General features: G+C 47.6%; 1 protein-coding gene across 3 annotated transcripts; it reads right to left on the minus strand.

Annotated features, from left to right (window-relative positions):
* Positions 1-23095: 23095 nt before the first annotated feature.
* Positions 23096-80752, minus strand: FUBP3 (far upstream element binding protein 3). 3 transcript variants are annotated; one of them, XM_083160880.1, is made up of 18 exons: positions 80548-80752; positions 74066-74171; positions 61695-61728; positions 60609-60658; positions 60466-60516; positions 59724-59781; positions 57460-57622; positions 56061-56159; positions 50921-51025; positions 48080-48182; positions 43072-43172; positions 42005-42146; positions 30163-30323; positions 29006-29079; positions 28290-28366; positions 25686-25757; positions 25418-25545; positions 23096-24793 (listed from the first exon to the last, which is right to left on the minus strand). In XM_083160880.1, exons 1-18 carry the CDS (start codon positions 80635-80637, stop codon positions 24785-24787), a joined length of 1623 nt encoding a protein of 540 aa, XP_083017006.1. In that variant the 5' UTR covers positions 80638-80752; the 3' UTR covers positions 23096-24784. The 3 variants fall into 3 exon arrangements, with proteins under 3 accessions (XP_083017006.1, XP_083017005.1, XP_083017007.1); XM_083160879.1 differs by having other exon boundaries at positions 60445-60516; positions 80548-80751; XM_083160881.1 differs by lacking the exon at positions 25418-25545 and having other exon boundaries at positions 60445-60516.
* Between the last annotated feature and the right edge of the window lie 63427 nt (positions 80753-144179).

The raw sequence follows: 144179 nt of genomic DNA on the forward strand, positions 1-144179 counted from the left end.
TTAAGAAGAACATAAGGCCGCTAGGGTGACTTAAAAAAGAAAAAAAAAACCCTCTTTGCTGCTAAAAGGGTAAGCAACACTTTGCAGAAACAATAGTGTGAGCTCTATTTTTTTCGATTGGCCCCTACTCCCCTCTTAGACTATAAAAATTGTCTACTGATAGCAGGTAATGGACGCGCCACTAAGGCGCCCAAGTGCCATCTTAATAGCTAGATGCATATGGAAGTCAGGCGTAGTGGGTCGTAGTAATATCTCGCCCCAGCCCCACCCCTGATAAAAGCTTAAGAGTCCTAATGAGGGATTTCTATAATTCATAGTATGGGAATACCACAGGGGAACGTTGCTAAGATGTACTTACAGATATATTTAAAAGATTGCATCCGCCCGCAAATTCTTAAGCATTTATGGACTTGGCACAGTTTGCTATGCTCAGTCCTCAATTACAGGACACCTCAGAGTTCATTATTGCTCAATTACTCTCTCTGAACCAGGCCAAATGTGATTTTGGCACAGAGCTCAGAAGATAAATTAGAAGCAAATGTTTGCTGTAATTCTCCACTTTCAATTCCCATCCCAATACTCAGCATTACAGGCTGTCTCAGCAAGTCACGGGCTGTCAGTGGAAGTGCCCGCTACACTCCCCATCTATCTGCTGCTCCACCTGTGCATCCAGGGCCCGGCTCCGGCTGCAAGGCCTGTGTCTTTGTACTCTGGGGTGATTCAGACTCGCTCATAGCGGCCCAAATTTGGTCCCCTGGCCATTGGTGGGGCTCTGTGTATCTGCAAACCCCACATGTGAACTCCTTCAGTGAGTGTCACACTTGCCAAGGCATTCGTTCAGTGAGTGGAGGGACGGGGGCGCGTGGGTTGGAAGCAGGGGAATGGCCAGCGTTTTATTGGCGCGCCCATATAATTGCTGGGCACCTCCCAGCGAATGCAGGAGTGGCAATGCTTGCTTGGGGCGGGGATTCACGTGACAGGCAGTCGGTGGGGCGGGGAACGGCGTTTACCTGCTGCAAATTTATGCAGCATAGCAAACAGGTCTGAATCAGGCCCTTTATTTCAAGCATCTTCTAAGGGAAAGCCTTGTACCTGGATTTTGGTTTTGACCTTGCACTGCATGAATCTTGAGCCTGTCCTAGTTGCAGAAAATAGGATTTTAATACCTACCGGTAAATCCTTTTCTCGAAGTTCTTATGGGATACAGGGAGTCGTTCATAACGATGGGGAAAAGAGCTTATCCGAAGGAGACAGGCACATATAAAAATTTATACAGGGTGTACTGGCTCCTCCCCTCTGCTCCCCTCCCTCTAGCTTCAGTTAAGTGAACTGTGCCGAAGGAGAAGAACAATATGAGAGGAATATGTGTATATTTACCGTGGTGAGATTCATCCAGCACACCCAACATTCAACATAACAGACCACATTAGCAACCCCATAACCTGGGAAGTCTAAGGGCCTAAGAACATGTCAACATGACAACTATTTTGAACTGTGTTCCAACTGGAACAATGCATAGAATAATCACCTAAGTGACCATGTACACTCGTGGACCCTTAAGGTACACTATGTAAGATTAAGTTACCTAGGTAACCTACACCCTATGTCCGCCAGGAACAAGAAGGGTAGCAGAAGGACCCAGAATTGGTCCATATCTCACAAAGTGAGCAAGGCAAACCTCCGCACAGAGGCGGGTGCCCTGTATCCCATAAGAACTTCGAGAAAAGGATTTACCGGTAGGTATTAAAATCCTATTTTCTCTATCATTCTTATGGGATACAGGGAGTCGTTCATAACGATGGGGATATACCAAAGATATCAGAACGGGCGGGATTGTGCGGAACCTATTGCCGCAGCACCGCTTGCCCAAACTGAGTATCCTCAGTGGCCAGAGCATCAAACTTATAAAATTTGACAAAAGTGTGTTGGCCAGACCATGTGGCTGCTCTACACAATTGTAAGGCCGAAACTCCTCGGGCAGCCGCCCAGGATGTCCCCACGGAACGAGTAGAGTGAGCTTTCACCCCAACAGGCATAGGCAGCTTTGCTACCGCATAAGCCTGTTTAATGGTTGCACATATCCATCGTGCAATAGACTGCTTGGAAGCAGGACGTCCAATCTTTTGGGCATCATAAAGGACGAAAAGTCCATCAGTTTTTCGAATCCTTGCTGTTCTCCTGATGTAGACACGGAGAATCCTTACTACGTCCAAGGACGTCGGCACCTCAGAATGAGGCCCACCAGCAGGAACCACAATTGGCTGGTTCACATGGAACGCAGACACCACTTTGGGCAGAAAACGCGGGTTAGTACGTAATTCTGCCCTGTCCTCAAAGAATATCAAATAAGGACTCTTGCAAGTCAATGCCCCTAGCTCCGAGACCCTCCTAGCCGAAGCTAGGGCCAGTAAGACCACTGTCTTCCAGGTTAAATATTTCAGGTCAATTTCCTCCAAGGGCTCAAACCAGGAGGATTTAAGGAACTTCAGCACAACATCCAAGTCCCACGGTGGAGTAGGGGCCACAAAAGGAGGTTGTATGTGCAATACTCCTTGCAGAAATGTCTGCACTTCAGGAATATTAGCCAGTTTCCTCTGGAAGAAAACTGATAACGCAGATACCTGCACCTTCAAAGAGCCTAGGCGTAGGCCGAGATCCAGACCAGCTTGAAGAAAGCTAAGAAATCTTTCAAGTCTGAACTCAGATGGAGAAAACTTTCCCTGTTCGCACCAACCCACATATCTTTTCCAGATATGGTGGTAATGTGCAGCTGTTACCGGTTTCCTTGCACTTGTCATAGTTCTGATGACCGAAGTGTGAAACCCCTTCTGAGTCAGGATCTGCCGTTCAACTTCCAGGCCGTCAAACGCAGCTGTTCCAAGGCCTGGAAGACGCACGGTCCTTGCATGAGTAGATCTCTTTGCAAGGGTAGGCGCCACGAGTCCCTTTGCAGACTTAGAAGTTCCGGGTACCACGTTCTTCGTGGCCAGTCTGGGGCCACCAGAATAACCTCGGTTCCTTCTCTTCTTATCTTCCTTAGCACCCGAGCCACTAGGGGAATCGGTGGGAAGACATAGACCAGGCTGTTGAACGTCCACGGTATGGAGAGGGCGTCCACTCCTTCTGCCTGAGGGTCTCTTGCCCTCGAGAAGTACCTGGATACTTTCCAGTTGTTTCTTGATGCCATCAAGTCTACCAGTGGGGTCCCCCACCGAGCCACCAGAGAATTGAATACCTGGTGGTGTAGACTCCATTCCCCGGGGTGGAGCTCGTGGCGACTGAGGAAGTCTGCTTCCCAGTTGTCCACCCCGGGTATGAAGATGGCCGAGAGCGCTTGGCAATGACTCTCTGCCCAGGACAGGATCTTCGATGCTTCCCTCATACAGGGCCTGCTCTTGGTCCCGCCCTGTCTGTTCAGGAATGCCACCGTGGTGGCGTTGTCTGATTGTATACGGACCGCCTGACCGCAGAGGAGAGGGCCCGCCTTCAGAAGTGCGTAATACACAGCACGTAACTCCAGGCTGTTGATATGGAGGCGTGTTTCCCATAGGGTCCACTTGCCCTGAAAGGACTGACCCATGGTCACTGCCCCCCATCCCGTGAGGCTTGCATCCGTGGTGACTAAGACCCAATCCTGGATGCCAATCCGACGCCCTGCCAGCAGGTTGGGCGTGTGGAGCCACCACTGTAGTGACAGTCTGGTTCGAGATGACAACGCAATGCGCCGGTGCATCTGATGGTGTGAACCGGACCACTTCGCTAGGAGATCGAGCTGGAAAATCCTGCTGTGAAACCTCCCGAATTGGAGAGCCTCGAAAGAGGCGACCATCTTTCCCAATAGGACAATGCACTGGTGTACTGTCACCTGGGGGGTCCTTAGCAAGTCTGTGACCAGCCGCTGGATGTCCAACACCTTGTCCTGTGGCAGGGACACTCTCATGAGAGCTGTGTCCATCACCATGCCCAGGAACTGGAGTCTCTGTGAAGGGATCAGAGAAGACTTTGCCAGATTCAGGAGCCAACCATGGCCCGACAGGGTCTGTATGGTAACTTGTAGAGCTGTCTGTAGTTCCTGTGGCGACCGCGCCTTTACCAACAGGTCGTCCAAGTATGGTATCACGCAGATACCCTTTTTTCTTAAAACCACCATCATCTCCGCCATCACCTTGGTGAATATGCGCGGGGCTGAGGACAAGCCGAATGGCAGTGCGCGAAACTGATAGTGCTCGTTTAACAGCGCAAACCTCAGGTATTTCTGATGAGGGGGCCATATTGGGATGTGAAGGTAGGCGTCCTTCACATCTAGGGACGCCAAGAACTCCCCCTCCTCCAGTGCCGCTATTACGGCCCGCAAGGACTCCATCTTGAATTTGGTTACTTTCAAGAAGGGATTCAGGGATTTTAAGTTCAGAATTGGGCGCACTGACCCGTCCGGTTTCGGAACTACAAATAGGTTCGAGTAATAACCCTGCCCCCTCTCTAGGGGAGGGACCCGGGTTATAACCTTGGCCTGCACCAGCTTTTGGATTGCTTGCTGCAACACCACTTGGTCCTCTGGGGACGCTGGGAGGCCTGATCTGAAGAACCTCTGAGGTGGCTGAACTGCAAACTCCAGCTTGTAGCCGTGCGTAATAAGAGCCTGTACCCAAGAATTGAGGCACGAGGCTTCCCAAACCTGGCCGAAGAACGCCAGTCTGGCTCCCACCTCTGCCGGAGCTAATGGTGGAGCCCCACCGTCATGCTGCGGGTTTTCCTGCAGCTGCCCCAGATGGCCGCTCTGCGGTGGCCGAAGCGGAAGGCTTCCTGAATTTACCACGGGAGCCTCTTGCAGCGTTTGAACCACCTCTTGCTTTAGGGCGGAATTTACTAGCCCGAAAGGACTGCTGCTGGGAGTGAGCCTGAAAAGGACGCTTTGGCGCCTGTGGAGTGGATGGCAGGAAAGTGGACTTTCCCGCCGTGGCTTTAGAGATTAATTCGTCTAAATCACTCCCAAATAACCTGCCACCTGTGAAGGGGAGGTTTTCTACACTCCTTTTGGAGTCAGCGTCAGCAGCCCACTGCCGGAGCCAGAGGGATCTGCGCCCAGACACTGCCATGGCCGAGTTACGGCCGTTAATGGCACCTAACTCCTTCTGCGCTTCACACAGAACTTTAGCAGTGTCCTGAATATGGTGTAATTTTTCAGACACCTGCGCAACTGTCATGTCGCCCAGAAGACCTTCCTGTATCTGGGAGGCCCACGTGTATATGGACTTGGCCATATAGCAACTAGCTAATACAGGACGCTGACACGCGCCACTAGCAGTAAAAATGGACTTCAAAGTGTTTTCAACCTTTCTGTCCGTGGTGTCTTTAAGTGAAGACGACCCTGGTACTGGGAGTACCATCTTTTTGGCTAAGCGAGACACAGAAGCATCAACCTCTGGTGGCTCCTCCCACACCTTACGTCCCTCAGGATCGAAGGGAAACGTGGACTTAAACTTTTTAGCCACTTTAAACCTCATTTCTGGGTTATTCCACGCTGACTTGAATGTACTTTCCAGGTCAGCCTGCTCAGGGAAAACTACCTGTTGCCTTTTCTGAGTAGCAAAGAAGGTATCACCTGCTGTGGATTCAGCTAAGGGAAGGTCCAACACCTCCCTGATTGCCATAATCAATGGCTCTGTGCCCCGCAGTAGTGACTGTGAAGCATCAGGCTCGTCATCACCTGCGTCTGCATCATCCATATCATCACCATCATCCCCATCATCAGCCCCGGAATCAGGGGTTTGAGAGGGGGTCTTTCTCTTACGAGTATCCCCAGGGGTGGGAGTAATTACATCCACTCTGGCAGTGAGGACAGCCAGCTCCCTTTGTACTCTCTGGGTCTGTGCTGCAGTAGCAGTTAACTGTGTAGTTACAGTCTCAAGCATGGTTTTTATACCTGTAGCCCAGGCTGGCTCCTGTGAGCTGTCCTGTGTGCTACTTTGCTGCCCAGTTAGTTGTGGGGGGACCCCAGTACTTTGAGGGGACATGCATGACTCACAAGTCACCTGTGATGAAGATGCTGGCACAAACTTATCACTGCACACCATACATGTAAGTTTCCTCACCATTGTGACAAACAAACAGTCTCCCCTCACACAGCGCGCACACACAGTGGATATGCAGTGTGAAATTAACCAGATAAATACTATGTGTAGCCTTATCTGATCTGTACAGCTTAACAAGCCAGTGGGGTGGTGTACAGAGGATAATGGAGGAGACCAATACACCTGATAACCTTAGCTCTCCGATTAGAAGAGCTGGTAATACAGTACAGTATCAATAACAGTACTTTACAGTGTAAGCAGGCAAGTGCACAAGTACACAAGCGCTGAAAACCTGAAGCTGTCTCTGCAAGCAGATTCCCTCTGATCCACACCGCTGAGGAGTGTCTGGAGCAGTATAATGGCGTTTCCAGCAGCCAGGGAAGAAGCAGGAAGCAGGTTTTGGCGCCCTCACAGAGCTGGTCTCACTCTGGGTAAGCTCCGCCCAGCGTAATGGCGCCGGAGCTTACCTGCGTTTTATACTGAGACTGACATTGGGGAATGTCCAAATCCTCTTTGGTAACTGCCCTGGACAAAACAGGAACTGTACCCTGTCTCAGTGTAGGCAGGGGGTTACGCGGTCCCTGTGCAGGGCACCGCCATACCGCCGCCATTTTGCCGCACAATAACCCGGGGACCCCACGGCGGGGGACCCCGGGGTAATACTCACCACAGACGTCTTCAGACTGGACTAGGGGTGTGCGGCGTGCCAGGGGTGTGCGCGCTGCAGCGCAATGCCCGCGGTAACATCACCCACTCAGGACGGTGGTCCTGTGGCAGGGACAGCTCGGTACCTTGAAGTGGCCAGCAGCTGAACCCTTCCCCTAGTCTCCCACGACGCAGGACTGCTGTTAAGTCCAAACAGCAGCCCCAAAATAATAAAGAAAATAAAACAGAAGAAAAACTCTCTGGAGCTCTTCCTGATGCGTGCTTCTCCTGAGGCACAGTTCTCAAACTGAAGCTAGAGGGAGGGGAGCAGAGGGGAGGAGCCAGTACACCCTGTATAAATTTTTATATGTGCCTGTCTCCTTCGGATAAGCTCTTTTCCCCATCGTTATGAACGACTCCCTGTATCCCATAAGAATGATAGAGAAATACGGGGGAGCAAAAAACTGGGGTCGTCCGGTCTTTCTATAACCAGCATTAGGCTCATGGGCTGATCCTGGTTTTATATGGGGGACAAACAGAGTAGGGGTCCCCCGTATTATGAGAACCAGAACTGGGCCCAAACAGCCAGCAGGCTAATGCCACACCTGGGGGAGACTTTTTATATACATTCCCCTGGCCAAAGCATTAACCCCTGACTGGTCAGCCTGGGCCTGGACCTTGGGGGTGTGGGCACCCCCTGCCTGTCCCCTGTGCCCCTGGGTGGTGGGCACCAGGCTGATGGCCAGAAATGTGTAAACAATGTATTTATAAACTATTGGTTTAAGTTGTGGAACTTCAATTCCCAGCAAGCCTCCCTGTGTGCAGGGTCTTAAGAGAACCACAAGTCCCAGCATGCGGGGTATTACATGGCCTGCTGGGTCTTGTAGTACTAAGATGGAAGTTCTATTTGACATGAGATGTTGCTATGGCAACCAATAAAATATTATCTATTATCTTCTAGAAGGTGCTAAATATAGAAGAAGCAGATTCTGATTGGTTGCCTGTAGCAACATCTATTGGGCGGGATGCTCTAACATCCACGTCCGCCCTTCACCGCACAGCGCTGACATCATTATCGCATTGGCTCTAACGTATGCGATAACTATGGCACAGGACAGGTCTTGCGTTACGAGCTATACTTTGCATTGTGGCTGGCGTTGCGCAACAGGTCCCAGCAGCTCCCTCCTTTACCCAGCACTGGTGCTGCTGCGAGGGGCGGGCTCTCCTCCTCCCTGCACCCGGAAGAGGATTTTCAGTGCAGGGAGGAGGAGGTCACAGGTCCGAGCAGCACAGCGCTGTGCTGCCCGGACACAGGTGAGGGGGGGGGAGTCCGTGCGGGGCGGTGGGGGTCCTTTCGGGGCAGCGGTGGGTCGCGGTAGAAGCCCTGGGCTTCTATGGAGCATCGCCAACTTTTGCTTTTGGAAATCACACCTAATATAATTGCTTTTTTTTTTTTTAATCTACTATTTAATGGAATGCGAATTACCAGCTGAAGAATGTGATATGGCGCGATATGGCGCGATATTATGACCTGGTCATGTGCGAATTTCTGACCAACTGGAATGCGATTTCATACACTACCTTACCAAACCAAATAAAACACACACCTATTGGCCCACCCAAAATCCCAGCGGTCGGAATCCCGGCAGTCGAAATAACGACGCTGGAATCCCGACCGCCGCAATGCCGGCAATTTCTCCCTCTATGCTCTATGGGTAATAGTGTAACTAGCGTAGCGAGGCACCGGGCCCGCAAGGGGGGGGGGGGGGCGATCCACGACCCCCCCTTGTCGGTATTTCAGTGGTCGGGATTCCGGCGACGGTATTTTGATCGCCGGGATTTCGGACTGAATCCAGCCCACCTAAGTCCCCTAGAATATGCAGATCACACACCCTATATAAAGGAGTCTGGTGCAATTTTGACCTTTGAAAGGTAGTGAGGAGAGCAGCATGGTTAGGAGAGGTGGAGGAAAAAGACCCAGAGACCCAAGCAGTGAGAGAGGCAGTATGGTGCCAAGGAGGGCAGTGCCAGGGAGGAGGCAGGAGGAGCACCCACACCAGGAGCAGCAGGAGGAGGCTGTTGTGGGCGTCATGTGCATTTTGTGCCCCTTTACAACCGCCTTCTAGGCAAGGAGACTGCACACACCAATATGATGTGCAAGCGGCAAATGTGGGAAGAGATTACTGGGGCTGTAAATGCCATAAGCATCCAGTGCTTCAATGATATAAAGCGGCTCCTCAAAACCAAAATGGCCACTGAAAAGTCGCACAGTCACTTACACTTCCTATGAAGAGAAGCTAAAATGCACAAACTGATTCTCTAAGAAAACTTAATGAGAGTGTAGTGCTCAGACCCATAACATTAGGGCACGAACGACAGCGATGGTATCACTACATAGTACATACCCAACGTTCCAGCCAATCAGAAAATATCAGTGTACCTGATGATCATCTCAAACACCTGAACCGACATTTCAGCACCCCAAAGGTGCGTTCCACAACACTGCGGGTGGCAATGTGTGCATCATTGTAGCGGTGCTGTGCAGGGCCTTGTGGGCTGTGAGGTGTCATGAGCCAATATCCTGAATCACCTAGAAAATAAAAATTGGGTTTTAGAGTGTAAGGTACCATGGCCCTTATTCTGGTACACTCCCAAAGCCAAATTCCTTTTCAAACGGACAAAACTATGTGCACTGCAGGTGGGGCAGATGTTACTTAGAGAATTAGATTTGGGTGGGGTTTTACTTCAAAGTGAGATCTATATTGCAGTGTAAAAATAAAGCAGCCAGTATTTACCATGCACAGAAACAATATAACTCACCCAAATCAAACTCTATCTGCACATGCTACATCTGTGCCCCCCCCCCCCCCCCCCCCCCCGGAGTGCACATGGTTTTGTCCATTTGAGAAGCAATTTGCTTTTGTGAGTGAACCAGAATAAGGGCCCCATGTGTGCTGTTATGTTAGTAAGGTAACACATCACAGTGTTGTTTGTTAAAGATAATTAAATTGTAACTCATTATTACTTTTACAATTCTTTAATGAGATATGACATTAACAATAACATGTTTGTACCACCCACAAACTACCTCATTTACCAACACTATCACATGGAATGTTGCTAGAGGCTAAGCAAGCATAATCAGGTGCAAATTAGAGGTGGAAAAGGGGACCGCTCACGTTGGTTGCCCTTAGCAACATACCATTTGAAGTACAGGTGACATTTACATGATTTAAGCAATACTCACTACATTAGCACACCACTATACTAGTGCAGTTTTTCATGGTAAACATTTTCTGCATACACTTTAGATAGAGACTAAGTAGCCAGCCCTCGGGCATGGTGCACCCCTGGAAGCGGTCCCAGAGGCCTGAGTGACATAGGATATAGGCATCATGGCAGTTCCCTGGGTAGCTTGCAACCTCAAAATCTTCATGTTGGCATCACATACCACCTGCACGATGATCACGTCGATTGATATGCCCCCTCACATGTGGGGCCCGAATCCCAACATGGGTGCAGTCTGTTGCTCCCAACACATTAGGAAATGCTGAGAGCCGATAGAATGCCACATTCAAGTCCTGCCACTCGGACTTACAATGTGGGAATGAACACCTGAGTTAAATGTTTAGAGTAAGTGGCTTGTGACACTCCCAATGACCATGAGGTCACAGACTGAGTGGAGCCTGTGGTAAATAAGTGGAGGGCACACACTCCCTCCTCTGGCGCTGCTTCTCCAAACGGCCAAGCTCACCAACAACCAGCTCCACTCCATTCTGCAAAATCTCCATCTCTCAAACCCTCACAGGTGCCCTTGATGATGTTGGGGCAGGGCCGGCACCACCACTAGGCAGCTCTAGGCATTTGCCTAGGGCGCCGGCACCTGGAGGGCGGCAGTTCGCCCCTCACCCCCAGCATGGAGGGTTAGCGTACTGTGGTACCTGTGTAAAAAAACTTGCGTCCCCGGCGTCCCTGCAGTGCTGGTGCGTGCAGGGGTGTCCGTGCCGCCGGGGGAACCTGCGGCGCTGTTATTGGGGTCCCTACAGTGAATAGAAAATAACTAGCGCTATGCGCGCGGCGGCGCGGGAAGCGCTAGTTATTTTCTATTCACTGTAGGGACCCCGCCGGCCGCGGCCAGCTTATACACAATAACAGCGCCGCAGGTTCCCCCGGCGGCACGGACACCCCTGCACGCACCAGCACTCAGCAGGGACGCAAGTTTTTTACACAGGTACCACCCCGCCGCCCCCCCCGGCACCGGGGCGCCCCCACCCCGACTCGCCTGGGGCGCTCCGGTGCCTTGCACCAGCCCTGTGTTGGGGTATATGTAGGGCAGTTTCGGATTATATTAGGTGACACCTGTGGTTAAATTAGGCATTTCTAAATTTTGCAAAGGTTGCTCTGGGTCCAAATCGCCCATCAGAACCTGATCTGCTCATGTGGAGATTTTTAGTAAAAATTCAGAGGTGAATTCCGAATTCACATCCTATTAAAATGGCGATTTGTATACTTTTCAATGGGAAAACATCTGGATGCGAATTGACGTGGGAATTAAAACCAAATTGACCGGGGAAAAATGCGATATTAAGCGCAATTCGCATCCTATTAAGTTGGTGATTTCCCAAAAATGTGCAAGTTTATCAGTTTTTGACAAAAAATTGCAATTCATATTGATAAATACCGTAAGCTTATCCCCAAATTTTAATTCCCACCCATTGTGAAAGAATATAGGTGGGAAAAATTTACATTTTGGGCGGCTTCTCAAAGCAAAATGAACAAAATGTTATTTATTACCAGTATTTATATAGTGCACAAATATTCCGCAGAGCTTTGCAGAACATCACATCACACTGACACTCTCCCTCACCCTGCAGCCTGCGCTCTATCACACTGACACTCTCCCTCACTCTGCGGCCTGTGCTCTTTAACACTGACGCACTCCATCACCCAGCACTCTATCACACTGACGCACTCCCTCACCCTCCGCTCTATTACACTGACACACTCCCTCACCCTGCGCTCTATCACACTAACGGGATCCCTCACCCTGCGCTCTATCACACTGACGCACTTCCTCACCCTGCGCTCTATCACACTAACGGGATCCCTAACCCTGCGCTCTATCACACTGATGCACTCCCTCACCCTGCGCTCTATCACACTGACGCACTCCCTCACCCTGTGCTCTTTCACACTGACGCACTCCCTCACCCTGTGCTCTATCACACTGACACACTCCCTCATCCTGCGCTATATCACACTGATGCACTCCCTCACCCTGCGCTCTATTACACTGACCCACTCCCTCACCTTGCGCTCTATCACATTTACACACTCCCTCACCCTGTGGCCTGCCCTCTGTCATACTGATGCCCTCCCTCACCCTGTGTTCTATCACACTGACACACTCCCTCACCCTGCACTCTATCACACTGACGCGCCCCCCACACTGACGCACTCCCTCACCCTGCAGCCTGCATGTATCACACTGATGCGCTCCTCACCCTGCGGCCCGCATCTATTACATTGACGCTCTCCGTGCCCCTGCAGCCTATGTCTATCACACTGACGCGCTTCCTCACCCTGCGACACTGACATGCTCATGTAAAAAAATGTTGCATGTAAAAAATGGCACATCAAGTGCCAAATCGGTTGTAGCCCTCCCAGAATGCTGTTGGGCAGGTTGAAGGGAAATGTAGGTCCGACTGGAAGTCAGACCTGTGTATGGGGCCTTAAGAAGAGAACCTGCATTGGCACTGAAGGGAAGTATACCGGAGTCAATTCTATTAGTAGTAAAATAAAAGTGAGAATGTGAATGAGCATGTACTAAACCAGGGCTGGGCAACACCGGCCCTCCAGATGTTGATGAACTACACATCCCAGGATGCTTTGCATTAGTTTTGCTATGTGGCCATGCTGAAACTGATGCAAGGCATGCTGGGATGCAGAGCCGGCCCTAGCCTAAATGACGCCCTAGGCAAGATTTTGGCTGGTGCCCCCTAGCACCACCACTAGTTCCGTCTCTGACCCTGCTCCCCTTTCCCAGCACCATCATCCCTCATCATAGCAGTCATCATTTTGGTGTCCCTACCCGCAATATTTTAAATAGAACCAGCGCACCCATTCAGTGCCTTTTTTGCTGAAAATTCATCTTATTTGCAATGTTATGACCAGCGCACACAAGGAGCTTCTGATGATTAAAATGATATGCAGCATGCCTTTATTCTGTGTATGACTGTGGCTGTACCTGCATACGGAATGCTATGTTACAGTGATTTCCATGAATACACTATTTCATATGCAGATACAGCCTCACTCACACACAGAATATAGGCATGCTGCATATCATTTTAATCAGCAGATGCTGCTGATGCCCCTAGGCATTCCAAATGCCCTAGGCAATTGCCTAGTTGACCTATGCCTAAGGCCGGCTCTGCTGGGATGTGTAGTTCATCAACATCTGGAGGGCCGGTGTTGCCCAGCCCTGTACTTAACAGTAGATTCAATATCAGTGTAAGTCAATGGGGTAGATATAGCAAGTTGTGGAAAGAGCTATGATGGAAATAAAGTACCAGTCAATCATATTCTGTCCCAGCCTATACAATGACAGTTAGGAGCTGATTGGTTTATCACAAGACTTGATACATAACGGGTTTATAACAGGATGGGTTTGTGTTATATCCTGTGAATGTCCAGGTTATGTCTTACATTGAGGCGAGCCCTACCCTCAAACAAACATATAATATACAATTATGTCATGGCTGGGTGGACACATAGCTGATCAGGGAATGATGGAAAGTGCAGTACAGGGGACTCACTGGATCTGCTGTAAATGCCTGGAATAGCCCCCCCCCCCCCCCCCTCCACAGCTCTGTGCTCTAATAATGGAACTTACGAGCATTTAGTGAGATTCACTCTTTCTCCCCATAGTCCATTTACTGTGACAGCGAGGATCATGTTGAGTTGCAAAGAGAGATATATGGAAGTATGTGAATTTTAAAGGTGATATCATAAACCGCAGGAGCAGAGATCAGCGATATGATGTCACCTTAGCTACTCGCAGTCACTGCGCTCCGAAGCTACTGACAGATGAGTAAACAACAGTAAATGTAATGGGCTACAGTGTCCCAATTATCATGGCTTGGCAGGACAACTAGCATTATTACCTTATACGTAACATATATGGAAAGCCAAGCCCCATTTAAGGTACCCGTGCTCTAACAATTGTCTGCAGCTACATATGATATAGTTGACTACACCGTCTTTACATTTAACATGGAAAACAGTCAGACTGGAGGATTCTAATTGTTATATATCATTTGCTCTGTATAAATGCTGCAGATTGAGGTAGACACCACCATGGTGCGCTGCAGTGGGCACAGACTATAGTACTGACTGAAATGGGCATGTTTATTATTTCACATGTATAAGTAGATGCCAACTTTATGGTCCAAATGTAATAGGGGGCGAGAATCAGAAAGTGAGAGATTTTGGGAAAGTTTTTCCATTTTTTATTCGGCAATCATTTACACCGAAAAAACAGGTTACATTTGCCATGTCAGTGATTGGCGCTTAAAAAAAAAGAGAAATTCTCCCAAAACCTCTCACTTTCTGATTCTCACCCCCTATTAAATGTGGTCCTGTATATGACGATATCTCAAACTACTGCTAATCAAACTTATTCATTTACATTGAGATATTATTGCTGTGCAGGACTTCCCTGCGGATCCCTGCTGGGGAAATCATTTCCAACCAGGAAACCCTTATTGTACAACAGACAGTGTTAGGTAACCACTCTACTTTCACATCCAAATGGATTTACTAATTATAGGAGAAAGCAGCCTCTACACCAGGGGTGGCCAAACCTGTCCTCAAGAGCTACCAACAGCTCATGTATTTCAGGCAACCTATGGATCTAGTATAAATGAATGCAGCAGGTTTGAAAATGTGACCGGTAGTAATGACTACAGCTGTGCACCCGCAAGGTGATCTGGAAAACATGGACCGTTGGTAGATCTCGAGGACCGGTTTGGCCACCCCTGCTCTACACATCTAACCATCTCTATACCCTCAATGTTACAGTGCCCTTTTGAATCTTTCAAAACTTTTTTTTACTTTAAATCAGGGACGTCCAACTGAAAATAATTCTTAGATAACACTTATGGGTAATGAAGTGGTGCATATGCCAGTAATGTATGGAACGCATGTGATATCTGTGTGTATGGAACGCATGTGATATCTGTTTCACAGCGACTGCTTTTTTCTGATTCTGTTTTTGTTAAGAAATATCATTTTGCCACAACTGACATCTCTTCTACACCCTAGACCAGGCTTTCCCAACCGCGGTCCTCAAGGCACACCAACAGTGCAGGTTTTAGAGATATCCAGGCTTCAGCACAGATGGTTTAATCAGAATCCCTCAGGTACTAATTAAGTCAGCTGTGCTCAAGCCTGGATATCACTAAAACCTGCACTGTTGGTGTGCCTTGAGGACCGTGGTTGGGAATGCCTGCACTAGACACATGTCGTTAGCCACCACTAAATCACAGACTACATTACCCAATCTCTCCCAGCTTGGTCTTCAAGGCGCATTAAGGCCAATACACACCAAAAGATACAGGCACGAGTGTGTAGAGATATAATGGCTATCGGCAGTGCTACATTACACAATGTGTACCCAGACAGATAACACTAACAGGACCCAACATGTGGCCAGTGCATACACACTTGCCGATATCAGGTTCGACAGGAGACAACACATGCGGCATTCTCCAGCTGTCATTGCGAACATCCCTTCTGCGGCCTTTAGATTTACTAGCCACAGAGTTTTGAAATGCATGTCAAATAATAATGGTGTTAAATGTTAAATCAGGCTGGTTTATGGGGGTTTATTTCTGTTGCCGTTTTAATTTCATTGTTCAATGCGGATGATCAACCGCTTTGACAAACCACAACTGAGAATCTCTACCCAATAGACCAGAAGTTCCCAAGCAGTCCTCAAGGCACCAAAACGGTCCAGGTTCTAAAATGGGCTTCACATTCACAGTAGTAACCCTCAGAAGATGGATCGATGCAGGCCCTACATCTAAGCATCAATTGCCTTTCTGCCCACAGGTAGGGGAAAATCTAGTACATTTCCTTGTTTAAGCCAAGTTGCAGTTTAGCTGGTTAAGAACATACATCTCGCTCTCCTCTATTACCCCAAGCTCATTAACGCAGAAATCATGCAAGCCTACTCTAACCCACAGAAATACTAATGCTATTATTATCCACCTCTCTGCAACAACCGCTCTCTCTAATTCCTACACTCCTGACTCTGCTGTTTCACACCTGTACCAGCCACTAGAAACGGCTCTTGATGAAGTGGCTCCAGCTTCCCATTACACCCCACACAGGCTTAGATGCCAGCCGTGGCACAACAAAATAACAAGACAACTACGAAGTCACGTAAAGTAGAACGCTATTGGCGTAAATCTCGTAATCCAAGTGATATCCTCACATAGACTATCTACCACTCCTACTGCAATGCTTTGGACACTGTCAAACAAACATACTTCCAATTTCTTATCTCTTCTTATGCCACCAACAGAAAAGCAACTTTTTAACACATTTAAGTCTCTTCTGTACCCTCCCCCACCGGCTACCATCAGTGCACAAGAATTTGCCTCCTACTTTAAGGACAAGATTGATAACATCCGAGATAAAATGGTATGGTAATTTTCATCACTGAGGGGAGGGGGGGGAGGGGGGGGGGAGCCGCTCAGTACATACACACTGAGCCGCTTTCCCCCTGCCCGTCGCGAACAGCAGGGAGAGGCAGAACTATGCAAAGCCGCCCTCAAAGCCGCTCATATGCTGGTATTACCAGCAGATGAACGGCTTTCCTGGCAGTGATGCGGGAGCGCGCAGCAGCACTCACTGCCGGGGCATACACACTGGGCGGCTTTGCTGTTTTGAACGACTTTCATCTCAGTCGCCCAGTGTGGATGTGCCTTAACTCTCTAACTACCATCCTATCTCTCAGCTCCCATGCCTCTCCAAGCTACTCGAGAGGCTTGTCTACTCTCGCCTCACACACTTTCTTAAGACTCACACCCTATTAGACCCACAGTCAGGCTTTTGTTCCCAACACTCCACTGAGACAGCACTGACTAAAGTGGTGAATGATCTGGTAACTGCCAAGTCTAAAGGCCATTAATCCCTACTCATTCTTCTAGCTCTTTCTGCTGCATTTGACACTGTGGATCACACACTTCTCATACAAACACTGCACTCCCTAGGTCTTAATGATACAGCCTTTTCCTGGTTCACATCTTACCTATCTGATCACTCTTTCGGTATTTGCTTCCCTTACTCTACTTCCTCTTCACTACCTCTGTCAGTCGGAGTTCCGCAAGGCTCAGTCTTAGGTCCTCTGCTTTTCTCAATCTATACCTCCTCGCTTGGCAAACTAATCAGCTCTTTCAGATTTCAGTATCACTTGTACGCGGACGATACTTAAATCTATCAACTCCAGAGTTGTCACCAGTGGTTGTGGGGTGAGGCTCTGAATGCCTCTCTGCCATCTCAGATTGGATGTCTTCTCACCATCTCAAACTCAATATTTCCAAAACGGAATTAATTATATTCCCACCAGCCAAGAACAGTTACCATCCTGATATCTCCATAACTGTTGACAACTCGACAATCTGCCCTACCCCACAAGCTCGTTGCCTAGGGGTCACCGTTGACTCTGAACTGTTCTTTGTTCCCCACATTCAATCTGTCTCCAAATCATGTTACATGCATCTAAAAAAACATATCCAAAATACGACCCTATCTCACACAAGACACTAGAAATTATTTTATTTATGCACTCATAGCCCGCATCGACTATTACAATAGTCTTCTAAATGCTGTTCCAAAAACAGACTCTCGACCACTGCACTCCATTTTAAATGCTGCTGCTTGGCTGATCTTGCGAGCAAGACGCTCATCGTCTGCTGATCCGCTCTGTCAGTCCCTCCATTGGTTGCCTGTGTTTTACCGTATTCTATATAAAATACTTCTACTCGCATATAAAGCTATTAACCATACTACACCAGCGTGTGAGTGTGTATATGTATATATATATATATATATATATATATATATATATATAGACAATGAATAACCTGCACCCATCGGTGCATATATATATATATATATTTATAAAAAGCTTTTTCTTCTGGACTTGCAACTTGGTGGGACGGCTATGCTATTACTGGTGCCTGTCCTGCTATGTCCCTATAGATTGTAAGCTTACAGCAGGGCTCTCCTACCTCCAAGTCTGTCTGTTGTTACCCAGTTTGTTTTATCACCGTCTACAATTCCAAAGTGCAATGGAATCGGCTGCACTATATAAGACGCTGTAACGGAATCTGCTGCACTATATAAGACGCTGTAACGGAATCTGCTGCGCTATATAAGACGCTGTAACGGAATCTGCTGCGCTATATAAGACGCTGTAACGGAATTTGCTGCACTATATAAGACGCTGTAACGGAATCTGCTGCGCTATATAAGACGCTGTAACGGAATCTGCTGCGCTATATAAGACACTGTAACGGAATCTGCTGCGCTATATAAGACACTGTAACGGAATCTGCTGCGCTATATAAGACGCTGTAACGGAATCTGCTGCGCTATATAAGACGCTGTAACGGAATCTGCTGCGCTATATAAGACACTGTAACGGAATCTGCTGCACTATATAAGACGCTGTAACGGAATCTGCTGCGCTATATAAGACACTGTAACGGAATCTGCTGCGCTATATAAGACACTGTAACGGAATCTGCTGCGCTATATAAGACGCTGTAACGGAATCTGCTGCGCTATATAAGACGCTGTAACGGAATCTGCTGCGCTATATAAGACACTGTAACGGAATCTGCTGCGCTATATAAGACACTGTAACGGAATCTGCTGCGCTATATAAGACGCTGTAACGGAATCTGCTGCGCTATATAAGACACTGTAACGGAATCTGCTGCACTATATAAGACGCTGTAACGGAATCTGCTGCGCTATATAAGACACTGTAACGGAATCTGCTGCGCTATATAAGACACTGTAACGGAATCTGCTGCGCTATATAAGACGCTGTAACGGAATCTGCTGCGCTATATAAGACGCTGTAACGGAATCTGCTGCGCTATATAAGACACTGTAACGGAATCTGCTGCCCTATATAAGACACTGTAACGGAATCTGCTGCACTATATAAGACGCTGTAACGGAATCTGCTGCGCTATATAAGACACTGTAACGGAATCTGCTGCGCTATATAAGACACTGTAACGGAATCTGCTGCGCTATATAAGACGCTGTAACGGAATCTGCTGCGCTATATAAGACGCTGTAACGGAATTTGCTACGCAGTTTAAGTCACTAACGGAATCTGCTGCGCTATATAAGACGCTGTAACAGAATCTGCTGCGCTATATAAGACACTGTAACAGAATCTGCTGCGCTATATAAGACGCTGTAACCGAATCTGCTGCGCTATATAATACACTGTAACGAAATCTGCTGCGCTATATAATACACTGTAACAGAATCTGCTGCGCTATATAAGACACTGTAACAGAATCTGCTGCACTATATAAGACGCTGTAACGGAATCTGCTGCACTATATAAGACACTGTAACAGAATCTGCTGCGCTATATAAGACACTGTAACGGAATCTGCTGCGCTATATAAGACACTGTACCGGAATCTGCTGCGCTATATAAGACACTGTAACGGAATCTGCTGCGCTATATAAGACGCTGTAACGGAATCTGCTGCGCTATATAAGACGCTGTAACGGAATTTGCTACGCAGTTTAAGTCACTAACGGAATCTGCTGCGCTATATAAGACGCTGTAACAGAATCTGCTGCGCTATATAAGACACTGTAACAGAATCTGCTGCGCTATATAAGACGCTGTAACCGAATCTGCTGCGCTATATAAGACACTGTAACGAAATCTGCTGCGCTATATAATACACTGTAACAGAATCTGCTGCGCTATATAAGACACTGTAACAGAATCTGCTGCACTATATAAGACGCTGTAACGGAATCTGCTGCGCTATATAAGACACTGTAACAGAATCTGCTGCACTATATAAGACGCTGTAACGGAATCTGCTGCGCTATATAAGACACTGTAACAGAATCTGCTGCGCTATATAGGACCCTGTAACGGAATCTGCTGCACTATATAAGACACTGTAACGGAATCTGCTGCACTATATAAGACGCTGTAACGGAATCTGCTGCGCTATATAAGACACTGTAACGGAATCTGCTGCGCTATATAAGACGCTGTAACGGAATCTGCTGCACTATATAAGACGCTGTAACGGAATCTGCTGCGCTATATAAGACATTGTAACGGAATCTGCTGCGCTATATAAGACACTGTAACGGAATCTGCTGCGCTATATAAGACACTGTAACGGAATCTGCTGCGTTATATAAGACACTGTAATGGAATCTGCTGCGCTATATAAGACACAGTAACGGAATCTGCTGCGCTATATAAGACGCTGTAACGGAATATGCTGCGCTATATAAGACGCTGTAACGGAATCTGCTGCTCTATATAAGACACAGTAACGGAATCTGCTGCGCTATATAAGACGCTGTAACAGAAGCTGCTGCGCTATATAAGACACTGTAACAGAAGCTGCTGCGCTATATGAGGTCGGTTTAAAAAATAAATAAATAACGCTTTCCGGTATTTTACTACGCTCCGGTGTTTGTGGGATTCATGTTTTCTGATGGTGAAGTCATTCATTTTAAGCTGCCATTAGCCAACAGGATACGGTCATTGGGTCTCCAGCATTAGGTCGACATGACTTAAGGTAGACATGCAGGAAGGTCAACATGGATTAGGTAGACAGGGTCATTAGGTCGACATGGTAAAAATGTGCCAACAGGCGGTATTTTACGCCCTACCATCCACTAGAGCAGTGGTTCCCAACCCTGGTCCTCAAGTACCCCCAACAGTGCACATTTTCCAGGTCTCCACACAGAATCACAAGTGAGATAATTAGCTCCACCTGTGCATCTTTTAAAATGTGTCTGAATAATGAGTGCACCTGCCGGGTGACCTGGAAAACATGCACTGTTGGGGGTACTTGAGGACCAGGGTTGGGAACCACTGCTCTAGGGCGTGGTGGGGATATAAAATAGTGTGCCGAAAGCATTGAGCCATGCGAGGGGACGCGGTGCTACATTTCGGCCTCCATGTCGGAACATGTGCCGACAGGCGGTACTTCATGCTTGTCTACCATAATGCTGGTGACGTAATGATCCGTACCCTAGCGGACCGTTACACATTGATGAACATGCAGCATACATGGATCAGTCAGAACCGGTCAGGACTTTCTCTGTGACATTTCCTTACTGACTAGTGGAGCCCAATTCGGTTTAAAAAAACAAAACAAAAAACAGGAGGTGACGCCTACAATTTTTTGGGTTGGAATCTACGAATTGAGGATTATTGGTTGCAATCGTTTTGTATATTTTTTCCCCCCCCCCCATGCCTAATGTGTCTGCACACACCAGAAGCCTCCACGTCCTCTGCTGTTAGCAAGTATTGCCAAGGCATTTATCATCGGGGTCAGGGGTCACTATACTTTATGTTTTTGACAGTGGCTTTCAAGTTGCAATGTCTGATGAGGACCATGCAAGAGCAATGCCTGTGGGGTCTCTGCGCTGTCCATTCATGGGGTATGGACAGGAAGTCATTGGAGAACAGAAGAAAAGGATCACCCAAAAATCTAAACTTTGCTCAAATCAACATTCGTTGCGATAGGACATTGCAAGATTCTTCACATACACATAAATAAATCCTATAAACCAACAATGACCATAGTAATGACCAGTGAGCGCATGGCTGGCAGTCCCGTGTGCTAGAGGTCGCACTTGGAAAAGTCATTGAGGATGCTTAGAAAGTAAGACGTCTATTTTGGCAAATGAAAATCTACAGCCCCAAGCTCGTTTCAGTCTGTAACATTTGTGTAGAACGCATGCACTTCACACCTTAGTGCCAATAGGAGGCTCTTTTGCTAAGTGTGGTTTTCACTAATTCCGGAGATTAAGGGGCACATTTATCAATGCGGAATATTACCGCCCAGGATCGCATTGTAAAATGCGATCACATCACTGGGATGTATCATCCCTGGCACTGAGGGGACAGGGCTCCGAAAGGAGCCCGTCCCTGCGATGCCTGGAGCCAGAAGCCGGGAGGTCAGCGCATGGGCGGTTATGCGCTGACCCCCGACGACCCCTCTAACCGCACTGCCCTGCTCGTGCAGTGCGAAGTGTAGCCATAGGCTACAATGGGCTACCGCCATCTCAGAATGGCGATAGCCCAGGGGTGTGATGCCGGGCTGCCCGATGTTGATACATCAGGCAGCTTCACATCCCCCATAGAAACCTATGGGGGATGCGGCCGGCGGCGTTGCAGGGAGGATCGCAGCAGGGATCTCCGATCCCTGCTGTGGTCCCCTTTAATACATTTAGGTGAAACTTAATATTTGCGGTTAACTTCGGGGGTTTAGCCGCAAATATTAGTTGATAAATGGGCCCCTAAAAGGCCCATACTTACCAGGTAAAAAATGCCCCGTGTGTATCTATAAAGGTGCGTACACACGGGGGAGATATATCGCTCAGTTTCTCCTTTTCATCAGTGACCAGAGATAGTCGCTGATGAAAGGGAACCTCTGCCGGGCGGTGCCGCAGAGGGAATCAGCTGGTCGCAGGAGCAGCGATTAGAAAGGGTCTGAAAACAGGAGCGCGCACCCATATTGCCAGCGATTTCAGCAAACATCGCTGCCGTGTGTACACGGCTTAACAGTGATGGGGAAAATTGCTAGGCTGAAAAATACTCATTGCATACACACTGAGTGCTTTTCACACCTTTAGCAGCACGCTACGGAAATCCGCCCACTCAGTCGCTCATCTGCTGGTAATACCAGATGAGCGGCCGGGCCAGCGATGATACCCGCTCATGCATTATCACTGGCCAGGCCGCGCATCTGCTGGAACACACTGGGCGGCTTTCAGCTGAAAGTCACCCAATGTGTATGAACATAGAATGTTGTGCACAATTAAGATAAAAGGGGGTTGAGGTGGACACTGTTGAACACCCGTTAGCCAGATGGAATCGGCCCATCCAGCTCAAACCCTGACAATTAGGGAAAGAATGGCAGAAGCAGACGACATGACCCATTTTTATATCATCTTTAGTTACAAGCCATTCACTATGTAGCAACCTGAAATATATATATAAGAAAAAAACGGGGTCTTGCCTTTATTTTCTGTGAATGAAGCAAACACCAAGGAAACAGACATTGGAACATTTTCATCCACAAGCAGCCTTGTGGCATTTTTATTATATAGAGTGTAAAATGCAATTGTCAGATAAGACATCTCTCTGTAACATACTGAATATCATCCAATTGTGATTTTATGTTAACAGTTAAACATTTTAGGAATAAAAAGAAAAAAAAAGTTAAATTCACCCTCCTTTAAAAAAACAAAAACAAAAAAAACGGAATGTTCCCAAGGATTAAATTGTAAATTCACACACACACAAATTAGCTTTAATTCCGTTTCTTTAAAAAAAAAATAAAAAAAAAATGGAGGAAAAGGCAAAAAAAAAGTAATCTGTACAAGAGGGGAAAAAAAGGACTACAAACATTCAAAATCATATCCCTTTTATTAAATCACAAGTCGTTGTTGTTGTTTAGCACATACTGTGGTTAATACTAGTTTTTATTTATTTTCTATGATAAATTTGACAATTAGATAAGAAAATTTTTAAAACAAAACAAGCAGAAAAAACAAAACAAAAAAACCATCAAGAACAAACCCTGGAGTTAAAAAATAGTTATTACGATTCTTTTTTAAACTTTTTCATACTGTTAAATGTTCCACAGTGTTTGCATTAAAGATTCTAACAGCTGAATTTTCATATTAAAAAATAATAGTATTTATTTCTGACAGCACAAAAAGTCATTTCCTGTTATAGCTTGGAAGTCTGATACACAGAGGCAACTGAATAACTGATAAACATTGCTTTATAAAATGTTCCCCTGACCTGCCAGAGGGACTGGAATCACATTGCACTGCGATGCATTACACGGCCCTCTGGAAGGACGGGGGTTAACAATCATTTGTTTTTATATTAACCCTTCAAAACCCTAGGTATTATACAAAGCCTACAAAATATGTCCCTGCACCCCCCCTCCCCATTTTATCCCGACGCACACTTGTCTCAAGAAATGGATTCAAATATTCGCTTTTTCAGAATGAACAAATAATTTCCACGTAACACAGATTGATAATTCTCTTTAAAAAAGAAATAACAAAAAAATGCAATAAAATCAAATACAGTCATAATACCAGAAAATTAGACGTAAAACATTTAATGAATTTACAGTTAAGAATATTTAAATACACATTTAAAATTTTTTAGGAGCCGTGTACATATTTTTTTGTAAGTTTTTGTTTTATCGTTGTGATAAGACCTCCAAGCTGCATTGTCCGATAGACAAAATGCTACAAAAAAATAAAATAATATATTGAGAGACAAATATGTTGCAATATCAGCACCAAGGGGGGGGCAGGGGCTACACAGTGGAGGAATATACATATATATTTTTTTTATTATTTGTATCCTTTTTTCTTCAATAAGTCTGATCGGTTCCAAAAAGAATTCATGTTAACACTTTTTTTCAAGGGTAAGAAATAAAAAATAAAAGAAAAATGAAGAAAAGAAAAAAAAAAGAAAAAAATTCAAAGAAAAAATAAAAAGAAAATACTCCCAGCACATTTCTATCTTTAGTATATTATAGAAACCTGATTCTTAGCAAAGTTCAGTATGGATTTAACCCTATCACTAGTGTTTTACAAACAGAAAGAAAGTCTTCATCAAAACGTAGGCAAATCTAGAAACTGGTTACAAATTAAGGTTCTTCTTCTGCAATGATTCCGAGGGAAAAACAAAAACAAAAATATATATTGCCATCAACGGGACAATTGTTCTACTGCTCCTGTAAGGTAAAGAGAATGAGTAAATGTGAGGGGCAGAAGGGCCATTCAGCAGTGCAGTCACATTGCGCTGTATTTAGTCAGGGATATAGAACATTTAATAGTTTAGTGACGGCCACCAAGCTGTTCTATAAAGCACCTCTTATTCTGGTGTCCTAAGAATACTCTGACTGCCATGCAGAAATCCTGATGTCTGCACTATTTTATGGAAGCCTTATCTATATACCTTCACGTGGGCTTACTAGTTTTACATAAGTGGTAGGAAAACCAATCCTTCTCCATGGTCACCTTGGCTATCCCTGCCATGAATACCCCCCCCCCCCCCCTTTACAACCTCCCACAATATCTGATTACATTTCCTTTTATACAAAAACTAGTTCCGTGAGATCTCCATTAAATACACCCGCTACACCAATAATACTAAATGGACATTCACTCAAATGCTTAATTAAATTGGCCGGGAAGGGAAGGACGTGATGTACTATTTGCTGAGACAGACGTCCACCCCGCCTAGGACTAAAACCAGCACAACGCTCTGCTTGGGTTCTATTTGCACCATCCATGCAAGAGACATTGCTGGGAGGTACAGGCACTGAGCAGGATTACAGAACCTGGGTGCTACCTACCTGGCTGTGGGTTTGCGTCTGTCCCAATGACTGTCCATAATAAGCCGCTTGCTGTCTGTAATACTCTGCCCACGCCATCGTGTAGTCTGGTTGAGAGCTTGGCTGGGAGCTGGCGCTGGCAGCTTGATCTGCAGAGAATGAGTGTGGAGATGTATATATATATATATATATATGTATATACCTACATAAGTCTCTATAGGACCTAAAGGGAGCTACTAACTATATACAGCCCATCATACACAGTCTACCTTATGTACAGAATACTCACTCTGCTTCTTGTAATACTCCTCCCACGCCTTGCTGTAATCCGGCTGAGTGTTCTGCTGCTGGCTCTGCTGACCTGGGGGGGATATTATATATAAATATAGATTTAAACAACAATAAAACACTTTTTTGCACAATACCCTACAGCTCTAATAAGAATTTTTCAAACCACATATACAGGCCTGTCCGCCACATATAGCTTTCAGACCGCAAATGTCGGGTTGCCCCTAGAATTCGGGCTCCCCACAGCGACCTGGCATACTGCTTGGACACTGACATCAGACGGGGTGGGGGCAGGAGGCAACGCTTGGAGCTCCCATAGTGTGAACAGGACCTGGGTTAATTGTTCACACGGCACAGCAGTGTTCAACCCTGGTTTGAAACAATTGGTGCTCGACAAAGCGATAACCCGGGTTCCTAGGTGCTGTCTGAAAGGACTGTACACTTAGCAGATCAGGCTAGAGCTACAAATAACACTACCTGCTTGTACAGTATACAGAAAACGACAGCTATTTCCTTCATCAGTCCACACTATGTTCCACTTGTCACTATGCTGAAAACGTAGAATTATCACATATTTAGCAGACTATCATAATCTAAAGCCTAGGCAGAAAAAAAACCCAAGCCTGGATAATGTGCGGACAGCTGGTCTGAATGAGGCTCAACCCAATCGCCAAGCCTAAAGCCCACAAACACTACATGATTTTTTGTAAAAGATATTGCTCAGAAGTTGGCTATATATGGGAAGTGCAGCCAGTGGCCTAGTGTGTACGGGGCTTAATAGTGATCCAACCCAATTCAACAGGCTCTTTACCAGACCCGTACGTAGGTGTGAACAGAACAGCACATCATCCCGGAGGCCATCTTTGTTTTTAAATATTCTATTGATAAGGCAAGCACTGTGCTTTAATACTATGTTTAGTAATTAAATACATGTATCAAACAAATGCGATGAACTGTATTGGTTATGCAGGGGAATCATTTTACAGGAGAGCAGAAGCAAGCATGCTGCGGCCTGGTGGGGAGCAGAGCTGGACACATAAGAGGCGGGTTAAGGGTTGACCACTGCCACAAGCCAGGCGCTGTCCCTTAATGAATGACCGGGTCACAAAGTGCCCACCTGCTAATTCTCACATAAAGGATCTCTATCAATGGCCTTTCTTTGGGAAGTCATTGAGGGATACGCCAATTAATGGACTGCAAACTGGCGTGTTTTACCTCATTGGACGCTTTATGTCTGAGAAAGAGGGGGGGGTTGTTAAAGGCAATAAAACTCCAAATGTTTAGATCACTTATTAGGCTGGGAGGGGGAGGAGTTTGGACTCGCTGGATTTGTTCACCAGTTGGGATTTGAATGGATGCTTGCATACAAAACCAGGGAACAATAGATCTGGAAATGGGACTCTCAGACAACATAGTGAGAAACGGATTACAGCACGCAGAGCGCATTTCTCCCAGCCTGCTCCCTGTGTCCTTCTCAGCAGGAAACCACTTGCTGGATCAATACCGCATACTATATTCATACAATGTAGAGATGATCATTTGCCTGTGCGCAGTAATTCAGTGGGTTGGGCCAATATTTAGCCTGTATCGGGACCTCGCAAGCAACACGGCTGCCTCTACTTTGCATGAGAGACCGGCTCACTTCTCAGCGGACATGACCGAAATAGACCACTGAACTCCAATTAGACAACCTGGTTCTACAGTCTCTCCTTCAATTAACCGCTGGTTTCACAGCATTACAGATTAAGGGCCTTATTCTAGTTCACTCTATGACAAAATCCTTCTTCGTTGGACAAAACCATGTGCACTGCAGGTGGGGCAGATGTTACTTGTGCAGAGATAATTAGATTTGGGTGGGGTTTTACTTCAAAGTGAGATTTATATTGCAGTGTAAAAATAAAGCAGCCAGTATTTACCATGCACAGAAACAAAATAATTCACCCAAATCTAATTATCTCTGCACAAGTTACATCTGCCCCCCTGCAGTGCACATGGTTTTGTCCATCTAAGAAGGATTTTCTCAGAAAGAGTGAACTAGAATAAGGCCCTAAATTCTCTAGACAGGGGAAGGAGCGAGTGCTCTCTTGCGTGCTGCATCATATCCCAAGGAGTGAAAGGCAGACATATTTCAGTCAACACCTATTTATGTTCTCTGCATTACAGCGAGTACCGCTGCGTAGGAGTAAGGAGAGAGTACCGCTGCGTAGGAGTAAGGAGAGAGCGCACAAGATCATTTCACCTTGAAACCATGAATAGAGAAAGAATAAGGAAAATACAGAGAAGTGAGCGGGATGTGTGACATCTAATGTATCAGACTAGGATAATTACTTGTGCTCTGGCGGAGAGCAGTCAGATAGCCCACAAGGCGGAACACTGCAGCAAGGCCCGCGTCAGGCCCCACGACTTAGAGCAATGGGCTGGTGTAACGGCCACCCTAGTTCTGCACCAGTTGTATATCTGTAGGCTAAAGAATGCTGCACGTTGCAGAGGAGGAGCTGGAAAAGTCACAGGCTGCACAAGATACAACAGATAACGCGCCTTACACATACCGAAATAACCCCCCGTACATAGGAATGGGACCCTAAGAGGGTGTACGGCCACTCACCTGGAAGTTGCTGGGTAGGCTGCTGCCACGCCTGGTAAGTGCTACCCCAACCCTGTGTTACAAACGCCTGAGGACCACTGAAAAGGAGAAGAAAAAGACCAGGTTTATACTTTCTCTAACTGAAGGCACCTGCACTATGGACATCGGTGGTAGCTAGGGGTAATCTGCCCATCGCCATTAACAAAATGAAGTAAGTAAAGGGCAATAAACATTGTGTCACATCTACTAGCGATAAGCATTCTTAGCGGCTGCAGTTCTTTTTTATATATCATTTTTACATTCAAAACGTCACCAACCCGATGTACGGCACATAGATGAACCTACTGTATAAGGTTATGCTGGATCCAAGTGTCCGCTAAGATTGAATCAATTTACACACTTGGGATCAGCATGGTGCCATAGTAGTTACTGACTCCGTGTGTGTGTGTGTGTGTGTGTGTGTGTGTGGGGTTGTTCTCCAGCTGTTAAAGTACACATCCCAGCATGCCCTGCCCCAGTTTTAGTATGGCCAAACAGCAAAACTGTAGCAGTTTGGGCGGGGACTGATGGCAGTCACTGAATTTTCCCCATAAAGTGTTGGCCACATAAATAAATGAGTGATATTTCTATGCTCTCCTGCTTATTTGGTAAAGGTTTCTTCTAATGTAATTTACACTTTACATATAGAGACGACAAATGTTACACTCACGCGTCAGAATAAAGTTCCAGTCACTTACTTTTGATGAGGTGTCGCGTGCGCCTGGTTGAAAGGACTCTGGCCAAAGCTGCTTGGAGCGCCTATCGCAGTGCCCTGGGTGGGAACAGAGGGAACACAAAAGGTCACAGATGAAATTCCCCAGTCGATATCCGTCTGACAAATGGCCAAAGTTATATGGAAAATTATATACAAAATGTAGATCCAGACTGCGCACAGCCACAAGCTTCAGAAAATAGGAGTTCGTCCTTGGGTCAGGATGTAGTGCAGCTCTCTCCAAATAAAGCCAGACCTTAGCTTTAATTGTCCCAATCACATGTAGAAAGAAATTGGAGAAAAAGCGCAGATATGAGCAAAGTGTCAAACAAATTTTACTAAAAGTGCAGGCTCACATACATCATAGATAACAGCAAACAGCTTGCCACAGTGATATCCAACACGGTGCACCAAGGACTTGAATAGCCGGGACCAGCCTTTTCGCCGCCGCCAGGGCCTCCGTGGTCAGGAACTCCAAAAGCACAGCGTTGTCAGTTTAGGCCACGCCCAACCGGTTTCGTCATCTGGGTGTCCCCAGATGACGAAACCGGTTGGGCGTGGCCTAAACTGACAACGCTGTGCTTTTGGAGTTCCTGACCACGGAGGCCCTGGCGGCGGCGAAAAGGCTGGTCCCGGCTATTCAAGTCCTTGGTGCACCGTGTTGGATATCACTGTGGCAAGCTGTTTGCTGTTATCTATGATGTATGTGAGCCTGCACTTTTAGTAAAATTTGTTTGACACTTTGCTCATATCTGCGCTTTTTCTCCAATTTCTTTCTACATATACTATATATATATATATATATATATATATATATATATATATATATATATATATATATATATATATATATATATATATATATATATATATATATATATATATATATATATATATATATATATATATATGCTGGAAGCCGGCACTCCAGGGGTTTTACAGCAGAGTGAACCTCTTTCAGAAAGAAGATACCGACACAAGGGTACCCTTGTGTCGGTATCTTCTTTCTGAAAGAGTTTCACCCTGCTGTAAAACCCCTGGAGTGCCGGCTTCCAGCCTGTATATATCGATCTATCTATCTATCTACACACACACACATATATACACACACACACACACACACACGATCCCTTAGAAACCTACCCCAACTTTCTCATCTATGAGATGTCTGGCCAGCTCGATCTGCTGTGGAACGCCTCGGATGGTGAATATCCGGACACTTGGGTCTGTGTTGGGCGGCGGGTTCCTCTGCAGCTCCACATGGGCCCCCGACTGCTGGTTTATGCTTTTGATATTTTCACCACCTGGGAGAAAGGGGGAAACCGGTTAGAGACTTGTGTCACATTATACAACAGACGTCACACACGCGGTGTCACATTATACAACAGACGTCACACACGCGTGTCACATTATACAACAGACGTCACACACGCGGTGTCACATACAACAGACGTCACACACGCGGTGTATGGACAGGGCTATACTACACTTCTATATATTACACATTCCCCAAGGTCACTGCCCAGTGATGGGATACGGTCCCTAGGTCAATAGTTTGAAGGTCGACATACATTAGGAACGTCCACTGAAGGTAACAGGCAAAAGGTTTTGACAGGTGGTATTTCATACCCTACCATCCACTAGGAGGTGGAGGGACACAGTGGCACCCAGCGAGACCCCGCGCCCCAAGCATGGCACACGCTGGCAGTACACTCACACAATGTCCGACTTACGTCTACAGAAGAACAGCGAAAAAAATAATAATTGAAACATTCTGACTGTTGTCTTTCCATTGTAGACCTAATGCTTGTGTCCACCTTCCGACCCTGTCGACCTATTTCATGTGTCGTCCTAAAACCCTGTCGACCTTTACTGGGTGACCTAATGTATGTTAATCCTCAAACTATCGACTCCTATGACCTATACCCCCAGTGGTAACCTCCCTTCAGCTCTAACAAGCAGGACCCTCTACCCTCCTGCACTATTCTGAGTCACAGCATTTAAACCAAATACGCGGTGTCAGTGAGTGCTGCCGTCGCCGCGCCAGGGGGTGCTGCCGTCGCCGCGCCAGGGGGTGCTGCCGTCGCCGCGCCAGGGAGTGCTGCCGTCGCCGCGCCAGGGAGTGCTGCCGTCGCCGCTGCCGTCGCCGCGCCAGGGAGTGCTGCCGTCGCCGCGTCAGGGGGTGCTGCCGTCGCCGCGCCAGGGGGTGCTGCCGTCGCCGCGCCAGGGGGTGCTGCCGTCGCCGCGCCAGGGGGTGCTGCCGTCGCCGCGCCAGGGGGTGCTGCCGTCGCCGCGCCAGGGGGTGCTGCCGTCGCCGCGCCAGGGGGTGCTGCCGTCGCCGCGCCAGGGGGTGCTGCCGTCGCCGCGCCAGGGGGTGCTGCCGTCGCCGCGCCAGGGAGTGCGGCCGTCGCCGCGCCAGGGAGTGCGGCCGTCGCCGCGCCAGGGAGTGCTGCCGTCGCCGCGCCAGGGAGTGCGGCCGTCGCCGCGCCAGGGAGTGCTGCCGTCGCCGCGCCAGGGAGTGCTGCCGTCACCGCGCCAGGGAGTGCTGCCGTCACCGCGCCAGGGAGTGCTGCCGTCACCGCGTCAGGGAGTGCTATTGTTTAGAACAGTCGTCCACTTTTCACCACTTTGAAACTTTTATATTGAATTGTTTATGTATCATCATTTTTGCATGTATAAATGGATAAAATAAAAGGACTTAAACATGGCCCATTATGACTTCCGTCCACCTCCATTAGTGACGGGGAGAAAAACAAACCTTTGTACAAATCAGACACAGGCAACAGCAGGGGGTGAAGTGTATGCAAACCAACGTGGCCTACTCTCTAAATTCTCCAATTTATAAGAAATAATCGGCTGCCTTCCACAAGTGACATTACTTAGGTAGCGGTTTCTATAGAAGGTCCTGTATAATAAAATGGCATTAAAAGTGCATTTCTAAAAAACCAACTTCCTCAACTATGAAGCGCGAGACTACCAGCAACTGATAAACCCGTAGCGGATTATATTCTCCCAAAAATATAAAGAATACTAAACCCTTTCAGTGCCAAAATCTGTGAGAGCTGTGCAAAACATCTGCTAAAAATACCAGCGACACTCACATTTGTTATGTAAATTCAAATAAAAAATGTTGTGTAAAAAAAATTTAATATTTCCTGTATAAACTAAACATTACAGGTCATTAGGATGGATAAAATGTTTGCTTGGCAAATTTTATACCTATTTTGACAAATGAACTCAAAGGGTTAAACATCACTATCACTACAAGTAGGTCTACACCAGTAACTAAACCAACCGCAGAGAAACAATGCCAATATAGAAACTGCCGCCATATACAACATTGCAGAGAGACCGTTTTTGCCCTGACTGCATGCAAGAAAACCCCCGAGGTACAGCGTCCCCGTTATTAGTTAATGACAGAGGATAAAAGCACCAGAGACCACTCTCCCAATCAATTAAAGGAGAACAGAGCACAGCAGGAGCCCCCATGTAATCACCTCTAACCTCCAATTTGTTGAGCCTTTCAGTACATGAGGCCTTATCAGCATTTGAGTGAAAGCTGCTTTAACAAGACTGGGTGAATGAGAACAGGGGTAGGGAAAGTAAACTGTTCGAATCTGGTTAAAATACTGACGGATACCAAATAAACCCAATACAACCACATTGTTCAATTTTGTAAGTTCTGCAAATTTGGTCATGGTGCTCAATCAATCTTAAAGATGTAAGTTTGTACCAGTGACTGTAACGGGATCAATAAGATTTAAAGGGGGGGGGGGGGGGGGGTGTAACTAGTGTAAGCCATGTAGGCTAGGGGAAATCGCCCCTGTGCTTCCCGGTGGCTAGAGCACCCATTCACGTGTAGCGATGTAGGCTAGGGGAAACCGCCTCCGTGCTCCCTGGTGGCTAGGGCACCCATTCACGGCTGTATGGGCGATCTGTACTAACCAGTGTTCTGCATGTAGTCAAAATCTAACCATGGACCTCACCATCACTCAGGGAGTCCGTGCTCCAATCAGATCATATAGAAAACGGAAGGGTCAATTTACACATAGGTGGAGAAAAGGTTGGTTCCCCAAGTTACAAGGTGGAAAGGTATTGATAATGGTCTGGGTTCCTAGTTAATACGGACTGTAATAGAATGACTGTAACTAATGTGCATTCGGCGGGGCAATTCAATGATTGCTCCAAATGGACGCAAGTGCCGCTGGCGCCCTTTATTCCTGCTCACATCCTCCGGTGGTGGTGAGCAGAAATGGGCGAACTGTCCATACACTCAGCTTTTTCCTTGCCACATCCAATAGTTTATGCACCCAAACCTGGCCCATGTGGCACGACCAGCACAAAAAACTGAAAGAAAAGAATACACTGCACCATCACTATAGATGGGCGATCATGTGAGCAAACAAATAATGCCCCTCTAAGTGCCACGCAGCCCACAGCAGTTGGCCGAGTAATCCCATTGCCAATGCCTCATTTACCTATTTTAAATGGGTTAAAAAGACAGACAAAACACAAGCATGCCAAGATTAAGATACATAGAGCAGGCATGTACAAACTATGGCCCTCCAGCTGCTGCGAAACTACAAGTCCCATCATGCCCTGCCACAGTTTTTCTACTGGGGAATGCTAAAACTATGGCAAGGCATGCTGGGATGTGTAGTTTCACAACAGCTGGAGGGCCACAGTTTGGACATGCCTGACAGAGGGAACAATGCGCAGATGAGGTTGGAAAATTCTAAGTAAACATTCCCCCATCTGCAGCACCCAAATACCTGTACAAGACGCTACCCCTGATGTAACCCAGACTCTTATAACTAGAGCAGAAAGGGGTGAGTATTACGTAGGACACCACGCAGAACGACGCGCAACAGAATAAATCCATGTAATATGTATTACGTAGGACACCACGCAGAACGATGCGGAACAGAATAAATCCATGTAATATGTATTACGTAGGACACCACGCAGAACCATGCGCAACAGAATAAATCCATGTAATATGTATTACGTAGGACACCACGCAGAACCATGCGCAACAGAATAAATCCATGTAATATGTATTACGTAGGACACCACGCAGAACGACGCGCAACAGAATAAATCCATGTGATATGTATTACGTAGGACACCACGCAGAACGATGCGGAACAGACTAAATCCATGTAATATGTATTACGTAGGACACCACGCAGAACGACGTGCAACAGAATAAATCCATGTAATATGTATTACGTAGGACACCACGCAGAACGATGCGGAACAGACTAAATCCATGTAATATGTATTACGTAGGACACCACGCAGAACGACGCGCAACAGAATAAATCCATGTAATATGTATTACGTAGGACACCACGCAGAACGACGCGCAACAGAATAAATCCATGTAATATGTATTACGTAGGACACCACGCAGAACGACGCGCAACAGAATAAATCCATGTAATATGTATTACGTAGGACACCACGCAGAACGACGCGCAACAGAATAAATCCATGTAATATGTATTACGTAGGACACCACGCAGAACGATGCAGAACAGAATAAATCCATGTAATATGTATTACGTAGGACACCACGCAGAACGATGCGGAACAGAATAAATCCATGTAATATGTATTACGTAGGACACCACGCAGAACCATGCGCAACAGAATAAATCCATGTGATATGTATTACGTAGGACACCACGCAGAACCATGCGGAACAGAATAAATCCATGTAATATGTATTACGTAGGACACCACGCAGAACGATGCGGAACAGAATAAATCCATGTAATATGTATTACGTAGGACACCACGCAGAACGATGCGGAACAGACTAAATCCATGTAATATGTATTACGTAGGACACCACGCAGAACGACGCGCAACAGAATAAATCCATGTAATATGTATTACGTAGGACACCACGCAGAACGATGCAGAACAGAATAAATCCATCTAATATGTATTACGTAGGACACCACGCAGAACCATGCGCAACAGAATAAATCCATGTAATATGTATTACGTAGGACACCACGCAGAACGATGCGGAACAGAATAAATCCATGTAATATGTATTACGTAGGACACCACGCAGAACCATGCGCAACAGAATAAATCCATGTAATATGTATTACGTAGGACACCACGCAGAACGACGCGCAACAGAATAAATCCATGTGATATGTATTACGTAGGACACCACGCAGAACGATGCGGAACAGACTAAATCCATGTAATATGTATTACGTAGGACACCACGCAGAACGACGCGCAACAGAATAAATCCATGTAATATGTATTACGTAGGACACCCCGCAGAACGATGCGGAACAGACTAAATCCATGTAATATGTATTACGTAGGACACCACGCAGAACGACGCGCAACAGAATAAATCCATGTAATATGTATTACGTAGGACACCACGCAGAACGACGCGGAACAGACTAAATCCATGTAATATGTATTACGTAGGACACCACGCAGAACGACGCGCAACAGAATAAATCCATGTAATATGTATTACGTAGGACACCACGCAGAACGATGCAGAACAGAATAAATCCATGTAATATGTATTACGTAGGACACCACGCAGAACGATGCGGAACAGAATAAATCCATGTAATATGTATTACGTAGGACACCACGCAGAACCATGCGCAACAGAATAAATCCATGTGATATGTATTACGTAGGACACCACGCAGAACCATGCGGAACAGAATAAATCCATGTAATATGTATTACGTAGGACACCACGCAGAACGATGCGGAACAGAATAAATCCATGTAATATGTATTACGTAGGACACCACGCAGAACGATGCGGAACAGACTAAATCCATGTAATATGTATTACGTAGGACACCACGCAGAACGATGCGGAACAGAATAAATCCATGTAATATGTATTACGTAGGACACCACGCAGAACGATGCGGAACAGACTAAATCCATGTAATATGTATTACGTAGGACACCACGCAGAACGACGCGCAACAGAATAAATCCATGTAATATGTAAGGTAGGACACCACGCAGAACCATGCGGAACAGAATAAATCCATGTAGTATGTATTACGTAGGACACCACGCAGAACGATGCGCAACAGAATAAATCCATGTAATATGTATTACGTAGGACTCCACGCAGAACCATGCGGAACAGAATAAATCCATGTAATATGTATTACGCAGGACACCACACAGAACGATGCGCAACAGAATAAATCCATGTAATATGTATTACGTAGGACACCACGCAGAACCATGCGGAACAGAATAAATCCATGTAATATGTATTACGTAGGACACCACGCAGAACGATGCGGAACAGAATAAATCCATGTAATATGTATTACGTAGGACACCACGCAGAACGACGCGCAACAGAATAAATCCATGTAATATGTATTACGTAGGACACCACGCAGAACGAAGCGCAACAGAATAAATCCATGTGATATGTATTACGTAGGACACCACGCAGAACGATGCGGAACAGAATAAATCCATCTAATATGTATTACGTAGGACACCACGCAGAACCATGCGCAACAGAATAAATCCATGTGATATGTATTACGTAGGACACCACGCAGAACGATGCGGAACAGAATAAATCCATCTAATATGTATTACGTAGGACACCACGCAGAACCATGCGCAACAGAATAAATCCATGTAATATGTATTACGTAGGACACCACGCAGAACGATGCGGAACAGAATAAATCCATGTGATATGTATTACGTAGGACACCACGCAGAACGATGCGGAACAGAATAAATCCATGTGATATGTATTACGTAGGACACCACGCAGAACGATGCGGAACAGAATAAATCCATGTAATATGTATTACGTAGGACACCACGCAGAACGATGCGGAACAGACTAAATCCATGTAATATGTATTACGTAGGACACCACGCAGAACGATGCGGAACAGACTAAATCCATGTAATATGTATTACGTAGGACACCACGCAGAACGACGCGGAACAGACTAAATCCATGTAATATGTATTACGTAGGACACCACGCAGAACGATGCGCAACAGAATAAATCCATGTAATGTGTATTACGTAGGACACCACGCAGAACGATGCGCAACAGACTAAATCCATGTAATATGTATTACGTAGGACACCACGCAGAACGACGCGCAACAGACTAAATCCATGTAATATGTATTACGTAGGACACCACGCAGAACGACGCGGAACAGAATAAATCCATGTAATATGTATTACGTAGGACACCACGCAGAACGACGCGGAACAGAATAAATCCATGTGATATGTATTACGTAGGACACCACGCAGAACGACGCGGAACAGAATAAATCCATGTAATATGTATTACGTAGGACACCACGCAGAACGATGCGGAACAGACTAAACCCATGTAATATGTATTACGTAGGACACCACGCAGAACCATGCGGAACAGAATAAATCCATGTAATATGTATTACGTAGGACACCACGCAGAACGACGCGGAACAGAATAAATCCATGTGATATGTATTACGTAGGACACGACGCAGAACCATGCGCAACAGACTAAATTCATGTAATATGGAATCGCAGAGTTTCCTTACTCCTCATACTCGGAGATTCAGGCATGTAAATACATTCTGTTGTTCCTATGTGGGCTGTTACCCCAATCCCATGGTAGTCAGCAGAGTTGTCCCAATTTGTCCCTGCAGTCTGCTGAGTCTTTGAGTCCCATCTCCCCTCCTTTTCTATTTACAGGGAGGTAAGAGTGGGACAATCAGGGGCCCCCCAGCTGGGTGGCAAATTGTAAAGCAATTAATCATGGCAGTTAAAAGGCCGAGTGGACAGGTTGGGCCTGCGAGGCCCTGAATGCCGGTGACAGTGTTTATCATGGAAATGTTCCTGGGTCGGGGAGGAGATGGGGAGGGGGTGTTCCTGCTTTCTTCTATGCAGACATTTCACGGCCTGGACTTCCGTGCACATAAAACATATCGACGCTGGCAGCTAAAATCGTACCGTATACCATCAAGTGCTCTAGTGGGAAGATGGACTGCGTTACCTAGTCGGAGCGAAGGGCCCTTTACATGTAGTTAGTGGTTGGCAGCAGATGCAGGATGAACAGGCCCCTGTGTATCACATTTACAGCAGAAATTAGACTTAAAAGGTGGCCATAGATGCACCGATTTTCCCGGTGTGATGAGATGCGCGCTCCCGCGACATATCGGTGCGTGTATGGGCACCTTTACTGAGGAGGAGGAGGAGGACCTGTTGTGTTATCGTAGGGATGAATACAAATGCAAGAAGACATTTACTAGATTTTCTTACTGTACAAAACGGGAGATTGTTTTGTAAAGCAAGTAAAATATCTCTCCATGTTTTTGGCTCTGCCCAATCAGGAAAGGGGCATGGGTTTGTGTTTTATCCTTAATCTTGTGAAATGTCACCTCTGACAAGAACTGGATATGGAAAAAGTGTTTTAAATATTTTCTTTTAATAAATGTTTTAGGTTTAAAATTCATTGTGTATGAATTATAAAGCTAAGAGAGACAGGAATCACCATTTAAACACCATAGGGCGCCTGGCAATACTATTGGGAATATATATACATATGGGTGTGGTAGATTTCACAGACAGTTGGGGGGGATTCTGCACAGCGGGAGGGCCGCAATGAAGCCCCTTGCGGGCTCGCTGCGCTCGCCATGCTGCCAGGGAGCAGTCGGGATTCCGTCTGTTGGGGACCCGCCCGGCACACACACGATAGTGGTACTCGGCACTCAGGTAACACACACACACTTATATAGCAGAGAAATATGGCGGCACTCCGGCGTCGTTGAATAAATGTAGACAGAGACCTGTTACTGTGACAAGCAGCATCACAGACTGCCGCTGGCAGGTGATCTCCCCCTGGACAAGGTAAACTACAGCCCTATATACACTGGGATACATCGCTATTGAGATCACTGGTCGCAGGAGATCTAATCACACAAGTGTCACTGCGAAGGTCTGTCCCTCCCTCATATAACTAATGCTCATTGGACACTGAGAGTTTAATTAATCAGCCAGACGGATAATATAACAACCAATCAGGTGCTGTAAATCCAGAAACGGGGAACAGCTGGAGAAACACATTGAGCTGGTAATTACCACCATCTATATGTCCATTTGAATAACTGGAGAATTGCATCAAGTTGTTCATTACCACCAATTGCAATTCTTCTACATAGGAGTATTTTATAGAAGTGCATTTGGACTCTACATTGTGTGTTTATTAAGCTGGGAGAATGTATTACTGTATGATGTTGTAAGGAGGCATATGCAAACAATCGTGATGGTTTGTTGCCAAAAAATGATACATTGTTTAATGTCATATGCGCTCTCTGTTGCTTCTGTGTATTTGTGGGCTGCTGAGTCCCTGTTTGAGAGCAGCAGTGGATATCAGTAGTGTTACTATAATTTATTACAATCACATTGATAAGTGTGGGGATTGTGCGCCTGATTTTTGTATATTTTTCTGTGCATCACATGTCTAAATAGATCACACGTGCCCAGGGGTAAATATATCATTTACAATATATACCTGCCTTAGAAATAAATCTGTGCACCTGCTGGGCAACCTGAGAACGTGACCTGTCTGACGTCCTGAAGACGGAGTGGGATAACAACGGCCTAGGCCAGGCACCCAACCTCGGGGATAACCAATGGCCGAGCCAGGCACCCAACCCCGGGATAACCAACGGCCTAGGCCAGGCACCCAACGGCCTAGGCCAGGCACCCAACCCCGGGACAACCAACGGCCTAGGCCAGGCACCCAACCAACCTCAGGGATAACCAACGGCCTAGGCCAGGCACCCAACCAACCTCGGGGATAACCAACGGCCTAGGCCAGGCACCCAACCAACCTCGGGGATAACCAACGGCCTAGGCCAGGCACCCAACCAACCTCGGGGATAACCAACGGCCTAGGCCAGGCACCCAACCAACCTCGGGGATAACCAACGGCCTAGGCCAGGCATCCAACCAACCTCGGGGATAACCAACGGCCTAGGCCAGGCACCCAACCTCGGGGATAACCAACGGCCTAGGCCAGGCACCCAACCCCGGGACAACCAATGGCCTAGGCCAGGCACCCAACCTCGGGACAACCAACAGCCTAGGCCAGGCACCCAACCCAGGCATAACAAACAGCCTAGGCCAGGCAGCCAACCTGGGCATAACCAACGGCCTAGGCCAGGCACCCAACCTCGGGATAACCAACGGCCTAGGCCAGGCACCCAACCTCGGGATAACCAATGACAGGCATTCAACTTCTGTCCATCCCGGGACGCTAACAGTCCAGGTTTTAGCGCTATCCATGGTTATTTTGGTTTAACCATCTGTGCGCTGAAGAGTCAATATAACTAAAACCTTCACTGTTAAATTGTTCAAATCAAAACATTCCCAGCTTGTCATTTTAAACAGAACTAGAATGACAAACCATCCAATGTGTATGCACTAGTGCGTACTAGAGCGCTGTACCTGCACTAATCCTCATTTCTTCTCATCTGCAGGTCCAGCAGAGGATAGCGATTTATACCATTGTAGCAGAATGTCAAGGAGCCCATATTTATGGGTGTGGCTAAACCAGGCCTGGGCATATAATGGGAGGAGCTTCCTTATGTTTTGATTCTGCTTCTTGAAATGCTGGCAGATATAGCTATGAGGGGACCATTAACCCCTTTGCAGTTGCACATGGGGGAGATGTGGGCTGTAGTCCTCCTAAACGTGGATTATTTTATGTACGTTTGTCTGGTAATCACTGGACAATAACTACTAAGAGCTCTCATTGCTCCCCTCTTTCCCCAACAATGGTGCCCCCAATGTTAATGCAGACTAGTGTGGGACGGTAAGAGCGCAGAGTCTTTACCACATCTAGGGAAAACTATTTTACTGTTGATCACCTGACAAATGCTCTTGGGACTACGTCATTTAAAATGGGATACTTCCTGGTCTCAAATATTGGTGCCCTCATGTATAATTGTGGGTGCAAAGGCCGACATCCATTACTGTGACTTCTCCGAGGGGAAATGTCAGTGTCGATCCCCCTTGGGCCATCTGGGAAGGTTCCGGGTGGCAGGTTCAAATGCTATATATCACATGTTGTCCTTATGCGTGATATATATTGCATGCAATCCTATTCCTCGCTGCCGGGAGGCTACCCTATCTCTGAATCCGGTGCGATGCGCATGGGACCACGCATCAAATCGGATGTCAAAAACCCGATGTGGCACCAGATTTCTCAGGCCCTATCCGGCGGAATCGGTTGAAAAGTGGCAAAATCGGACTATAGGATGGGGGCCTTAGGAAGGTACGTAGTGCCCCCCCTGCCCATATATGGAAAACGTGTAGGTCTATGCCTGATTTATCAAGTCAAAGTCATCCTTAGCTTCATATTAGTTAATTGATGATTCTAATACAGGGATGGGATCAGGTCAGTAATGTGCCGATCGCTGAGGGGAAAGCGGAGAACTAATTAGTAACATTCACTAAAAACATGGCTTTATCCTGAGGCGTTTCTCATTTACACATTTACTTCTTTATAGATAAACTTGTTCCTGCAGCAGCTGTACTCACACGCATAAAACCTTTCACAGGGTGCTGGTGCCAACGTATAACGTAACCAGATGGACTTGTACACACACACACACACACACGTTCCAATATTCGCTTTGTAGCCATTTCATCACTGCCTGAAGCGGTGTCAAGTGTTAACGATAAGTGTTCTAGGGTTGGGTGCATTGTAGGCTGAACTTTGATGACCCAGCTTCTAGGTTTCAGCGCAAGACATCAACCGGCGCTGTTCAGCGCACATGCGAATCTAACAACCCCTGGTTTAATTCCACAGCCCTTATATACCAGATCCCCTTATCCCTCCGCACTGGCTACAATTGCGCCTTCCAATAATAAGCTTCATGTATCCAGCATTTATCTATTGTGACTTAGTATTACCTTTGCCGATAACCAGTCCGCATTTGTCTGCTGGCACAGTGTACGTGATCTCTTGCATTCCTCCTGGAGTACCAATGTTCCAATCACCACGACTGCGCCCTCTTCCCCGAGTCATGGCAAGGCTTCCGAAGCCGTCCCTTTCCTGCAGAGGAGAGGAACGAGATGCTGAATCATGAGAATAAAGCAGAAGAAATGAATGGCAAGCTTTGGGGGGGTATGCAATGTTGGATCACGGCTGTTGATCCCCGCCGACAGCCGTGATCCAGGCCCGTTTGCGGTCAGATCGACCGCATAACGACAGACGGGATTCAACGTCCCCCCTGCCGATGGGCGCGTGGCCGCGAAAACGGCCGTGGATTGGCGATCTGCTGCCCAGATAACGACAATCCACGGCCGTTATAGGCAGAACAGGCTTCTGAAGTCGGACCCATTCTGCCGTCATCCCGCATCAATGCTGTTGTTAATGACAGCACTGAATAGGGAGCCGCCGCTATTTCCCAATAAGAGATTCATTTCAGAGTGATGTAATAGTAATTTACATGATGCGCTGGAATGGTGTCTGTGTGATGTTGGGTCTTGTGCACAATGGACATAACGACCTTCCACAACTGATCAACCCTCTGAACCACTACAAAGGGCGGTATTCAATGTGGAATTCTGACAGAATACCAGGTCGTTTTCGCACTGCTCGACAGAAACTTCGGAAAGTGGGTGTGTCTGAAAACAATCTGTGGACGTTTCCGACAAAACAGATCAGACTTGTTTAAAGTCAGATCTGTTTTGTTGGAATCGGCAGCATTGTATAGGAAGCGGCCATTATTTCCCCTGATGGAACAGTGGCCAAGGCTAAATACATGCAGTACTATGCAAAGAGACAGCAGTAATATGTCCCTTCAAGCCAAGTCTATGATTGGGCATAGTAGAATCTCAATATTTCCACAACAGGAAAGTCGCCCATACCAGACGCGGTAAACACACTCATTCCAGGCTACGGTGAGCCCAGATTCCTCCCAAGCCCTCAGTGGGACATGCCTGCACATAGTCCACAGTGTTTCAGCGTCTCTCACCTGTGCCGTCAGAATGAGCTCATTGATGATGTGTGCAGCGTGCTGACACCGGTCAGGGAGGCCCATTATTTGCGCCACTCGCTCAGGGCTAATTCCATCATCTGCAGGAGGCAAACAAACGAAAGCAAACCATTTAGCCACATGTACACTGGGAAACCAGCTGCAGCGCCGCTTCATGCACAAACAGACCAGCGTACGCGAGACTGAGCGTGAGACACAGCAGCGAAAAACCTGCAGCCATAAAAACTAAACAGGAGCAGGACAACTGAGCAGCACTGGTGGGTACGCTGTTTAACCCCTTCCACAATGGCGCTTCTTTCCTCCAAGCCCCCTAAAAGGCAACACAGTACTAAAAGAATGACGGGAATGGGACAGTCTGGCTATTGTGCAGCATTACAGACTTCTGTACTACAGGATGTCCACTGACAGGATAACATTTGGCATTGGGGTAAAATTAATTCTCTTCTATAAATGTCCTGATGGCAGAATGTCGTCTTTCACAAAACGGAAATCCTAATCTATATATAAAAGGCTAACTACTCCTCCTCACCTCTATGAGGTTAAAGTACCAAAAGTAACCACTAGATGCCACTTGGAAGGACCAAATTACTCCTTTGTGTGCTAAAAGATGTCGTAACAAAGTGAATTCAACTTTTCCAGAGACACTGATCTGTTTTGAACTTGCCAGATATGGAGAGAGGGAGCAGTGCAGACAAAGACTGGAGGCAGGAGCACATAGGGACTGGGGGTGGGGTGGAGAGTTTGTGGGCTATAAACTGTCACTGCTCAAAGTGAGAGTACACTGCAGATGCTCTCATTTTGACGGGGTTTTAACTAAAGATGCGAATGATTTGCTCTGAAGTGAACGTTACCTAAACACCCATGTAGATTGACCCAAATAAAGCAGCCTAGATTTACATGGACACTAAACCCAATCACCCCTCACACACTGACAAAATATAGTATTCAGAGGATATGGGAAAAGTCAGTCTCCAAGGTAAAAAATTTCCAGACCACCCGTGGGTTTTTCAAAATATATCAGTTACCAATGAATTTAAGATCACCAGCTATGAACTGTAAAGGTTCCTCGGTCACCACCAGGTTTAGCAACCCGAGGTACATAGGGTAGAACCACCTAGCCTTTCCTTGTCCGTAGTTTGCTTCAGTCATTCCTAATGCCATAGAGAAAGCTCATGGCACAACCAGAGTTAAGGGGCATACACACATAGAGATCTGTGCTAAGCAATTTTCCTGTTGTCAAAGTCTAGTGCAGTGTCCTCACTGGGACTACAGACTGGTGTGTGTGTGTTGTAGGTAAGGATACAGAGCAGCCTGCCGTCTGATCAGCGATGTCTAGTGCAGTGTCCTCACTGGGACTACAGACTGGTGTGTGTGTGTTGTAGGTAAGGATACAGAGCAGCCTGCCGTCTGATCAGCGATGTCTAGTGCAGTGTCCTCACTGGGACTACAGACTGGTGTGTGTGTGTTGTAGGTAAGGATACAGAGCAGCCTGCCGTCTGATCAGCGATGTCTAGTGCAGTGTCCTCACTGGGACTACAGACTGGTGTGTGTGTGTGTGTGTGTTGTAGGTAAGGATACAGAGAAGCCTGCGTCTGATCAGCGATGTCTAGTGCAGTGTCCTCACTGGGACTACAGACTGGTGTGTGTGTGTTGTAGGTAAGGATACAGAGAAGCCTGCGTCTGATCAGCGATGTCTAGTGCAGTGTCCTCACTGGGACTACAGACTGGTGTGTGTGTGTTGTAGGTAAGGATACAGAGCAGCCTGCCGTCTGATCAGCGATGTCTAGTGCAGTGTCCTCACTGGGACTACAGACTGGTGTGTGTGTGTTGTAGGTAAGGATACAGAGCAGCCTGCCATCTGATCAGCGATGTCTAGTGCAGTGTCCTCACTGGGACTACAGACTGGTGTGTGTGTGTTGTAGGTAAGGATACAGAGCAGCCTGCCGTCTGATCAGCGATGTCTAGTGCAGTGTCCTCACTGGGACTACAGACTGGTGTTTGTGTGTTGTAGGTAAGGATACAGAGCAGCCTGCCGTCTGATCAGCGATGTCTAGTGCAGTGTCCTCACTGGGACTACAGACTGGTGTGTGTGTGTTGTAGGTAAGGATACAGAGCAGCCTGCCGTCTGATCAGCGATGTCTAGTGCAGTGTCCTCACTGGGACTACAGACTGGTGTGTGTGTGTTGTAGGTAAGGATACAGAGCAGCCTGCCGTCTGATCAGCGATGTCTAGTGCAGTGTCCTCACTGGGACTACAGACCGGTGTGTGTGTGTTGTAGGTAAGGATACAGAGCAGCCTGCCGTCTGATCAGCGATGTCTAGTGCAGTGTCCTCACTGGGACTACAGACTGGTGTCTGTGTGTTGTAGGTAAGGATACAGAGCAGCCTGCCGTCTGATCAGCGATGTCTAGTGCAGTGTCCTCACTGGGACTACAGACTGGTGTGTGTGTGTTGTAGGTAAGGATACAGAGCAGCCTGCCGTCTGATCAGCGATGTCTAGTGCAGTGTCCTCACTGGGACTACAGACTGGTGTGTGTGTGTTGTAGGTAAGGATACAGAGCAGCCTGCGTCTGATCAGCGATGTCTAGTACAGTGTCCTCACTGGGACTACAGACTGGTGTTTGTGTGTTGTAGGTAAGGATACAGAGCAGCCTGCCGTCTGATCAGCGATGTCTAGTGCAGTGTCCTCACTGGGACTACAGACTGGTGTGTGTGTTGTAGGTAAGGATACAGAGCAGCCTGCCGTCTGATCAGCGATGTCTAGTGCAGTGTCCTCACTGGGACTACAGACTGGTGTGTGTGTGTTGTAGGTAAGGATACAGAGAAGCCTGCCGTCTGATCAGCGATGTCTAGTGCAGTGTCCTCACTGGGACTACAGACTGGTGTGTGTGTGTTGTAGGTAAGGATACAGAGCAGCCTGCCGTCTGATCAGCGATGTCTAGTGCAGTGTCCTCACTGGGACTACAGACTGGTGTGTGTTGTAGGTAAGGATACAGAGCAGCCTGCCGTCTGATCAGCGATGTCTAGTGCAGTGTCCTCACTGGGACTACAGACTGGTGTGTGTGTGTTGTAGGTAAGGATACAGAGCAGCCTGCCGTCTGATCAGCGATGTCTAGTGCAGTGTCCTCACTGGGACTACAGACTGGTGTGTGTGTGTGTTGTAGGTAAGGATACAGAGCAGCCTGCCTTCTGATCAGCGATGTCTAGTGCAGTGTCCTCACTGGGACTACAGACTGGTGTGTGTGTGTTGTAGGTAAGGATACAGAGAAGCCTGCCGTCTGATCAGCGATGTCTAGTGCAGTGTCCTCACTGGGACTACAGACTGGTGTGTGTGTGTTGTAGGTAAGGATACAGAGCAGCCTGCCGTCTGATCAGCGATGTCTAGTGCAGTGTCCTCACTGGGACTACAGACTGGTGTGTGTGTGTTGTAGGTAAGGATACAGAGCAGCCTGCCGTCTGATCAGCGATGTCTAGTGCAGTGTCCTCACTGGGACTACAGACTGGTGTGTGTGTGTTGTAGGTAAGGATACAGAGCAGCCTGCCGTCTGATCAGCGATGTCTAGTGCAGTGTCCTCACTGGGACTACAGACTGGTGTGTGTGTGTTGTAGGTAAGGATACAGAGCAGCCTGCCGTCTGATCAGCGATGTCTAGTGCAGTGTCCTCACTGGGACTACAGACTGGTGTGTGTGTGTTGTAGGTAAGGATACAGAGCAGCCTGCCGTTTGATCAGCGATGTCTAGTGCAGTGTCCTCACTGGGACTACAGACTGGTGTGTGTGTGTGTGTGTTGTAGGTAAGGATACAGAGAAGCCTGCGTCTGATCAGCGATGTCTAGTGCAGTGTCCTCACTGGGACTACAGACTGGTGTGTGTGTGTTGTAGGTAAGGATACAGAGCAGCCTGCCGTCTGATCAGCGATGTCTAGTGCAGTGTCCTCACTGGGACTACAGACTGGTGTGTGTGTGTTGTAGGTAAGGATACAGAGCAGCCTGCCGTCTGATCAGCGATGTCTAGTGCAGTGTCCTCACTGGGACTACGGACTGGTGTGTGTGTGTTGTAGGTAAGGATACAGAGCAGCCTGCCGTCTGATCAGCGATGTCTAGTGCAGTGTCCTCACTGGGACTACAGACTGGTGTGTGTGTGTTGTAGGTAAGGATACAGAGCAGCCTGCCGTCTGATCAGCGATGTCTAGTGCAGTGTCCTCACTGGGACTACAGACTGGTGTGTGTGTGTTGTAGGTAAGGATACAGAGCAGCCTGCCGTCTGATCAGCGATGTCTAGTGCAGTGTCCTCACTGGGACTACAGACTGGTGTGTGTGTGTAAGGATACAGAGCAGCCTGCCAAGCAATGAGAGAGATTGTAATGGCAGCATTAGGTGAGAATGCAGAAGCGATGTACGTTCTAGAACCGTCACATATAGGGATGCCAATCCCGGGATTGAAAAATGCCTAATCCCGGGATTCCCGGGATTGAGTTAGTCAATATAATGACTAACTTTAGTCCCCCCCCCAGTCCAGTCTCGTTCACCCGGCCATTGGTGCGGGAGCCGGGCAGTGGTGTTTAGAGGCCGGTGGCTTTGATTGGGGGTGGTCTGGAGGCGGGCAGATGTGCAGGAGCCGGGGCTGCAGTGGATGGCAGAGTAGCCGGGCGGCGGTGATGGCTCGGGTACCGGGCATGGAGCTGCAGACAGGCTGCGCAGCGTGACCTCTGACACAGCAGAGCAGCGCGCCGGGGTTTGGGAGCAGACAGGCAGCGTCTGAGCTGGTCTCAGCGCTGCCCGACATTAGATTTGTGCATGCGCAGGCCAATCCCCGAATCCCGGGATTGGAAGCTACAATCCTGGGATTCAAATCCCGGCGTTTTTAGGGCCAGATCCCGGGATTGGCCACCCTAGTCACGTACATGTAAGCCTCCAGTATGAAGGCTAATACAAAGAGAGTGTTCTAGTGCCCCACAGATGGCTGCAGGCTGCACTACATTGAACAAACCTGGTTTGAACTGAATTCTTACGCCGGCGTCATTCTGAATCCTTTTGATCATCTCCCCGTTTCGTCCTATTACAATTCCCACCGCACACCTTGGTACAGATACCTAGACAGGAGGAAAGATAGGCACACATGAGGAACAACGTATCAGGGGCTCAGACACAGGACATGTATATACACTGCCATTGTCATATTAGAGGCACATGTAAAAGTGGTGACTTGTATACCCCATGCATGATCTCTGCTATACGCAATCCACACACCAGCAGAGGCGCGGCATTAGGACTTAACACGTGGAGGTATGAGCTACGCAGCGTCTGGACAGGGGGCTCAGGCACCTACCCCTGCTCTCTATGGAGAAGTCAAAGGTTTTAAGGATGTGCAAGCTGGGATCATATACTGTAAGGTATAATATAGTAGACAAAAGTGATTGACACTGACAGCAAACAGATCGACACGATTTTACAGACGTCAGTAATCTGTAGGCACCGCGTGTAGTGATTACTGCAGACACCCTTCTTGGTTAACGGCCAGAAATTCCTGAACCCCAGCAGTTGGTATGGTTTGCCATTCTGCCTTCAGTACAGGGACTCTGAAGATCAAGCCGGCCTAGAATGCACCCATTGCACTAATATGTCCCTAAAGTTCTCAAAGGGGGTACGATCCGGACTGTGAGCTGGCCAGCCTACCTGGATTATTGGATATTCTTGTATACCAGTCCAGTCCTGGAAACTGGACAGGTGGCATTGTGGTCCTGATAGAACCGCCACAATGTAGGTGGCACAGTGTTAGAGAAAGTCTCTGCACCACGCATAGTTAATATGACCATACATCACAACTAGTGGATCCAGGCCAAACCAGCTGTAACAGCCCCACAATATGACTTTACCATAGGCTTCCATGGTGGGAACCGGTCATAGGCGCACATGTTCATTCATAACATTGGCATCAACGGAGCCGGACACATCCTACCAGGGGCGGAGTTCCCCCATATTCCTTCACCATTGAACCCCTCATTCTCCAGGAGGAGGCACACTTGCGGCTCGCTCAGGTCCGTTTGGTGTCACTTTTTTTGGTTTGTTATTTTTTTAACCCCCCCCCGCATGCCTACATGGGATTCAGTACTGAATCCCGGCGGTCGGGATCCCGGCGTTCAGAATCCCGACGCCGGAATCCTGACAGCCAAAATCCCGACAAGGGGGGGACGAGGATCGCCCCCCCTTGAGGGCTCGCTGCGCTCGCCACGCAGCGGGCCCGGTGCCTCGCTACGCTCGGCACACTAATTTATTCTCCCTCCAGGGGTGTCGTGGACACCCCAGGAGGGAGAATGTGTTGGGATTTCAGCGGTCGGGATTCCGGCGTCAGGATTCTGAACGCCGGGATCCCAACCGCCGGGATTTTAACTGCATCCCGCCTACATGGAACAAAAGAGACGCCGGATGGATGTAAGTATTATGGATTCTACTGGAGAAGATGACAGGCCTAAGGGGGGCCTATAGGCAAGTATGTATGTGTGGGTTGTGTATTAAAATTTTACTTTACAATCGGGTTATTGTTTTTTGTGGGGCATTGGTTTTGCAGTGGAACTACAAGAACCAGCAGGCCCATTAATGCCAATGCTGGGATTTGTGGTTTTCAAAGTCGCTGAATGCGGGGGAAGCTTGCTGGGTCTTGTAGTTCTACTACAGAACCCAATACATATGTTTAATCTATTATTAACCATTTACATTTTACACAATCAGCCCAGCACCAACAACCCCGGGAAAGCCCCAGACTTCAGCCTGGGCTGGGGGTCGGTAGAGACTACTATCTATATACCCACCCGCACACACAAACTAGGTTATGTGCCTCTGACACGTTGGAGGAGTCCAGAGAACCCAAAGAAACTCAACCAAACATGAGGAAAACATACACAAAAGTATAAGGTGTGTAAGACCAGATTGGTGTTTACAATTCTGCAACCGTTCTGGGAGTTGCATCACCCAAGGTCACTTCTCCTACCCAAAGCTGTTCAAATAACAGACCTAGGGCAAGTTGCACTAAACTTCAAAAGGGATAAAATAGAGAGTGATAAACAACCAGCCAATCAGCTCCTGCCAGACATTTTTCAAACACAGCCTGTGACATGTCAGGTAGGAGCTGATTGGCTGGGAGTTTATCACTCCCCATATTATCACTTTTGAAGTTTAGTGCATCTGGTCACTAGAGTTCGAAAGCTTCTAAGAAGGCCCCTAAATTACAAGTCTATAAAGCATCCAGTATGCAGGAGATGTGGAGGAATAAGTCAGCGGAAAGACCACCCCCATTACTCTGGGTCACTCCTGTGTCTATTTGTCTCTACGCTCTTTGAGGAAGACACTCTGGTTATGCGATGTTCTCCTTTGTCACGCAAGACCTCATTAGTCTTCTTGGTAATGGCACAAACACCGGTACATGTACACTACAATATCCCAAGTACCATCACTGGCAGCATTACTGGTACATGTACACTACAATATCCCAAGTACCCTCACTGGCAGCATTACTGGTACATGTACACTACAATATCCCAAGTACCCTCACTGGCAGCATTACCGGTACATGTACACTACAATATCCCAAGTACCATCACTGGCAGCATTACCGGTACATGTACACTACAATATCCCAAGTACCATCACTGGCAGCATTACCGGTACATGTACACTACAATATCCCAAGTACCATCACTGGCAGCATTACCGGTACATGTACACTACAATATCCCAAGTACCATCACTGGCAGCATTAGTGGTAAGCAACAAACTTCCAGCTATGTGCCCGGACTGATCACAGGACTAAAGTAATGCAAATATAACTACTTACCTCTACACTGCCGCCGCCCATTCTAGAGCTGAAGTCACTGCGTACCCCTCTGAAATCCGCCTGGTCCTTTTCTCTGATGATCTCTAGGACCATATCTCTTGCTTGCTAAAACAGAATAAAGAAAGTCAACGTTAACAAGACGAGCGCCGCGTAATATCACAGTTAGATGCTAAACATATTAATAGAGGGGATATTTTGTGCTGCGACGCCTCAGGGTACTTACCCTGTTCTGGTGGTTTGTGGTCACGGGCACTAGGAAATATAAATGCCACAGTGCTGTGTGCCCCTTTCCTGCAGTAGGTAGCAGCCTATCCCCCATTCTATCAGCTTTCTCTTTTTCCTTTACTGATATGTTTGAATGATGTATTTGAACCTTTGCTGGTGTCTGTATGATCTGATGGCATTGCGAGGCGTGTAAATGTTATATCGCACCTGATCTCCCATCTAAAGTGACTGACAATGTTCAATTGATCTATTGTTTTGGCGCATATCATGCTCATAATGGCCAGGTTTAGCCACATAGCCCCGGGGATAGCGAGCTGAAATGGTGGTGGATAAACAATTGAAAACCTTTGTATCAAAAATTCCCCTCATTTGTTTATTTTCTTTATTAACCGTTCTTTATATAGTGCACACATATTACAGAGAAAACCCCAACAGTCACATCAGTCCCTGCCCCAGTGGAGCTTACACTATATATATATTCCCCTACCACATGTACATGCGCACACAGACATTCTAGGGTTAATTTGTTGGGAGCCAATTAACCTACCAGTGTATTTTTGGATTGTGGGAGGAAACCAGAGTACAGGGAGAATATACAAACGCTGCACAGTTAGGGCCATGGTGGGAATGGAACCCGTGACCTCAGCGCTGTGAGGCAGGAATGTAACCATTACACCATCCGTACTGCCCCGTATATATAACACATGGTGGGGATAGAACCCATGACCTCAGTGCTGTGAGGCAGGAATGTAACCATTACACCATCCGTACTGCCCCGTATATATAACACATGGTGGGAATAGAACCCATGACCTCAGCACTGTGAGGCAGTAATGTAACCATTACACCATCCGTACTGCCCCGTATATATAACACATGGTGGGGATAGAACCCATGACCTCAGTGCTGTGAGGCAGTAATACTAACCATTACACAGTCCGTACTGCCCCGTATATATAACACATGGTGGGGATAGAACCCATGACCTCAGTGCTGTGAGGCAGTAATGCTAACCATTACACCATCTGCACTGCCCCGTATATATAACATATGGTGGGGATAGAACCCATGACCTCAGCGCTGTGAGGCAGTAATGCTATAACCATTACACCATCAGTACTGCCCTGTATATATAACACATGGTGGGGATAGAACCCATGACCTCAGCGCTGTTAGGCAGTAATGTAACCATTACACCATCCGTACTGCCCGTATATATAACACATGGTGGGGATAGAACCCATGACCTCAGTGCTGTGAGGCAGTAATGCTATAACCATTACACCATCAGTACTGCCCTGTATATATAACACATGGTTGGGATAGAACCCATGACCTCAGCGCTGTTAGGCAGTAATGTAACCATTACACCATCCGCACTGCCCCGTATATATAACACATGGTGGGAATAGAACCCATGACCTCAGTGCTGTGAGGCAGTAATGCTAACCATTACACCATCCGTACTGCCCCGTATATATAACACATGGTGGGAATAGAACCCATGACCTCAGTGCTGTGAGGCAGTAATGCTAACCATTACACCGTCCATACTGCCCGTATATATAACACATTGTGGGAATAGAACCCATGACCTCAGTGCTGTGAGGCAGTAATGTAACCATGACACCATTCGTACTGCCCCGTATATATAACACATGGTGGGGATAGAACCCATGACCTCAGTGCTGTGTGGCAGTAATGCTAACCATTACACCGTCCGTATATATAACACATGGTGGGAATAGAACCCATGACCTCAGTGCTGTGAGGCAGTAATGTAACCATGACACCGTCCGTACTGCCCTGTATATATAACACATGGTGGGAATAGAACCCATGACCTCAGTGCTGTGAGGCAGTAATGCTAACCATTACACCATTCGTACTGCCCGTATATATATAACACATGGTGGGGATAGAACCCATGACCTCAGTGCTGTGTGGCAGTAATGCTAACCATTACACCGTCTGTACTGCCCCATATAACACATGGTGGGGATAGAACCCATGACCTCAGTGCTGTGTGGCAGTAATGCTAACCATTACACCGTCTGTACTGCCCCATATAACACATGGTGGGAATAGAACCCATGACCTCAGCGCTGTGAGGCAGTAATGCTAACCATTACACCATCCGTACTGCCCCAGTATATATAACACATGGTGGGGGTAGAACCCATGACCTCAGCGCTGTGAGGCAGTAATGTAACCATTACACCGTCTGTACTGCCCCGTGTATATATAACACATGGTGGGAATAGAACCCATGACCTCAGTGCTGTGAGGCAGTAATGCTAACCATTACACCGTCCGTACTGCCCCGTATATATAACACATGGTGGGGATAGAACCCATGACCTCAGTGCTGTGAGGCAGTAATGCTATAACCATTACACCATCAGTACTGCCCTGTATATATAACACATGGTTGGGATAGAACCCATGACCTCAGCGCTGTTAGGCAGTAATGTAACCATTACACCATCCGCACTGCCCCGTATATATAACACATGGTGGGAATAGAACCCATGACCTCAGTGCTGTGAGGCAGTAATGCTAACCATTACACCATCCGTACTGCCCCGTATATATAACACATGGTGGGAATAGAACCCATGACCTCAGTGCTGTGAGGCAGTAATGCTAACCATTACACCGTCCATACTGCCCGTATATATAACACATTGTGGGAATAGAACCCATGACCTCAGTGCTGTGAGGCAGTAATGTAACCATGACACCATTCGTACTGCCCCGTATATATAACACATGGTGGGGATAGAACCCATGACCTCAGTGCTGTGTGGCAGTAATGCTAACCATTACACCGTCCGTACTGCCCGTATATATAACACATGGTGGGAATAGAACCCATGACCTCAGTGCTGTGAGGCAGTAATGCTAACCATTACACCATTCGTACTGCCCGTATATATATAACACATGGTGGGGATAGAACCCATGACCTCAGTGCTGTGTGGCAGTAATGCTAACCATTACACCGTCTGTACTGCCCCATATAACACATGGTGGGGATAGAACCCATGACCTCAGTGCTGTGTGGCAGTAATGCTAACCATTACACCGTCTGTACTGCCCCATATAACACATGGTGGGAATAGAACCCATGACCTCAGCGCTGTGAGGCAGTAATGCTAACCATTACACCGTCCGTACTGCCCCGTATATATAACACATGGTGGGAATAGAACCCATGACCTCAGCGCTGTGAGGCAGTAATGTAACCATCACACCGTCTGTACTGCCCCGTGTATATATAACACATGGTGGGAATAGAACCCATGACCTCAGTGCTGTGAGGCAGTAATGCTAACCATTACACCGTCCGTACTGCCCCGTATATATAACACATGGTGGGGATAGAACCCATGACCTCAGCGCTGTGAGGCAGTAATGTAACCATTACACCATCCGTACTGCCCCGTATATATAACACATGGTGGGAATAGAACCCATGACCTCAGCACTGTGAGGCAGTAATGTAACCATTACACCGTCCGTACTGCCCCGTATATATATAACACATGGTGGTGATAGAACCCATGACCTCAGTGCTGTGAGGCAGTAATGTAACCATTACACCATCCGTACTGCCCCGTATATATAACACATGGTGAGATAGAACCCATGACCTCAGTGCTGTGAGGCAGTAATGTAACCATTACACCGTCCGTACTGCCCCGTATATATATAACACATGGTGGTGATAGAACCCATGACCTCAGTGCTGTGAGGCAGTAATGTAACCATTACACCGTCCGTACTGCCCCGTATATATAACACATGGTGGGGATAGAACCCATGACCTCAGTGCTGTGAGGCAGTAATGTAACCATTACACCGTCTGTACTGCCCCGTATATATATAACACATGGTGGTGATAGAACCCATGACCTCAGTGCTGTGAGGCAGTAATGTAACCATTACACCATCCGTACTGCCCCGTATATATAACACATGGTGAGATAGAACCCATGACCTCAGTGCTGTGAGGCAGTAATGTAACCATTACACCGTCCGTACTGCCCCGTATATATATAACACATGGTGGTGATAGAACCCATGACCTCAGTGCTGTGAGGCAGTAATGTAACCATTACACCGTCCGTACTGCCCCGTATATATAACACATGGTGGGGATAGAACCCATGACCTCAGTGCTGTGAGGCAGTAGTATAACCATTACACCGTCCGTACTGCCCCGTATATATAACACATGGTGGGGATAGAACCCATGACCTCAGTGCTGTGAGGCAGTAATGTAACCATTACACCGTCTGTACTGCCCCGTATATATATAACACATGGTGGTGATAGAACCCATGACCTCAGTGCTGTGAGGCAGTAATGTAACCATTACACCGTCCATACTGCCCTAATGTTTATACTGAATGCCCTAAATGTATTTAAGCGTAGCAAGCCGTCAGGAATGCAGTACCTATATACAGATTGGTATTAATAAGCTCATAACCCCAAAAAAATGTTCTGTGTGGTATTAATTTTTACCATTTATTTCAGTTCACTTTTCAAATTGTACTCAGTCGAATATCAGCCTCCACAGCTGCAACTACCCAGACTGACTGCTTGGGACCCCATACATGCTGCACGAAGGCCCTCCAGTGACCAAAAACTAAGAATAGGATCACCTGATAACTGGACTGTATTAATCCACCTGCTGAACGTCCACATTTATTCTCAAAAAAGCTTTAAACATTAATATTTTTATGATACATCATGAGTAAAATATGGTTTTTACTATGTCAAATTTGTGCCAAATACACATTCTAATAATACTTCTATGCAGCGCACTCTCCTGCCTGTGGGTTCAGGAAAGCACCACCAACATCCAAGCTGCACAGTAGTCAGTATCGCTTTGCGATTTGTTCTATACCTGCACTTTGAATGGGTCTCCTGTGAGCCGAAGAGGCTTGTCTGCGCCGGTTGGCAATGGGCCGTCTTGAATCATGATCATTTTAACACCAGTTCTCTCCTGGCAAACAAACAGCAGTTTTAATAACGTATTTTTTATTTTAGAAGATAATACATTTTTTTTTTAAAGCGCTCTTTTTGCAACATACAACCACGTAGCAGTTCATGTTTAGTGAATGACTGGTCACATCTTAACAGAGAGGTGACAGGGAGCCAAACAGGTCATCCACACAATCGGGAGACACGTATCCTGACTTGGTCCTTGTCAGTTGGATAGTTACAGGATGGCGGTGTCCAAGTGGTAACCCTTTATGTGAGCCGCTGCGGTGTGAAGGCACCTGAGCACGTAGCCCAATCAGATGCTGCAAGGTTTGATTTGTGGTTGAAGCTTTTTATTGGTCTTACTCCGCCTCCTTTCACTCCAAACCCCAGTGTCTTTGAGTCAGGCCTCCACGGTAAAGGGAGGCATAAGTAATCAGATAGGAAGAGGATGTTTTTAGATCCTGGTCGTTAACCACAGCGGTCACTAACATGCCAGTCCCTAAACATTATGCTGGAAGTAATGCTACCAATGAAATTCAATGGAACATAATGTAAAGGATACACTCGTCTGATTTGGCCACTTTTCACCAGATTTGAGTCATCATCAGCAACACAGAACTAGGCAGCAATAGGTGCATTTAATAACAGGAAAGATGGAACCCATTACTGGAACCTGCCAACTAGTTACTGCGCCTACTAGCCAGAGAGCATTGTTACAGGCTACAGAAGCCGATACACTGAAAATAAAATCTAATGAACCCCTCGCAGCAATAACATTGACGTGATCAACAATTCCATACACTCCCTGATGAACCATACGCTGCTGGCATTAATAATGAAGGCAGTGACATTTCCAGTACCTGTCAAACCTGCATCTGAGAGTGAGTACCGCCGGCTTACGTTCCACATTGCTCATTAAGTAACTGCAACCAGCCATTAACATCAGTCACTGTCTTGCACAAAAATTTCTTTTAAAAGTGTAAAATTGCACTTTTTATTTTATTTTTCAGATAAAACGAAAAGAAACTAAAATAGAATTTAAGGATTAAGGTTATATATATATTTATTTTTTAAAATGTGCTGGAGTACCAGGAATTAAGTGCTAATTAGCAGCAGACTGCACTCTTCAAAATTAACATCCTACAAAGCATGTTCCACACTGGGCATAATTACACATTTATACCTGCTGCTGCCGCGCAATACTATTAGCAAAACGGTGCGGATGGAAAGAATAATATATAGTAATGGGGGGATAATGAGGAGGAGGATGGGGTCTAAGGTGGTGTCCGATTAACTCCTGCGGTGCCAGGGACATTTACCTGCAGCTGTTTGATGGTTTCCCCTCCCTTGCCAATGACCAAGCCAACTTTAGAAGCAGGGATGAGGATCTCCTGGACGGTGCTATTCCCATCCATGTCATTATGAAAGCCCGGGCCATTCCGACAGCGGTCCACGATTTGACCTAGTAGGCGCTTTGCTTGCCTGTAGGGAGAAGGCCAGAAAAAAAAAAAGGAAACATATAAGAAACCGATAATAAATAAACATAAATTCCGTTAAACACTTTGATATTTGCCTTTAGTAGGGACATCATTTGTTATTTCCCCCGATCTTCTTGTGGGTTTAGATACACATTCTGTATTGTGCAATATACCCCAGGACACAATGAAGCAGCTTGTAATGGTGTATGCTTGCTTCTGCCTCCATGTACAGACACTATTACTGCAGTCGCACAGAGCAGCGCCTCTTGGTGTACTCGGTCCTGTACGACGCCGTCATCTGTTACAGTACACCAAAAACCACTGCAGGAGGTAGCATAAGGCTGCCACTCCTGGTGCTATTCAATTGGATTTAACCAGGTAGCCTTGTTAACACCTAAGTACTGTGTTAACTTGCGTTACAGCACAATATCCATGAAAAGTTCACGTATTCATTGCCTTACAGGATTAGGGCCCTCCGTAAACTCAAGTTAATGGGAATTTGTTTCAACCTGTCAGTCAGGTGATAACTCCTGGCTTCGGTGCTATTTGGACAGCCCTGAAAGATCAGTTAGCCAGTGGTAATCCAGCCTTAATTGTGATTTTGCCCAGTGTGTATTCACAGCGATGATACCGAAAATCGCTGGTCTGAAAAATTGCTCAGTGCATACACACTGAGCGATTTTTGCAGGATTGGAGGTTTTTTATAGCAGGATGCCATGGAAAGCTATCCACTATGCCACTCATCTGCCGGTAATACCAGCAAATAAGCCGCTGCTGGCGATGATGCGCATACACACTGTGCGGCTTTTGAGCTGAAAGCAGTTTAAACGGTAAAAGTGAGCGGCTTCAGCTCAAAATCGCCCAGTGTGTATGGGCCTTAAATGTGAAGTTGCTGATTATTACTACACAAAATTCCACTTTGTTCCATGTTCTTCAACCACTATGGCTGGATCTGTTCTGAGGTGTGCCACCAAAGCTAGTGATTCCACACTAGTCTACGGCCACCACCACCATTCAACTGTTATTCACTGAGGTCGTTTTCACGTGAGGGCCAATGTATTTCATTTTTGTTACTTGTGGGGACCAGTGAGATTGTTTTTCAGTGTGGGGGCTGGATGCTATGCCTTGGCAATTTTAAAATCTTGTTTGGCATATGACAAGTCAAAAAAGGTTGAAAATCACTGGCATGAAGGCTCCGCACATATACAAGTGCCATGTATCAAATAAACCAGTGCCCAGGACCCGGTTGCTCAATTGCACCAGGTGCATCACGCCCCTGTTATTAGAGGCCTGCTTCTTGATAACTGTACCAAGGACAGACACAAACCCCTCAGATCTGAGCAATAGTCACAGCATATCCAAAACTACCCCAGAAATCATCAACAGGGAGTTTACACATATTAGGCCACACAGCCAATCTCCGCCATGAAGGGGTTAAGCAGACACTGGATAAATGAGACAACCTGTCTTACAAATAGCTGCAGTGATATCACTGCATAGAGACTGCGGCGGTGCTATCGGCATATTATAGAAAAGAGGAAAACCACAAAACAAAGCAGAAACTCTAGCGCTTGCTGTGTAATATGCAGTTGCCAATAACACTTATTCCAGTTCAGCGGTCACAGCGGCCTGGCACAAATGAGGGGGCTTTTGAAACGCCTTGAAAACTCCTGAGACTTGCTGGGGTGCAGTGAAACCAGTTATCTCTGCTGAGTCTGGGAACAGGGGAGGATGCCTGTCTAATGCCAGCTTTGAGCTAAGAGCTCGTGATGGGGTGTAAGAGGAGGAAATAAAACCCTAAAAAGAAAATACATACAGCTTCACCTCGGCCTGCTGTGATACCTTTAAGGACTTTTGTGTTGGCTCGCCAAGCGGAGAAAGAAAAAAAAAACCTGCACAGCAATTGTGGAAGGGAGATTGTAGAGATCGGGAATGTAAGAGGAGGGGAGGATGAGGAGAGATTATTCTGCACAACATGAGTTTGTATCATGCCTCCACTGACACAAAAGACTAGGACACTTGTACCGGCCACGGCTGCAGCCACTTGTACCGGCCACGGCTGCAGCTAGTAGAGAACCTGGGCCAGGCGTACACACAGCACTCACTCTATGCTTTCCGGTGCTCCCGTTAGTACACAGGGTCTCTCGGGCATTCCACCACTATCTGTAAGACAATAAGAGCTCGTTAGAACTTCTGCCCATCACTGAATCTATTCACAGCATTTCTCCCAACACTTTTGTGTTTCCTCAGCATCTGCTGGATCATGTGAGTGTAAGGTTTTCCCATTACTGAAATGACCTGTCCATTGCCTCTTGTAGATAACAGGCGCACGCACTGGTGTCTGTGTACTAAATGCGCAGTTTGCACTTATTCAGTCTCCTCTTCCAGCTCTACGAGGAACTGTCTAGGCGAACAATGGACGTACATATGAAGAAAGCACTTTGCTATCTAATTAATACTTTCATATTAATCCTGTGAGAAAGAAACTTACATCACTGACAACCCGCTGCCTAGTGACCAGTTATGGAAAGATTACAAATCGATCGGAGACTGTGACGTCACCCACCCCCTGCTACGTATATGTGCAGCTTCCGATTATATGGTCAGACTGAGCTGCAGGTACAGACCAGCGCATAGTTCAGGATATAGTGGGTACACACGGAGCAATCTGCACTTTATATCGTTAATGATCTCATGCATATCTTTAACTATACATTGCCCAGTGTGTGCCCAGCGTGTCCTAAAAATAATTTAAATTTATAACAGGGGACATTATACATCACGCCGCAAGCAATAATAGAAGTCGGCACACCACATGTTATTTACCAGGAGCAATCTGAATCTTACATCCGGATTCCGTCTGAATTCGTGAAATCTGTTCCCCTCCTCGTCCAATTACTGAAAGACCAGAAAGAATGATTGTTAAAGCTAGTTACAACTGAAGACGCAATGACAGTAAATGCAGAACAATCCCAGCACACTGCACTTACTGAATCCCACCATCTTGTCAGGCACTTTAAACTCTTCGGTCATCACAGTCCTGAGGAGAACACAAGAATGCACGGGTCATTAAAGGGTGAGAGGACGGAACTTACCCATACACGACAAATGGGGCTGTACGGGCCACTTGCTTGTTTCCCAAAAATATCAGAGGAATGCAGTTCGTGGGGTGCAGGGTCAATCTTGTTTGGGCAAAAAATAGAAGTTATTCATAATTTGTGTTTCCATTTTATCTTTTTTAGGTTTACTTAAACTGAGCAATTGTGCATACACCAGGGGCGTGCAGGCACCCCAGTACAGACTACTAGGGTGACACAAATCAGAAGAACCAAGTGCCTGATTTGGACAGGTTAACAAGGCTGCACTTTTTGGAGATGGACATAACCATGCTGCACTGCAGATGGGGCAGATGTAACATGTGCAGTGTGTTAGATTTGGGTGGGGTGTGTTCAAATTTAAATCTAAATTGCAGAGTAAGAATAATTTCAACCAATATGTACCCTTCAAAGAAACAAAATAACTCCCCCAAATCTAACTCTGCACCTGTAACATCTGCCCCACCTGCAGGACAGCAAGGTGTTTTTTTTATCTGCAAAAATTGGAGCAAGGTCCCAGAATGATGAAGTACAACCATTCACATTGAAGCTACGGTGTCATTTCTGCAAATAATCGGTCATTGTGATGCCCTTGTTAAATAAAGCTACATCTTAAAAAAAAAAATGGATTCCCTTTCAAAATACTTCGGATTTGGTACTACTATAATCTAGTTTATACAGACATACAATATATGGAGAACAGTCAGTGGTTTAGGTGGACTATGTTCAACTTCTACACAAAACAAGGGCGACATCATTTCTGGCCTCTGGCCCTTACAGGCTGAAACAAACCCTGGATCATAAATCAAGATGTTATTGACCACTCATCATTTCTCCAAGTGCTAAACATTAGCTGTGCAAAATCCTCCTATTTGCCCCCTACGTCTCAGTCCGCTGCCGTCTCATAGTAGAGTACAGATGGCAGATCAATAAACAATTAGATTTTGATCAATAAATAATAAAACTGAGCCTACAGCTTACCTTTGATGTACTAGGGCCCCTAGCTGGTTGCCAACTGTGGGAGAGAAGAGGGGAAAAAAGACAAAAGACAGAAAAAAAAAAGTTATTTTTGAAACGCCAACTTGATTTTGCTATAAAACTATTCACTGTCCATAAGGAAAGGGAGGGAGGGGGGTGCAAACATAAGACCGCCTGACATGGATGTGGTATGAAATCGGTCATAGAAAAGGGAGGAGGGGGGGGAGCGGCGCATTATGGAATAGACAGTCTATAAATTGCATGGACCAGCTGGGCGAGAGATATGACATTGATCGCATGCTCCCATGGCGAGGGGTGGGGTCAGGAGAACATACGGCTAGCCCCCTCCTGTTCCATACTACTTGGGATTATGGAAAAAAAAAAAAACCTCTTTAAATCCTCCCCACTGGCCACCAAATTAAACATGATGTAAAGATTGGTGTACACATTAATAATGGCCAACAGAGGAGCTGGCAACATATGTCTGGCCTCAAACGCAGATCAATAGCGTAAATAACAGGCAGGAACTTTGCTTTCTATACATAAACGCGTCCACTGGGATCTAGTTTGGTCGGAGTCCTGCTTATAGTGCGGCAGCCACTGTCTGCGCTGGTATAATAGCCAACAGGTGTGTTACATAGGAGGAATGCCCAGTACAAGGCTGAGCGCAGAGTGATCAGGTGCAGAGTGTGGGCAATGCCAGAGCTACCACAGCCATTGGGCTAGTGTCTGATGGATAGGAAGGAAGCTCAGTGATGTAACAGATGCAGCATTACACGTAATACAGGTCTGCAGCAACACTGCAAAAGGGGCGGAACAAGGCATTGAGTGCTGTCACATGGTAGCTGAACACAGGACCAATGAGCAGGGAGCCCAGTCCATGAGAATCTAACACTGCACTGTCCCTATAAGCTGGTATGTGACACACCCATACAGAAGAGTGCATTATGGAGTTCTGTCAGCACTCAGCTGTGGGGCTTCCCCATGTTTATTGGCGAGTCAGTGGTGAATGGGTCGGGATAGCCATACAGATGCCCGATACATAACGGAAACCGTAGCAATAGGATGAGCAGTTCTGTTATATGACAGCACAGCTGTTGTGGGATCTAATCATACAGAGACTGTACGGTGTTCCCACACTAAGCTGTTCTGCCAGGTGTTGTGGTTCCTAGTCATTGCCCAAAAACCATACGTACAGTGTAAAACCTAAATAGTGTTCATTCTAGCACCCGCTATCTTTGAAAACCCATGCAGTTCCTCTTCCCTGTCTGGGGTGTCGCTGTCTGCTGTAGTGCTTCTAGCACAGTGTGGTCTGTATATCAGCATTGATATGCAAATCAGACATGTGCTAGAAACACCACAGCAGACAGCGATACCCCAGGCAGGGAAGAGGAACTGGATGGGTTTTCAAAGATAGCGGGTGCTAGAATGAACACTTCTAAACTGATGCAGAGCGGAATGGACCCAGGTAGAAGGAACACTGGGTCAGATGTTTTAAGCCAGGTGAAGTGATAAAGCGGAAGAGGTAATGCACCAACCAATGAGCGGTGTTTGAAAAAAAATGACAGAAGTTGATTGGCTGGTGCGTCATCACCTTCCCCTGGCTTAATACATCTGCCTCTATGTTAGGAGACCACCAACTAGCTACTGTGTGAGGGGAGGTGAGGCGATAAGCCATGCTGGGATCCCATCCCTGGCACAGTGGGTGCAATCATGCTGGCGCAATTGACCAACTTTGTGCCTCATGCCTCAATGAGGTCACTAGTTTCCAGAAAACTGGGAGGCAGGAGCATCAGCGGCTTCACCCACGGTAGATATGCAATGGCCACCTCCAGTAATCCGAGCAATGTTCTAGGCCAAGTTACTTTATTAAACTAAATAGCAGCCAAAATTCAATGGATATAAAAAACCACAAACACCACTGAAAGACTTGTGGCCGTAATCAGGGTGGGTAGGAGATTGATCAAGCAATGAGAAGATTGGCGAAGTGGATCTGTGGAGAAACGGTCCATGTAAACCAATCAGCTTCTACCATTACATAGAACGGACTTCATAAAGGGGATGTGCTTGTTCTAGGCAACGTCTCCATTCTTTACACCGCTTGATACATCTTGAGAATGTTTTTAGTGCTTGACTAATACAGAGGGCATCTTTTGTTGCATTACTATATGGAAAGGTTGTATTGTGATACCACAATTATTCCTGGCAGGAGTTGAAAAGACATAATACATACACGAGTGGAATATACATAAAATTATATATTGGACAGAGCGGCTAGAAAATATATTTTATAGGGTTGGTGACAAAAGCGGAAGCAACAGCAAGCCGACAAACATTATTACTGTATCGCAGACTGGGAATGGCATCAGGTCAATGAGTCGCCCGTGTCTGACGACCAACATTCAATATGTTGACGCATTATGGTCAACAAGGAAGCATAATGAAATAAGACAAAATGGCAGCATGTCAGGTGACACACTGTTACCAACCAATTACTATAGACTAGAACTATAGGGGTAATGCAATCCAGGATCACGGCTCTCGTTCCCTCCCGACAGCCGTGATCCTGGCCTGTTTTCTGTTTGCCTGACAGCAAATTGGCAGGCGGGATTCAATGTCCTGCCTGCCGATCGTCGAAAGGGGGCGTGGCCAAAAAATGGCCGTTAAGCCGATCCACGTTCGGAATCGCGACAATCAACGGCCGATGTTGGCAGAATATGCCCAACAGCTTTTAAAGTCGGGCTCATTCTGCCGCGAACCCTCTTCAACGCTGTAGGTAAAGACAACACTGAATAGGGTCCCTTCGCTAATTCCCCTGTCGGAAAAAGCGGCGGACGATTTCATACCCCCTATGACTGATGGACTGGGAAATTCATATTTTGAATAGCCCCAATTTTTTTTTTTTCATGATGTCACTGATATAAATGAGAATGGAGAGTTCTGTGTTTCGGTGATGCATCCAGCCAGAGGTGGGTGGTTATGGCCAACACAAGATGAGATATATAGTACCCATCTGCAAACATGGTTAGAAAGGTAAATGACTATGTACCAGTTAATGCAAGGGCCCTTTATTTCCTGATTAATGTATTTGATGGTTACATGCGTGACGATTTTCTGGTTACATCCGTTACGCATACATTCCTTTAAATATTGTCAAGGTAATAAGAAAAACTTTCCTGAAAATTTTACTCAAACAATATTTGTGGTTTGTGGTTTATGCTTTATTGTTAAAAAGCATGGAATAAATATTTGTTGTAGTTTCAGAGAAATCAGATATGTATTTTATTTCAGAAATTACCATGTCCTATCCTGGTTACATCCATTACATTTAAACAATTAATTGATTTATAGCAGACAATGGTGAGGCTTGTTCACACTTGATATTTGTATTCACCAGTGGTAGATACAATTGTGGTAAAATTTGCTTCTCTGTGTGCATTTTAAATTTGTAGCAATCTAGAGGTTTACCACAAATATTGCATCTGAGAGTTACATCCGTTATGTTGGAATTGCCCTTATAAATTTAAATAAAGGAATTTCACTTGGAGGCCAACCAAGATTCAACAGGACAAGTCAGGATGCAAGTGTCAAAAATAGATAAAAGCGACCATATTCAAATTGAATAGAATATTCACGTATATATGGAAAAAGTCATTCCCACCAGGCTGTCTCAACGAGGCACAAAATTCCCTTATATAGGACACCATGCTGAACAAGCCTGCCCACTGCCATCTCCACCCACTGCTTGCAGTGTCCTGCAAGTGGGGAAAGTTGACGAGGTGAATAGACGCTGAGCGCATGCACAAGGCACCTATTCACGTTGGGGGGGGGGGACCTCTGAGACATCCCAGTGTCACAAGGTCATGCACCCTCTCTAGTAGCCACACCCCTTTAGGGGAATCCGCATTAAATGCCCTATTTTATTTTTTAACCCTGCCCATTGTTTACCCTAGAGTGAAGTGTACCGGATATCAGGTGAACGGCCATTGATTGTATTGGTGTGTATATACAGTGTGGATGCAGGGGCATTACACGATTAACATCTTATAGCACTCCTGCAATGGTTAGGACCAGGAAGTTAGATCTTACAAGCTACACGTGACAACTATCGCCATAGAAGAGCCACTACACCCCCCCCCCCCCCCCCCAGCTCAAGGGGGATCGGATGCCAATAGAATGCACTGCTCCGAGAAGCTGAAGCAGTGTATGGGCACTTTTAGTGATCTCTGCATTACTACCACCGGTTAGCAAGTAAATATCATATACTGGTACATTATAGTGTACGTGTCTAGATTAGCACATCCATTGCAAGCTCCTATCATGTACTGATAAATTAATGAACAGATCTCACTGTTCTGAGAGGCATTTTATGGGATCAGTAGGCAGAGGTCATGCTGGTCTTTGTAGTACCATTTGAAGCATCTTGGTGAGAGTTATATATAATTGTGGTATTATAATGTAGCAATAAATGTATGTATGACCCAAAGTGGTTACTATCATCATGTAGTGTTCCACCACCATACCAGGGACACGGACAAGTGGCCGATAGCGTAAACATATCTATTCCACATTACTACTGTCATACCGGATGTAAGTGTCATTTACTGTTCCATTATAGTGTGCTGGGGGAATTCCCTGCCTTTTTTACTAATCAGTTTTAGTTATCAGTTATTGATTTTCTCAGTTAGGAACTAATTGCATTAAATTGGCAGGGTCAGCAGACATTGTCCGAGGAGCGTCCCTGGTTAATCACAGAAGATGCAATTCTCCCTTTTACAATAAAATAAATGGCAATCATCGTGATTTGATCTGACAAACGTCTGTGTTGCAGACTAAAGAAATGGTTTATAAAGCGACATTTTCCTAAGACCATGTCAGATCAATAAAACAGTGTTCATATAATGATTGGCTATAGTTACAGAAATATTCATGCTACGGTACTTCACCTAATAATTACTAAGCTTGCATGCAGCCATTAACATGCAATAGAGACATGTCTTACTGTGCGTTCCCATAACTCCCGTATCGCATCTCCAAACCCTCCTGTCATTGTAATCAATTTCCTATAATCATTCCACAACATAAAAGCCTGGGAGATGGGTCTTGATGGCACTGGGATGCAGCCACTTCCAGACAGATGTATTGGGGCCGATTCACCTCCACGGAATGTTCCGGGACACAAGTATCTACCACCAACATTGCTGATAGTACCTCTCGCTCCATAGAGGCGAACAGTTGGCTGTGTTGGGCTACTGTATTATACGGTCACGTGTACACCCACACCACGCTGAAGTGAATCAGCCCCTACATGAAGGAGCAGGCAAAGAGGAGGCAGTCACAAAACCTCTACAGCCATGGCCAAAAGCAGAGAATGAAACAAGTATTGGTCTTCACGAAGTTTGCTGCGTCAGTGTTTTTAGACTTCATCAATGTTACTATGGTATACTGAAGTAAAATTACAAGCATTTCATACGTGTCCATAGGCTTTTACTGAACATTACATTAAGTTTATGCTAAAGGTCAATATTTGCAGTGTTGACCCTTATTTTTCAAGACCTTTGCAATACGCCCTGGCATGGTGTCAATCAACTTCTGGGCCATTCTTGCCTAATCAGTGCTCGGAGATGGTCAGAATTTGTGGGGTTCTGTTTGTCCACCCGACTCTTGAGAATTGACCACAAGTTCTCCATGGGTTTAAGGTGTGGGGAGTTTCCTATCCATGTACCCATAAAAAGATGGTTTGTTCACTGAGCCACTTAAAAGTTGTCTTATGGCAAGGTGCTCCATCATGTTGGAAAAATACATTGTTCCTCACCAAACTGTTCTCGGAAGGTTAGGAGAAGCTGCTCTTTGGAGGATGTTTTGAAGCAACCCCACACATGAATGGTCTTCGGATGCTCTACTGTTGACATGGCTGATGGTAGAGCTCATCTTTCCTTCTCTGGACAATCTGAACAGTGATTTATCAGAGATAATGGCTTTACCCCAGTCCTCGGCAGTCCAATCCCTGCACCTTTTGCAGTCTGTGCATGATGTTTTTCCTGGAGAGAAGTGACTTTTTTACTGTCCTTCTTGGCACCAGGCCATCCTCAAAAAGTCTTTGCCTCACTATACGTGCATATGGACTCACTCCTGCTTCCATTCCTGAGCAAGCTCTGCACTGGTGGTGCCCCGATCCTGCAGCTGAATCAACTTTAGGAGACTATCCTGAAGCTGCTGGATGTTCTTAGGCCCTCTGAAGTGAACCTCTCCTTGAAGTTTTTGATGACCCAGTAATTGGTTGATTTAGGTGCAATCTTACTAGCAGCAATACCCTCACCTGTGAAGCCCTTTTTGCCCAAAGCAATCATGACTTCATGTATTTCCTCGCAGGTAATCATGGTTAACAGTGGAAGAACAATGATTTCAAGCACCAACCTCCTTTTAAAGCTTCCAGTTTGCTATTGTATCTCAATCAGCATGACCGTGATCTCCAGCCCTGCCCGCGTCAACACTCACCAGTCACTGTGGTAGCAGACTTTGTGAACTAAAACTGGAGTCACTCTCAAAACTTTTGGCCATTGTTGTACATTTGCTTGCACCCTGCACAGAGATAATTATAGCATACGCCATCCCCTGCATTCTACACAATCAAAGAGGCATAGCCTGAAGTTTTAATGCAGTGGAAAAAACAGTAATTCGACATAGGACATCTAATACCAAAACATCTTGGCAACACATGCATAGGCTTGGAACAGAATACTGGTTTACACTTAGAACAAGACCCAATATAATAGGAATAGAGCAGGGCTGGGCAACACGGGCCCTCCAGATGTTGATGAACTACACATCCCAGGATGCTTTGCATTAGTTTTGCTATGTGGCCATGCTGAAACTGATGCAAGGCATGCTGGGATGTGTAGTTCATCAACATCTGGAGGGCCGGTGTTGCCCAGCCCTGGAATAGAGCTACTGATAACATTGGTGGGCTCCCACAGCTATCTGTTGGCTGCATACTGGAGTGGGAATTTAATACCTGGAATAGGGAAACACAGGAATAAGAGACTTATTATTTATATGGGGGGTTCGGTTCCTTACATAGAAACGTTGGCACCAAACCGCTGTGCAGGGGCAAGGAGGAGTTGATGTCTCTTATTTGCCCCTAGTGGGTGACTGCATGTCGGATATCATCTATACTGACCAGGGCTGATTCTCTAGTGCACGGCCAGTAACTACAATCACACATCGGAGCTTTGGGGACCACAGGAACCACGTGGGAATGTTATTAGTAGCTCATGGATATAAAACAACCTAAACAGTAATAACTACTATGAACGTTGGACCTCCCGGAAATGTGCCTTGCCAAACACGTTTGCTTATGAGAAACAGAAGATTTTCATCCGCCACATGCAATAGACAAGAGGGTATAATATAAGTGCAAGGAGGGGACGGGAAGAATAATCCGGTCATAAAACGGGCCGGGATTTGTTCCTTTGTAGCTCCTTACAGTGCCGCAACATGCAGACAGACGACCCGCGCAGGCCAAGGGGGCTACTTACGATCAGTCACAGGTGCCAGTTTTTTACAATCCGGCTGTTCTGTCACACAGAGAAGAGACGGAGGGGCAAGAAAAGAAGGAACACACAGGACTCTTATTGAAAGATAAATTAGTGAGGCATGCGAAAAGCACTATAATGAATAAGAAAGTACGGTTAGGATGTTTATGGTGGAAATCACAAACAAAGCCAGTAGAGCCACGATCACTCTATGATTGGTAGAATGTTTCCAGCAACCCAAGTAAAACACAATCCAATGGTTTAAATGACAGTGAGGGCTAAAGGCATCAATTCTGATCAGGAAACCAGTATACATGAGAATGGATAATATCACAAAGAGAAAACAGCGACACCGATAAAGCATTACGTTAATAAGTCAGCATTCAGCGCCATGTATCTGCTTAACTATTGGTTCACTGCACAAAACTGCTGCCAGTAATGTGCGCAAATGAAGACAACATTTTCTATGACATAATATAGATCGTTCATGGTAGGCTGTTTTAGCGGGGCACTGTGCCCAGCCCCTCTAGCAGCGCCCTGTTAGAACAGCCTGATGCCTGTCCCCGCCAGCGTGCACAGGGAAGCCCAGCGCTTCCCCGGCAGTGACATCAGTGGGCCCAGTCCACCCTTGCTGCCCCATTGCAGCACCACCCTGCCCAGTTCCTAACCATCGACGGGATCATTGTCAGGCATGATGGAAAATGACCTATTGCCCTGTTCTTGCTGTCATTTCATACTGCAGTACCAGGTGTCAGTGATGCCAGAAGTGACGTGGCTGCCCACCAGTATGGCCGGCTCTAGTCCAATCTTGTCACATAAGGTCTAGATCAGGGGTGGCAAAACCGGTCCTTGATATTTAACAACAGTCCAAGTTTTCCAAATCCCCTCGCTGGTGCACAACTGTAGTAACTACCAATACCCCTTTCACACAGAAGAGCAAAAGTCAAACATTTCTACCCAGTAATTTGACGTTCAACACGGGTCCTTCTCTTGTGTTAAAGGGTCAATCAGGGTCTTCAACGCAGGCAGTAACCAGCAACGAAACCCAGGAATTTCAACCCAAATTGACCCTTTCACACAGAAGAAATATGGGTGCATCACGCTTGACCCAGTAATTTGCCTTTCTGTGCGATGGGGGGGGGGGGGGGGGGGGACCTGCAGAACTCAAACCCTGAACAAAAGGGGTTATTGTGTCTGAAAGTATAACTCACATTTACAAACCTACTGCCTTCATTCCTACTATAGATCTCACAGGTTGCCTTAAAAACATGGTAGATCTTGAGGATATGTTTGGCCGCCCCTGGTCTAGATGAACACAAAGGTTATTCACATGATCCGAATCAGCTGTATGGTCTCACAGAGGTGACATACACACTCAGCCTTAACGTGTTTGTCTTCGTTTACCTGTAACAGCTATAGAACAAGAGCCACAGACTATACCTATACTGACTGCAAAATAACCCAGGGCAAGGCCACAACCAGCACCAGCACCACACGGAACAGCCGCTAATAAGATATTTTCTCCCATTATGCGACCACAAAAGCAGCAGCTCACATACTGCACAGCAAGTTGAAGGTCCTTCAGCCTCGCCAAGGCCTCATTTGGAAGATAGCGAGATTTGCAGAGCAATCACTTTGCTTCAGATAAACGTCTTATTTATATTACAAGTACCAGCTGTTCAGCAGAAGCATGCACCCGCCAGGCTCAGGCCTTGGAGCTGCATGAGACTTTCTTGATGCCACACGGCTGTGTAAACCCGCAACGCGAAAAGAAATCTGCATAAAAATATAATAGGATCAAATGACAGAGCAGATGTTATTTATACACACGGCAAGCCGCAGCCAGGGGCCAAAAGGTAAGTAAACAGCAGCACAGGCACACAGTGTGACGGGAATGCTCATCGCAGGCAGGAAACTTCCCGCTGCACACCAGCCTAGCTCATCGCCGACTCTTCAGCTGTCTAACTCAGGCCATGCTTAGTCTTGTGGTTCAAGAACGAACGGTTACTGTTCATTTGAGGTGCATCACAGAGTTCCACGGCATTCGTCAGACAGCAGGAAAGAACAAGACATGAATAACGGACAAGAAGATGGTAGAAAGGGCTCTGATACGGTATACGGGTACATCAGAGTGTGCGGCTCAGCTGTGACCCTATTGCCATAGAGGTACTCACCAAACCATAGGGAATGTGACTGGAAGGTGGCACATTGGCCATACTTTACATAGAATTTGAAACCAATGTAATTTGGGGGAAATTGATGGCGCACAATCCTGCCATGTTCTGCCATGCCCACATTCTAGATCTTTGCCTGCACCTCTTACAGCAATTACCAGATGACTTTCTATGGTTTAATCACCACACGAGTCCCACCCATACAAACACATTACCTGGCCTTTCTCCATGTTGGAAGAAAAATAGATTCATACTTTACTAAAAAAAAAACTAAATAATAAATCTGGTAAATAATAAAATACTATTAGAATGTACTAAATGAAATGAAGCACTAATGACAAAACTAAAACACCAAAATAATGTATTCCAAATAACGAACCTACTCAACAGAAAACTCACTACAACGTATGAGGGGAACCTCAATAATAATGTAAGATTTACTGCAGGACTACACAGGCCAACAGCGACGGAACGCAGAGATATGAAGCAGCCAATCACACCTGGATTACGTAACATACTGTACAGCACCACGGCATACTGACATCAGTACAAGTCACTTATAACTGAACCATTGTGTTTGTAGCGCCATCAGCCAGTGACACCACATTTGAAGTGGCCATTTTGTGGCCTGGGAATGCAGACTATTGATTGACAGATAGCTGAGGCACATTGGGAATACATTGCAGGCTCATGTGCCATCCGTGGCTTCTTCTACACAAGCTCCAACACTCACAATATGGCCACATAGCCTCTGTAGTAGTCATGAATCGTCCCAAAACGCAGCACTTCAGTGGAATACACATTAGATAATATTTTAAACCAACGTAACCATTCATTCCAGGTGTATTAAACCTGGCGAAGTGATAAAGTGGAAGGTGAAGGTGAAGGTGATAATGCACCAATCAATACCCGACTAAAAATGACCTTTCACCTTGCACTTCATCACTTCTCCAGGCTTAATACATCTGCCCCAGTGTGTTCTAACAACATCGCTAGAAACATCGCAGCCCAATATGGGGGTGTCTGTAGTGATCCAACGCAGACACCCACCCACCCCCGCTCAGCATACACACTTATTAATCCATGGCTACTGATCTCGCTGGGTACAAACATGTAGTGTGTACCCAGCATTACATTGTGTACAGAGACAGTCACAGTATAAAATAAAGCTTTCAGACATGCAGAGCCTTCGGTTTTTAACCTTTTGCAATCCAAATACTTTTTTTTTTTTTTTTCAATTCAAACAGACTGGATTAAATTATTTGCATTTTTTTAATTCAAAAATGGTCTACATTGAAGGTTCTGATTATAAAGTGGCTCCCCAAGGGATCTGCTACTAGCGCTAGGGCTGTTGAGCCTGACTATACCTCGGACCTGAAAGGGTTAACGCTTTATAGGGTAAGACTGTAACATGCCTTAGTGGAGAGAGAAAACCACAATGCACTACACAAAAGACAGTGCATTTAGGTGTTACTGTATCAGTAGGTGCTGCACAGCCTGTTGTACCGTTACTGAGCAGTTATGTAACGCTGCAGCTGCAGTCAGGCTGAAAGTGACCTTTGAGCGAGTACACATCTACTGCTTCAGGGCCAGCACCAGGTACATACAAATCTATCCCTTATCCTTCACAGAAGTGCCGACTCCTCTCCTGAACCAGGGATCACTGTGGCTGGTAATTGGCTTACTCTGGCTGGCGTGGAGTCAGTCACAGGCACGGATGGGTATTACCTGTCACGTTCAAGTGCCCAGAGGAGGATTGTTTGTACAAGCAAAGCTGGATATAGTACACTATTATACTCCATAGTGCTTGTAGGGGATATGTACCAATATTGCTCCACCATTTACAGTAGTTTCTGTTACTCCAGCCATGACCATAGGTAACAGTTTTAATGAACATAAAAGATTTCTTCTCTTCTTCAAACACTGGAGTGTAAATCTGTGAACGTCACTGACGGTTGAGCACGTGGCTTTGCCCTGCATATTATGCTCCAGCACTGTGGTAGAGGTGACTAGGGTCATGTAACATGGGTCACCCATGTCATTTCTTTCATACAGGAAATACCAGGGATCACTCACTTCCTGTAGTCTCTGCTATCCCTAATGACCAGAGGTGCAGGAGGACCCACAATGACTAGGACGGGTGCCCGCTGGCTGAAGCAAGGGTGGGATCTGCATCATTAATCCCTAGAACAGTGCTGCTTAAACACTATCCTCGCGCACCCTAACAGCCCAGGTGCTAAGAATAACCACATTAGTAACTCAGTCATTTAACTTATACCATCTGTATATAAGCAGGGATATCCTTGAAGCCTGGACTGTTCGGGAGCCTTCGGGACAGCGTTTGGGATAAATAACTGAAACCCCTAAATGAACATTTTGAGGTAACAAAACAAAAACATTTTTTAAATTATTACTGATAAAGTCACATGTTTATCTAACACAGGGATGGGGAACTTTTGGCCCTCCAGCTGTTGTTGAACTACGCATCCCAGCATGCCCTGCAACAGTTTTAGCATGGCCAAATAGCAAAATTGTAGTTCGATCCCTGATCTAACAGATAAGTATCAAAAAGCTGGGAATTTATGTGCCACTGGAAAACAACGGTTAAAAAAAATAAAAAAAAATCATAAATATAAAAATACTAAATAACATTGGACAGATTTACCTCCGTCATCAAGCGGTCTTTTCTGGACTCCATATCCATACACTGTAGGGTCCACAAGAGATCCGGAATTATTCAAGTGTGGGATTCCATCGATTTTAGCAGCTATCTGTAAGAGCAAATGAAGAATTGTATTGGCCCAACAGTCGCCAACTTGCAGTAATCTGGAAATATGTGGCTAGAGATTTGTGCCTTTGGTTTCAATGACGTTTCCAATACAAGGGCCTTTTACTGACCCTAGGAGATCTGATAGGGGCTATAGCAGCATTGTCCGAGCTCCGTCCCACTGAGTGTACTGTACTTCAGACCTGCTAATATCATTACTGTGGTGGGAGAGAACCCTGACAGAAGAGGGGATATTATTCTGATTGACAAGTTTCAGAGGGAATCACAACACCCCAAAAACCCGAACAGAGCCAACATTGAGAGGATCAGAAGTACAGGTAGATGAAAATCAATGTGACACCAGGGGATCTAAGCACCACTAGTCCGCTCTGCAAGTTAATCTTATTGGGTGACCTTCAAGCCAGATACTAGGTACTCAGTCAGATCATTCTAACAGGGAACCAGGGCAGCAAGAAAACATGGCCAGATATAGACTGTACTCTGACATTACTGCTCCCGCTATAAGTGGCAGTGTAAATGCAGAACTATGCTATGTCACTAATGTTTAACCTCTGCATGGAGTGGAGCTCGGGGTGTTCGGGAAGTGTCAGGAATGTTCCTGCCTATTACAAACTCTTGAGCAAATCTATTATTGGAACCCAAGTATAAAGTATATCATTTTGTCACAGGTTTTGTGGACTTTAAGGATCAAAACTTTTTCTGTAACGAAGGGGCCCATTTATCATGGATTTACAATATGATCTGGGCAGGATCGCAGTGTATAATACTATCCTATCGGCAGGACGTAGAGGAGCCCGTCCCTGTCCCTCAGCACGAGCTAGGTGGCGGGGGGGGGGGGGGGGGGGGGGTGTATGCGCGCTACTCACAGAATAACAAGAGCGCACACAAACTGGTCAATATAATATCAAGGCCAGAATTTTTTTTTGTGCAAAAGACTTTTCCAATTTATTGACAAAATGATTATTCATACTACACAATAAATCAGGTCGATCAATCGATGATTGTCAAATTGGCCTAATTATTGTACACCTCTTTTAAGTAATCTTAGTGTGAACAGAGATCAGTAATCCCTATTCTCTTAACGATGTTGTGAGCATAAGTGAAGGAAACTCACATCCTGTACAGTAATTCAACTTTACTACACCAAATTATGCTTCAGTCCAGGCTAGTGGGGCCTACACACAGGGAGATTTTGCTGAGTGATCTAAGCAATGTGTGCTGAGCAATCTGTGAGGGTCAGTGTTCCCTGGTGAGACACTCCGGCACCGACCAGTGATGTAACTAGATTAATCCAGTATGCTGGATAGTAAATCGCTGGGCGATGGGGCTGCGCTATGGCTACCTACACACGGAGCGATGTAGGTGCATTATCTAAGCCGTCTAGTCAGAAATCACCCCATGTGTAGGCCCCTTAACCTTACAAGTGCCATTTTAAGTTTATTTGACATAACCATGTGCACTGCAGGTGGGGCTGATGTAACACGTGCAGAGAGAACTAGATTTGGGTGTCTTATAGTTTCTGTGCAGGGTAAATACTGGCTGCTTTATTTTTACACTGCAATATAGATAGCAGTTTGAAGTACAAACCCCACGCAAACCTAATTCTCTCTGCACATGTTACATCAGCCCCACCTGCAGTGCACATGGTTATGTCCACCAGAGAGTGATTGTGCCTTTCCGAGTGAATCAGAATAACCCCCTAAGTGTCAGCAGTACCTGCTCCTGGCACCATTACTCGTTTATTATTAAGACTATGGGGTCAAATAAATTTGGACCAGTGGAAAGAAAATGTTCATGCCACAGAAAACCTGTAGAGACGTCATCTGTGCATTATGGTAACATCACCTCCGACTGGGCTGCAAATGGCGAAGTACAGGTAAATGAGGGGTACTGTAGTGTGCAGGTGTTGATGTGTAAGGACCACAACAGCACTTGCTATTGGCTTCTAGCTGAACTGATACCCGTTTGTGTATAAGAGGCTTATCTTTCCTATAATAACATGGTACAATTACATTACAATCGGATATTTTTTCCTTTCAAGGATTTAAAAAACAAACACACAAACATAAAAAAGCAGTTGTGTATTATTGTTTGATACAATGACTAACAAGTATTTTCCAGCAGCTAAACTACTATTGTTCTACTATACAATTAAAGGTGCATACACACAGCGACGATGGATAAAAACGCTGGGCTAAAAATCAATCTGCATACACAATGAGTGATTTTTCACACGTCCTAGTGTTTTTCCCCAGGTTGGACGGCTTTTCACAGCAGGACTAGTGTATGACATCCAATCTGATCTGATGCGCATTGGATCAAATGCGGAGGTCTGACGGTCTGCTCATAAGATAAATCGGTACTTGTGTATTTGCAGGGCGCCCACTACGCCATTTGCTTAGTGGGCTTTTCTGCATAGTGAAATCGCATCGAATGTTTTCGTGCCGTGCGATATCATGTGATGCGATCTCACTAGTTAATTTATTCACTGCACCCTGACCGCATCACACGTAAAATCACATGCGATTTTGCGTGCAAAGCGATTTAGCACAACACCCACAGTGTACATGTCTATGTGATGCAACGGGATTTAGCACACCCCAACTATCCACATCACCCCGAAGCGTGGAAAGCGCAGCGAGCCCCACGTGGGGACGCGGAACGCGTCCTCCAGACCTTTTCATACCCCCTCTCTATCCACGTCAGTGTGGAGTTGATTTTATAAAGTGTGGCGAGGGAGCGCGGATTACTTTACATGTATTCCGTGTCTGCTCGCCACGCTTCGGACTTGGTGGCTCGCCAAGCCGAAAATCAACTCCACGCCGACGTGAATAGTGGGGGTATGAGAAGGTCGGGAGGACGCATAATGCGTCCGTTCGCCACGCTTCAGGGTGATGTGGATAGTGGTGATGTGCTAAATCCCATTGCATCACATAGATATGTACAATTGGAAAATCGCATTGCATAGCTAAATTGCATGCGATGCGATTTTCCTACGGTGCCGTACATATATAAATTGAACACCCTGCAAATACAAGTACCAATAAATCCTATGTGCAGCAGGGAGTGAGATCCGGGGGAGCGGGGTCCTGGAGAACAGTGGTCCAGGGGAAATGCAGGCGGGGAGCTGAAAACAGGGTCCGGGGTAGCGGGGGTGAGAATAGAAGAAATCGTATTCAAAAGAGAGCTCAGCCAATCAGCAGCTGCCCAGTCTTTTGAATAGATTATTTTTTCTGTTCTCTCGCCGCTACCCCGGTCCCTGCTCTGAGCCCTTCTCTCCGCCTGCAGCTAACCCATTTCCTGCTCTCTGAGCCCTTCTCCCTGCCTGCTGCTACCACAGTCCCTGCTCCCTTCTCCCCCGCCTGCCGCTACCCCGGTCCCTGCTCTCTGAGCCCTTCTCCCCGCCTGCCGCTACCCCGGTCCCTGCTCTCTGAGCCCTTCTCCCCGCCTGCCGCTACCCCAGTCCCTGCTCTCTGAGCCCTTTTCCCAGCCTGCCGCTACCCCGGTCCCTGCTCTCTGAGCCCTTTTCCCAGCCTGCCGCTACCCCGGTCCCTGCTCTCTGAGCCCTTTTCCCCGCCTGCCGCTACCCCGGTCCCTGCTCTCTGAGCCCTTCTCCCCGCCTGCCGCTACACTGGTCCTTGCTCTCTGAGCCCTTCTCCCACGCCTGCCACTACCCCGGTCCTTGCTCTCTGAGCCCTTCTCCCACGCCTGCCACTACCCCGGTCCTTACTCTCTGAGCCCTTCTCCCCGCCTGCCGCTACACCAGTCCCTGCTCTGAGCCCTTCTCCCCACCTGCCGCTACCCCAGTCCCTGCCTGCCGCTACCCTGGATCCTGCTCTCCTACTGCTAACCGCCTGCAGCTCCCCCGGGTTACATGTGATAAAGCGCATCAAGTGCCAAATCTTATCAAGATCTGCCGGGGAGCTGCCGTGGGACCTCGGGGGAAGTCAGGGCCAATGTATGGGGGCCCTTAAACGTCATCTAGTAGCAATAGGAACTTTAATAAGCCAGAAAGTATGAGGTTAGTTCTAATGAAGTCAGATCCAAACTGTGGCCATCCAGCTGTTGTAAAACTACACATCCCAGCATGCCTTGCCATAATTGTAGCATTCACTAATAGCAAAACTGTGGCAAGGCATGATGTGACTTGTAGTTTTAAAATAGCTTGAGGGCCATAGTTTGGACAGGCCTTGTCTAAAATTCTACATGCACAGTGATGCAAACAACTTGTGGCGCCATATAAAAAAATTGTAATAAAAATGAGACGATACATGACTCGTGCCAATGGAAAAATTATAACTGGAAATTTATCATGACCAAAAAGACTGGACCACATCTGCTGGTTTGGGGATCTTGCTTTTTTTGTATGGGTTTTGTTAAGAAATTTTGGGAAACAAAGTTTATCATGATCAGGCCTAATTTTTTTATTCTGAATTTAGAGTAATGTGGCCTAAACCCTGGATTACTTCAGAGAGTTTTATGAGTGATCTAAGTAGATTGCTTAGAAAATGCCCCAACAACACTCGGTGTGTAGGGGCCATAGTGTTATCGATGCGCGGCACATAGCTATCGCCCGGCGATTAATATTCAGCATGCTGGATGAATCTAGTAATTGTCGGTGTCTGCCAGGGCTTTACATTTATTAAAATCTAGGAGCCAGGATGAGTGTAGGAGCCAACAAATGCCGTTTACCTACATTCTCGTTGCTACAGGTTTCTTGCTCAATGCCAGGGTGCCATGGGGGATTACCCCTCCTCCTCTTCACTCCCTATCCTCACTATTACCATGTGTGGTAACGGCAGAACGGTCGACATCCTATCCAGCTGTATCAGAGGTTCAAAGCAGGTCCGTGGCTATTTCATGACTCGAGAGCCAGAGTGTGCAGTCCGCCAGCCAATCAGAAGCTACCAGTGCCACTCCTGATTGGCTGCCGAACCTCAAACTCAGATTGGCTTGAGTTTTGCAATAGCCACAGACCTGCTCTAATACAGCCAGGTGGGTTGTCCACCGCTCTGCCCAGCTGTTGCCGCTAATGCACCACCATGCCTCCATGTAAAGACCATTGGAGTGGGCATCATTAACGACAGTGAATACACACTAGACAATATGCACGAAAATATTGCTAACTGTAGCCATCATGCATATAGTATAATATAACGTAATAGATGCTACACCCAGGCAAACCCAGTATAAACCCTAGAATTCCGTACTGCACGATCGTATTGAAGACACCACCATAAGCGGTAGAGTCAATTATGCAAACATTTTTAATTCAATTTCAGTAGTCAGAATGTGCTCACACATCCATAGGCTGGGAGCTGAACCAGACTCCTGGTAGTTAAAGTGACTACAGTACCTATTATGGGGGTATTCAATTCTGCGTGATTTATCATTGTGGAATGTGACGTGGCATCTGCCAGCATCGCACATTGTTATTTCCCTATTAATGATAGACCTGTGTGCGAGCAGGCTGCACTAATGAACACACAGATAACCATCAGGTAGAGAACGTCGGATGGACATTTACACAAACCCATTTCTTTATTTCTTGAAGAGCTACAAGAACAGTATAATCAGTATGAAACTAAGAGACTTATATGTAAAGAAGTGCAACATATGGAGAGTAAGATCACCGCCCGACATGTGCAGAGTTTGTACGTATCGCCCACATCTGTGCACCCAAAACGCAAAGCGCAATGACAGATCAACCGGAGATGCAAAAAAATAACCTGCATGTCCATGTGATTGGGAATAAAGATTGCAAGCACCCAGATACAGCCGCGGAAGCGAGCAATCGGAATGCTCCATGTAAATCGCTCTGGAATACGCAGGCGCCATACACATAGCTGGTAATAACTGTAAGTAAATATCCCCAAATAAGTTACCAAAATAAGAAGCAGAAAAAAAAAGGAGTATGGGAAGAAGCTAGTGAGTAACTACAAGTCCCAGCATTCCCTTGCAGGCTGTAACTGGGAGACTCAGGTATGCTGGGACTTGTGGCCCCCCCCAACCTTATGGTTAGGGATGGCATTCAGGGGGCACACAGACCAGCCTGGAGTAAGGGGTGTGAGGGGCAGAAGCCAGAGGAGGGGGGGGGGGGGGTAATCTAGGGGCAGATGGGGAGAGTGTGAGCTCTGCGGGTCAGCCACTGGCCATGATGTGGGGGATGGGGCCCAGGTGGAGGCCTCAGGCCTGGCTCTCCCCATGGCTCAGAGAGTGTGTGGGGAGAAGGTGCACGGAGGGCGAGGGCCGGCTGTCCCACGCACACATCCCGGCCTGTCTCCAGCGATCCCCCCACCCCCCGCCCTCCCAGGCCGGGTTGCGGCCTGCTCCACTCCCGGACACGGGCCTGGCCTCACCTGCCGGACCCTGTGGTGCAGCGCGTCCGCGAAGCCCTCAGACTTCATCCCCACGGGGACCGCGCCCTGTCCCTGCACCAGCTCCGCCATGGCACCCACAGGAGGAGGCCGCCGCTTCCCCCGACCTCACTCACTGCGCCCGGGGACCCAGAAACGGAAGCTCGGAGCGACGACAGCGCGGACTGCTTCCGCCGGAAACACGGGCCTGCAGCAGGCGGGATAGGGCGATCTCACGATGACGTCACCGGGACTCGGAGCGAGGCTGCGGCTCGGCCGGAAGTAGCCGGTGGGGACATGTGAGTGCGACTCGTCACGTGCTGCTGCCGCCGCTGCTCCGTGCGGAGAGGGAGGGACACGGCGGGATATGTCACCTCCTCTGCCCGGCCGGTGTCAGTGTGTGTCACCCGGTACTGCCCGGTATCCTCCATACTGCCAGTGCCAGGACACCCATAGGGGCCCACCTGCTGCCACGTGTACCACCCCCCACCCCTGTGCCACATGCCTGCCCTGTATATATATAGATCACACATATATACAGGTCCAGGGACTCTGCAGCTATGTAAAACCACTTCTACTGATCTATATATTTCTATAATTTAGAAAAGAAGGCGCTCAAAATGACTTTAAAATATAACTAATTTTATGCAAAATACATTTTATCCCAGGACAGGTCCACAAACCATGATTATGTAATTTATACCCCTTTTACAGCGCCACAAAACCCCGGGTCTTAGGCGGGTCAGCGGTGGTGTAAATGGGACACTCCGTGTCCCTTTATACAGGACATCTACCCAGGTCCTGACCTGGGTAGAACACGGCTAGGACCTGGGTAAATGGGCCTGTGTCCGGCACCCATTCACCTCCCGGCCAAGGGCTGGGGGCAGCCCAGCAGATTACCTTAGTGCTGGGCTTGCCCGCAGCGGTCCCGGCGATCGGCGCTTGAATATGATGTCGTCTCCAAGTGGCGGCTCAGGAACAGTGTGGGTGGGGGGGGCACTGATGTAAAAGGGTAACTACTGGGTAAAAAGTGCGGTCTGAAAGGGGCATTAGTAACTGAGGGGGTTAAGACCTGATGGCTGCCCTTAGATTTCGCAAAGCAGCTGATTATTGGACTGTCCCTCATGTGCGTATTCTGCAAAAGAAAAAAAAAGTATTTTCTGATTGCTAGCCATACATAAGTAAACCATATACACCGTTAACCTTCTGGTTCACAATAAAATTACAATTTCTTAAAACAATACAAACAGTAAGGATGGTGTAATGGTTAGTATTACTGCCTCACAGCACTGAGGTCATGGGTTCAATTCCCACCATGGCCCTAACTTTGTATATTTTCCCCGTACTTGCGTGGGTTTCCTCCGGTTTCCTCCCACAATCCAAAAATATACAGGTAGGTTAATTGGCTCCCAAAAAATTAACCCTAGAATGTCTGTGTGTGTGTGTACATGTGGTAGGGAATATAGATTGTAGGCTCCACTGGGGCAGAGACTGATGGGAATGTTCAAATATGCTCTGTACAGCGCTGAGGAATCTGTGTGCGCTATATAAGAAACTGCTAATAAATAAATATATGCAGGGATTTTACTTACCTTCAGTATATATCACAGGGCAGTAATAGCCCAAATGTCATGCACTGCCTCTTCCCATTCGTGAAGGTTTGATGTTAGCCTATATGACGGATCCATGCCTTTGTGCTGTTGTCTCATTATCCCCAGCTGTTGTGAAACTACAAGTCCCATCATGCCTCGCTACAGTTTTTGCTATTAAGGAATGATAAAACTATGGCAAGGCATGCTGGGATGTGTAGTTTCACAACAGCTGGAGGGCCACAGTTTAGACATGCTTGCCATGGTGGAAATTTACTAAGATTGGAAGGGGACAATGCACCCACTCATACCCATTCAATGTTAAATACGTCGGCCGTATATGATCGGCTAACATACAATCATTCGTACTGCTGAATTCGGCTACAAATTCAGCAGTAAATACAAATGGAAAATAGACCTCTTTCTCCAGGCGTATTTGGCTAAAGTGATCCGTGATCCACATGAGCATAGCCAGGCCCGGGCTCTTTGAGCCAGTCCTGGTTGCAGAAATATTGGGTAAGAAAATTGTTGGGGTCCCCCTGTATTTCCATTACCAGCACCAGGCTCTTGGGGCCTTATTCTGGTTGGTGTGGTCCGTTCCGAATTCTTTCGGAGGGCGATTTTTAGCTACCTGCGCATGCACAAGCAACGCAATACGCATGTGCAATGCAGTGTCTTCGCACTCGTTCTCACCAATACCGTCTACAAATGTGCACCGAACTCCCTCGGGAAATATGGGCGTAATATGGGCGTCATGTGGGCGTACACAAGGGCACGGTTTCAAAGTGGGCAAAACTGGGCGTACACGTGGGAGTGCACGAACAGTGGTAGGCGTGCATTCGGACCGGACACCCAGTGCAAGCGAACCAACACGGCAAAAATCTGCGGTGTCAATAAGCAAGTTTCAGTTCTCGGAAGGCAATGGTTCATGCGCTAGGCAATCGGATCGCCCAATTAGTACGGCCGCACCTTAAACACTCGCAGCTGACCACAATACAATCCACTCCTCTAGTCAGTGATTAATTACACTCTTTTCACAGGTTCAATTGGAAGCATTGCTGCCTAAATGGCCGATTACAAAATACTAGAATATATGCTGAAGACACGACTGCATTGTTGGTATCTGACCCACATTTACACTGCAAGCAATGGACATAACTCTGTAAACCAAAGCTAAATGCAAATCTGCCTATTACATTAATGTGAAACAGCACACATGTGTGGGATAAAAAATATTTAATAAATAATAACACATTATAACATTGTTTCACCATGTTACTTGTCACATGGGAACATAAGGGTAAATAATAAAAAGTAATGTGTTTAAGTGTCAATTAGGAAGTAATTGATTACATTTAAAAATAATATATATGTTAGGAGGTACCCCAATTGGATAAGTGTGTCATGTTGCTAAAGCATGACTTCCGAATATATTACTGAGGTTTGCGCAAATACACCAACTCGGTGCGTACGGTCAGATTCCCATCCGTTCGGACGCAGTAAGACCGTGCAGATTCTTTGAGTTCCCACCGCACACGCACGTTTGGATGCAGTCTGAAGACACTCCCTCTTCTTAGCGAGTCCGTATGAATGGATGCGGATGAGCTGTGGGCGTGTGTTCTTAGAATGTACGCCGTGCGTAGCGTTCGGTCATTTCCGAAAGAACGCGCTTCCCAAAGAACCAGAATAAGGCCCCTGGTTCAGTCCTGGTTCCCAAAGTTCGAGGGACACTTTACATAAGTGTAAATTTTTTTTTTTTAAATAGATAATGGGTTCTGTAGTAGAACTACAGGGCCCAGCAAGCCCCCCCCCCCCCCACACACACACACACATGTTGGGGCATTAATGGGCCCAGTGGGACTTGTATTCCTACTACAGAACCAAGACCACAAGCACAGACACACACACCTGTAATAAAACTTAATACATACTACATACATTCATACATACTTACTTATAGGGTCCAACGTAGACCTGTCTCTTGTTCAATAGAATCCACATTGGTACCGGTGTATAAAAATCATCCCATCCCATCTGGCGAAGATCACGTCCTCTTTGGTTCAAGTAGCATCCAGGGATCAAAACAAACTGAATACCATATCTAGTGGACTGAGGGAACTTCCGTCAGCCAGCGTGATCCAGCGGAGCTCCGCCCCTGATAGGCTCTGGGCGGCTCTATAGAAGCCCATGTTATGAATTTAACTTATCACATACATTCATTCATATTAACCTATAGGGTCCAACAAAGGCCTGTCCTCTTATCTGTTAGACTCCACATCGGTACCTGTGAATAAAAATCATATTCACCATCCCATCCAGCAAAGATACTTCCTCTTCGGTCCAATAGCATCCAGGATAATAAGTTTAAAAAATACCCAACTCCAGTGGACTGAGAGACTGATACCAGCAACCGCTCTCAGAGAATGAGGGAATTCCTGGCGTCACCGGGTCTTTCCTCAGCCAATCAGGAGCAGCTCCGGGGGAGCCCCGAGCCTGAAAGGCTCTGTGCAGCTCCATAGAAGCCCATATTGGGCTCCTATGGTGGGAACCGGCAACTGGGTTGACCCCTATTGAGGTCGCTTGCAGTCTGCCTCAGTTGCCATTTCCCACAATAGAAGCCCATGTTAAATTCATAACATGGGCTTCTATGGAGCTCCTCAGAGCCTATCAGGCCCAGAGCTGCTCCTGATTGGCTGGTTTAAACAGACTCTCAGTCCGTTGGAGTTGGGAATTTTTTCATTTGTTATCCTGGATGCTATTGGACCGAAGAGGAAGTATCTTCGCTGGATGGGATGGTGAATATGATTTTTATTCACAGGTACCGATGTGGAATCTACCGGATAAGAGGACAGGCCTTCGTTGGAAGCCTCGCTCCACCACAGAAGCATTCTGCAAATTGCATCTCTTCAGGGGTTAAATGGGCAGGGTGCCGCTTCAAAGGGGGCGGACTGAGCCCGTCGATGTCACTATTTTGGGCCGCCGATGTCACAAAAGGGGCGCGCCCGGGACAGGCGGTGACAAAAAGGGGCGGGCCTGGCCGCCGCCGTCAAGAAAAAGGGCGGGCCTGGCTGCCGCCATCAGCGAAGGAGGCGGGCCCAGCCGCCCTGTAGGCTTTGCACTGCCGGGGAAGCACCGGACATCGCTATCTACATCGGCGCCGGGCTTCCCCGGTCTCACCTGCAGTTAGGAAAGCAGGCTGTTTTAGCGGTGCGCTGCCAGATAGGCAGGGCGCATTTTGCCCTTTAAAATTTGGGCAGGGCGCAGTTCCCCACTAAAACAGCCTAGCGGAAACACTACACTCATTAAGGTATGTATTAATCTACATATTGTTTTATGCTGTGTTTTTATTTTTTTGTTTGGAGAAGGGGGTAATCCTGATTGTATCCCAGCTGTAGCTACTGTTTATGGAAGTCTTATATTTTAGTATCTGATAGATGCACATTAACACGTCTCTGTAACTCAGCAGATCATGCATGCCACGGTGACTGGGAAAAATGACTGCACTGATTAGTAAACTCTTAATACAGCAGCAATTACATTCCTGGTAGAGGAGAAGCTGGCGGAGTATCGCTAGAGATTGGACGTGGAAAGATGCCATGAAACTCTGCCAAGACCTCATCTAGAAGCTGAATCATAGAAGTGGCGGAGGAGATAGGACTGGCTGTGCGCTCAGCAGCACAGGAGCACCGCTTCATGTCATCCTCTGTGATACCTGTCCATGAAGCAGAAGGCGACCAACCAAATGAGACATCCTCAGATATGACATCTCGTATCTGCATTGTCTATGTGTATAAGGAGCCTATCAAAACACAATTATTGTGATTGTGTTATTTTCATGCTTCTTGCCAGTGATGCTGTCATCAGTCAGTAGCAGTATCTGGCATGGTCAAGAGGTTCAGTTGTTGCTCAAATCAAACGCCAGAATTCAATCTGGGATTCCAACTGTCGTAACGTCTCAAGAGTCGGAATCCTGGGCCGTTTCATCCAACAGTAACTCGAAAGTCGGGATTCAATGTATCGGCTGTCGAGTGTCGGCATTTCTGTGGATCGGCTGCAGCAGATTGTCGAAAAACAATTTAGTTCAACAATCCTCGTCTTTCTGACAAAACAGATCCGACTTTATAAAAAAGTTGTATCTGACACCTTTCAATGCTGTTAACGGGTATGGGACATAGGGTTGACAGCACTAAGGTCGACATGCATTGGGTCAACCACTGAAGGTCGACATGCATCAAGGTTGACACACCTGAAAGTCGACATGGGGTTTTTCATGTTTTTTATCCTGAATGTCGACACAGTTGACATGGACACTAAAAAAGTGCGCTGCATCCCCTCGCTTGACTCGCTGCGCTCGGCACACTTTTATTCTCCCATCATGCCCTAGTGGATAGTAGGGCATGAAATACCACCTGTCGGCACATGTCGGCTCAAAGAAACGTGAAAAACCCCATGTAGACCTTTTGATGGTCAACCTAATGCATGTGTCGTCCTGAAGGTATGTCGACCTTGATGCATGTCGACCATCAGTGGTTGACCCAATGCATGTCGACCTTCCCCTTGTCGACCTAGTGACTGTATACTGTTGTTAACGGCAGCATTGAAAAGGTGAGTGCCAATATTTCCCCAGTTAGGAAATATCAGAACGTATTAAATACCCCCCCCCCCTCCCTTTGAATGTGAAATGATTGTTCATGTACTGGGTGCGAAGAGGATCACATGATTACCCAGGGGATGTAGGATGTGGAGCGTACACCCGGGGGAGGTAGGATGTGGAGCGTACACCCGGGGATGTAGGATGTGGAGCGTACACCCGGGGGATGTAGGGTGTGGAGCGTACACCCGGGGGATGTAGGGTGTGGAGCGTACACCCGGGGGATGTAGGGTGTGGAGCGTACACCCGGGGGATGTAGGGTGTGGAGCGTACACCCGGGGGATGTAGGGTGCGGAGCGTACACCCGGGGGATGTAGGGTGCGGAGCGTACACCCGGGGGATGTAGGGTGCGGAGCGTACACCCGGGGGATGTAGGATGCGGAGCGTACACCCGGGGGATGTAGGATGCGGAGCGTACACCCGGGGGATGTAGGATGCGGAGCGTACACCCGGGGATGTAGGATGTGGAGCGTACACCCGGGGGATGTAGGATGTGGAGCGTACACCCGGGGGATGTAGGATGTGGAGCGTACACCCTGGGGATGTAGGATGTGGAGCGTACACCCTGGGGATGTAGGATGTGGAGCGTACACCCGGGGGATGTAGGATGTGGAGCGTACACCCGGGGGATGTAGGATGTGGAGCGTACACCCGGGGGATGTAGGATGTGTAGCATGTGGAGCGTACACCCGGGGGATGTAGGGTGTGGAGCGTACACCCGGGGGGGATTCAGTATTGAATCCCGGCGGTCGGGATCCCGGCGTTCAGAATCCCGACGCCGGAATCCCGACAGCCGAAATGCCGACAAGGGGGGGACGTGGATCGCCCCCCCTTGCGGGCTCGCTGCGCTCGCCACGCAGCGGGCCCGGTGCCTCGCTACGCTCGGCACGCTAATTTATTCTCCCTCCAGGGGTGTCGTGGACACCCCAGGAGGGAGAATGTGTCGGTATTTCGGCGGTCGGGATTCCGGCGTCGGGATTCTGAACGCCAGGATCTCGACCGCCGGGATTTTAACTGGTAGGGTGTGGAGCGTACACCCGGGGGATGTAGGATGTGGAGCGTACACCCGGGGGATGTAGGATGTGGAGCGTACACCCGGGGGATGTAGGGTGTGGAGCGTACACCCGGGGGATGTAGGGTGTGGAGCGTACACCCGGGGATGTAGGGTGTGGAGCGTACACCCGGGGGATGTAGGATGTGGAGCGTACACCCGGGGGATGTAGGGTGTGGAGCGTACACCCGGGGGATGTAGGGTGTGGAGCGTACACCCGGGGGATGTAGGGTGTGGAGCGTACACCCGGGGGATGTAGGGTGTGGAGCGTACACCCGGGGGATGTAGGGTGTGGAGCGTACACCCGGGGGATGTAGGGTGTGGAGCGTACACCCGGGGGATGTAGGGTGTGGAGCTTACACCCGGGGGATGTAGGGTGTGGAGCGTACACCCGGGGGATGTAGGGTGTGGAGCGTACACCCGGGGATGTAGGATGTGGAGCGTACACCCGGGGATGTAGGATGTGGAGCGTACACCCTGGGGATGTAGGATGTGGAGCGTACAACCGGGGGATGTAGGATGTGGAGCGTACACCCGGGGGATGTAGGATGTGGAGCGTACACCCGGGGGATGTAGGATGTGGAGCGTACACCCGGGGGATGTAGGATGTGGAGCGTATACCCGGGGGATGTAGGATGTGGAGCGTACACCCGGGGGATGTAGGATGTGGAGCGTGCACCCGGAGGATGTAGGATGTGGAGCGTACACCCGGGGGATGTAGGATGTGGAGCGGACACCCGGGGGATGTAGGATGGGGAGCGTACACCCGGGGGATGTAGGATGGGGAGCGTACACCCGGGGGATGTAGGATGGGGAGCGTACACCCGGGGGATGTAGGATGTGGAGCGTACACCCGGGGGATGTAGGATGTGGAGCGTACACCCGGGGGATGTGGAGCGTACACCCAGGGGATGTAGGATGTGGAGCGTACAACCGGGGGATGTAGGATGTGGAGCCTACACCCGGGGGATGTAGGATGTGGAGCGTACACCCGGGGGATGTAGGGTGTGGAGCGTACACCCGGGGGATGTAGGGTGTGGAGCGTACACCCGGGGATGTAGGGTGTGGAGCGTACACCCGGGGGATGTAGGATGTGGAGCGTACACCCGGGGGATGTAGGGTGTGGAGCGTACACCCGGGGGATGTAGGGTGTGGAGCGTACACCCGGGGGATGTAGGGTGTGGAGCGTACACCCGGGGGATGTAGGGTGTGGAGCGTACACCCGGGGGATGTAGGGTGTGGAGCGTACACCCGGGGGATGTAGGGTGTGGAGCGTACACCCGGGGGATGTAGGGTGTGGAGCGTACACCCGGGGGATGTAGGGTGTGGAGCGTACACCCGGGGATGTAGGATGTGGAGCGTACACCCGGGGATGTAGGATGTGGAGCGTACACCCTGGGGATGTAGGATGTGGAGCGTACAACCGGGGGATGTAGGATGTGGAGCGTACACCCGGGGGATGTAGGATGTGGAGCGTACACCCGGGGGATGTAGGATGTGGAGCGTACACCCGGGGGATGTAGGATGTGGAGCGTATACCTGGGGGATGTAGGATGTGGAGCGTACACCCGGAGGATGTAGGATGTGGAGCGTACACCCGGGGGATGTAGGATGTGGAGCGGACACCCGGGGGATGTAGGATGGGGAGCGTACACCCGGGGGATGTAGGATGGGGAGCGTACACCCGGGGGATGTAGGATGGGGAGCGTACACCCGGGGGATGTAGGATGGGGAGCGTACACCCGGGGGATGTAGGATGTGGAGCGTACACCCGGGGGATGTGGAGCGTACACCCAGGGGATGTAGGATGTGGAGCATACAACCGGGGGATGTAGGATGTGGAGCCTACACCCGGGGGATGTAGGATGTGGAGCATACAACCGGGGGATGTAGGATGTGGAGCCTACACCCGGGGGATGTAGGATGTGGAGCCTACACCCGGGGGATGTAGGATGTGGAGGGTACACCCGTGGGATGTAGTATGTGGAGCGTACACCCGTGGGATGTAGGATGTGGAGCGTACACCCGGGGGATGTAGGGTGTGGAGCGTACACCCGGGGGGTGTAGGGTGTGGAGCGTACACCCGGGGGAGGTAGGATGTGGAGCGTACACCCGGGGGATGTAGGATGTGGAGCGTACACCCGGGGGATGTAGGGTGTGGAGCGTACACCCGGGGGATGTAGGGTGTGGAGCGTACACCCGGGGGATGTAGGATGTGGAGCGTACACCCGGGGGATGTAGGGTGTGGAGCGTACACCCGGGGGATGTAGGATGTGGAGCGTACACCCGGGGGATGTAGGGTGTGGAGCGTACACCCGGGGAATGTAAGGTGTGGAGCGTACACCCGGGGGATGTAAGATGTGGAGCGTACACCCGAGGGATGTAGGATGTGGAGCGTACACCCGGGGGATGTAGGGTGTGGAGCGTACACCCGGGGGATGTAGGGTGTGGAGCGTACACCCGGGGATGTAGGATGTGGAGCGTACACCCGGGGATGTAGGATGTGGAGCGTACACCCTGGGGATGTAGGATGTGGAGCGTACAACCGGGGGATGTAGGATGTGGAGCGTACACCCGGGGGATGTAGGATGTGGAGCGTACACCCGGGGGATGTAGGATGTGGAGCGTACACCCGGGGGATGTAGGATGTGGAGCGTATACCTGGGGGATGTAGGATGTGGAGCGTACACCCGGAGGATGTAGGATGTGGAGCGTACACCCGGGGGATGTAGGATGTGGAGCGGACACCCGGGGGATGTAGGATGGGGAGCGTACACCCGGGGGATGTAGGATGGGGAGCGTACACCCGGGGGATGTAGGATGGGGAGCGTACACCCGGGGGATGTAGGATGGGGAGCGTACACCCGGGGGATGTAGGATGTGGAGCGTACACCCGGGGGATGTGGAGCGTACACCCAGGGGATGTAGGATGTGGAGCATACAACCGGGGGATGTAGGATGTGGAGCCTACACCCGGGGGATGTAGGATGTGGAGCATACAACCGGGGGATGTAGGATGTGGAGCCTACACCCGGGGGATGTAGGATGTGGAGCCTACACCCGGGGGATGTAGGATGTGGAGGGTACACCCGTGGGATGTAGTATGTGGAGCGTACACCCGTGGGATGTAGGATGTGGAGCGTACACCCGGGGGATGTAGGGTGTGGAGCGTACACCCGGGGGGTGTAGGGTGTGGAGCGTACACCCGGGGGAGGTAGGATGTGGAGCGTACACCCGGGGGATGTAGGATGTGGAGCGTACACCCGGGGGATGTAGGGTGTGGAGCGTACACCCGGGGGATGTAGGGTGTGGAGCGTACACCCGGGGGATGTAGGATGTGGAGCGTACACCCGGGGGATGTAGGGTGTGGAGCGTACACCCGGGGGATGTAGGATGTGGAGCGTACACCCGGGGGATGTAGGGTGTGGAGCGTACACCCGGGGAATGTAAGATGTGGAGCGTACACCCGGGGGATGTAAGATGTGGAGCGTACACCCGGGGGATGTAGGATGTGGAGCGTACTCCCGGGGGGTGTAGGGCGTGGAGCGTACACCCGGGGGGTGTAGGGTGTGGAGCGTACACCCGGGGGATGTAGGGTGTGGAGCGTACACCCGGGGGATGTAGGGTGTGGAGCGTACACCCGGGGGATGTAGGGTGTGGAGCGTACACCCGGGGGATGTAGGATGTGGAGCGTACACCCGGGGGATGTAGGGTGTGGAGCGTACACCCGGGGGATGTAGGATGTGGAGCGTACACCCGGGGGATGTAGGGTGTGGAGCGTACACCCGGGGGATGTAGGGTGTGGAGCGTACACCCGGGGGATGTAGGATGTGGAGCGTACACCCGGGGGATGTAGGATGTGGAGCACTTAGTGGTAGATTTGCAGGATTTGCTGCATGTAATAAGCCACAGACAACATTGCAAGTAGAAGCCAGTGAGTCTGTTTAGCATGATGTGATTGCAGGAGAATTTTTTTTACTTGGAGGGGTAATTAAATGTTTCCAACATGCGCTGGATCCAGAGAAGCTGAGTGACTATATATGCCACAAACCAGTCGAGGGCCTTTATTTATGAGTTACTTCACTGATGTCAAGGGAAAATGGCGTGCAATCCTTATAGTGAAGACTGAGGAAGCCGCTGACACAGGCGGAGAAACGCGTTTTGGAGCTAAACGCGTCCGGTCTCTGCTCACCAATTGCATTAGCGCTGAGTCTACAGTCAATTTGTGTGTTTTGCAAATCCTTTTGTGGCTACAGACTTACCCCTTTCAACCATCCAGGGCGCATCTCTGGTAACAGAGGGAGGATATACACCTGGACATTGCCTATATTGGATAATACAATAACATACAGCCACCAGAGAGAATACATCTTACATGGGGGACTGGTAACTAGAAGGATCACTGTATTGAGCATTTTGAAAGTTTGTGCCTAATAATTTGAGCCAATTCCAGCCTCTCATTGGGGTTTATTCTGGTTGAATCGGTCCGCTACGTGTGTGGACGGAACGCAGTTTTTATCCACTGCGCATGTGTACCTTTTCACAATGCGCATGTGCGGCGACAGCACACCGCTAGCGGACTCTCTCCGATAAAAAAGACGAGTCCGATCACAGATGGACAATGTGGGCGTTTTTATGGGAGAGGCTAGAAAAACAGGACGAAACTGGCTGTATGCCTGGGCGTACACGGGGGTGTGTACTGAAACTGCACGGAGGTGCATCCGCTTGGCTCGACGAGCAGTCGGGACGCTTTTGCCCCAAAACCATCGGTCTGCCAAAAACGGCTCCATAGCACTTTTAGACCGTCCGCCTGAGTACGGCCGCAATCGGTCGGCAAATTAACGCTCACCACACCTAAAATACTGACACCTGAACGCAATACTAAGCACACCTAAAATACTGACACCTACATGTAATACTAAGCAATGCTGCAGGCAATTTACTATAATTGCCCAACTGAGTACCTGCAAGCCACACACACGCCAGATACACATTGGAAGGTTCACTTTCTACACTTGCCACCGTTCCAAGGTAGGATTGTTTGTATTGTTTGATAGGCCAAATACACATGTTGGAATATGTGGAATAAGGTCTCTTTTAAATATCTACACCCTTAATGCAAGTGTGCCTGTCATGTTAGGGCAACAGGACACACAATTCACAGGAGTCGACATGTGTCAACACACACACTTGCACAAAAACATACACTTCACATCATTAAATTACACACCTCTATCAGCTCTAACAACACCTCTAATGTGTTTCTAACCCTCTTTGCCACATTAAAACACATGAAATATACATGTCATGAGGGTTCAATTTTAGTTTAATTAAGGGAGACAAGTGACGTAATATAAACCAATCCAAAAATCAACCAGTTAGGATAATTGGGTAATTGTTAGAAGGTAACTTCAAGGGGAATAATTGCTGGACCATATATGTGAAGCATACGCCACCGTGCTCGGACATACGCTTCCTCTTACGATCGGAGAAACACGCTCAGTCTCCGACCGAAAATGATCAGAACCGTCCGAACACGGTAGCGTACGCTCAAATGCACACCACTCCCCTCTGCTGGCTTTTCCCACCGATCGTGTTCGGATGTTCTGTGGGCGGACTTACGCTCACCGAAAGAGTGAGCGATCCGTTGGACCGGCACTTCCGCCCAATCCAACCTGAATAAGAGCAATTAGAAGCTATATATGCCAGTTATGTATGTTATATGTTGTTTGTCTTGTTATGTCTGATATGAATTATTATGAAGTGCACTTCAAAAGATGTTTATTTTATTAAATCTTTTTAATCAATTCATATATTGTCAAGAATCTGTATTAAACAAACTATTACAATGAACACAGCTGCGCCTGTGCTGTGCCTCTCTCTCTCTCTCTCTCTCTCTCTCTCTCTCTCTCTCTCTCTCTCTATCAGTTTGTTCAGATTGAGGTACACATCCTCTTATAAGGGGCTGCAACAGTGCTCAGTTTTTTTCTTAATTTTCTTATTTTTTTTTTATAATATATTGTGTTATTTGAAACATCGCTCCTGAGTGACCTTAGGGTCACAACCTTTTAGTTTATCCTGAAGAACACTGGCTTTTAGGTTAGATACAGTCCACTACAAAGTGTACCTAAACAATAATAGCAGATTGGAAGGGTCCTGAATATTAAAATAGAGCTCTTGGCTCTTTTTATTTTTATGAATAATTCAAAGGGGGGGGGGATTCTTGGAACTCATTGATTTAACAAACTAGTTTAAATCCTGAAGGTACATACTCATAGGCTATAGTAGAAATGATGGTACATACTTATAAGTAGTGTAGGGCTGAGGACACATACCTGTAGGCGGTAGTAGAGCTGAGGATACATACTGATTGGTGGTAGTAGAGCTGAGGATACATACTCATAGGCGGTAGTAGAGCTGAGGATACATACTGATTGGCGGTAGTAGTGCTGAGGATACATACCTGTAGGCGGTAGTAGAGCTGAGGATACATACTGATTGGCGGTAGTAGTGCTGAGGATACATACCTGTAGGCGGTAGTAGAGCTGAGGATACATACTAATTGGTGGTAGTAGAGCTGAGGATACATACTGATAGGCGGTATCAGTGCTGAGGATACATACCTGTAGGCGGTAGTAGAGCTGAGGATTCATACTCATAGGCGGTATCAGTGCTGAGGATATATACTGATTGGTGGTAGTAGAGCTGAGGATACATACTCATAGGTGGTAGTAGTGCTGAGGATAAATACCTGTAGGCGGTAGTAGAGCTGAGGGGACATACTCATAGGCGGTATCAGTGCTGAGGATACATACCTGTAGGCGGTAGTAGGGCTGAGGATACATACCTGTAGGCGGTAGTAGAGCTGAGGATACATACTAATTGGTGGTAGTAGAGCTGAGGATACATACTGATAGGCGGTATCAGTGCTGAGGATACATACCTGTAGGCGGTAGTAGAGCTGAGGATTCATACTCATAGGCGGTATCAGTGCTGAGGATATATACTGATTGGTGGTAGTAGAGCTGAGGATACATACTCATAGGTGGTAGTAGTGCTGAGGATAAATACCTGTAGGCGGTAGTAGAGCTGAGGGGACATACTCATAGGCGGTATCAGTGCTGAGGATACATACCTGTAGGCGGTAGTAGGGCTGAGGATACATACCTGTAGGCGGTAGTAGAGCTGAGGGGACATACTCATAGGTGGTATTAGTGCTGAGGATACATACCTGTAGGTGGTAGTAGAGCTGAGGAGACATACTCATAGGAGGTATCAGTGCTGAGGATACATACCTGTAGGCAGTAGTAGAGCTGAGGGGACATACTCATAGGTGGTATAAGTGCTGAGGATGCATACCTGTAGGTGGTAGTAGGGCTGAGGATACATACTCATAGGTGGTATCAGTTCTGAGGATACATACCTGTAGGCGGTAGTAGAGCTGAGGAGACATACTCATAGGTGGTATCAGTTCTGAGGATACATACCTGTAGGCGGTAGTAGAGCTGAGGGGACATACTCATAGGTGGTATCAGTGCTGAGGATACATACCTGTAGGCGGTAGTAGAGCTGAGGAGACATACTCATAGGCGGTAGTAGTGCTGAGGATACATACCTGTAGGTGGTAGTAGAGCTGAGGGGACATACTCATAGGTGGTATCAGTGCTGAGGATACATACCTGTAGGTGGTAGTAGAGCTGAGGAGACATACTCATAGGCGGTAGTAGTGCTGAGGATACATACCTGTAGGTGGTAGTAGATCTGAGGGGACATACTCATAGGTGGTATAAGTGCTGGGGATGCATACCTGTAGGCGGTAGTAGAGCTGAGGAGACATACTCATAGGTGGTATCAGTGCTGAGGATACATACTGATTGGTGGTAGTAGAGCTGAGGAGACATACTCATAGGCAGTATCAGTGCTGAGGATACATACCTGTAGGCGGTAGTAGTGCTGAGGATACATACCTGTAGGCGGTGGTAGAGCTGAGGTCACATACTCATAGGCGGTAGTAGTGCTGAGGATACATACCTGTAGGCGGTAGTAGAGCTGAGGGGACATACTCATAAGTGGTAGTAGTGTTGAGGATACATACTCATAGGCGGTAGTAGTGCTGAGGATACATAACTGTAGGCAGTAGTAGAGCTGAGGGTACATACTCATAGGTGGTAGTAGTGCTGAGGATACATACCTGTAGGCGGTAGTAGAGCTGAGGAGACATACTCATAGGTGGTAGTAGTGCTGAGGATACATACCTGTAGGTGGTAGTAGAGCTGAGGAAACATACTCATAGGTGGTAGTAGAGCTGAGGATACATACCTGCAGGCAGTAGTAGTGCTGAGGAGACGTACTTATAGGTGGTAGTAGTGCTGAGGATACATACCTGTAGGTGGTAGTAGAGCTGAGGACACGTACTCATAGGTGGTAGTAGAGCTGAGGATATATACCTGTAGACGGTAGTAGTGCTGAGGATACATACCTGCAGGCAGTAGTAGTGCTGAGGATACATACCTGTAGATGGTAGTAGTGCTGGGGATACATACTTATAGGTGGTAGTAGTGCTTAGGATACATACCTGTAGGTGGTAGTAGTGCTGAGGATACATACCTGTAGGTGGTAGTAGTGCTGAGGATACATACCTGTAGGCAGTAGTAGTGCTGAGTGTACATACTCATAGGTGGTAGTAGAGCTGAGGATACATACCTGCAGGCAGTAGTAGTGCTGAGGAGACGTACTTATAGGTGGTAGTAGTGCTGAGGATACATACCTGTAGGTGGTAGTAGAGCTGAGGATACATACCTGTAGGTGGTAGTAGTGCTGGGGATACATACTTATAGGTGGTAGTAGTGCTGAGGATACATACCTGTAGGTGGTAGTAGTGCTGAGGATACATACCTGTAGGTGGTAGTAGTGCTGAGGATACATACCTGTAGGCAGTAGTAGTGCTGAGTGTACATACTCATAGGTGGTAGTAGAGCTGAGGATACATACCTGCAGGCAGTAGTAGTGCTGAGGAGACGTACTTATAGGTGGTAGTAGTGCTGAGGATACATACCTGTAGGTGGTAGTAGAGCTGAGGACACGTACTCGTAGGTGGTAGTAGAGCTGAGGACACGTACTCATAGGTGGTAGTAGAGCTGAGGATACATACCTGTAGGTGGTAGTAGTGCTGAGGATACATACCTGTAGGTGGTAGTAGAGCTGAGGAAACATACTCATAGGTGGTAGTAGAGCTGAGGATACATACCTGCAGGCAGTAGTAGTGCTGAGGAGACGTACTTATAGGTGGTAGTAGTGCTGAGGATACATACCTGTAGGTGGTAGTAGAGCTGAGGACACGTACTCATAGGTGGTAGTAGAGCTGAGGATATATACCTGTAGACGGTAGTAGTGCTGAGGATACATACCTGCAGGCAGTAGTAGTGCTGAGGATACATACCTGTAGATGGTAGTAGTGCTGGGGATACATACTTATAGGTGGTAGTAGTGCTGAGGATACATACCTGTAGGTGGTAGTAGTGCTGAGGATACATACCTGTAGGTGGTAGTAGTGCTGAGGATACATACCTGTAGGCAGTAGTAGTGCTGAGTGTACATACTCATAGGTGGTAGTAGAGCTGAGGAGACATACTCATAGGTGGTAGTAGAGCTGAGGAGACATACTCATAGGTGGTAGTAGAGCTGAGGAGGAAACATCTGTTTTGCCGAAATCCACCTTCAATGCTGTTGGAAAGGACCTGGAATAAACAACAGGGAAATAAGCGGCCCCTGTCAGAAAAAGCGTCCAACATTGAATACTGCCCAGAATCTTCCTTCTTAGCGTATTTCAGGAACTGCCAGCGCTGATGCTACACTAGCTCTGGATGTCTCCCTCTGCAATCCTCTACTCATCCTTTGTTGCTGCACTGTTCAGGGCTATTTCCTGCACACCAAGATTCCCTCCACAACTCCAGTATAGGTGCAGCCATGTTGGACTCTGTCACCTGACTCACTACTACCACTAGGAGTGTAGTTTCCAGTCAGCTGATTGCAATGGCCAATCAGCACAGACTCTACCCTATAAATTCCATTTCATTACTGGCTTAAATCACCAGTACAACTTCACTACCACAGTGTATGCAGCTCTCCGCTCGTTGTTGTTATTATATCTTCAGCTAACATTCTAAAACTTCCGAGTCCAGTTATTCTTCTGGTTCCAATGTGGCTTATATTATAAGTCTTCATTACAGCTTCCAAGTCTGGTTATTTTTCTGGTTTCAGAATAGTTTGTTGAAAATACACAAAGGTTTGTTCCCTCCACCGTAGCTCATAAAGGAGAGGTAACATAATCCCTGGCAGGGGATAGGCCTCTCCTTTTCTCCGCCTCTCTTAGAAGGTATGTATACAGAGGATATATATGTTTGTATTTTCTCAAACCGAAATCCTCCTGTAGATCATACTGTAGGTTGATGGGATCTATGAGAGGATTTCGGTTTGAGAAAATACAACCATATATACTGTATATCCTCTGTATACATACCGTCTAATAGAGGTGCCAGGGATGTATGGTACCTTTCCTTAATTAGCGCCGGTGGAGGGAACACACCTTTGTGCATTTTCAATATATTCAGATCCTTCGTGATTGCCATTATTCTGGTTCAAGTCCGACTGCTACTTCAAGTCTTTATTACAGCTTCCAAGTCCGGTTATTCTCCTGGTTCCAGTCCGGCTGCTACTTCAAGTCTTTATTACAGCTTCCAAGTCCAGTTATTCTCCTGGTTCCAGTCCGGCCACTACTTCAAGTCTTTATTACAGCTTCCAAGTCTGGTTATTCTCCTGGTTCCAGTCCGGCTGCTACTTCAAGTCTTTATTACAGCTTCCAAGTCCGGTTATTCTCCTGGTTCCAGTCCGGCTGCTACTTCAAGTCTTTATTACAGCTTCCAAGTCCGGTTATTCTCCTGGTTCCAGTCGGGCTGCTACTTCAAGCCTTTATTACATCTTCCAAGTCCTGTTATTCTACTGGTTCAAGTCTGGCTGCTACTTCAAGTCTTTATTACAGCTTCCAAGTCCAGTTATTCTCCTGGTTCCAGTCCGGCTGCTACTTCAGGTCTTCACTACAACTTCCAAGTCCGGTATTCTCCTGGTTCCAGTCCGGCTGCTACTTCAGGACTTCATTACAGCTTCCAAGTCCAGTTATTCTCCTGGTTCCAGTCCGGCTGCTACTTCAGGTCTTCACTACAGCTTCCAAGTCCGGTATTCTCCTGGTTCCAGTCCGGCTGCTACTTCAGGACTTTATTACAGCTTCCAAGTCCTGTTATTCTCCTGGTTCCAGTCCGGCTGCTACTTCAAGTCTTTATTACAGCTTCCAAGTCCGGTTATTCTCCTGGTTCAAGTCCGGCTGCTACTTCAAGTCTTTATTACAGCTTCCAAGTCCGGTTATTCTCCTGGTTCCAGTCCGGCTGCTACTTCAAGTCTTTATTACAGCTTCCAAGTCCAGTTATTCTCCTGGTTCCAGTCCGGCTGCTACTTCAGGACTTCATTACAGCTTCCAAGTCCGGTTATTCTCCTGGTTCCAGTCCGGCTGCTACTTCAAGTCTTTATTACAGCTTCCAAGTCCAGTTATTCTCCTGGTTGCAGTCCGGCTGCTACTTCAGGTCTTCATTACAGCTTCCAAGTCTGGTTATTCTCCTGGTTCCAGTCCGGCTGCTACTTCAGGTCTTCATTACAGCTTCCAAGTCCAGTTATTCTCCTGGTTCCAGTCCGGCTGCTACTTCATGTCTTCACTACAGCTTCCAAGTCCTATTGTTACTTGAAGTCTTCATCATAGCTTCCAAGTCCAGTTAGTATTCTGGATCCGCTCTGGTTACTTTGTTATTCCGGTTCGTCAGCCTTCATCCTCCAATCTTCAGAACAGTTTACAATTCCAGTGACTTTTAAAAAAAATGCAGTTCATTATATTATTCCAGATCTTTGTTTGTCATCTCAGTCAATCATCCGTTATGGGGGGTATTCAATGTTTCCAATCCGCCAAAATAGCATCCGTTTTCACGCAGAATAGATGGATTTTGCATTCCATCTACTCAATATTTTTCAAAATCAAGTAATTTTTTGCAGAAATGGCCACTTATTCATACTAAACCTATTCCACAAAGGTAGAAGTGGCATTTTAAAGGTTTATTCATCATCTCTGGTGTTTCCTGCTCCATGAGCTGGACTGAACCACCTGACTTCCTTCATTCGCCTGCTTCTATAACCAACACCAAACCACACCGACCCTGTGGGAATCCAGAGAGCATATAGCCATATACTGTAGCTGCATTCATAGGCGGTAATAGAGCTAAGGGCACATACCCATAGGTGGTAGTGATAACTTTTGTGGGCACATCACTGGGAGGGACCTGGTGAGTGGCACTTTATGCTTCAATAACATTTATTTTTAAAAAATCGCCTGATTTTCTTTCCTTTATTTTTTTCTTAATGTAATTAAATGAAGTTTGTAAGCTACTTACATTATTTGACTTCTGTTTAATGCACAAATCGGCCATTTCACATGTTATAATAGGTCCAGTACTTTCCTTATGCCCCTATTGCAAGTTGTCATTAGAAATGTAATTGTGCGAATCACGGCTGCGTGCATGGAGACGATGGGTGCAAGTTTAACTCCTTTTGTAAATTCACATCTAATTGGATTCCCTGTAGCCAATAACCATCAAATAAATAACCTCTTTTGGGCATTCTTTGGTGAGGTTTTTTTTTCTGTTTTGTTTTGTTAATGCAGCTTCTCCAACAGTAAAAAAGCCAATGAGATCATATTACCTGGGAATGATCTTGTTGAGATCAAAGATTCTCTAAATAGAGGTATTTACACTTAAGTTGTGTGAGTGGAATTTGCCAGTTCCCCTCAGTTCATGCATCAGCGGACGCAGTTGTTTATGTAAAGAGAAACACAGAAGTCCTTAATTGATTAGTAATTGGTTTGTAAAAAAAGCTAGTTAGTCACGGGGCCATTCACTCGCCTGTGTGTGATACATCTGCCTGTATCTTCTAATCTGTTCTCCTGTTACTCAACCTGAGGCATGGAACATACTGCTGAAATATCGCCAGTCTCCAGCCACGTTGTTCTAAATTTACTAAACTAAAGGGGTGTACACACGGAGCGATCCTTCTAAGCGATTTTACATAGTCATAGTGATAATTGCTTAAGGTTAAGTGTCCCAAAACCTTTTTCCCTTAGGAACATATTTTGGGATAATTTATCATAAACACTGTATGGTTACTGATATTTTTGAGGGAAGCCTACTAGAGATGAAATAACATCCGTCACCACACCACACCGATTAAAACATCCATAATAGTCACATATGCACTAAGACATGGTCTTGTGATAATAGCTGTCCTCCTGAGACCCGGGAGCCCCTCTGCGCATGCTTCTGTAGTGTATCGGGGGTGGGGATCTTAGAATGCACACCCGATTTACATGAGGCGCTATCATGCTGGGACCTGTAGTTCTGCAAAGAAAAACACGTGGTGCAGATGCACACTCCATATTATTACCGAAACAATCAATAATAGAGGTTCTTGGTATATTCATTGGCCAAGAAATATTTGCCCACCAACCAGCTTCAATTCTGGGGGATCCCTAATACTAAGTTTGAATCTGGGGCGCGGAACCCCAAAAGGGCTGGCATAGGCCAGTCACCCCAGGGCAGCACACAAGTATTAGGGACCCACCAGTAATGAGGTCACCGTGAAGCTGGTTGGTGGGCAAATATTTCTTGGCCAATAAATATACCAATAACCTCTATTATTGATTGATTTGATTCATTCTATAGGGTATCGCCAGCTTTTGCGGAGCACCAGCAAAGAGGCTTTAGTGCATTCGAAGATGTGGTAAAACCCCCGAAAATTGGGTTTTTACAGCATTTTCACTTTAGTGCATCCTGCTCCATATCAGGGAACACACCTGTCTGATGGAATAGCCAACCTACTGTATGTGATATGTCTGTGAAAGACCTTGCTGATGGACATATCGGTGGTACACACCTGCCGATGGATTTGATTGACCCCAGCTTTAGTGCTGCACTATAACTACCAGCTACTATACCACAACATCAGGTTGTGTATGCACACTGTCTACTTCCTAACTTTTGGGGTACACGAGGAAGAACAGCATGCACACAGAGAAGGTGAGCGCTGGGGGCATGTCCAGTTTTTGCCAAGCTATGTGGCAGTCTTCAGCCTCTCCCTATAGTGTTTGGATGTTGTGCCATAAGGACAGTGACCGAAAAGCAGGAGTGCCGGGCAAAACTCAGGTGCCAAGTGAGGCACAGGAAGGTCCATAGAGAGGGATGTCCGGGTTAGATGTCCAGTGCAACCAATATCATTCTATCTATTATCTTGTACAAGGTGCAAAATAAAAAGGAAGTAGAATCCGGTTTGTTGCTACGGGGAACATCCAATATTCAGTAGAACTCCCATTATAGTAAATTTACCCCTAAGTTTCAGATTGACCCCTGGAGCTAGGATATGAACAATTTGTGGGGTTCCGGACTATTTTGGACCATTCGGTAATCAACCGGCTAAATAAAATGAAACAAGTAAATATGTATACATTTTAAATTCAAATAATATTTGTACAAGCAACCTTTATTTTCTATAATTATGTAGTAAGGGCAGAATGTATGACGGGGGTACAGCGTTCTCACCCCTTAAAATTGTTGCCTGTCAGTCTCCAAAGATGGCGCACGAAGATCTTCAATTTCAAGAGTTAACGAGTCGGGAAGAATATTAACACTCACCAGAGGCATAGGACGGAAAATTAACCAAAAATTGCAGGATCTCAATCTAAACGTCATGAAGACATGATAATTCAGTGCGAGAAAATTGCAGTCTTTAACCACTGAAGAAACAAATTTCCGATGTAAATCTCCTTTTTTTTTTTTTTTAAACATAACGACAACAGAAAAAAAATTAAAACGTCAGCTCTCAATCACGGCAAATGAAAAATTATAAATTATTTGTACCACGTGCCGTCTTCAAGCGAGTTCCTGACAAAGCGTAAACGACTTTGGGAAAATAATAAGAAATAGGAAAGTGGTTTTGGTGATGGGTGTGAGTAATGGGTGCGGAGGGGGCAGAGATTTTAAAGCAACATATGACATAATTCAAACATCTAGATCACTGTTGCTTTCCTTTACTTCGAGACTGCCGCTAGCTTTATTTGTATCGTAATGGTTCAATTACTGCAAAACCCCACAGAGAAAATTATGGATGTTTGCCTGTATTTTTCTCCCCAGTCTGGACAACTGGAGATATTTTGTTTTCTTTCTTTCTTTTTTTTTTTTTCCTTCTTCATAAGTATAGTGGGGTGTTGTGATAGCTGCTTAAGGCCTTTCTTATTCCGCTTGGGGCTAACACTTAGTATACGGCTCTCTGTCCAGCATGGTTCCAGCTATTTCTGTTTCTGTATGCTAAAATCTGATGGCTAATAGGTCATACCTCGTAGCGAATGGCTACAATTTTGTTGGCCGATCACTACAAAAATATTAGCACACACAAAAATATGGTGTTATTTTCATTTTTATGGATATATTTCCAGTATCCTCAGCACCCAGAGTAACGACTTGAAAACCCGTAATCCTTGCAATCCTCTCAGGTTCTTCTGATGTTAATGACATCCCAGAAAAATGATTGTTGCTTTATTATTTGTTTCCTCATTAGGTGACAGACACATAACAGGGGTGCTGTATTATTGGGATATTACAATGTATGACTTGCATATAGAATATATCTATTATTTAGGGATCGCTGCTCTTGGAAGCTTTCTCTTCTACATGTGGGAGGCAGACGGAGGGCGTGAGTGTCACAAGGATTGTTTGTGGCACACTCGCTTGTGAACGCCAGAACAGTGCTGTTGTGTTCAGTGCTGAAACGGATGTACACTAGCAGGTGCTTGAGACATCTCATATACAGCACACATAAAATATATATCTATATACATAGTGGCAATGCAGGATTTTTAGAGGGGGGTTTCCAAATGTAATCCAAAATCTCCCACTCTGCAGCGCGTTGAAGTAAAGGCCCACACACACTGGGCGATACTGACCAGCGTGCTTGGTGCCCGATGATGGGGAATAGATGGGCTGAAAAACACTCAGTACGGGAGTCTGGGGAGGTGGTAACAGCCCTAGAAATGTATGTTTATATACACTGGATACTGTATGAAATAGAGTATTAATATTTAACAATAAAGATTGTCTGTAGCAGTGGTTCCTCAACCTCCGTCCTCAGGTACCCCCAGCAGTGCATGGTTTCCAGGTCACCTGGCAGGTGCACAGGTGCACTCATTATTCACTGACACATTTTAAAAGAACACAGATGTAGCTAATTGTTTCATCTGTGTGGAGAGGTGCACAGGAGCCAATCACCCTCACTTGGACACAGACCATATCAGCCTTATTCCCGTTCAAATCCACCAACTTTGGATAGCTAAATACGCATGGAGTTGATTTTGTATAGTGTGGCGAGCGCAGTAATCCGCGCCCCCTCGCGGGGCTCGCTACGCTTGCCACACTTTGGGCTCGGTGGCTCGCTGCACTCGCCACACTATATAAAATCAACTCCATGCGTAGTGGATAGTGGGGTTATGAACAGGTCAAAAATCGGATCGATATATCGGGCGATATCGCATCCGATATATCGGGCGCCATGAAACTAAACAAGTACCGATAATAGATATTATCTGATTGGTTGCCCATAGCAATAGTCCTCCAATCTTAGTAAATCTCCCCCTTTGTTCCACCTGTGAAAATACAGATGTGCACCCCTCCCCACACCCACTGTGTTGCTCTGACAGGTCACAGCCTGGGGTAAGGGATGTTAATCTTCTGATAACATCAGCCACTATGTCCAGGTATTCATGCAGGATGAGTGGGGCTACAGGTGCGGTTGTGCTTGGTGAGATGCGCTGAGTTCTAGTGAAAGCGATATCTGCTCCGTGAATGAGATGTAAAAGATATTAGTAACTGACACAGAAGAGTAACAATACATTGTAAGTGTTTGTAACAGTGACAATGGGACAATGGCACCAGCCTACCATAAGTGTCCATAAACATTAAAGGAAAGATGTTTGGGTAATAACATGTGTGCATGTATGTACGATATCGTCACAGTAAATGCATGTCAAAACGATAAGCTGTTCACAATGGCGCTATGATTATCGCTCTTCATTTCTATGTGTGTAGCGCTATCATTTTCTCCTGGTATATTCTATAGAGCATTATATAATGGGCATGTATATACTTCGCTACAGAACACTGCCCCCCAGTGACCACTCATTTCAGCGCTGGTGCCGTTACTAAGCAATAATGACATAATGTAGATGGATGTGGAACAAAAAGTCAACGTCACTGGCCGCCAGCAGGACAATGTGGCACAATTATATTAATCTGTAATAACAACAATGCACATTGTCTCCTGGAAATGTTTTTCAAATAAATGCTGGAATTTTTGGTACTCTTTACTTAGCACGGCGCCCATCGCGGGCATTGAATGCACTAAAAAATCGGGTGCGACGCGACCGACGAGATGCCCGCGATTTCCCATAGGGAACAATGTTAAATGTCTCAATTGACCCGATTTTCCTGTTCAATGCCTCAATTGACCCGATTTTTCCATAGGAAACAATGTTAAATGGCCCACAGAGGCCAAATAGGCACCCTGAAGTGTGAAATGGCCCCCACAATTGTTAACGCCACCCCACGATCAACGTGAACCCGAAGCGCGGCGAGCGTAGCGAGCCCGCGAGGGGTGGCGGTACGCGTCCTACGACCTTTTCATACCCCCACTATCCACGTCGGCGTGGAGTTGAGAATAGAATAGTGTGGCGAACGCAGCGAGCCCCGCGAGGGGACGCGGATACCTGTGAAGCCCGCGAAGGGACGCGTTTACCTGTGAAGGTATCCGCGTCCGCTCGCCACGCTTCGGGCTCGGTGGCTTGCTGCACTCGCCACACTATTCTATTCTCAACTCCACGCCGACGTGGATAGTGGGGGTATGAAAAGGTCGTAGAACGCATACCGCCGCCCCGCGCGGGCTCTCTGCGCTCGCCATGCTTCGGGTTGACGTTGATCGTGGGGTGGCGTTAACAATTGTGGGGGCCATTTTACACTTCAGGGTGGCTATTTGGCCTCTGTGGGCCATTTAACATTGTTTCCTATGAAAAAATCGGGTCAATTGAGGCATTGAACATGAAAATCGGGTCAATTGAGACATTTAACATTGTTCCCTATGGGAAATCGCGGGCATCGCGTCGGTCGCGTTGCACACGATTTTTAGTGCATTCAATGCCCGCGATGCCCGCGATTTTTTTACCTGCGTTGCCCACGATCAAAATCGTGGGCGCCGTGCTAGGTAAAGAGTACCGAATTTTTGTATTTATTTTTTTAAGTATTGTGTGCTGGCTGTCCAATGGCAATATAAAATAAAAATAATATATATATAATATACTGTACACCCTTCTGAAAGTAATATGGATACTGTTAGTCCAGGAAGAGTAATGTATGTATGCATGCAGTTATAAGGGCCACCTTTAGGGGTGTGTCCAGTGGGGGCGTGGCTATCTGCCACAGATCATATGGGTCATTTGTTGGACAATCGGATTGACCACTGAAGGTCGACAGGGCTTAGGATGACACCTGAAATAGGTCGACATGGCTAATTAGCATTTTGGGGGCGTGTCCAGCGCTCCTCTAGCGACTAATCAGCCCCCGGCTCCCTCCCTGCACTGAAGAGATGCAGAGAAACGATGATCTCAGGCTTCCCCCACCTGCCTCCTCACCCTCGGGACGATCTCCAAATAGTGGGGCTGTCCCGCTATAATTGGGAGGTATGCACTAGTGTCATTTGTTAGGGACTAACACTTCTTCCCCCATTATTATTTATTTATTTATTAGCAGTTTCTTATATAGCACACACATATTCCGCAGCGCTTTACAGAGTATAGTTGACCATTCACATCAGTCCCTGCCCCAGTGGAGCTTACAATCTATATTCCCTACCACATGTACACGCACACACAGACATTCTAGGGTTAATTTTGTTGGGAGCCAATTAGCCTACCAGTATATTTTTGGATTGTGGGGGGAAACCGGAGTACCCGGAGGAAACCCACGCAAGTACGGGGAGAATATACAAACTCCACACAGTTAGGGCCATGGTGGGTATTGAACCCATGACCTCAGCGCTGCGAGGCAGTAATGTAACCATTACACCGTCCGTACTGCCCCGTATATATAACACATGGTGGGAATAGAACCCATGACCTCAGCACTGTGAGGCAGTAATGCTAACCATTACACCATCCGTACTGCCCCGTATATATAACACATGGTGGGGATAGAACCCATGACCTCAGCGCTGTGAGGCAGCAGTAATGTAACCATTACATCATCCGTACTGCCCCGTATATATAACACATGGTGGGGATAGAACCCATGACCTCAGCGCTGTGAGGCAGCAGTAATGTAACCATTACACCATCCGTACTGCCCCGTATATATAACACATGGTGGGGATAGAACCCATGACCTCAGCACTGTGAGGCAGTAATGCTAACCATTACACCATCCGTGCTGCCCTGTATATATAACACATGGTGGGGATAGAACCCATGACCTCAGCGCTGTGAGGCAGTAATGTAACTATTACACCATCCAGACTGCCCAGTATATATAACACATGGTGGGGATAGAACCCATGACCTCAGTGCTGTGAGGCAGTAATGCTAACCATTACACCATCCGTACTGCCCCGTATATATAACACATGGTGGGAATAGAACCCATGACCTCAGTGCTGTGAGGCAGTAATGTAACCATTACACCATCCGTGCTGCCCCGTATATATAACACATGGTGGGAATAGAACCCATGACCTCAGCGCTGTGAGGCAGTAATGCTAACCATTACACCATCCGTACTGCCCCGTATATATAACACATGGTGGGAATAGAACCCATGACCTCAGCGCTGTGAGGCAGTAATGCTAACCATTACACCATCCGCACTGCCCCGTATATATAACACATGGTGGGAATAGAACCCATGACCTCAGTGCTGTGAGGCAGTAATGCTAACCATTACACCATCCGTACTGCCCTGTATATATAACACATGGTGGGAATAGTAATGTAACCATTACACTATCCGTACTGCCCTGTATATATAACACATGGTGGGGATAGAACCCATGACCTCAGTGCTGTGAGGCAGTAATGTAACCATTACACCATCCGTGCTGCCCATTAGACAGTCCCCCATTGTTTCTACCGTGTATGGACCGCTCATGTGAGTGACGCTACTGTTTAACATCAGAGGACGTGTCAGCGGGCCACTACCAACCCTGTGCAAGCCTATTTGTGTTATGCAGGAAACTTACAACATGGTGGGTAACGTTCCTGGTAGAATTACCTGCTATCCTGGAACCCGTGAGATGGCCCCTTTATCCACAAGTTTTAACTATTTAAAACTCCTGCAAATGATAAATCTAGCTCCAGCCAATCAGCCCCAAGCTGCCATTTTTCAAACACATGACAGGTAGGAACTAATTACCTGGAGCCCCATTTATCATGCATGGGCAATGAGCGCGGAAAATGTGGGCAAAAATGTATTAAGTAGATAGACAGGATATAACTACTCCTCACCACTTTGAGGTGAAGAACCGCCACTGACCACTAGAGGCCACTCGAGAGACAAAATTACTCCTTTGTGCGCTAAAAGATCAAAACAGAAAGTGAATAAAATGTTTGCGCGGACACTGACCTGTTTCAAACTCCCTGGATATGGAGAGAGGAAGCTGGGAAGACAGAGACTGGAAGGAGGAGCAGATAGGGACTGGGGGTTGGGATGGAGAGTTTGTGGCCTAAAAACTGTCACAGCTCAAAGTGAAAGTACATTGCAGAAGCCATCATTTTGACGGGCTTTTTAGTTCAGCATAAATGGAAAGACGCCAATTGGTAATCATTGTACAGCATATAGAGGGAAGCAGATGGTGGGTGCATATCGTATTGATATGACAGACACATTATAATGACTTGGCAGCGCATAAATATAAGACATACAACATTTGTATAACCCATTCCCAGACAAAGTACCCGAAATAGATTCATACAAATGTTCAGAACTTATAAAGGCATTAAGGAGGACCAAGGAATTATGTTGAAATGGCAGAAGGAGATAATGGGTGGGAAGCATGAATCTGATAGGTATCTGGCAAGAACTGACGGGGAGGTTGTTAAATAAGATTATTGTGGATCAAAGGGAAAGCAGAGCCAGTTTGGTGACAAATGCTTCATTAATAGTGCCTGACATACAATTTTATTTCTTAATACCTAAAACTTAGTGTTCAGTCGAAACCTGATATAGCACAAACTAAATATGCTTGTCAAATTTTACTGAAAGCGGCTCTTACGACAAGAAAAATATTTTCCTAATGTACCTCATCCGCTTAGCCAGGGTCCTTGAGGGGATGCCGCATGCCCCCATTTTTCCTAGGCCATGGTCGATAGAGAACTTGCAAATTAGTACAAATTGCTATTCTTAAATGGTGGCCAAGTGAGCATGCGATTGGCTGGGTCAACCAACTGGGCGTTGGCTTTGAGAACGGCTATTTCTCACTAGGTCCAGCTGTTTCCTGATCCAGGAGGGGTGTATGTCCCAATCTATATTCCCGGCAGTGAACAGGTGCATGCAGTATGCAGATTGTGTTTTCAGGGTTGAGGGCTCGTGCACCGGAAGCCCAGGTTGCAGCTGCGCATAGCGTCACCTCGAGTGGCTCATGGTCACCCCCATATTCATTTCTGGGGGGGGGGTGTACCAGCACTTTTCCTTAGTCCCCAACATTAAATGATGGGAGGTAGCCTCTCCCCCTACTATTTCCTTAAGGCAATCCAGGCAGAGTTCTATTTTCCAGAGTCAGTGGCCCTGGCCCTCTGTGTGACATAATGTGACAGGTTTATGGGGGAGCTGGGAAGTAGCAAAGGCATAGCCAGATTAGGGGGGGGGGGGCAGGGCATACTGTCACCTGGGGCTCCCTTTGTCACCCACCCCCCGCAGCTGGAGCACACCAGCATCACTAGCTGTCCCTCTTATGGAGCAGCAGAACCAGGCAGTCAGAATGGGAGCAGGACAGTATGGATTGCAGGCAGAGACACAAGAGTATCAGGATTCATGTGCCGGAACTGGAATGGGTCATGCTGGGAGATAGGCATAATCTAATGTAACCCACCACCACTTCTACCACCTTTTCCTGGGGGATTCATGTCTTACGTGCTCCGGACATCCCCAATCTGGACATCCCCAATCTGGCCCTGAGTACAGGGCATTATTTTGCCCAGGGGCATGTGCTGCTGTTAAGATGGCCCTGGGCACCTCATCCCCGCTCTGCCTTCCTGTGCCCTGTCCATATACTACACCCAGCAGCCCCATGCACTGACAGCGGCACCTCAGCAGCCCTGAGCATGGTGGGGAGCGGCCGGGTGACTGTGGTCTCTATGGCGACTTGTGTGTGTCCTTGCTGTGGGGAGGTGGCAGTGGATCCTTTTGCCCAGGGGCCAGCAGAGTAAAAAATTCAGGGGAAAAGAGGGACCTGCACCAACTACCAGTGAGTCCCATACAGCAATGCTTGGCGGCATTTGGGGTGACAGCCAAGCCCTTATTTGAATTTTGCACCCTCTGTGGCCAACACTGGTATGGAAATTCAAGAAAAGAGCATTTGTTCCTAATAAAATGGGTCATGTTGGAGGGTTTATGAAGGCATCCACACTGTGGGCCTTATTCTGGTTCACTCCGTTGGATATGCATTCAGACGTATCAGACAATCAGAGTGAAGACACGCCTACAAGGCCACCGCATCCGTTCGGACGGACTACCACATAAGAGGGAGTGGCGTGGTTCTACATGAACACCACCGTGTGCGGACGGAACTCACTTGGAAGTTCACACGGTCTTTCTGCGTCCAAGCGGCCGGACAGCCGACCAAACGCCCTCTGGTGGAGATCTTGCACGTGCTGGGTAGTGTTTCGTTGATTGAAGATTATGTGTTGGATTTAGGAGGAAACAGAAATAAAACTATGAGCATACATTAAAGCTCAAACCTATAACTACACAAACATACAGCAGAACACATGGTCCGTCTGACGCCGCATGATATGCCCGGCGCTTGGCATAATTGCTGAGGTATGGGTATGGGCCTGCACGGCCCAACCTTCGCTCCATCACCCTTACCAGGGTCTCAAGCTCTGCCCTGGAAAAGGGTGGTGCTCTGCCTGAATTCATATTGGCAATGGCGCAGCAATAAAGATCTGGCCAATATATTGATTTATGCTCTACTGTGATTGGTTGCTAACATTCTTATTTGGTATTAACTTTATTGCTCATAGTTACATTAACAGTATGTTTGCGAAAATGTTCTCGCCACGACCAACGGATCCCATCACTTTATCTATGCATGTATGTATATGGTCATATTTACCTATATAGCCATACACATACGCGCATGTCTCCTGCCTACGTGTATTTTTAGATCCTTGTTTAGACTCCTGACCATACCTGCCTGACTCTATACCCACTAAAATAGTCGTTTTCTTAAATCATAAGCACCATATAATACTTGGGTACAACAAACACAAAATACGCATACCAACATGACTAATAAAGTATAATACACATACAAGTCAACTCACCTTACATGGCCTCAATAATCAGCAATAAAGAAAAATCACAAATAAAATAATTTGACAAAACATGCAAAACATCACCCAGTTCACACATGACTGGGCCCCCAACCCATTACAGCAAAATCAGTATGTTGCCTACACAGGGGCGGATTTAGGGATGACGGCGGCCCTAGGCACAACAATAACGCCACCCCCACCCCCTGTCTATTATTTTTATTGATTACTTATAAGCCCTCATTTGATAATAGCCAATATAATGGATTTATTAAAAAAAAGCCACTAACTATGACATGTTCTTTTATTATGAATACATATTTACTAAGTAGGACAGTTTACAGGGGCAGTATCTGCATGTCCTATCCATTTACACTCTATTTAAGATGGAATATAGTACAGTACAGTGGATATTTTGCAGTTATTGATACATTTTGGGCTGAGAATACTATCACAGGCAACCAAGTGCCGCCCCCAAACATGTGCCGCCCCTAGGCACGTGCCTCACGTGCCTAATGGGAAATTCGGCTCTGAGCCTACAGGTGCAATGTTGTTCAATGTCAAATAAACCGCGATGTGACCTTTTTAACACATTTTAAAGTGTGTGTATATTTATAACATAATCGATTACTTTAAGATATTATATTGTATGTTGTCCATTCACACAGATACCTGAAGTAGCGTGCCACCACACAGTCCGGCAGAGGGTATCCCCGGATGCTCTCACGGGTGCGGGATGGGCGCTGGGCAACGTCTTGCGGCTCAGATGTTATTACTTCCGACTCAGGAAAGGGAACATTACGCCTCACAGCGATGTTGTGCAGAAAGCAACACACACACCCACAATCCTTGCCACCATTTCTGTGGAATATTGCAGGTCGTCACCAGTGCGGTGGAGCACCAGAAAATGGCCCTTTAACAGGCCAATTGTGTGCTCCACCACTTGCCTGGTGGCGACATGCGCCCCATTGTATGACTCCTGTGGGCCCGGTCTTGGGAAACTGTAAGGAGTAAACAGCCAGGGCGTGCAGTGGTAACCGGAGTCACCCAGAACCCACGCATCACGGCCTTCCAGCTCTTGGAGTCATGGGCACGGGAAAGTTGGAATTGAAGGCAAGGATTTCCATGGATGGGCCACATACCACCATCGAATTGAGCGAGTGGAACATCTTCCTGTTACGGTAGATCCGCTCGCTCCGTGATGGTGGTGCGAATGGTACCTTGGTCCCATCGACAGCCCCTATCACATTAAGGAAGCCAGCCAGTTGTTGAAATGCCAGCTTACTCCTATCAAGGTTATCCTGGGCAAAAGACATGGCCATGAAGTGCCCCTTGCATCTAAAAATGGCAGACATCACTCTCAAAGAGAGAGTCTCTAGATAACATGTGGGGGTAACCTGTACCTAGTAAGTACCTCATCATCAGGCATCCCAAAGAGTCACCGGTGAGCGGTAGATTCTAGCACAACCTGGCCTCCTTTGGCGCCGAGTGGGTGGAGCTGCACGTTGCCCCTCCTCGTACACAGCATAAACCATTGCAGCTTCTGCTAACTAAATAAACAGAAAATACTCACAATTAAAACAATGTATTGTTAATGTTCAAAATCAAACACAATGCTCCAACTATTTAATTCAACAATCCATTGTACAAAATGGATGGCGAATGTTTTCTGAAACAATGGACACAACATTTAAGTTGCCACACACCACAATTAAACATATATGTTATTACCATGGCCAACATTGCCACCAGTTAGACCAGTGTTTGCAAAAATGTTACAGTAGCAGCATTTTGCACAATAAATGTTCCTGGGATACTGTATCCTAGCCTCCATTCAAGAGGCAGAAGTGTGCGCAGGTAACATACACTATTTAGCCAACCAATATATCTTTGGCTAAAACCTCTTTTGATCCTCCTATCCTGCCGACCCTACGCCTCCATCCGTTCCTACTTATCCTATTGTTTTTCGTTCGTCCACCCACCTCCTTTTAGTATGTTAACTCTTATGAGTAGGGTCCTCCTTCCTCACGTACTCACCCTACCTCTTTACCTCACCTGTCCTCCTGTCCTGTTCTTCCCTTCCTCTACTTCATCTTCAGTCTCCTCGACAATTTCCACACCTACTTCTGAACTGATGCTGATTTTAGTTCTACCAGCTATACCCCTATTTATGCTTTATTTTATCAACACACCCTGTACGTTACCTTGTAATTAGTTTTTTGTTTGCTATGTACGGCGCTGCGGACACTTTGTGGCGCCTTATAAATAAACCTACTACTACTACTGAAATTGATGTTGGGATTGTGAGAAAACGCCTTTTAAACACAGCAGAAGCAGGCTGTAAGAATTAGTAACTGTGAGACAGACATCATACCCAAACTTTCCTGGCTTCTGAAACACTGAAGACACTGGGACACAACTACATTGCAGACATCCCATATATATATATATATAGGTCCCTTACACGTGTTTGCCATTATATCAGCTAATTTGAGGTGCTCCGCTGTTGGTTGATTGAAAATCTGTCATGGATTTTTTTATAGTACTGCAATATAGCACCAACATGCAGCACACACACATATACATAAGCACAAAGTAAGATTTGTCACTTCAACAAATAACTCCGTTTACTACATTTCAACTTGGCCTGTGTGTAATTATTCCCTTGCACGCTTGCGTTATTTCCGCCAGATTACCGCCGGGTTTTTGGAGTGTTTTTCACTGCATGTACCCCGAATATTCTCCATGTGAGGTATGGAACGCTGCGTGGGAGGGTGGGCGGAGGGTTGTTTTAGGGGTATTTATAGATGTCCAAACATAAGGACCCTTTGCTGCTAGCATGTCTGGTTCTGAGTCTGACTCTGCACTTTCAGACCCAGACCTTATCCAAGCTAAAGTGGAGTCCATTTCCTCCAATGTGCGGCAGTGGGCCAATCAACAGCGGAGGAATGAGGAGCAAGGCAGCACCTCACAGGCAGGACAACCTACGGCATCAGCAGAATCATCAGGATCACAGCAGGTGCCTTCCCAAGAGAGAAGCCAGGCCAGCACTGCCAGTGCATCAGAAACTAATCCTGCCAGTCAGAGGTCAACAGGAACAAAGGCAAAAAAATAAAGCATTTCAAGAGGAGCAACTTGCGATATTGGTACCCCGAACAGGGGAGTGGATAGAGATTGACAAGAGGATGACCCCCACAATGAAGGATAAAATATGGGAACAAGTAACGGAGGAGATCAATAACATTGTGATGTGGATTGTGTGCGGTGAAGGCAAGTGTGTGTTTGTACTTATGTATTTGTGTAAAAAGTCCAAACAGCTGTATGTCAGGTGTACCTGACAAATGTGTATCTGGTGCTATAGACTAGGTACATGTTGAGTTGCGTGCAACTCTGAGAAGAGGGGTGTGATGGTGCACATGCACACTGCACACTGCTACAGTACAGAGCATTGTGGTGTCCATCGCAACCTTGTGGATATGGGATGTTTAGTACGCACTGCAGGATAAATAAACCATTGTTTAAGTTTACACAACACCCACAAATAGGTTGGTCAATGATGGTTATATGTGTCTGAAGTATGGGTTGAAATAGGCTTAGATGTAAAATACACTTCACATGTGATGATGCTATGGGTAACCAATTTGAGTGTACTTCTTATTTAGGTAGCACACTCTAGAAGATAGTAGACAGGATGTGATTGGTTGCCCATAGCACCATGGGTTGTCCCACACCTTACTGTCATGTGAATCTAAGTATGGGGGGAAACATAGATTTTTGGGCCGTATACACTTGAACAATTATGTCTGTTTGGATTGGTGTGATATGGAAGCGCCGTGAACACAGCATGTAAAACGGGTACTTTGCTGTAAGTGCAATGTGCATGCTTTAAATTGACTCTAAGTGATGGTGCCAACATGAAAACAATTGGTATATTATGTATTCAGTGGTCATTTCTCTTTTTTAGGTGCCATGATTTCAAATAAAACCTAAAGAAGAAGCTGACTGGACGGTGGAGGCACAGCCAGACCTCCCTGGATCTCCTGGCACAGGATTGTGTGACAATAGAGGATATCCGTTGAGTGGCCAATATGGACAGCGAGCTCCCGGCGGAGGTGTTTTCGGCTGAGCTTGGAGGTAAATGTTGAACGTGGCGTTTTATTGTTTGCTTCCATTGTATTATAGCAAGGGTGTAAAATGTCCGTCCCCCCCCAATATTTTTAGAACAAGATGGCCCTCCACCGTCCACAGCTACTCCGATCACAGAAGGATCTCCCGCCCCTGAACTTGGCCAACATCATGGCCACAGCCTGAGGGGGACATTGGTGCACAGCTGCTGAGGGGCATTCTGCAGCAGGGAGTGGAAGTGGCAGAGTGGCAGGATAGGACCCAGGAGGTCCTGAAGGCGATGGCTGCGACACACCAGGTCATAGTCGAGCAAGCCATCCGGAAAAATGACCTCCTCAGCCGCCAGAATGATCTTGTGGCGGAGATGATCAACACCAACAGGGCCCTAGTCTCTGCTATTTCTGCCGATAATCCACCTGCACCACTCCGAGCATGAAATCTCACCAGAGGAATGCGGTAATTAAAGTAAATTGACCAGCGGACTGGGTTAGTGTTGTGTGCAGCTGGGAGTATTCTAGCTGCGGTGCGTACTGACTGTCAGACCGAACGCGGTGCACATAAACTAGTGCCCTCCGTGACCTGAAAGCTACTTGTTTTGCACCGAAGGTTTTGGTAGTGTAATGCCGCGGTTGCCTTCCACTTATCGACCACACCCATGTTTACGCCATGATTTACGCCCAGTTTTGCCCACTTTCAAACCGCGCTCATAGATGCGCCCACATTACACCCATATTGTACGACCGCGTTCGGTGGACATTTTTTATGCGTAGTGGTCCGACCGAGTGCAGATTGCCGCCGTTGCACATGCACAATGCGTAGGCTACACATGTGCACTCAGCAGGAACACGCAATCCGAACGAATGTGTAGCTGTCCGACTCAATCAGAATAAGGGCCTGTGGGGGGTCATTCTGGTTCCATCGGTCCCCTGCGTGTTTGCATGGTGGACCGATGGTAAGCCTCTCCGCATGCACATATCCTCATATGTGCAGGGCATCTGTGCAGGTTCTTTTGCCGGCCTGCGCAGTCGGGACGCAGTGTGCTGGGGGCGGGCGGATGATGCTGTGTGACGCCCCGCCTTCATCCCAGAGCCCACAAATATAAGTCAGTCTCCACTGATCATCAAATCATTTCTCCTGCTGCGGGCACATGCAGGGGATACAGGGGCTGGGGGCAGAGACTCGTCTGGGCGGTGCCATAGCTGCTCGGTAAGCTGCGAGCAGAATTACGCCCAGTATATCTTATGTACATAAGTATATAATATCTCTTTACAGCATTGTACAAGATCATTGGATCGACTTAGGAATATCATGATACAGATATAATGTGGGTCGACATTAATGACGTTTACCATGGAAATCATTGACCGCACTATTCGTCTTAAAGGATGGGAGCAAATTGATGCACTACCGTATTGAGGAAAGAGTGAATGAATGTGTATGAAGATGTTACCACAGAAACCGCAGAGCAGCGTAATGACAGTTTCTGTTTCATTGAACACCAGCCACTTAATTTGGGATTCATGAACTGAAAAGTCTCCCCTTGCCCCCCCCCCCTACTATGGGTTGGCAGTGTCCCATGGTGGGGTTTGCAGGTGGGAGTCCCATTGTATGTTGTGGATATAGGCTGTGCACATGCGCTAAGCATCTATTTCCAGAGACAGAGGGGCAGGGGGCGTGGCCAGCAGCTCACAGAGTGCCGACTCTGCCCCCAGTGTCAAAATGAGGCGTGGCTTTATGATCGCGACCATTCCCGCCGCCCCCCTCTTTTCTTAAGGCCACATCCCTTTCTGAAGGCCACACGCAAGGAGCCTCAAGCACTGCTGCCCAAAGGTTGGGAGCAGGGCCACCGAGAAGGGAGGGAGCGGGTACTAATTACCCGGGCTTGCTGAAGGGGACCTGGTCCGACTCCCCCCCCCATACGTTTCCCCTCTATCCCTCCTGGGCAGCAGCACACACTCATGCTGAGCCTGCTGTCAGCACAGCACATGCTGTAGATGTGTGCTACTGCTTCAGTGTTGCTGCTGAGGTGGGGGGGGGGGGACAATACCGCTCCCCCCTCGACTTTAGAGTGTTTTTTCACCCATCTTAAACATTTTGGGGAGCATAACCTGATTGCAGGAGGTGGCCACGCCTCCCATGATTAGGCCACACCCCTAAAATGTTACCAGGGCCCGGCATACCTCTCGGCGGCCCTGGTTGGGAGGTATACTAGGGGGCAATTCAATGCTGGCAAGGTACAAGTGTTCTGACCATTTCTCTGGCACAGACCAGAAATACCTCCGATTCTCCCTGGCATCCCAAACAGCTACACAGGAGAATCTGTAGGTAGGGCCCGCAGCCGGACATCTCACCCGGACACTGCCGCTGATTGCCCCTTAGGCCTGGTATTTACTTTACATGAAATAACTGCGAGACTGGGCTTCTACACGAATAAATACGGTACACGAAATAATTATAATACAAGTGTAAGCTGAGAAAATCCATTCACAGAGGGAAGTGGCTAATGTTCTAGCTGTACTCAGACGCGCATTAACCTGCAGGGGATAAATATGTGTGCTGTATCTTTAAGAAGGGGGAAAAAATATCACAGGAAGGAGCTGTGGAAATTGGCCCAGTGGGTAGAACTGCTATTTAAATGCTGTTGGGGAAAGAGTACAGTGAATTACAGCACAGATGATAGTGCTGACAGCTGCCATTTGCTGCAGCTCCACTTCTATAATGGAGCAGAGGCAAGGTCTGTGCACTGACAGCTCTGCCTGCGGAGGGGGGCTGAGGAGACAGGGAGAGGGGTGTATGTACCTGTCGCTTTGACAGATAGGACTATCCAGCCCTAAAACATGTAATCCTCTGATTTCTGCCTGGCACCTGATGATTTTAAACTGCAGTGCTGCAGGCGTCCAAGCACAGGAAATGCTGGTAGACGGTAAAATGATAGATCTTGTTATAGGTGCTCGTGGTCCGCTGTTAACCCTGGTGTTACAGAGAGATGTCCTGTCAGGCTCGTAAATATATGATGTAGTCACCCCCTGATGTTCACCCAGGGGAATTAACACTTCACGTGGCCCTGTGGTCTAATTCAGTGCATACTGGCCCTTATTCTGGTTGGTGCGGTAATATCCGCGTGCGTTCGTGCCGCCGATGTTTTGTGTCTGCGCATGTGCAGAGGCGTCTCTGCGCATGTGCGAGTGGGGCGTACGGCCAAATCCCGCATGATCTGTGAACACTCCGAACAGGGGGTGGAGAGGGGTGTGAAGGGCTGTTTGGGCTCATTACCATATGTTTACACCCCGCGTTTCATGGGCGTTCACATGCAAACGCTGGGCGTACGTATGGTAATGCGGGCGTGACGCACGTGTAGGGGGCGGACATATGACATCGCCGGATGTCAGCTGCCCGCCCAGATCCCTGCTTTTCCCGCATGATCTGTGAACACTCCGAACAGGGGGTGGAGAGGGGCGTGAAGGGCTATTTGGGCTCATTACCATATGCGTACGCCCCGCGTTTCATGGGCGTTCCCATGCAAACGCTGGGCGTACGTATGGTAATGCGGCCGTGACGCACGTGTAGGGGGCGGACATATGACATTGCCGGATGTCAGCTGCCCGCCCAGATCCCTGCTTTTGCACGGAGAAATGTCCGTGTGGTCTGAGGTTGCGGGAGCTGGTGGAGCACTCGGTCCTGCATTCGATGGTCTGCGACCATCGAATGATGGGGGAGGTTCCCTGAGATGGAGGAGGCGTATTCCATGAAAAATACACGTGCGGTCCGTTCGGCCAGCTTCTTACCGCGTTCGGACGGAGTTGGCGATCCGTATGGAAGGCGGGGTTTCGCACGCACGGTCCTGGCCGCATATTCGGATCCGGCCCCACCGATCAGAATAAGGGCCACTGTTACCGTCCTTCCTGGAAGCTGCGGGAGACTCGCAATTATTCAGGATGCTGCCACAGCCCTGGAGGGTAGGTGGTTCTCCTGCATCCTGTCCGCTTACTAGTGGAGTATACAGATCACCAGTGGCGGATCCTACCTGCTGCTGGCCACAATGTCAGCCCTCCTGCTGCCTTCGCTGCTGGTCCCCGCTTCCTCGGTACTGCGCATGCGCTGGCCCCCAGCTTCTGCATCCAATGTGCTAAATTTACTAATATGGGAGGTCTGTTGAAGATGGGATGTTGCCCATAGCAACCAATCATATTCTCTTTTTTATTTATTTGGTACTAGAAGATAATAGATAGAATATGTTTGGTTGCTATGGGAAACATCCCATCTTCAATAGACCTCCCCTAAGGGCAAACCTCACAACTGTCCCGCTTTTCTCGGGACCGTCCCTTTTTTTTGGGAAGTTGCCGTTTCCTGTCTAGGGCCGGAGTGTCCCAAGGTGGGAGGTTTTTTGTTTTTTTTTGAGGGGGGGGGGGGGGCAGTTGGAAGTCCCTTGTCTTCTTGTCGAGGAGATAATTTAAACAACCTCCCCCCGGCCTCGTGCTACCCTGCCAGTTAAATACCAGCATTCGCCGTTGTACGCGGAGGAGGCAGGGCTAAAATATGCAAATTGTGTTTTAGCCCTGCCCCCTCCACGTACACCCGCAAACCGCGGCATTTCTAATGATGGGGGTGGCTTGATGATGTCAGACTCTGACTCCGCCCCCAGAATCACACTGACCATCTCCTCTCCGGATTTCTCCCAGAGAGGAGGTACAGAAAGTCGGCATCTATGGGCCAGGGGGCATCTGACAGGGGTGGGGTACAGTATCCCCTGCGTCCTCCCTTAATCTAGTTTTGGGATGAGGCCAAGATCTGCAACTTTCAATGCGTGAATGCACTGGACATCCTGAGGAACTGAGGAATTTTCAGCTGCCCAATGCTGTGTCCACAGACGGAGCAGCAGAACACAGCTGCACAAAGTCATTTATTTGCACCAGACTCATATAGCATTAGCACACATTTGCTGCAGCAGCTGCTACTAAATTGCTTAGAATTGGGCCACCAGTAGAGTGTCCACAGGAGGAGGGATCTGGATGTCGCTGATGGGGTAATGGCAGCAATTAATCACTCCAAAAGGGATCTGGATGAAAGTCCTGGTAAAGAAGGTATGTTCCCAAATGGGTGGACCAGTGAGTCCTGGAAAAGTGGCAATAACACTTAGTGCATTTCACTACCTGCTGTAGCTTTCTCAAAGGTCTTTCAAATCAGACACCGCATCAATAGTGAGGACTCTGCTGCCCATGTGGGGGTTACTTCCTTCTATACATCGGTGAGGCAGCGGACAGTCACCTATGGTAAAGTGCACTTACCTCTATTTCATCTGACTTTATCTCACTCCAACACCGGATGCGCCATGATAATTAATCCTGGAAGTGTGGCATATATTATATTATTTTTATCTTTTAACTTTTAGTGTTGTTTTTATATAATTTGTATGTTTATTGTGTAGTAAAATACTGTCATTTATCTAATCTCGTTTTTATCTAACAGTAGCGCTGCTATTTGTTTCTTTCTTATTTTTCCTTTTGGTTGATTTGTAGGCACTGACTACCCCGGCGTCCTGGCAGCTGCTCATTGGCAATCAGCTCCTACCATAGGCGCCAACCTTATTCTTAATAGAATTAAAAAATTGTATTGCATTTGCTGCTCAGCGTACAGGTTAACAGTCTAAGGGGGCGATTCGAACCCTTTTGGTGCCGGCCCAATTAGTCTTCCTGTCCGATGTTTGGGGTTTGTGCAAACCCCCGGAGCAAATGCCTGTAACGAGTTTCTTACTGGCGATGGCGTTTGCTCCAGGATGGGTGGGCAGAGGGCGTGCCCACAAAAGTGGTGGGTGCGCACATAGAAATGCTGGGTGTACCCCTGCGAACGCAGGCGTAGCGATGCCTACTTGGGAAGGGCCGCTGAGATCACATGACGTCAGAGCCCGCCCCGAATTCGTCCATCTCCAGCCAAAATACAATTCAGTCAAGACTAACTTTTATTAGTAATGGGAAAATAATTATTTGATGGTATGCGACCGCCCAATGATTTCTCTTGCGTTCGTCCGCATGCGCTCGAATGCTAAGGAACAGATGCGGCTGGTTGTTCGCTAGGCTGCTAATATACGCAACCTAGCGAACAGGTCTAATTTTGTATGCACCTATCTTATGGTGTTACCTAAGCACGTTTCCTACCTCACTCTGCACCAGCCCCTATGTGAATTGCTGCTGACGTTCCCTGTGAGTGTGTGTTTGTTTAGGTGTATGTGTACTTGCGGAAGCGGAGAGGCTGCAGGTAACTGCACAATTAGCTAACAAGTGGCTGTTTTGTGTAGGATTGTGGCTGATGTGTTTTAAGTGTTTTCATGAGTGGAAAATGTCTGTGTGAGCGAGCTAACAGACAAAGGCAGAGTGCATTAGGTTTTATTGGTCTGCTTTGCACACATCTGACGTTAAGCTATTAAGCAAGTCCTACCCGGCTTTCTGGAAGCACAGAATAAAAAAAGGCTTAAAAAATGAAAAGCGGACAAGAATAAAAGGCATAAAAATATTCTAAGCGACTCCGGCAATGGGATAATGGGCTAAGAGACAGAGGCCTGGAGTCAGCAGATGGGACCCGCCATTTCAGGGATGTTTCTTTTTTCTTTCCTTTTTTTTTTTTTTTGAGGGACAGCTTTAAATAATAATACAAATACTAAACTGGAATAAAGCGGCGTAAAATAATTAGTAAGCTATCATATTGTTCGAGGAATAATGTGGAAAAGACTTTATAGCCCCTCTTCCCCCCCATCCTGAGCTCTTTTCTCGGAACGCCACTGCGCATCTCTCTGTTGTAGCCCTCTCAAGGACACTTCTCGCTGATCAATAGGGAAGTGTTTCTTGACTTGAGAACGTCGAAAGGCGAAACCAGAGTGCATTTCTGATTCAGGTGTAGTTCACGACCCTTTAGAACCATATGCTTATTTCCTGGTTAATTGGATAATTAATGATGACAGAAGACAAGGTATTTGTCAGGTGGATACATGGTTCAGTCTGATATATACATGAACCCAGATATTTACATCTTACTATTAACTAATAACAAGCAAATGTCATATAATACATGAATAACGGTAATTATTTTCTGTAATTCACTTTTTGTCATTAATATTTTATTACAGGTGAATTCACAGACTCAGTAAAACCTGTATGTTTTCACCACTACAGCACTTAAAAGTAGGCAGTCATCAGGGATTTTGTTTTGCCTGCCTGACGCAGGTGAAACAAAATCCTTGATAACAGCAAGTGCTGGCTTATTGGGACGAATTGGATAGCCGCGGACAAGCAAATATTTCACAGGTAGTTGAATACCCCTGGCTTTGCATCCCCAATATTAGTAAATATGGCAGTATCAGCCAATTCCATAACATATTAATAACCATTTGAAATTTCTTATCATGGATTCTTTCCTCCTAAACTGATACCTTTAATAATGTGCCTCTGTCTTGCCTTGAGTTGGGCCTCCTATGCGGTTGGTCCTGCACTTGCAGTCACCCTTCATTGTGCACAAAATGGGCAGTTTAAAATATTTTGCAGCATAACTATATATTGGCATCTTCATAAGTAAAATCATTTATACTTTTTTGTAACTGAAGCCTTTTGTTTTTTTACGGTACAGATCTTCCAAGTCACTATAAATATACATGTGCATATCTGTTATGAAATGAAACAATTGTGCGCAATATAGGTGTGTTAAATCAAATAACAATCTTAAGATCACCAAAAAAATAAAAAATAATTGGAAATGCAGCTCCCAATAGTTACTCGGAGTTAATTACTTGCTAAGAATTTTTTTTTGTAGGAGAGAGCCCAAGACCAATTTTATTCCTTATAAAAAGTATATTTATTATACACACATAATAATAAAAATAACAATTAATAATTATATTAAAAATCTATATGATTTCATTAGAAAAAATCAACCATCATAGCCGCATTTATACTGTATATGAAGCATGGTTTGAGGCAATTTCTAAACTTCCTTAAAAATAAATGTACTTTAGATGTAGATTTTTTTGCATAATTATAGTTAGCGTCCATTTGTTTAAAATGTTTTTTGTTTTTTTTCTGAGGAAACCGCAGAGACCCATCCAGCGGAGAAATGCGTAAAATAAGGGGTTAAATCAACCAGCATTACCACCCCCACTTCCAACTTGGGGAATCCCTTTGTGCCCGTCCGTACCTAGCATCCGGTAGATTCAGTATGTCCCTGAGTGACAGTAGTCCACCTTACGCCCACGCCGCAAACCGGCTTGGATGCCGGAAGGAGCAAGCAGCCGGGCAGACGGCGACAGTAGAAGGAATTGCCGGGACACACTTCTTACGGCTCACACCCAGCAGAGGAGAGGAGACTGCATCTCCATACCCCCTGGATGAAGGGGTTGTCACAGCCGGGATCCCTATTTTGAATAACCTTGCCAGCAGTGGCAGAACTTGCGAGTGGTGGGCCCAGGTGCAAAAGTATAATTTAGGCCTTGCACCAGTGGGTGACAGGGGTACAAGCTGCTTGTCTGGGCAGCAATGGGCCCCTTAGTCCTCAGAGGCCCCGGTGCGATGCACCTGTTGCACCAATGGTAGTTCTGCCTCTGCTTTCCAGTTCAGTGGCGCTGATCACAGCTCCCGTCATCTGCGATAGAGCCCACCCATTCAAGGGCTCCCTCCAGGAAGGAGGTGCAGGGGGACATTGTAACTCTTTTTGGACCTTTACCCACTGGCAGCACTGTGCAATTAAGGAGGAAAAAAAACAAACCTAAAAAACGGACGTTAACTATAATTATGCAAAAAAATTACATCTAAAATGCATTTATTTTGAAGAAAATTTAGAAGTTGCCTCTAACTAGGCTTCGTATATAAATGTGGCTATGCTGGTTGATTTTTTCGAATGAAATCATATATTTTTAAATACAATTATTAATAGTTTTTTTATTGTTATTTGTGTATAATAAATATACTTTTTATAAGGAATAAAATTGGTCTTGCGCTCTCTCCTACAAAAAAACAATATCTGTTATGACTTCTTAAACATTATTTTTAGAGTTAAAGTCTAATTTCTAAGTCCTGTTGGAGAAAGTGCGCTATATAATAAAAAGTACTTACATATTTCGTTACAAATATATGCAACATAACTAATTCTGTCTCTAATTTGTACTTCTTGTGTGCTAACATTGGAGCGAATTTAGGTTGGATCGCATACAAATAGGGCTAAATACGTCCCATAGTCTACTAATATGCAGTAAATGAGGGGATTACACTGTAGAATATACTGGTGAGGAGAGACAGATTTGTATCATTAAGATCTGTAGACATAAACCCTTGGAGCTGTAAGCCCCAGCTCAAACACCTGCCACTCATCAAATACACTAAATACTAAATTACTATAAATCCCTGTAAATTCTTATTTCCAGAGTTTAACCCTTTCAGTGCTAAGGAATATTGGGATTCATCCTTAGCATATACCTCAAAAGTTCTATGGATGGATAAGTCTCACTTGTTGTCAGCAGAGCCGGCATTTCAATGGTGAAACTCAAACCAGTAATAATTAGGGCACAGGCATAGGCGAATCTAGGGGGTGGTCCGGGGTGATCCGTTAGCCCATTTTGTAGATAAGGGATGGGGCTTTCCAACGAGCCCAGCCCCGTGTCTCTAGCCCCCTGGGAACCGGAGATACTGCCAGGCAAAGCTGGAACGTTTTCCCTATAGGATAACATGGGACCCTCTAATTCCGCCCCCCACCCAGTTCAACGCCTGCCAGTTCCCCCTTCGGCATCACTGAAGCTCGAGGTTGATCTCAGTCGAACCCAAATCGCTGGGCCTTCAATCTGATATCAGGCTGATATCCATATGGGTTAATTGGGTCCAGGGATATTGAGGTTAAACCGTTGTTTTTATTTCTTAAATGTAATTTCATGACTGTTTATGTTCTTTGAGGGCAGATTTCTCTGGAACCAAACAGCCCAGTTTCACGGGACCAAAATCATTCGAAGCCAACTCAAAAGTTCTTCAATATGATACTGGTCTCATGTAAATGGGTCAGTTGGTTCCGAAGATATAGCTGGTTTGTTAAAGGGGGGTAGGGAGAGGGGAGTGGTTGTCTCTCCCCCTCACACCAGAAATGCAGGGACTAGGCTGGTGTATAAGGGGTCAGCCTGGGAATGTCCCTGCATGATCCTGGGACCATATTCCCGGGTAAATCCCTGCATTTTCTGTTGTGAAAGGGGTATTATTTCAAACAGCCGTGACCTGCAGTGCTCTGAATACAGCCGGGCAGCCCCCTGCTCTCTGCCCAGCTGTCAATGACTGTCACCCCTGCAGCTTCCGCTCCAATTCTGCTCCCTGCTTTCACCTCAGCCCCCCCCCCCCCCTTTAATCTTGTGGTGCCAGCGCCCGGGGTGCTCCCCCGAAGTCACGCACAACAACAGCGCGCACAATATTTCAAATCTCCACTCGGCTAGAGGGGACACCAGGAGGGGAGTGGGAGCGTGCGCTGCACTGCGCTCTGCTCCTCTCCCCATAGAAGCAGCTGCACCGCTCTCCATCTCTCCCTGCAGCAGCAGCGAAGGCTCATATAAAAATTTACAATGGCACTTTTGGGGGCATTGCTTAAGGGACACTACAAGTGGCGGTATGTGGGGGCATTACGCATAATGTGTGGCTTAATGTGTAAGGGGCATTACGGTGTGCAGCATCATGTGTAAGGGGCATTATGTGTAAGGGGCATTATGTGTGCAGCATCATGTGTAATGGGTACTATGGTGCGCGGCATCATGTGTAATGGGTACTATGGTGTGCGGCATCATGTGTAATGGGTACTATGGTGCGCGGCATCATGTGTAATAGGTACTATGGTGTGCGGCATCATGTGTAATGGGTACTATGGTGTGCGGCATCAGGTGTAATGGGTACTATGGTGTGCGGCATCAGGTGTAATGGGTACTATGGTGCCATCAAGCAAGAACCCCCTAGCAATGAGCACGTAGGTAAGCAGCACTTATGTGGCAAATATGTAATGGGCATTACGGTTTGTTATATAGTATGTAATGGGCATCATGATGTGTGGCACAATGTGTAATGGGCATTATGGTGTGTGGCCTTATGTGTAATTGACATTACGGTGTGTGGCTTTATGTGTAATTGGCATTACTGTGTATGGTCTAAAGTGTAATACCACACCCCTTTTTGTGATGCCACACCTCCTTCCTGTGAGGCCACGCCCCCTTTTGCCACGCTGCTATGCCTTGCAAAGGTTCCCCTACTGTTATGTCCATATCTGGGACCACCCATTACCATAATTCTAGATTCGCCTATGGGCACAGGTTCTCAAACTTGGTCCTCAGGACCCCACACAGTCCAGGTCTCCTCACATAATCACAGGTGAAGTAATTAGCTCCACCTCTGGATCTTTTAAAATGTGTAATGAATGCACCTGTGCACCGGCCGGGTGACCAGGAAACCGTGAACTGAGTGTGGTCCTGAGGACCGAGTTTGAGAACCCCTGAACTAGGGGGTAAATGGTAGACTACCGTCATACCTCATCTCCCTTATCTTGGCAGCTAGAGACTCCAGGGTCATGGGTGTTTATATAATTGGTACAGGGCCTGCACCCTATGGCTTTGCTAGAGCTGGTGTAACACCATAGAAGACTATGGCTGAGGAATCCCTCCCAGCATGCCTCGCGGCTGCCAGCATCTCTGCACATGCGCAGAGGGACTCCCGGGTCACGGATCCCCTTCTCTTATTCTGCCTCTGTCCATTGTTCCCTTGTTAGAAAAAGAGGAATTCCCTTCCAGGGCCACCAACATTGGGGAACTCGAGTCTATCAACACCATAGGCATGCGCAAACCATTTTATTAGGGGGTGCACCACCTACTGGGCGTGTCTATAACATAATGCCACACACCATAATGCCCATTACACATTATGCCACAAACCATAACGCCCATTATATATCACACCACACACCATAATGCCCATTACACATTATACCGCACACCATAACGCCCATTATATATTACACCACACACCATAATGCCCATTACGCATTATACCGCACACCATAACGCCCATTATATATTACACCACACACCATAATGCCCATTACAAATTATACCGCACACCATAACGCCCCTTATATAGTACACCGCACACCATAACGCCCCTTATTTAGTACACCGCACACCATAACGCCAATTATATTACACCACACACCATAATGCCCATTAAAAATTATACCGCACACCATAACGCCCCTTATATAGTACACCGCACACCATAACGCCCCTTATATAGTACACCACACACCATAATGCCCATTACACATTATACCGCACACCATAACGCCCATTATATATTACACCACACACCATAATGTCCATTACACATTATACCGCACACCATAATGCCCATTATATATTACACCACACACCATAATGCCCATTACGCATTATACCGCACACCATAACGCCCATTATATATTACACCACACACCATAATGCCCATTAAAAATTATACCGCACACCATAACGCCCATTATATATTACACCACACACCATAATGCCCATTACACATTATACCGCACACCATAACGCCCATTATATATTACACCACACACCATAATGCCCATTACACATTATACCGCACACCATAACGCCCATTATATATTACACCACACACCATAATGCCCATTACACATTATACCGCACACCATAACGCCCCTTATATAGTACACTGCACACCATAACGCCCATTATATTACACCACACACCATAATGCCCATTACACATTATACTGCACACCATAACGCCCATTATATATTACACCACACACCATAATGCCCATTACGCATTATACCGCACACCATAACGCCCATTATATATTACACCACACACCATAATGACTATTATATGACATATGTGCCGCTTACCTACATGATCCTTGTCAGAAGTACATTGCTCAATGCCAGGGGTTACATGCTTCTTGTTAGGGGTTTCATTCTAGCTGCCATGTGGGATTACATGTTCGTTACCCGGGGGGATTTACATGCTTGTTGCGGGGGGGGGGGGATGTGATGTTACATGCTTATTGCTAGGGGAAAATGCATGCTCATTGGTATGGAGCGGCGAGTGCTACATGCTCATTTCTGGGGAAGGGAGGGGGGGGGAGTGTTACATGCTTATTACTAGGGCCAATTGTATGTTCTTTGCCGGGGGGGGGGGGAGGTACTGCATACGCTTGTTGTCAGGGGAAAGGGGTACATGCTCTTTTTCTAGGGGGTTCCTTTCAAACAGGGTGTCAGCGCTGCCGGAATCCAAGCTTATCCTCTGAAAGACAATAGAGGTATGGCAGTACCTCTAGTGTCTGTCTCCACAAAGGTGGTGGCCATTTTTGAAGGGGCCGTAACCTCTTACAGACACATGCAGGCAGCCTGAAAGCCTATAGGTTTGCTGCTGGAGGAGGGGACGGCGGCAGGGGGTGTGCCGGTCATCATAGGGGTCCGCACGCCTATGATCAACTCATAAACAATGATGGCAGCCTCATCCCATCTAACGATTCTTCATCTGCATCAGGTAATAACCTGCTACATTATGGAAGTCATTATAAAGTCCTGGGAAGGGAGAGAATTACCCAAAGCATTATGTAAGCATTTAGTCCCATATACGTAATGTTGGTGTAATTATCTATTTATCAATAAATGTATACCTAGGGTAATCTGGGCATAATGGCATCGCAGTAAGAGATTATTCCTCTGCCCATTCATGCCATAGGTTTGGAGTAGTAGCGGCACTCCAGCAATAGGAGCGAATTTGGGGGCTAATTCAGGCTGGATTGCAGCGAGCCAACCTGCATTAATGATAGCCAGAGGCGTTTGTTGGGCGGGTTGGGGGAGGCTGGCATTTTTGGAAACAGGGGCGTGTCGCTGTGAGTTTCCTTGGCCTGACAAACAGAGCTGACAACCTGAATAAGGTCACACTCAAGCTGCAGTCGCACAGGGACACAGTAAGCGAAGACTGCGCTGTTCCTCTTGAACTGCGATCACATCGCAGCTCATTGTGAAAGTAAATGCAGGCGGTGGATGGTATATAACTCCTCCTGCATGGGTGTGGTATAGGGTTCCGACTGTCAGGACCGCGTCCGGCACTCCTCCTGCATGTGCATTGCTTATGGATCACTTATATTAAGCTGCTGCGAGCAATCCACGAAGAATCAGACCCAACTCCATATTCCAGGACCTCGTGGTGGCAGATACATCCAGCAATTCTGTGGTTAATAAACTAGCTTGTCTCCTAAATCTGTACAGCTGAATGATGGTGGTTAATCTTGTTGGTAAACAATGTCTAATATTGGGATCAAAAACTCCATAAACAGTAACATTAAACCTACCAACTAACAAGTCAATATGAGCTGATAACAGGCTTTGACCCAGGAGCTCTCTAACCTCCCTACTCCCCCTGTGCCTTATGGATATATCGATCCGCTCGGATCCAGAAAGAGACTATTGCGGGTCAGAGGTTTCAGAACACATCTGTCTACTGGCATCCCGACCTGGGTATCTCATGAGTGCTGGAGGTGTCCCAAGTGTACTTCGATATGGCTCAGAGGGACCGATGCTGGGGGGCAGAGTGCTTGAGAAGAGGGCGGTAAATACAGATCAATAGTGGGATAGGGAGGGATGGCGTAACCCCTGTGACCTGGTGACTCCCAACATGCTTAATGTGTGACAGTAAATCTGTGTTATGATTAGCCTGGGTGGGAAGGGACTGAAACAAAGCACAGATTGTGGAGTCTTTAATAAGAGCATGTTAAATCAGCTCTCTGGTATTTAACCTGAACATAATGAACTCACTTCAGTGTTAACCATGCTCACAACTGAAACACTACATAGAGTGTAAGCTCTGCTGACCAGGGATTACTTCTCCATTTTATGGAAATATTTTATGGGTGTATTTATTAATATGTTCATAGATCTTTAAATAGCTAAATATATGGGGACACTTTGCTGGATGAATGGGGTGATTCATGTTGGCTGAGGAAATCGCTGCTTACTGAGCACCATCCCACTGAGCAGCCCCCCCCCCCCCTCTCTGCCGAATCCCGTCGGTACCATCCCCTCATGTGTCCGCTAGCAGGAGACATCAAAGACAGAGCGGGCACTGACTTCCTGTAATGGCAGTTGCCCGCCCCCAGGTCATTACCATTGGCCCGCCTGCGTTCCCATGGTAACGACCAGCATTTTTTATCGGGACACCCATAAAACGTTGAGCATTTCCAAGGTTCCACCCCTGTCGGCCCCCTGACCCTCACTGTCAATGAATGGCCCGATGAGTGTATATCGCCTGTCCGATCGTTAGAGAATTAGTGCTCTTTGGCCCCCATTGTGGGTGACGCGGTAAGCTGTGAAGCTCCCCCCCGCTACCCCACTGATGTTATGTGATGTCATCCGCCTGCCCCCGGCACCCCGCAAAATGCCACCATTGCATTTGAACGCCCAGCATTTGCACGAAAGGTGAGCAAGTCCATTGCATTGTCACCAGTCTGCAACCCCCCCCCCCTTGGGACCCGTGGGGATCATATTATACAAATTTCATCATGGTAGCCCCGCCACCTGCTGTGCAATGCCTGTAATACCGGCATTGTACAGTGGGGGGCGTGGCCACAATGTTTTGATCACACTGGCCATGCCCCTACATAAGCCCAGCCCCTAATGAGCCTCCGCCCCTACCCACTTCCCAGAGTTGGCTGCCCTCTCTTGGAGAGGGCAGGCACAAAGTAGTCATGTATGAGGTACAGTGGCTGGAGAAGCAGGGGGCGTGGCTTGTCATAAGGGGTATGATGCAGTGACAGGGCGTGGGTGGGGCTGCAAGCGTCCGCTCCTGGGCCATTTGTGTGACTCGGAATCATGCCCTTTGGGTACAAAGATTTAGCAGTTTGTAAATAAACAATAGTCAGTCATTTGATCCAAATACATAAAATAATGTGGTGTGCAATGCTATCATGTCAATAAACAATAAGACATCATAACAATGCCAAAAATTCCAACAAATATCAACATGCAGCATATCGACAGCGACATGTCATAGGATGACATGTTGTAATGATAGGACATTCCATCCCTGTTGGTCACTTTCCTGGTCCTGGCAGCGGCGTGATCTCCCCTGGCGCTGATGTGACCAGTAGTAACAGCACGGATGTCCGAGGGACTGGATTTATGGGATTATCTCCCCCTGTGCTAATTCTAATTTCTACTCCTAAACATAACCCTCACCCTATTGCCTAACTCTAACTTCCCACCCCCCACGGCCTAAACCTAACCATACCTTGTCTCCCACAGCGTAACCCTAATTCTCCTCACAGCCTAACCCAAACCTCCTGCCAACTTCCCCCTCACAGCCTAACCATAACCTACCCACCACAGCCAACCCCTAACCTCCTGCCAATGCAGTCTAACTCTATCTTCTCCCACAGCCTAAACCTAACCATACCTCCACAGCATAACCCTAAGGCCAGTTTCACACACTCCGGCTCCTGCTGGACGGTGAAATCCCGCACGGCCGGGGAGCCGTGCCGCACACAGTAGATTATCATGGAGGGGATGGCCACAGCTCGGCAGCGGTCCCTTCCAGTGGCGGGATCCAGCTGCAACCGTGCGGCCGAGCCGTGGCCGTCCCGTGTGAATGGACACAATAGTGTCCATTCACAACTAATGTGTGCGGCACGGCTCCCTGGCCATGCAGGATTTCACCGTCCGGCAGGAGCCGGAGTGTGTGAAACCGGCCTAATTCTCCTCACAGCCTAATCCTAACCTCCTGCCCCCGTAGCATAACTCTTTCTTCTCCCCACAGCCTAATGGTGTCGACCCCATGCCTGTTGACCTACTTGCTGTAGATCCATACCCACCCCCAAACACACACACACAGCCTTTCCCTACCGCTCTGGGCTAAACTAAACCTGTCAGCATTCTAAGAATGTCAACATTTCATTTGGCAACATTTCAGATGTTAACATTGTAAATTCTAAGGGCCAGATGTAGCAAGCTTCAAAAATTAAACCATGGAGAGTGATACACAAGCAGCCAATCAGCTCCTACCTGTCATTTTTCAAACCCAGCCTGTAACCTGGCAGTTAGGAACTGATTGGCAGGCTGTTTATCACTAAATTTTATCACTTTTTGAAGCTTAGTGCATCTGGCCCTAAGGATGTCGACACACCGAACCATGCCGACATTCTAGTGTTGACATGGCGGCGTCGACATAACGAATGCCAACACGGTAACTGGCAACCATGTGACTGGATACACTTATCAGTAAATGTTTTGTTATTAAAACTATAATGGTCGTAAGTTAGTCAGTAATGGCAGTAATTAGCAGATCGCCTCAAGTGGAACGGTCCCTGTAGCAAAAGCGAGGCCATGAATAAAATGATTGTTTATGGCATAATAGGGATTTGCAGGTGTGACGTCACTGCAATACCTGTGTACCCGGTGCTCACTGCATTCTCTCACAAAAAGTCACCTGTCTAAAGCTACCCAGAAATGGCTCACCTATTGCTCCTTCCTCGCTCCTGGGTCAGGAGGGCAGGTGAGAGGGGCTGGGAACTCTCACAGTGTTTTCTAAGCCCCTCGCACTGACTGAGCAGATGGGCATATTAGCCTCAGTGACTTCTATGAGGTCCTTGTCATCTTTTTACACTGTAACTTTGACTGCTGTCCCCTGAGGCGGGAGCTTTGTGATATGTGTATGTGTGTGTATTTACCCTGCTAAATCTGTGACAGCCCCCTCCACCTCCTAGGCGGCCTGTCCCAAAGGCATGCAGATAATATCCCCTTTCAGTAGGCAGTCAGCAGAGCCTGAGAAGAGAGCTGCAGGCCTTGGCGATGGAATCCAAGCAGGGACCGTACAAAGCCACCTTGTTACAGTGATCCTGATAGCAGCACGTGACAGACGTTCTCCTTCTTTTTTTTTTTTTTTTTCCAACAATTTATTTTATTTTTATGTATAGTTTTGTTATAAACATACAGTCACCACGCATTTGTACTTATACAGAGTAAGTCAAGTATGAGAAAGTGATTTTAAACATCACGGCTTTAACACACATTATACAATATATTTATATGGTATTCAGATCAGTTGTCATTCTGGCGTGTATCTTTAAATAAACTAATACATCCTACCCTCTACCATGTCTCTGATTTAATTTTGTGCCAGACCACATACTTGAACCTTCAATCTATAACAACTGTGTTTCCTAGGTGTTGCATCCTTTCTTTTGGAATTTGGTATCTTAGGAATTGCGCGGACCTGAATAATTTGTCCAAACCTATTCTATCCCTACCCCCCTCCCCCTCCCCCTCCCCCCCCCCTCCCAACAAATAAGTAACTGTCAGCTCAGTGGAACACTTTATGCCGTTAATGATCTATGTAGATACCATGTTGTACCTTCAAACACTCTGTAGATCTGCGTACGCACCGTCTCATCTATATACTCAATATATGTACCCCACTTTTTATGAAATTTCACAACTCCCCTTTCTATATCTATTAGCGCAGCTTTTCGGTCCATGTACAGGAGCTGCATTAGTGTCGTCTTCACAGCCGCCAAGAATGGCGGAGTTGATGATGTCCAGCATCTCAATATAATCTTTTTGGCGACCGTGACGACGACAGTTAAGAAAGAGGTCAACTCTGTTTTTCTACCCTCCATATTCCAGTTTGTAAAGTTCACCAGCAGCATGGCCAGTGGGTCCTTCCGCAATCGTAGATGGCATACCTCATTGATCATGTTCATCACCTTGTCCCAAAATCTTCGTATCCTCCCACAGTCCCACATATTATGGTAGAAAGATGAGCACGTACTTTTACATTTTAAACACAGCCCTAAGTCACCTGGTACAAAGTATTTACGTTGTGACTGCGAGATATATGCCCTGTGTATGGTTTTTAAATGCACCTCCTGAAGCATGGCCGAGTGTAGTGTTTTTAATGTTTGCTCCAATTTTTTTGTTATGACTGTGTGGGAGTCCACCTGGGGAATGTCTACAGCCCACTTGGCGGCTATTGCTGTCCAAGTAGCATCAACTGTCACTGGCAACAAGTCAGGATATAGGTATCTGAGCCTGTATGGCCCTGTGGAACTAAGTGCAAATACAGCGTGAAGTGGGTCTGGTGTATTCGATTGAGGCATTGGTGTGTGCATGGATTGGGCATAATGCCGGGCCTGGAGGTACATAAAAAATTCCTTATGGGGCAGTGAGTGTTTCTCTGCTAAGTTCTGGAACGTGAGCAGGTTCCCCCCTGGGTCGAATATGTTTCGGATCGCCACTATACCTTTTGCTTTCCATCTTACAAAGCCTAAATCAAGAATGCCTGGCTGAAATTTGGGGTTACCCCAGAATGGGGCATATTTTGTGCTCCTATGATTCCTTCCCAGTTTCTTGTTGATGGCCTGCCATGAAAGATATGTATCTGAGAATAACACATTCTCTAGCACCCCCGCCGGTAGATCCGACCGTGGAGCATGCAGCAGGCCCGCGGGTGAGTAGGGGGCAAAAATATCCTCCTCCAAAGCCTTATGTGTATAGGATTCCGTGCCTTGGAACCAGTCTAGGATATATCTCATAAAGACTGAGTGTGTGAATGCCTGTATATTGGGTATTCCCAATCCTCCTTCTGCCTTCCTAGAATAGAGTTTGTTCCTAGCAATTCTGGGTTTTTTCCCCTGCCATAAAAATTTAAAAAACCCTTTTGTGATTTTATCGATGTCTGATTTAGATAGCCGTATAGGTAGCATTTGAATGCAGTACGACAGCTTTGGGAAGATAATGGACTGCAGTACAGCCGCTCTTCCCAGCAGCGATAGGGGTAGGGTTTTCCATGCTTCAAGCTGCGTCATCACTTTGTCTATTATGGGAGTGAAATTAAACGAGTATAGTTTTGTTAAGCTATATGGGATATAGACCCCTAGGTACTGTATTGATTGGGTTTTGACTTTAAATTGGCTCAATATTGGAGATATATCGTGGGATAACTGCCTCCCTGCAACCTGTAAAATTTCTGATTTTTGAGTATTTATTTTGTACCCCGCAAAGGATCCAAATTTGGTTATTTTGTCCATTATGACTGGTAGGGACGACTGTAGGTTTGCCACAAAGAGCAACATATCATCTGCGAACAGACAGATTTTTAAAGTTGTAGAGCCTATTCTTATGCCTTGAAAGGAGGCAGTATTTCGCAGCAGTATGGCCAGTGGTTCCAGCGCTATGGCAAACAGCAGGGGCGACAATGGGCACCCCTGCCTAGTGCCCTTCTGTATGATAAACGGATCTGAAATGTGGCCGTTACATGCCACCTGAGTCACTGGGCTCTTGTACAAATTTCTCACTAAGGCCACGAATGGCTCCGGGAAGCCAAATCGCCCAAGCGTCTCGAACAGGTGATCCCAGGTGACCAGGTCAAATGCCTTTTCCGCATCCATCGATATTATACCGTGGTCCCCTGGGATACCCCGCCCTTCAAGGTGTTGCAATGCTGCTAGGACTTTCCTGACATTTATGACCGAATGTCTACCATGTATGAAACCTGTCTGGTCAGAATCAACTATTTTGGGTAATGCATGTTTCATCCTGTCCGCTAAGATTTTTGTGAGTAGCTTATAATCTACATTGAGAAGCGAGATGGGCCGATACGACCCCGGGTCTTCTGGATCTCGTCCAGGTTTGGGGAGGACCTTCACCACCGCTGAGTTGAAGTGAGGGGGCAGCCCCGATCCCGTCATTAGCTGATTAAACATTGCTGCCAGCGTGTCACTTATTTTGTCGACTAGTATTCTATAAAATTCCCCTGAATACCCATCAGGTCCCGGGGCTTTCAGTAATTTGAGTTTTGAAATAGCCGCTTTGACCTCTTCTACGTCTATAGGGGCCATTAAGCTGTCCACGGTGGAGGCCGGTAATTGGGGTAGAACGACTTCAGACCAGAATTGAGTTTTGTTAGTTTCGTCAATTGCCCCTTGTGTATATAATTGGTGGTAAAAGTTTTGGAATAAATTTATAATGTCCTTGCCTTTCCGTAGTTTAGTCCCATCTTGGGCGTTTAGGGCCGGAACAAATGCCGATGGGCGGGATCCCCTTATCAAATTAGATAACAATTTGCCATTCTTATTCCCATGTCGGTAGAATTGGAAGTTTGAATTTGCGATATATTGGGTAGTTTGATTGTCTAGCAAGGATTCAAAGTGCGTCTTTGCTTGCATGTATGCTATTTTGTTATTGGGAGAGGGGTTGTTCTTGTATTCAGCGTAAGCTGACGTCAAAGTGGATTGTGCTAGTAAAATATTGGCTGATCTATCTTTTTTTTGTTTTTTAACATAGGACATGATCTCCCCCCTCAACACAGCTTTCGCTGTCTGCCATAACAGAGCAGGATCTTGTTCATGGTCCCTGTTGTCATGGGTGAACTCGGCCCATCTCGCTTCCAATGCCTGTCTAAATCTTTGGGATGCAGCCAGATAAGACGGGAACCTCCACTGTCTGTGGGACCCCACATCAACAGATGTTGACAAAGTACACCACACCACTGAGTGGTCAGAGATGCAAATGGGCATTATCTGGGCATCAATTAGTTTTGGGAAAAGGGTTTCGGACGGTAGCAGGTAATCTATACGGGACAGGGTCCCGTGTGCTGCTGACAGACAGGTGTAGTCCCGCTCCATAGGGTGCAGGACTCTCCAGCAGTCAATAAGGCCTAGTTGGGATGTTATTTGGGGTATGCCTATAGCCGGTTTTGGTTGGGGTCTCTTAGGGACTGATGACCTATCCATTGAGGGAAGTGCCACAATGTTGAAATCTCCTCCCATTAGCAAGCCGGAGGTAGCAAATGGGTAAAGACGCGTCAACAGTCTTCCTATAAATTTCTGAGAATAATTATTAGGGGCATAAACATTACAAATAACATACGTTTCTTGAAGCACGGAAATTTTTGTAATTACATATCTCCATCCCGGGTCTGCATATATCTGTTCCACTACCGGCGTCAGACTTCTCCTTACTAGTATTGCCACTCCCCTTGCTCTTGAATTATAGGAGGCAGATGCTGCCAACATATATCCCATCTGACCCAGTTTTGCATGCTCCACCTCGGTCAAATGCGTCTCCTGAAGTAGGGCGATATCTGCATTCTGTTTTTTAAGGTATAGTAGGATTTTTTTGCGCTTAATGGGGGAATTGATCCCGCCCACGTTCCAAGAACAGATCTTAACCTGCGCCATTACTCAAGTTATAATGGTTACCAACATGTATGATGTCCCTGAGCTGACCTCCCTCCCCCCCGTCCTTCCCACCCCCCCAACCCCCCCCCAACACAAACATAACAACACAAAAGGAAGGTAAAACCTCCCGCAGAGGAATTATTCCCCTGAAGCAAATTATCGCTCACTCTAACAACTTCCGTAGTATTAAACAAAACTGGATTTTAGCTACTACCACCTGTGAGCTTCCCAGGCAGCGCAGTCGGGCTGGCACCCCTATAACAGTTCAAACATATAAGTACTTATTATGAGCAGCAAGCAAATAAACAGTCGTTACTCCACTTCAATATAAGAGTCTCTCCTGGCTTTCGAGTGTCCCAACCTGGGGGGTACCTCTGTACATGTACTTGCGAATACACTCAATAAATTTCCCCATGGCAGCGGACCTTCCATCATTATATTCCCTCCTCCCCTCTCCCCCCCGGTCCAAACAATATCTTTGGGCAAAAAATTGAATAAAGTAGAAACCCCCAAAAAGGGAAAAAAAGGGGGGGGGGGGGTGGTGAAGCATGCAGCTTCGCGGGGAGACCCCCTGTATAGTAATCGCATATAGCCATCCCATTAGAGAGTCTCGTCACAGTCAGTCACGATGCTTTAAACCTGCGCCCAATTAAACATTCCTAAGGCTCAAGACTGCCTTGATGGTGATCCCGAACATTCCCGGAGGTAGGCCTGCGCGTCTCCTGGGGTAGAGAAGTCTCTAACAGATTCACCCTCAAATAAACGCAGTCTTGCAGGGTACATCAAGGCGAACTTTTTGTTGTCCGCAATCAGCTTGGCACAAATGGGGGAAAATTCCTTCCTGGCTCTAGTGACCTCTGCTGAGTAGTCTTGAAATATGTGTAACCTGTGCGATTCCCACTGTAGGTTTTTAAGCTTCCTAGAGGCATTCCATATCAGCTCCTTATGCAAGTAGTTGAGGCACCTGAAAATGGTCACTCTGGGTCTTGCATTCTGGTCCTTGCGGTCTGGGCCTATGCGGTGAGCCCTCTCAACCACCATATCTGAACAATCTGCTGTTATTTGTAAAAGTTCAGGCAGGGTGTTCCTTATAAATTGGTGAAGGGCTGCACCTTTCACCTGCTCCGGCAGCCCCACCAGCCTCAAGTTATTTCTTCTGGATCTGTTTTCCAGATCATCCACTTTGTTAGTTAGCACATGTACTGATTTTTGCAATGCAGCATTATCTGCCTGCAGTTCGCTGACATCGTGGAATATAGCCCCCACCCTGGATTCAGTTTGAGCCACCCTTGTATTGAGTTGGGAAAGATGGTCTTTCAGCTCACTTATGGAGCTTTTAAAGGTGCTTGCCTGTTGCTGGAACAGCGGTTCCATAGTGTCCCTGATAGCCTGCACCATGACTTGATATGAGGCAGAGTCCTGTGAAGCCTGTGAAGGCTGCGGGGAACGTGCCAGGGGGTCAGGCGGGCTTTCAGTGGGTAGTGTACTGACCTTGCTGGTTCCCGGCTGGGGAGGCTGGAGGGCGCACACGGAGGCTGGCGTCTGGACGGGCGCGGTCGCCATCTTGAATTTTAGCGGTGTTCTGGCCACAGTTCCCCTTCGTTTTCTCATGGAGTAATATCTCTCCATGCATCAGCGGGGGGCTCCGGAGGACCTTGAGAGGCTGCCCAGCAAGTTAGACCGCGGTGCGGTGAGTCTGGGGTGCCGCCCGATTCACCTGCCACGGAGCTCCTCTAACTCGCGTCCTCTCCCATGGAAGGCGGAACCGGAAGTCCGACGTTCTCCTTCTTACACTCTCAACCTTACTGTGGAGTCCCAGTTACTGTACGCGGTGACTAGCAGAGATCTCTGCCGCAGCCTTCTACTTGATTTTGGGTCTGATTCAGACCTGAGAGCACGGGTGTGAATTCCCACAGCGGACGAATACCGATACACTGCGCATGCGTGTGGTTCGCCGTATGCATGCACTAGGCCATCCTGCGATGAAGTATTGCAACTATTTCTATATGCAAGCTGTTCTCAAGGTGATTGACAGGAAGGAAGTGATTGGGGGTGGAAACCGGTTGTGATCGGTGTGCCTGAGCGCAGTGGCGTAGCTACATATGTTGCAGACCCCGCGGCGGCTTGGGGGAGCGGCACCAGCAGAGTTGGTGGTGGGCGCACTGTTGGCTGAACTGACAGACGACCCAGGCAGCAGTGAGCGCTGAGCTGGTCCCGTCCTGTACATATCTAATGAGCGGGGACCCAGTGCAGTGCATATTGAATGAGCATATGTAATGCACAGGGCAGGGACCCAATCCAAGACACTGCTCTGGTCATGTGCACCAGTATCCAATCAGCAGCTACTGAGGGGGGAATAAGCAGGGATCCCACAAGTCTTCAGTGCCTTGAACAAGATTCCTTGAGAGATTCTCCTGAGATGACATCCAAGGCTCCAGGCTCGTTACCTTTATATCAGGGTCCTGCTGCTGCACCTGCTACCTGCTTCCTGTATACCTGGGTCCTGCTGCTGCACCTGCTACCTGCTTCCTGTATAACTGGGTCCTGCTGCTGCACCTGCTACCTGGTTATTCACCTGCTGCTAGATTGCTGTTGCTGTTACAATCTCCAGCTTATCCTCTGAAGTGTCTGTTGGTCAACCCAGGATTCTCCAGCACAGGATCACCATCGCTTCCCAGTCTGAACACCAAAAACAATGGTTTCCAGACTGACCATCGGTTCCCAGAATGATAACAAGCACCATTGGTTCCCAGACTGATAACAAGCACCATCGGTTCCCAGACCGAGTATTGGTTCCCAGATTGATAACAAGCACCATCGGTTCCCAGACTGATAACAAGCACCATCGGTTACAACTTACGATATCGACCATCGGTTCCCAGACTGGTGATGGAGCAAAGCTTGAGCAGAATCAGTATTAAGCAGCAGGTCCGATCTCACAGTCCAGCAGCGGGTCCCATCTCACAGTCCATCAGCGGGTCCCATCTCACAGTCCGGCAGCGGGTCCCATCTCACAGTCCGGCAGCGGGTCCCATCTCACAGTCCATCAGCGGGTCCCATCTCACAGTCCATCAGCGGGTCCCATCTCACAGTCCGGCAGCGGGTCCCATCTCACAGTCCGGCAGCGGGTCCCATCTCACAGTCCGGCAGCGGGTCCCATCTCACAGTCCATCAGCGGGTCCATCTCACAGTCCATCAGCGGGTCCCATCTCGCAGTCCGGCAGCGGGTCCCATCTCGCAGTCCGGCAGAGGGTCCCATCTCGCAGTCCGGCAGCGGATCCCATCTCGCAGTCCGGCAGCGGGTCCCATCTCGCAGTCCTGCAGCGGGTCCCATCTCGCAGTCCGGCAGCGGGTCCCATCTCGCAGTCCGGCAGCGGGTCCCATCTCGCAGTCCGGCAGCGGGTCCCATCTCGCAGTCCGGCAGCGGGTCCCATCTCGCAGTCCGGCAGCGGGTCCCATCTCGCAGTCCATCAGCGGGTCCCATCTCGCAGTCCGGCAGCGGGTCCCATCTCGCAGTCCGGCAGCGGGTCCCATCTCGCAGTCCGGCAGCGGGTCCCATCTCGCAGTCCGGCAGCGGGCGGCAGCGGGTCCCATCTCGCAGTCCGGCAGCGGGTCCCATCTCGCAGTCCATCAGCGGGTCCCATCTCGCAGTCCGGCAGCGGGTCCCATCTCGCAGTCCGGCAGCGGGTCCCATCTCGCAGTCCGGCAGCGGGTCCCATCTCGCAGTCCGGCAGCGGGTCCCATCTCGCAGTCCGGCAGCGGGTCCCATCTCGCAGTCCGGCAGCGGGCCCCATCTCGCAGTCCGGCAGCGGGTCCCATCTCGCAGTCCGGCAGCGGGTCCCATCTCGCAGTCCATCAGCGGGTCCCATCTCGCAGTCCATCAGCGGGTCCCATCTCGCAGTCCATCAGCGGGTCCCATCTCTCAGTCCGGCAGCGAGTCCCACCTCGCAGTCCATCAGCGGGTCCCATCTCGCAGTCCGGCAGAGGGTCCCATCTCGCAGTCCGGCAGCGGGCCCCATCTCGCAGTCCGGCAGCGGGTCCCATCTCGCAGTCCGGCAGCGGGTCCCATCTCGCAGTCCGGCAGCGGGTCCCATCTCGCAGTCCGGCAGCGGGTCCCATCTCGCAGTCCGGCAGCGGGTCCCATCTCGCAGTCCATCAGCGGGTCCCATCTCGCAGTCCGGCAGCGGGTCCCATCTCGCAGTCCGGCAGCGGGTCCCATCTCGCAGTCCGGCAGCGGGTCCCATCTCGCAGTCCGGCAGCGGGCGGCAGCGGGTCCCATCTCGCAGTCCGGCAGCGGGTCCCATCTCGCAGTCCATCAGCGGGTCCCATCTCGCAGTCCGGCAGCGGGTCCCATCTCGCAGTCCGGCAGCGGGTCCCATCTCGCAGTCCGGCAGCGGGTCCCATCTCGCAGTCCGGCAGCGGGTCCCATCTCGCAGTCCGGCAGCGGGTCCCATCTCGCAGTCCATCAGCGGGTCCCATCTCGCAGTCCGGCAGCGGGTCCCATCTCGCAGTCCGGCAGCGGGTCCCATCTCGCAGTCCGGCAGCGGGTCCCATCTCGCAGTCCGGCAGCGGGCGGCAGCGGGTCCCATCTCGCAGTCCGGCAGCGGGTCCCATCTCGCAGTCCATCAGCGGGTCCCATCTCGCAGTCCGGCAGCGGGTCCCATCTCGCAGTCCGGCAGCGGGTCCCATCTCGCAGTCCGGCAGCGGGTCCCATCTCGCAGTCCGGCAGCGGGTCCCATCTCGCAGTCCGGCAGCGGGTCCCATCTCGCAGTCCGGCAGCGGGCGGCAGCGGGTCCCATCTCGCAGTCCGGCAGCGGGTCCCATCTCGCAGTCCGGCAGCGGGTCCCATCTCGCAGTCCATCAGCGGGTCCCATCTCGCAGTCCGGCAGCGGGTCCCATCTCGCAGTCCGGCAGCAGGTCCCATCTCGCAGTCCATCAGCGGGTCCCATCTCGCAGTCCGGCAGCGGGCCCCATCTCGCAGTCCGGCAGCGGGTCCCATCTCGCAGTCCGGCAGCGGGCCCCATCTCGCAGTCCGGCAGCGGGTCCCATCTCGCAGTCCGGCAGCGGGTCCCATCTCGCAGTCCATCAGCGGGTCCCATCTCGCAGTCCGGCAGCGGGTCCCATCTCGCAGTCCGGCAGCGGGTCCCATCTCGCAGTCTGGCAGCGGGTCCCATCTCGCAGTCCGGCAGCGGGCGGCAGCGGGTCCCATCTCGCAGTCCGGCAGCGGGTCCCATCTCGCAGTCCATCAGCGGGTCCCATCTCGCAGTCCGGCAGCGGGTCCCATCTCGCAGTCCGGCAGCGGGTCCCATCTCGCAGTCCGGCAGCGGGTCCCATCTTGCAGTCCGGCAGCGGGTCCCATCACGCAGTCCGGCAGCGGGTCCCATCTCGCAGTCCGGCAGCGGGCGGCAGCGGGTCCCATCTCGCAGTCCGGCAGCGGGTCCCATCTCGCAGTCCATCAGCGGGTCCCATCTCGCAGTCCATCAGCGGGTCCCATCTCTCAGTCCGGCAGCGGGTCCCATCTCGCAGTCCATCAGCGGGTCCCATCTCTCAGTCCATCAGCGGGTCCCATCTCTCAGTCCGGCAGCGGGTCCCATCTCGCAGTCCATCAGCGGGTCCCATCTCGCAGTCCATCAGCGGATCCCATCTCTCAGTCCGGCAGCTGGTCCCATCTCGCAGTCCATCAGCGGGTCCCATCTCGCAGTCCATCAGCGGGTCCCATCTCTCAGTCCGGCAGCGGGTCCCATCTCGCAGTCCGGCAGCGGGCGGCAGCGATTCCCATCTCGCAGTCCGGCAGAGGGTCCCATCTCGCAGTCCGGCAGAGGGTCCCATCTCGCAGTCCGGCAGCAGCGGATCCCATCTCGCAGTCCATCAGCGGGTCCCATCTCGCAGTCCGGCAGCGGGTCCCATCTCGCAGTCCGGCAGCGGGTCCCATGTCGCAGTCCGGCAGCGGGTCCCATCTCGCAGTCCGGCAGCGGGTCCCATCTCGCAGTCCGGCAGCGGGTCCCATCTCGCAGTCCGGCAGCGGGTCCCATCTTGCAGTCTGGCAGCGGGTCCCATCTCGCAGTCCGGCAGCGGGTCCCATCTCGCAGTCCATCAGCGGGTCCCATCTCGCAGTCCATCAGCGGGTCCCATCTCGCAGTCCGGCAGCGGATCCCATCTCGCAGTCCGGCAGCGGGTCCCATCTCGCAGTCCGGCAGCGGGTCCCATCACACAGTCCGGCAGCGGGTCCCATCTCACAGTCCAGCAGCCGTGGTGGGTGCAG

This window comes from Crinia signifera, chromosome 9 (genome assembly GCF_055691185.1).
Source record: "Crinia signifera chromosome 9, ASM5569118v1, whole genome shotgun sequence".
Lineage (NCBI taxonomy): Eukaryota > Metazoa > Chordata > Amphibia > Anura > Myobatrachidae > Crinia > Crinia signifera.

What these genes read in the sequence shown, in the direction of transcription:
- FUBP3 (XM_083160879.1), bottom strand. Translation starts at nt 80,637, where the DNA reads ATGGCGGAGCTGGTGCAGGGACAGGGCGCGGTCCCCGTGGGGATGAAG. An exon ending in AAGACCGCTTGATGACGGAG is followed by an intron (nt 61,729 to 74,065) that starts GTAAATCTGTCC and finishes TCTCTCCCACAG; the next exon opens with TTGGCAACCAGCTAGGGGCC. An exon ending in AGCTCATTCTGACGGCACAG is followed by an intron (nt 42,147 to 43,071) that starts GTGAGAGACGCT and finishes TCTCCTCTGCAG; the next exon opens with GAAAGGGACGGCTTCGGAAG.